The sequence below is a fragment of the Mustela nivalis genome (genome assembly GCF_964662115.1).
Source record: "Mustela nivalis genome assembly, chromosome: 1".
In the NCBI taxonomy this organism is placed as follows: Eukaryota; Metazoa; Chordata; class Mammalia; order Carnivora; family Mustelidae; genus Mustela; species Mustela nivalis.
This window is the reverse complement of record NC_139020.1, coordinates 154,895,426-155,003,828: the sequence shown is the minus strand read 5'-3', so window position 1 is coordinate 155,003,828 and position 108,403 is coordinate 154,895,426. Positions and strand designations below refer to the sequence as shown.

Here is a 108,403-nt window from a genome sequence, read left to right as displayed (position 1 = left end):
CTACCCTGGACTGGCTGTCCTGAAAGCACGGGTAGCTCCTCAGTGTATGTGTAAGGCCCCCAGTGACACCTGGAACCCCACACCCAGATCCCAAAGGGACAATGGACTCATCGTTACCTCTCCAGAGTCCCAGTGGAGGGGCAGGTCATAGTCTCTGAGATCTCAAATCCAGTACCTTGGAGCTTTCTGAGATACCAGCCCCCATTTTGCCCTCCAAGAGCAATTCTTGTATCTTGGGGCTTTGAAAGTGTCAGAAAAGTAAAGATGGCTGTGGGCAGTGGCCACTGTGCAGGGCAAAGCATACCGTCCCTTCCAACTATGTTACTGGCCTGTGGGGAAAATCTGGTAGCCCATTTTGTTTTAAAAACTTGTGTTCCTGGACATGTTTCCCTATGGGTCAGCCTGGGTATGAGCGATAATTTGCCACTGGTCTATGTGTCCCTATGTGAGAGGCAGTGTCTGTCTCAGTATCCACATGTTTGAGCGTCTCTCTGTGTGTAAAGGTGTTGGTTGTATGTGTCCCAACAAGGTGTATGTATGTGAGCATGTGTGTGAGTCCATTTCAGGGTGGGTGTCTCTGTGTTTGTTGGTTGTGCCCTTATTTCTGGTCTGTGTGAGTGCGAGTGTCTACTATTGTGCAGAATTGTGTACTGTCCGTGTTTCTCCAGCAGAATGTGGTCCCATGTAACTGTGTGCCTCTGTGTCAGGGGATACGAGTCTCTGAGTCATGTATCACTGAGTTTGTCAGAGTGTGTCTGCCTCAGTGTGTGTGTCAATGATGTGTCTGCCTATGTCCGTGTGGGTGTCTGTGTGTCAGCGCAGATGTGCGTGTGTCGAGTGTGTCTGTCAGCCTCAGGGAATGTCAGCATAGGTGTCTGTGTGAGCCCGCATCAGGGTCTGTCCGTGTCCAGGGGGCTGGTTCCCCAATGTAGGGTCCCCAGGTCAGGGAGGATGCCTGCGTGTATTCTCCCGTGTGTGCCGGGATGCGTGCCTGTCCGTGTCCGCGTGGGTGGCTATCTGTGGCGAAGCGTCTCTGGGTCGGTGAGTGTGTACCCCAGCGTGTGCCCGCGTCTGCGTGTGTCTGTCTGTGCCCGCGTGGGCTGCTGTCTTTGGCGGGGCGCCCCCGGGTCAGCGTGGGGGTGTGCGCCCCGGCGGGTGCCCAGGGCTTCACCCTCTGAGCGGGCGGAGCGCCACGTGCGGAGTCCGGGGCGCGTCGCTCTGGGGCGGAGCCAGCCGGGGGCCCCAAGCCCCAGGCCGAGCCCAGGCGGGGCCCGCCCCCGACCCCGCCCCCAGCCCGAGCCCGCGCCGCCCGCCGAGCCCCGGAGCCCGAGCCGAGCGGCGGAGCCGAGACGGCGGCGGCGCCCGTAGGATGCGCGGATCGCGCCCCCGGGGCCGCTGAGCCTGCGCCCAGTGCCCCGAGCCCCGCTCCGAGCCGAGTCCGCGCGGAACCTCAGCCGCCCATCCCGGGGCCAGGGCCGGGGGACCAGCAGGTGAGCGAGCGCCCCTGCGCCTGGGAGCACCGGCCGGGCCGGAGCCCCCTCCGCCTGCCGCCGCCCAACTTTACTCCCCGAGGGTAGGAGCCTCCGGCCCCTATCCACCCCCTCCCCTGCCCCGGGTGCGCCCGGCAGTTCCCTCCCCCATCGCTGCCCCCGAGGCGGGAGGGAGAGAAGAAAGGGTGCAGATCCTTCGGGCTGGAAGGGATTCCCTCGGGGGTGTGGGGGGGCGTCTGTAATCGCCGTGCGCCCCCTCCCCATTCCTTTCCTTCCGGGTTTCCCCGTGCGCTGTCGAGGGCCCGGGGAGGAGGAGCTGCGGCCCCGGCTTCCCGGCCGACCCTGGCGCAGGCTCGGGGAGGGTCTGGGATTGGGACCCGGATTCCCGAGGCCGGAGACCCCAAGGTCAGAGCGGCGACTAGGCGCGCAGTGAGTGTGGTTCCAGAAAGCCGGGGAGCCGACCGAGCAGGGCTGGGAATGGGGGAGGGAGCCAATCACCCCCTTTCTCTGGGCCCCACTGAGCGGTCCTCTAGGGGTGTCTTCTTTGGGACCGGATCGCTGCCTGTCCTGACCTGGGAAAGATCTCTGCGCCCTGAGGGAGCAGAGATCTAAATACGTGTCCTATCTCTGCGAGCTTCGAGCCCGAAGAGATCTCTGTGCCCTTTGACGCCCTAACGGGGCCGCATCTGGTCTCTAAGCGCCTTGAAGGAGGAGAGACCTCCTTGTGCTCTCAGCAAGGGAGATCTCTGTGCGCTGGGATTGGAGAGAGTTCTCTGCCCTGCTTGCTCTCGCTCTTACCCGGGCAGATCCACTCGCCTTGACGGGAGGGAGGTGGCTTTCATCCTCTGTGTTATTTGATCGTCTTTGGTGGCATGGGAAGGAACGGGAGGAACGGTTGTACCTAGCCTTGTGGAGGCTGGAGGTGCAGAGAGCCGTAATGGGGGAAATGCTGGGGACGAGGCCTTGGCCATAGGCCTTCCTTGCAAACACCTGTTGGAGGCCAGGGCACAGATGAATCAGCCAGGAAGCCATGGCTGACGTTGGGGCAGGAGTCAATCTTCTCTCCTTAGAGCATTGAGACCAGTCCTAGGAGGGCAGGGTGAGCCGCCTCTTAGGCTTTTGGGCTGGCATTTCGTCCCCCCTCCTACTGAGACCCTAGTCACCTTCCTCAGTGAGCCTGAATAGCAGGGTGGAGACAGACACACCACATGACCCCCACCATGCGGCAGCACCTCAGCCTTCTCGCAGATTCCCACCAAGCCCCTCATGATCTAGAGGGACTCAGAGTAGCAGAGGCCCAGGCCACTGGGAGCCCAAGACCTTGTGGCTGTCCTCAACTCCATCTCCTCACCCTCAACTCCTCCCAGCTGGAATCGGGCAGGTGCACGTGAGTGGGTGGTAATGGAGCTGGAAGGCGGAAGGAGGGTGGCACAGGATGATAGCTCATACCATGCTGCTGTCACAGGAGTATCAGGAGGGGAGAGTCAGGGGACAGCCAGACCGTGGAACACAGATTTGATGCTAGAATGTCCCACCCTGTGCTGAAATGAGACCCACTGAACTTTTAATCGAATTCTGTCATTAGTGCCACATTGGACAGGAGAAAACCGAGGCCGGGAGTGGGTCAAGGACTTATCCAAGGTCATCTAGAGAGAGTCAGTAGATTTGGTGCACCACTCAGGATGAAGATTCCTTGAGAACTACTTCCTGAGGACCAAAATGAGCTAGGACTGACCAAAGAGGATCTGGGCAGAAAGGAAACAGGCTTTGGGGTGCCGGCAAAAAGCCTTCAGCCCTGTGTGGCCTGGGCAGCTGCTGCGCCTCTGCGGTGCTTGGCCCATCCCTGGTTGGTGATCAAAGCTCTTCTGGAAAAGTTCCAGGATTGACTCACTCAGCATGAAGACCAAGCTCACAGGAGTGGTGGGAAGCACCAGAGACAGCTGGGAGTTGTGGAGAAGAAGAGGCTAGTGCCCAAGCCATTCCAGAGGGGAGTTGTGCAAACATCCTGGAGCAGTGGTCAATGGCAGTCTCTGTTCTGTTCACAGGAGGCTAGTTCCCACTGACTTTTGGGAAAGTTATTGGAAGGGTATCACTATCAGAAGTGTGACCCCATTGCCCCCCTGAAAGAGGAATGATTACTTTTGGCCAGAGGAGTCAAGAGTATCTCTCTAACAAAAATAACCTTCCTCATGGGTTTTGAAGGATGAATAGGAGTTTTCGAGATGGAGAAGTTGCAGTCTAGCCATCAGGACCGGCATGAGCCATGCAGATTTGTGAAAAACACCCTTGTTAGTTCAGCGACCCGTTGGGTCTCATGGTGCGAGGGAGGGAAGAGCAGAAGCTAAAGCCAAGGTCACAGTCACGGGGGCCCTTGTGAGCTCTATACTCAGGAATTGGGAATTTATCCTCAGTAATGGTACTAAAAATAGCTAACATTCACTGAGTGCTTTCTGTCAGCCAGGCATGGCACTAATCACTTTATAAGGCTCATCTCAGGAATCCTTACATCAGCCCAGGGGGTGGGACCTTACTGATGACAATACTGCAGGTGTCGAAACTGAAGGCCCAACAAGGTGAACTAACTCACTCACTGTCACACATCTACTAAGTAGCAGGCCTTGGGTTTTAGCCGATGTGTCAGGTCTGCCCATACAGACCACGAGTGCCATCAGAAGTCCTTCGGTTGAAGGAAAGGAAGAGTCAGGTCACCACAGGTGGTGGAACCTGTGGCATCCCAGCTTTCTTCTCTGTTCAGAGACATGCCACTTCTTCCCTCCCTGACTTTGATTTCTCATTAAATGAGATTCCCCACCACCACCCCACCACACTGCAAGAGTGAAGTTTAGGTTGGTAAGTTTGATAAAGAACAAAGGAGAAGTGACAGATATTTCGGGGTACTGAGTAGAACCGTTACTACTTCCAGAGACAGATCCAAACATGCAGTGGTCAGTTGGAGGGGAGGGTCCAGTGTTTGGCACGAGACCGGGGCTGGAGGTGGAAACTAGGAATCATCTGCAGATGTTGGCCACGGGAGTCATGGCAGTAAACTAGATTGTCCAGCAAGATTGCAGACCAGTGGTCCTCAAGCCTGGCCACATTAGCATCACTTGGACAGCTTTTAAAAATTGAAAAACATGGGGCGCCTAGGTGGCTCAGTGGAATAAAGCCTCTGCCTTCAGCTCAGGCCATGATCTCAGGGTCCTGGGATCGAGCCTCGCATCGGGCTCTCTGCTCAGTGGGGAGCCTGCTTCCCCCTCTCTCTCTGCCTGCCTTTCTGCCTACTTGTGATCTGTCTCTCTGTCAAATAAATAAATAAAATCTTTAAAAAATAAAATAAAATAAAAATTGAAAAACAAAACAAAACAAAAAAACCTATGCCCAGGCTCCACTCCCTCCCCTCAAGGTTCTAATTCATTTGACTCCAGGGTGAGGCCTGGGCATCAGAAATTTTCAAAGCACCCAGGTGAGCCTGATGTGGAGGAGAGAGTGCAAGAGAACAGCTTTGGTCCAGATCCCTGAGACACTCCAACAATTGAGGCCGGAGAAGTCTGCAAAGGAGGCTGAGAAGGAGCAGTCGGAGAGGTGGGAGGCAAGCCAGGAGTGGGAGGTGTCACAGAAAGCAAGGAGAGAGCATGTCCCAGAGGAAGGGGAGTCTTCTTTTTCTTTTCTTTCTGCTGAGCGTAAAGAAGATGGTTCTGAGAAGTTCAGGCATAGTTCAAGAAGAATGCCTACTTTTAAAAGGAGTGTCCATTAGATTGAGGAACAGTGTGGATGCTGGTGACAGTGAACACCAGAAACTCCTTAACACCTACAGAATGTGGTGCCCAACACAGATGGTTAGTTGTTGAATGAATGAATGAATGAGTGAGTGAGTGAATGAATTGGTGAGAATAGGAGCCAGTTTGGAGTGGGTTCAGAAGTGAGCAGGAGGTGAGGACGTGGAGACAGCACGTGTAGACAGCTCTTTGCAAGAGTTTGATGGTTTAAGAGGGAGAAAAGAGATAGACGGGAGCTGGCCAGGGGTGGAGTCAAGGGGGTATGTAGGGAGAGCCCAGAGTGGACTCTAGGCATGTGTGTCCATGCAGTGCACCCACGGGTGGTACTTATAGGGCAAATACTTTTCCTGACAGTGAGGGGCCAGAGGTCTGAGTTGAAGTTGTGCCTCAGAGGGGAATTTTGATGGCAGGAACTGTGATTCCTCCTGGGGGTGGGGGACAGGAAGGGGAGGGAGATCTTGCTCTGAGATGAGAAGTGTTCCAGAAAGCAGTGTTTGGAGACACATTGAGGTCCTCAAGAGCAGATAACCAGGAGTAGAGGGATAGGGTGGAAATCTTGTGGCAAACTCTATGAAGGAGGCAGAGAGCGAAGGGATGAAGCCAGGGGGCAGGCTGTGGACAGAGACTGGATGCTGCAGAGAGTAGACCAGGCATGGGAGGGCTACAGAGTAAGCCAGGACTGGATTCCCACTGCCTTCTGCCTCCCCAGGCTGACCTGAAGTGTTGGTCTGAGGCAGAGTTCAGCTTGGGGTGGTGGGAGAGGGCCCAGATAAGACATTCAGCGTCTACTCGGTGCCACAGAAGATTCTAGAAGGTGTACAACTCAGATTCAGTAACTGCTCTCATGAAGTTCACATACTATCGGGGAAAGACAGACCAGATACCACTAAGCAAATAGATACTGAAGGTAATTTTAGATCATGACCAGGGCTATGAAGGAAGTAAAACAGGAAGATGTGGTGGACAGACAGGAGTGATCCTAGACTGGCTGGTCAGGAAAGACCTCTTGAAGGAAGAGATTGAATTGAGACCTAAATAACAAGAAAGAAGCAGGGATGCTGGGTGGCTAAGTTGGTTAAGTGGGTGACTCATGATTTCCCATCATAATCTCATGGGTCATGAGATCAAGCCTGGCTCTACACTAGGTGGTGAATCTGCTTGAGATTCTCTCCTTCTGTGCTGCTGCCCATTCGTGGGGTCTCTCTCTCTCTCAGATAAATCTAAAACAAACAAACAACAACAAAACAAACAAACAAACAAAAAGGGAAAACCTATCCAGAGGAAATCTGGAGAAAGAATGTCTTAGAAAGAGGGAACTGCAGGTGCAAAGGCCCTAAGGCAGAGAAAAGCTCCTGAGGCATGGTTGGCTTCTGTGACCAGAGCAGAGAAAATGAGGTGGAGATGGAGAGGTTTCATGCCTCAGTTTCCAACTGCCACCCTTTCTGTCATCTGCCTCCTTCAGACTGCCCCTTTGTTATGCACAGCTTATATGACAGCCTGGGGCTGGCAGTGGTTCCTGGGGATGAAACTATTTTTAGACATAACTCTTCTCTCCGTGGGCCTAGAACATTCCGTGTCTTTTTAAGATGATCAATATGGAATGGGTGCTATTTATAGAGACCCCACATCAATTATTGGGGCCAGGGACCCTCAAATGGGAGAGGGAGTCCAGGAGTAGACTTTTCCGGGGCAAGTGCCATAGATGGCACAGCTTTGGCACCATGTGTCTCGTGGGCTCTTTGAAACCTGTGTCACCTCCCCTGCCAGATCACCCTCATCCCGTTCCCAAAGAGTCACAGCCATGGGCTGGGGAGCCGGGTACCCACAGCTTTCCTACCTCCAACTTCATTTCCTAGACAAGGTTCTGGCGTGCCCCAAGCCCCGCAGAAACTTTAGTGGTTATTGAAACCGGGGTCCAGTGGGACAGTTCTGTGACTCTCTTTGTCTATTCTTCACTCTGTTTACTACTCTGGTTAGGCAGAAAAGGAACCAAAGACCCTTGGGGCCTAGTAGGTTTACCCCTGGGGCCAGAGCAAAGGCTGCTCAGGACAGAGGAGATGGATGGCAGGAGTTGGGAGCTCAGCATGCTTGCATGCATGCACTCACACACACACACACACACCAGGGGAGGTCCCTGTAGCCCAGAGATGCCAGGGGAGGGTACCTGGAGGAGGTGGGATTAGAGCCCAGCCGTGGCAGATGCCCAGAATTGGGAGAGGGGAAAGAGATCAGACTGTGTGCACGGGCCTGTTGTGGGAAGAGAGCATTTATGCTCAGCGGCTGGAGTTCAGTTCTTTCTTTCTCTTCTTCAGTTTCTTCTTCTGACTGAATCTCCAGGGAGGCAGTGGGAAGTCGTGCCCCCACAAGTGTGTTAAGCAAGCGAAAGGACGGAGCCACTCTCGTGGCAGCTGTGTGGGTGCGGGAAGGTCCCTCACCCCCTTGGAGATCCCTCCGTTGTCATCCCCAGGGTGTGTGCTCCCCTCCTTACAGCCCTGGAGGCCGGGGACCAGTGCTGGTCAGCCTCTAGGCTCAAGGTCACTCGGGCACGCAGGTGGTGCGAAGCCCGGGACCCGCGGTGCCCAGGCCCCCACCTCCTGACCACTGTGCCCAGGCAGTCCCCGTGCTTTCTGGGAATGGATTTTGAGCAGTAGAAAGGCTCTTCCTGGCATCAAGAGGGTGGTAAATGCCTTTCTGGCGGGTATTGATTCCTCGAAGTCCTGGGCAAAGGAAGGGCCTGGCTCCAGAGGCAGTGTTCAAAGGCATGGAGGGCAGGGAAAGGTTTGCCTGGAGCTGCTGATTTCAGTCCTCAGGTTTCATTAGCCGTCCCTCCAGCTGGCCTGGCTGGGTCATCTAAGATGCGGGGGAACATCAGACCATGGGAGGGATCAGCCCAGCCCCATCAATACTTCCTGTGTGGCCATCAAAGCCCCAGCCTCATCGATCTGGGCCAGTAGCAGGGAAGGGGTACAAAGGTCCCCTCTGAGCCAAAGTGCCTGTTCCTGCTGCCCAGCACGGCTGCCTGCCTTGGGGCCCACCCCTGGGAAGAATCCCAGCCCCTGAGTCTGTTCCCCCTGCCCCAGCCAGAGGACACCCAGCTGCACGTGCGGGTGCAGGCAGGCAGAGGGGGCCCGCCACAGCCGGACTTGAGGGAAAAGAAGGCGCAGGGCAGGGGCCAGCCATTTGCAGCGCCAACCCCGCCGCCGCCACCTCCACCCCCGTGGTGGTTGGATGCGGCACAGACTGCCAGTTAAATAAAGCGACAGCTAGTTGCTAACAAAAGTGGAAACCCAGGGAAAGCCCCCACTCACTTGCTGAGCTGGGTGCCGGTTAGATGTATAATTGCTGAGTTTCTGTTTCAGGAAATGTCTGAGGGAAGGAGAGAAAAATATTCCCTAAGGATCCCCCGGGGGCGGCTGTCCCCAGAGATAGCTGGACTTCGAGTCCCTCCCAGTCCTCGCCTTTTATGATCGGGCCAAGGACTTGTCCCCAGCTGGGTCCTGCGTGGTCACAGTGCATTGCAAAGGGAAGTCAGATGGCTGTCCCCGGCAAATGCAGTGTAAAAGCCTCAGAAGCACTATGTCAAGCAGGAACATTTGATGCAAACAGCCCATACAGTGTGCTTCTATATATGCGAAGTTCTAGAACAGGTCAGACTCATCTATGATGATGGAAATCAGAAAAGCTGACCAGAAGGGGACACTAGGGAACTTTCTGGGGCGGTGGGAATGTTCACTAGCTTAACTGAGGTGGTAGTTACACGAATGTATGTATACATTTGTTAAAACTCATTCAACTATACACTGAAAATCAGTGCATTTTCATATAGATAGATGTGCCCATTCTGTCTCATAAACAATTTTGTGGCATAGATCTTGTGTGTGGATGGATTGGCTTATCTTTATCTGGGGGTTAAGGGACCCTAAGCGCCCCCAGGCTTCCCTAGGGCACTCCTGTCTCCCTAATGCACACAGTAGGTACTCCATAAATGCTTTGGTTGCCATGACCTCAGTGTACAGTTCCCCTGTGAAACCATTTTTTTTTAGCCCAGGTGTTGAGAAAAATGAGTTGGAAGAAACGGGGCTAGAGACTTAGGATGCTGATTTCCAGCCATCTCGCAGGCACCTGTGTGCTGGTCGGGTGCTTCCTGGGCCACCTTTCTGGCCCAGTTGTGTGTGGTGTGTGGCTATAGACGGTACACAGTTTGGGCCAGCAGTGCCCTGGTTGACCGAGCCAGCTGTCTGACTTCTGAGTTCTTTTGGTCACATAGTGGATCCTCCAAGCCCCTACCCTGGAGCCCCTGGACCCCTAGGCAGCTCTGGGCTGTGAGTAACATCTCAGTGCCTGACATAACATTCCAGACCCCTGTGCATGGAGAAATAATTGGGCTTACAAGACAGACTCAGGCCTGGAAGGAAGCGGATGCCAGGCGCCCTGTGCAGGGGGCCCTGAATGACCTGGGCTGTGTGTGTGGTTCCCCTGACCTGGCACCAGCAATACCAGGGAACTTGAGACGAGCAAGCCCTTTCCAGGCTCCCAAAGGGCCCTATCCTTACTGTGGGGAAGGTGGAGTTTGAAAAAACAGGAACTCTGGCTGAATCCAGGGCTCAAGCCAAAGGTGCCCCCACCCCATTCCAGCTCTCCCCTCAGCTCCCACTCCAGAGGGAGGGGTCTGGTCCCAGGGACCCCTTTTTATTCCGCCTGGGGAATCACTTAAGCAGAGCAAACGGGTGGGGTTTTCTTGTCAGCTGAATTAGCCTCGGCTTCAGCCAGAGTGTTGGAATAAATGAGATGCAAATGTATGTAAATGAGGGCATCCCCGGCTTCTGGGGTGGGCGTGTTCGCCTCCAGAAGGGATGGGGGTGGGGATTCTGCAGGACTTCCCCAGATTGCTGGGGGCTGGGATCGAGACTGGAGAAGGAAAGCCCCCTGGGGATCATCCTCCCCCAAAGCTCGGGCTCTGGGCTAGACAGAGTTAATGTCTATGCAGCCTCAGAGGAGCGGAGCCTGCAGGGAGCCGGTTCGCTGAGGCCCTGCACAAGGACGTGCCATTGTGCCTTTGATCTGGGAGCAAGGACCTGAATGCACAGGCCACGAGAACCAGCTGGCACCCCCACTGAGCCTTTGTCCAAGCCGTTACCCTGGGAGAGCCAGGACTGTGCAGATAATTGCCTGGGCTGGAGGGATGCCGTTGACCCCTTCCACTTCCCCCTCTCCCCCACCCCCATCCCCACCTGTGGCTCCAGTCAGTACAACCACCCACAAGCCACTGCCCCAAACCGGGTGGCCACTTTCTGGGCTGCTGAAGACAACTCTCCTTCAACCCATCCCCGACCTGTCCTCCCCCTCTGCTTCTCTCCCCTCCCCCACCCCCAGGGCTAGCCTGAGGCCCAGCCCAAAGGCAGTGGAACTCTAAGTGTTTAGGGCCCAACAGCAGGGAGGGAATGCCATCTGGTAGAGAGGAACATGAACTACCCATGAGAGTCACATATGCAACTTAAAATTTTCTAGTAGCCACATTTTAAAAAGTCAAAAAAAAAAAAAAAAGTGAGATTAATTGTATCATTTCATTTAACCTCATACATCCAAAATGTTAACCAGCATAAATTGTAATCAGTGTTTAAAAGTTAATAATGAAATTTGTGGGGACTGTACCACTCTGGATGGCCACTGGGATAGCCACATTCCAAGTGGTCAGTAGCCATGTGGGCTGGGTGGCTACCCTTTTGGACAGGGCCGTTCAACAGGGCCAGAGCTGGAGATAAAAACTGCTGGGGAATCATTTCCAGCGGGGAAACTGCTGAGTCCCTGGCCATTGGCAGAAATCGGCCAGGTCTCCCTGGGAGCAGCCGCCCACGCGTGGGCATAGGCAGGTCGGCCAGCCAGGCTGCTGAGAGGGAGGAAGGACCAGCCTTGGCTGGACTCCTCATTTTGTAGGTGGGGGGGGCAGTTCACAGACATGCCCCGCCCCTGTCGCAGATTGACTTTACCCCTTCCTCCCAGCCCTCTGTGCCAGCAGAAGTAGGAGGGAATGTAAGTGCCTTGGTGAGACCTGGCTTTCACCAGACAGACTGGGGCCTGCTTACTTAACCTCGAAGCATCAGATTTCCCTTTGTGTAAAACAGATACTAACCTACCCTCTCCCTAGAATTGTTGCAAGAATGAAATAAGGTGATCACAGCAGCACTTCCGGCAGTCCCAGACACATCATGAGCCTACAACCTTGCTGGATTGGCCCACCCAGTTTGTGGCTGAGAAAAACAAGGCCCAGAAAAAGGGGGCTTTGTGTTGTTCATCTCCAAGCTCACAGGCTGGGCAATAGGAAGGTTAATCTGGCATTCATTCATTCATTCATTCATTCACTCATTCATTCACCAGGCCTTTAGAGGCACCTCTACTGGGCCAGACTGTGGTTCGAAAATTCAGGACACAGCCGAAGGGAGAGGGAGATGTGAAAGGAAGTCAGTTAACTGCATCCTGTGGTGAAGTGGGTATGGGGATGCAAGTGTGCTGAGAACACAGAAGGGAAGGCCAGCCAGGCAGGGAGGACTGGGAGTGGGAGGCAGAGGAGGCAGCAAGACAGGTCTTTCAAAGAGGGATCCTCTGAGTTGGATCTAGTAGGAAAAAAGTAGTGACCGCAGCAACCACAATAAGAGCAACTGGCATTCTTAAGATACTTCCTGTGTGCCGAGCCTGTACAAGTATTAATAATCTAAGCCTCAGAACAGCCCTGTGCAGCAGGTACGATTATGACCCCCCATTTTACAGATGGGAAAACTGAGGCAGAAACACATCAGTAAACTTGCCCAAGGACACGTGGAAATAAGTGGACAGGACCAGATCCCACAGGCACTTGAATCGTGTCCCTATCCCATTTAGAAACAATATCCTGCAGAGAAGGTGTGGGAAGGCCAAAGGCAGAAGCAGAACCGGGCACAGGTCTGGGTTCTCTGGCCCAGGGCGTTTCCTCATGGCCCATCTTGGCAAGGCTGAATGGAAATGTCCTCACAAGCCACCACAGAGTCTCTTTGCTGATGGCTCATCTTCATCTCCTCATCATCACCTGTTGATTTAGGATCCATTACCTTGGGAAGAAAAGTGTTCTATGAAGTCATTTGTAAGACCGTACACAGCGGGTGCTGATTACTGAATCATTCGATTAATAAAATGAGTCTATGAGTTGAGGTGTTAATTAGTTTTAACTCATTCTCCTCAAGGAAGAAATGAATTCACTCCTCCTGCCCTCACTGACACCTGTGGGGAGTGAGCCCTGGCCTCATGGGCACCCACATGCTCTCCCTGAACCTCTTGCTGAAGGACTGAGGAGCCGTGGAAGGCAGGGCCATGGGGCAAGGGCACAGGTGAGCTGAGTCTCCAGAGCGGGAGGGAGGAGGGAGGAGCCAAGGAAGCCAGCAGAGATTTTCTAGGAAGCCTGGGAACCACTTCCACAGAGTGCCTTGCATAAATTTACATAGCAAAGAATATTCTTTGCATGCTGTGTTCCAGAGGCTGTGATTCCAAGGCGACCAAAATGCTAGAGGTGACTCAGGATGCCAGAGCGTGCCTGCCTTGGGATATGGGAGGGGAATGGGAAGGAAGGCTCCACAAGAAGGGACTAGGCTGGAGTCAGGCCCCTCTTCACCCCTCAGGTGACCAACCTTTCTGGTTTGTTCCCGACCAAAGGGTATCGCCTCTCAGGATGCAGGAATCTTAGTGCTGAAGCCAGAGAAGTCCGGAGCGTCACTCCCTGGCCCTGGACCATACCCACAGCTACACTCTTTTCGTGCTCCACAACCTGGCAAGGTGACCACCACAGATTGAGCCCCAGCTATGTGCCCCGTATATTCAGGAAAGTCTTCCTTCAGGAAGGCCAGCTGAAGAGACAACACGGAGACAGGTCCAGAGGGCTCCGGTGTCTGGTGCGGACAGTCACTGCTCTCCCTCATGGCATCTCCACCTTGTTGTAATACCCATGTGTACAGCCAGCGACTCAGAGGTTTTTGGGCTATTTGGTGAAATCAGACTGCCTGAGAGGCGATACCCTTTGGTCCCAAACAAACCCAGGGACTGACTATCAGGGAACCTTTGTGGCCAGGAAGCAGGCAAGGGCTGGATGCCCAGAGGAGGGAGATCAGCGTGGGTGGGCAAACATAGAAGGTGTCCTAGAGAAGGGGGTCGTGAGGAGAGCCTGAGGTGGCCCTGCCATCGCACAGGGCAGGGGCTGTGTTTGGGAAGGGCTGGGTCAGGGAGTGGTGGAACTGCAGAGTGGAGGGAAAGAGAGAGGGGGCCAGTGGCCATGAGGTCAGCATTGTCCCAGCTGGGGGGACAAGGTCTGCCCCTGGGCAGTAGCATCCGGATTGGAGGGTGTAATGTTTGGGGGGTGGGGGGCTTGTAGCCAGTGTCGCAGGAAAGGATCAGATTGAAAAGGAAGCTTCACAGATTGCTTCCCTGGGCTCAGGAGCCAGCAGAACTTTGACAGAGAAGCCCCCGGTAACCAGAAACTGATAAACTTGGGACAGGATTGGGTTGAGGTCCCCTGGAGCTTGAGTCAGGCCGACAGAACAGGAGCAACCAGGTTGGGCAGGGTGGTCAGCTGGAAGAAGACGTTCCAGCCCAGGGAGCATCTACAGGACTGATGGGGACAAAGAAACTAGCCTGGACGAGGGAAGGGAGCCATGGGGTGCTGCTTCTAGAGGAACAGTCTCAGAATCAAATCAGGCCAGGCCTCTCCACACATTGGATCTGTGTAAGACTGAGACGTGTTCTTTCCCCAGATTGCTGGGGGCCTGACCTCCTAGGCCTGCAGGAGATGGCTGGGTCTGAGCCTGGAGTGTCCTCGGGCCCTCGAACCCCAGCCCCCCAACTCGGGCATCACTAGAAACCTTGCAGCCAGGGCTCAGCCAGTCTCGGCCTCAGGCAGGGCGTGGGCCCTGAGCTGCTAAAGGAAGAGCAAGGCCAAAACCAGGTGCAGGCAGGGGGAGAACAGGAAGAAAAAGGATCCGTCCTGCCTGCAGGCCCAGAGACAAAGGACACGCTTGACTGGTTTACTTTGGAACCTGAGGCTGCCTGGCTGCTGGGAACCTCACCTGGTTTCAGGAACCACAGAGTCCCAAGGATTCAGGTGCTCTACTGGAGGCCACGGGGAACAAGACGTTCCTCAGATCTAGGCCCCATTGTCAGTGCTTCTTTTTTTTTTTTTTTTTCAGAAAGTGCTTCTTTATTAACATGTGAAATAATAAGATTTGGCAGCAGGTCTGATAAGCCTTTTAATTGTGGAGTATCAATGAGTGTTCATGATATCTGAGATCCTGGGGGCACTGGTCACAGAACAAGAGAATGTCAGCAGGTTCTGTGGGTCCCAGCACCGTTAACACGATCACTTTGCTGCCTGTATTCGTGATTGAGGGAAGTGCTCAGTTGCATTTAAAAGTTAGTAAGAACAAGGAACATTTCCTCCTACGCTGAAATCTTTCCCACCCGTCCAAGAGGCTTTTAGGAACCCCTAAACTCCACAGACAAGGAAAGCTGTCCCTGCCATTAGCAGTCGGGAGAGTGGTCTCCCTTGGCCAGGGAGGTAGCTGGTGACTGGAGGGGAATCCAAGTGTGAGGGACAGGGGACAATTTTTTCCTTGACCTGGGTGCTCTTTCCAGCTGTGTTTAGTTTGAGAAAATTCATCCACCTGCACACTTAGAATATGTGCGCCAATCTACGTGAATCAATTGATTTCAATACACATTTTTTAACACCTTTACTGGAACAGACGGCTACGTAGGTGTGAGCTTGTATGTGCACGCACATTCTCTGTCTCTGTCTCTCTCTCCCTTACACACACACACACACACACACACACACACTCCCCAGTATATACCGGTGAACCTCTGCAAGTCCATGGGCATACACGTGTCCCCAGAACCCTTGCAGGCATGGGACACAGATGGATACAATGAGACAGAGAACACTATTTTTAGGAAAAAATTCCAAGCCAAAGAGGAGGCTTCCTGATTTACTTAAATAGTGATTGCTGATGGTGGAGAGGATTGTCCTGGAAAGGGCCATTGTCATCCTGGCTGGCTTTTTTTCTTTTTTTCTTTTCTCAGTAAGGACTAAGGCCCTTGTTTTTGTAAAAATAATACAAGATCATCCTAAGTAATTCAAGCACTAAAGAAAAGTACAAAAAGGAAAGTGTACCATGACCCACATTTTTACCAGCAAAGGAAAAAAATCACCATTCATGGGGCGCTTGGGTGGCTCTGTGGGTCAGGCATCTGCCTTCGGCTCAGGTCATGATCTCAGGGTCCTGGGATGGAGCCCCATATCGCCTAGGGCTTCCTGCTTGGTGGGGAGTCTTCTTCTCCCTCTGCCACTCCCCTTGCTTGTGCTCTCTCTGTCTCTCTCTCTCTCTCTCAAATGAATAAATAAAAATCTTTAGGGAAAAAAAATCGCCATTCACTTTCGGCAATGAGTGTCACAGACACCTTTCTTGTTCACTCAAAGATGGAAGCTGAACAGGGACACGCTTTTATAACAGGGGAACCTACTCCCTCACCTGCTGTTATTATCAAAGGTGTTCCTTTAACTTGTCTTGAATGAAACAGAGGAACAAGACCCTGAAGGATGGAGTGGTTTTTAGAGTGCAAGGTCCTAGGACCTCTCCTCTGACCTCCCTTCACACCGGCCTCATTGCCCTTCCCTGGGGACCAGAGGTGCCCTTTGGAGGCCTGGCTGTGTTATGCTTGCTCACCGTTTACCTGTCAGCTGACCAGGTGCCTGCCTCCCAGCCATCCTGGGCCCGGAGCCTGGGACCTTTGCTGGCTATGTGCAAGGATTGGTGCAGCGGATCGCCGGGGTCATTGGTGACGTATTTCATGGGAGTGAGATCAAGGCAAAGCCTGCCTTTGGTTGACGGAAAGGGATTCTGTCCTGGCAGAGATCTCCAACAGGTGTCCGCCCTGCCCCCTTGAGCTGGTGCCCGGCCATTCCTGGGTTTGATGTGGTAATTAGCGACACTGCCTCCCCCTTCCCGGTGGCATCCCTGTCGGAGCTTCTGTGCCTACCACATCCTGTTTTGCTGGGACAGTCAGGAGTACATTCTTTGGTCTCCATGTCATAGGCAGAGCATGTTCGCACCAGGTCCCAGATCGGTTGAGGCCACGGGGGCCCACATTCTCGCAGTCTGGCATGAGTCCCGTGCGTGTGCTTCTCGGACACCCCTGTGGAGAGTGGTCCCTGTTTTCTAGTTCGGCCAGCACCAGGGGCAGCCCTCATTTGTTCGGATTTGGGAGGAAGGGAGCACATGGAGAGGTGTGAAGAGCCCAAGATGCTCCATTGGAGCTTCCTATCTTGGGAAGAATGCTCGCCCTGGGCATTTGGGCAGGGGGCCCTCCAGCAGGACATTGCTGCAGTTGTGTACACGGGGTGCTGACATCTGGATGACAGCTCTGAAGCTGTGCCCCTGCTGTTTCAAACCCCCTGGCATTTGCCTGGGTCTGATTCGGCAGACACAGGTGGTCCTTCAGGTGCCAGATGTTGGCACCTCCATGCCCCAGGGAAAGTCTGGGCATCCTTTGCCTCCAGGCACATGGTGCTGTGGGGAGATAGACAGAGTACCCCCCTCCCACCCTTTGGCCCCACTGCCTGGGCTGCCTCTGCCCAGAAAAGAAGCCTGGGCATTGGCCCAGGACGCCTCTGATCACCTTCCACAGGGCTCCAGGGTTTCCTATAGAAGGGACAAGCTTGAGAGGAGGGACGGCACTGGGTACCTTTCCACACCCTTCCCTCACCTGCACATTCTTCATCATTCCCTCCATCATTCATTTGTTCAGGACCAGCCTCGCCAAGGCCCTGGGACAAAAAGATGACAGGTCCCAGCCCTGCCCCAGCAAGTGTCCCTTCTTGTCCAGAGAGAGTCATCACCTTTGTAGGAAGTGTTTCATTCGGCTCGGTTCAGGAACCCACAAGGGCAAGTGTTCCCTTTTGTGTTGAGTGGGGCAGAACAAAGGACTTCAGTGACACAGCCACTCTTGCCTAATTGCCATCAAATGTGCTCGCTAGGACGGGAAAGGGACCCTCCTGTGCATCCCCACACAGAGCCCGCAGCCTTGAGGACACTGGGTTTGCCCAGGCCAGCACCAGCAAGGTGTGCCTCTGGAGATGTTGGGGACTGTGGCCAGGACCCTCTCTGCAAACTTTGCGTCCTTCCCTCCACCTGCACAGCCCGTGTTCTCTGGCTTCCCCACAGGCCACGCGAGGACTGCCTGGGCCCCAGAAGCAGGATGAGAAGATGGCAGACTTCCTGTTACCTCGGGGCACCAGCAGCTTCCGCAGGTTTACCCGGGAGTCCCTGGCGGCCATCGAGAAACGCATGGCGGAGAAGCAAGCCCGAGGCTCGGCCGCCTCACAGGAGAGCCGAGAAGCGCTGCCCGAGGAGGAGCCTCCCCGGCCCCAGCTGGACCTGCAGGCCTCCAAAAAGCTGCCAGATCTCTATGGCAACCCGCCCCGAGAGCTCATCGGGGAGCCCCTGGAGGACCTGGACCCCTTCTATAGCACCCAAAAGGTGACTGCCGCCCACCTCCCTGCCCACGCCTTCCTGCAGCTCCCCTCTCAGTGCAGTAGACAGGGAGAGGGCCTCGCCTCCATATGGGGCTGCGTTTGGGGCGGGCTCCCTGGGTTTGGGGGAGTGAGTCACTGGGGATCTATATTCTAATCATTTTCATTTTATTCCCGAATAAAAGCCAGAATCACGCAGCCTGATAATGTTTGGTGTTAGAAGAGAAGGAGCAGGCAGCCACAGTTGAAATCTTGCCTCCTTGGGGAGTGCCAGCTATGGGGGTCATCTGTAGTTAGACTTTCCCCTTGGGCAGACTCCAGCCATCCTGCAGGGTGTATGATTTGGAGCTGGACCCCAGAGCACAGCATGTGGTCCCAGGTGTAGCCCAGGGGGTTCACTGGGCCTGGCTGTGCCTAGGTAGCTCAGGCCGGCGGCCGCAGCAGCAGCTCCTGGGCCTTGCAGGCTGGCAATGGGGCAGTGAAGGCGAAAGGGAAATCTCAGAAGGGTGGGAAGAGAGCTTGTTCTACTGTTGTCCTTCTGAGTGTAGGGAGACCAAGTTGCTTTTGTCCACGAGGCAGGGTGACTCGGGCTCCCTCCCAGCAGGGATTTCCACCCAGGAGTTGGATTCCCCCATCTGGGTGCCCTGCCCCGGCCTCACCGCTCAAACCACAGGCACACGAAGCTCCCACAGAGGCCTGGTCCCTAGCTGGTTGCCCACTCTTCCAGGCCTCGCTGCTGGAGGAAGGCGGGTTTGCATTTGAGGATGGAGTCAAGGGTGGGCTGGGTCAGGGACACTGTTTTCTATCCCTGTGATCAAGAATACTTAAACCATGGCCCAGGGCAGGTACAGAGGAAGAAGGTGGTTGCTCTCATTATTGGGAAAAAGCCAGAGGGCAGACAGGGTCAGTGCTCCCAGGGCAAGTGTGAGTCCTGTGGGTCTGTATCACTAGGTGCCCGAGTGTGTGTGTGACCGTGCATTTCAGAGACCAAGAGCCTGGGGACAGGTGTGGTTGTCTCCTGTGTGATGGGAGTGGATGTGAGTGTGTGGGTAAAGGGAAAGCCCACCCAGTCTATATGCAGAGGTGGGAGAAGAGACCTTGAACCTGGTTCAAGTGATGCAAGTCGGGGTGGGGTCAGAGTTAGTCTGGAAGCTGGGATCCGTCAGGGTAGGTGGGTCTAGGTCATGGTTGGTCACAGCTGGAAGTAACAATTAGGATCGAGGTGAAGGCCAAAGCCAGTGGCCGGTCCTGCTTTCAGTGGCAAATCCAAGTGGCAGCCTCGTTTGAGTTGGCTAGGACAGGCAGAAGGCATGGCAGGAGGACCCAGTTGAGGATGGAGTCAAGGGTGGGCTGGGTCAGGGACACTGTTTTCTATCCCTGTGATCAAGAATACTTGAACCATGGCCCAGGTATGACTTTGGCCTCTAACCTTCTGTCTCCCTGCTCACCCCTGGTGCACTGCCCCAAGTCCCAAGGGGTGGCACAGGCAGCACAGCAGAACTTTTGGTCCTGATATGCCTAGTCAGCTTATCTCCCTAGCTCAGATTAAATAGAACTTTGTCTCACCAGCTCAACCTTTGGAGAAGCCCAACCCCAGAGCTGTGTTCCCTACACTGTTCCAGCCTTAGCCTGGGAAGCTGGAGTTGTCCGTGGCTCAGCCTCCCGCACATACCGTCCACCCCCATGCCCTGCTATACTGTGTGGACAGCATCTTCTGGAAGCTTGGGGAGAGGGTCCAGTTTGGGCTGCTCAAGATCCTCCTGGGGGAGATACTCGGTCATCTCCTCTGGGGTGAGGTAGGGCTAACACTTGTCCTGGACCCCGAGACAGGGCCTCAGGGAAAGCTTCTCTCTTCTGGGCTGAGGTCTCTGTTTTCCCATCCCTACTTCTCACCCGTTAGTCTTCTCCACTGACCCAGCTCCCTCATTAGTGCATCACCACTAGTGAGCAGGGGGAGGGGTCAGAAGGGAGCAGGGGAAGGAGCAAGCATCGGCCAGGTCCTGGCCTCTGCTGTGGAAACAGCTCAGCTAGAATCACGAGAGGCCCCTTTTTAGGACTGTCATTTTGAAACTGAACTAAGTCCCACCCAACCTGACATTCCCCTAAACTTGACCTTATCCCACTACAGTCACAGGCACTACAGCCACAGGCAACACCGTAAGGGGCCACTGACCTGCCCTCTCCATGCCCTCTGCCTTTCTCTGTCCCTCTCTTCCTCCCACTCCACCCTTAGGCAGGGTTCTAGGGTTCTGAGTCAACCACTGCCCCCCAGAATCCTCCTTGCACAGGGGCCTAGGGGCCACCACCCCAACTTAAAGCCGCTCTCTGTCCACAGACCTTCATCGTGCTGAATAAAGGCAAGACCATCTTCCGGTTCAGTGCCACCAATGCCTTGTATGTCCTCAGCCCCTTCCACCCTGTCCGGAGAGCTGCCGTGAAGATTCTGGTTCATTCATATCCTTTGCAGTGAGTCCCTGCTGGGTGTCTCCTCCGGGCCCTACACAGAGTGGGCAGGGTGTTTGGGGCTAAGAATGGTGCAGGTCTCTGAAGACCCAAGCATCACGGTCATAGCCTAGTGGCGGGTCGGAAATGTAGAGCCCTTGGACCCCACACCGGACCTGCCAAATAAGCGTCTGCATTTCAGCAACATCCCAGGGGATTCTTGGGCACGTGAAAGTTTGGGAAACCCAGCTTCAGTAGAGAAGCACCCTGGCAGCCAGGTTATTGAGGATCCCAGAAGACAAGAGTTCTGCCAATGTCCCCTGGCTCTGCTTTGGCTCCCAAGTCCCCTGCCACTGCCTCCCCATCCCCGCCCAGGGACCTCAAACAGGGCATCAGGGCTGGGCTGAGGAGAAACCACTTTCCAGTAAAGAGACCTCTGTTTTTTTCACACGTGGGCACCCTTCTAGGGAGGCAACACTTGCTTTTTGATTAAGTGTTGACGAAATGTTTGCAGTTTCAGAGTTCTCTCAAAGAACTCTGGTTAGCATTAAATTATATAAACCACAGCCTAAAAAAGCTGCCGGCTGCGGAGGAATGCTCTGGGAGTGCTGCAGTGTGACAAGGGACAGACTGGCCTTTGGGCCTGAAGGGAGTGTGACAAGGGACAGACTGGCCTTTGGGCCCAAAGGGGGCCTCATTCAGGCCGTGTGGGATGTGGGACAGGACGCCAGCACCCAATCACTGCTGTTCCGTGGACTTCAGAAAGGGGGCCCCACAGATGGGGAGGCAGCGGTGGGGAGGGTGGGGAGGCCGGTGTCTGGATGCAGTCAGAGGCATCTGTGTCTCGTGGTGCCGGCCTGGGCAGCCTTCCTTTGGCTGGCAGCTGGCTGGGCCATTAATCGAATGAGTGCTGCTGGGCTCTGCAGAGTGATTAGCCGTGGGCGCAGCAGGCTGGCCTGATAGAGCTCCCCAAGGCCCTCCCCTCCATCCCCTCTCTGGATGGACGTTTTCCGAGGCTGAGTCAAAGACCCATTAACCTCTGAGCAGGGCTGGAGGCTTCAGGAAAACAGCTGCCTCATGAGGAGCTAAGTCACCGAGACAGATGCTGACAGCTCAGGGGCTTTTCCTGGCCAGGCGGGGGTGAGGGATGCCCGTTCCAGGCTCCACTCACCTGTGCCCCAGTGCCCAATCCTCACCCCAGGGGTTAATTGGAAGAGCTCAGTGCCAAATCTGTTCTCTGCATGCAGACCCTCTCTCCCCGCCTCCGGCTCACTCCTGCCTTTCCCCCAGGGCTCGCTAGATGTGTGTGTCCAGGCAAAGTCCCATGTACAGCCACAGCCGTGGCAGCCTCGGAGAGGTCTCTAGAGTGGACAGACACTGAGGGGCGCGGTTCCGTTCAGGGAGCAGCCTGCCCTTCCTAGCTGTGTCTTCCTTTGTGAGGCAAGGGTAGTTCTGGATTTAATTTTGGGCCATTCTGCAACTGTTTCTAAACTCCTTGGAGACACCCAGCACTTTGCAGGGCACCCTGGGTGCATGGAGCTGAACAAGACCCTGTCTTTGCCCTCTTGGGAATTGTACCATCCCCTCAGACTGATAAGACAGCTACGGGAATAGTTGTCATTTCTGCCAGCGGGTAGGCGCCGGCTGGTGAGGACAGCGCAGAGGGAGGAGGCAAGGCTGGCCTCCGTTCCAGCTCAGAGCTGGTCTCCCCCTCACTCCAAGGGCGTGGCCTCCCTGAAAGCATGCTCCGGTTCCCACCTGGGGCTTCTCCTCCAGGTATCTAACCAACCCAACACTGTTTGGCAGCTGGGGCCCCTCCAGGGATACAGCGGCAGCCCCAGGATTCCTGCAGGGCCCTGGGCTAGGCCCTGGGTGGGGGTGGCCAGATGAGGCCAGGGAGGTGGTTGGGAAGCACTGGCGCCCACAGCCTGGCCAGAGGGTCCGTTGAGCAGTGACTGAGGCTGTGCGATGCTGCTGGTGTCCCCCCTGCTTCCCCATCCCCGCCACCACCCCCACCCCCACTCAGGGCACGACCGACCCTGAGGCCTCAGAGCTGGCCTGGGTCCCCCAGGGCAGCTGCCCCAGGGAGGTGGCTTGCCATGGTTGAGGCCCTGAAGTAGGCTCCCAGGGGCTGCCTGGATCCTCCAGCTGCCAGGGATTGGAAGCACTCTGATGGCCCTCAGTAGCGCCCCTTAGTGGGCTCAGGGGCAGTGGGGAGAGGAAGGGTCTAGATATATGAGGTTTGAGAGCTGCCCCTCTGTGCCCTTGAGCCTTGCCATTCAGAGTGTGGCACACAGACAAGTAGCAACAGCAGCCTGAGGATCTCGTAAGAATTGCCGAGTCTCAGGCCCCACCCCAGGACCTGCATTTTCTCGAGGGCCCGGCGATCCTCGCTCACAGCTCCCTGGACAGGTGTTTCCAGGTGTGGGTCTCTGAGGGTCATCTCCGGCTCACCTGGTAGTTTTTCAAAATGCGGATTCCTGGCCCTTTCCAGACCAGAAGCTCCAGTGTGAAGCCTAGGAATCCACAAACTCTTCGTGTATTTCTTTTTTTCTTAGTTGAAATGTAATCCACATACCATACAACGTATTGTTTTGAAACGTCCAGCTGAGTGGATTTTAGTATATTCCTACGGTGGTACAACCATCCCCACTATCCAATTCCAGAGCATGTCATCACCTCAAAAAGGAGCCTCGTGCCCATCAGCAGTCACTGTGAATCTGCATACAGATTTCGTGTTCTGAGTAGTGAACTTTCACTCTGCTTACATTCTTTTCTGTTGTAGTGAGAAAAAAAAAAAAAAACACAGAACATAAAATTCACTGTTGTGACCACGTTTAAGTGTAGGGTGCAGTGGTGTTTATGTGGAGTAGGTTTGTGTGCATATTGCCCTGCAGCAGAGATCTAGCATTTCTGCCAAACTGAAACTCTGTTCCATGCTTGGCTTATGTTTTCATATCCACCCAAATACCTCTGAGCCACCCATGGGTGCCCTTTGGGGCTCGGCCCTTTGGAAAGGGTCAGGGGGAAGAGATGAACAAAGCAAGGGGCAGGAGGGTGGCCCCTGCTCTCAAGGAAGAAAACCCACTCACTAGGAATGAGGCAGGCATTCCCAGCAATCTGCTAGCAAGTGCCCCGTAATTCCGCTCAGCTTTGCTCTGAGTGCCACGCTTGTTCAGCATCCCTGGGAAGTGGCCTAAAAAGTAAATATGGGTATGTAGAATTATTTTTTTTCCAATGTATTTTTGTTATAATCCTGCAGAATGTGTTCCTGCCAGGATTAAATAAAAGAAACCAACTGAATTCCCAGTTCTGCTGCAGTCACATTCAGAGAGGCATCACGTTCACGCCGAGAAGCTTTCTGCCTTCCTGGGTGCACAGGGTCTGTTCACAAAATCCTCCCACGTTTCTCTAGCAGATTCAAATGGGCAATCAAACCACATGTTTGTGTGTGTTTGTGTGTGTGTGTGTGCATGTTCACTGCATGACACACATAGATGAAAATGCCCCCCACAGCATCCCTTCTTTTCTCGAGGTTTTGTTGTTGTTGTTGTTGACTTCTCGGGATCCAAAGACAGGCAGTCTAGGCAGGCCAAGTTTAAGGCATTCCCCACCACCCATGCAGGCAGTCCTTGCTGGCATTTTAATCATGAGGCTGGGAGTGGGTGTTTGGGGACAATGACATGACAGGATTGAAGATGTTCAGCAGAGCTCAGACCTAGAGAGCTGGCCTTTGCCTCTGCCCACACATGGGGCCAGCTCAGTCATTGGCCTGAAACTTCCAGGCAGTGCAAACAGGTGTGCCCGGGGCTGGAGTGCACTTGACTCATCTCTCCGGTATTGGCTGCCTGCCGGGCTCCATAGGGGACCCAGGGATGCTCTGAGCAGAGTCACGTGGACTGGAGGCACCTGTAGGCAGGAAGAGAACACACACACATCGTGATGGAGAATAATGGAAAGGTGGTCCTCAGGTTCGGGAGAGCCAGGCAGGGTTTCCAGTGGTCAAGCAGCTCCCAGTCTAGGGTTTGCTGCACCTCCCCCTAAGCCGTTGCCTTTGGTCAAACAGCCAGAACCCAGGCAGGCAGCTCCTGTCATTCCCCACCATGGGACGCAGACCGTGGCTGGCAGCATTCCAAAGAGCGAGCCGTCTTCTCTGGCTCTTCCCTAAGTCTTGATGCCAGAGATCAACTCACCTGAGCTCCAGCCGAGTCTGTTGGTCCAAGGCAGCCTGTCTACTGCTGCCAGGGGCCTTTTCTTCGCTCTAGTGAGAGCTGTTAAGAGGGGTCTCCCCAGGCAGCCCAGCTTGCTTCACCGTGACCAGCAGGCTGATGGATTGCTAAAAGAACCCTGTCCAGCCTTCGGTGCCTGTCTAAACACCTCCTCCAGGAAGCCTCCTGCCCAGCCCTAGGCAGGCCCGTTTTCTCATAATGTCCCATCTTGGAACTGTTTCCTCCCTCCCTGTCTCCCACCCAGGGCCGAGCACACATGCGCTTTAGGTCTGTTCTTAAAAATGACAGTTTCAGGGGCGCCTGGGTGGCTCAGTGGGTTAAAGCCTCTGCCTTCGGCTCAGGTCATGATCCCAGGGTCCTGGGATCGAGCCCCGCATCGGGCTCTCTGCTCAGTGGGGAATCTGCTTCCTCCTCTCTCTCTCTCTGCCTGCCTCTCTGCCTACTTGTAATCTCTGCCTGTCAAATAAATAAATAAAATCTTTAAAAAAAAAAAAATGACAGTTTCATCCCCTAACCCCCACCCCGGCAGGGTGGCAGTGTGCACACACTTTACAAAGCCTTTCACTCATTGGTTTTACTGCCCTGTGGGTAACAGAGACCAAGTATGAGGCAGCAATATCCATGAGGCAGTGTGACTTGCCCCAGACCTTCTGTCTGGAGGCAGGAGGATGACCCCTTGGTGTTCTCATGCAGAGACAGGGCTCAGAGTAGGAGGGCCTGCGCTGGGAGGCAGGGGCTCGGAGCAGGGCCAGGCCATTGACCGGCTTTGTACTGACAGTCTGTGGCCCCTTCAACAAATCACCACAAATATAGTGGTTTAAAACCACAAAATGTAGCATCATACACTTGTGGAGGTCAAGAGTCCAGGAGGGTCTCACTTGAGGGCGTTTAGGCGGGGCTGCGTTCCTCCCTAGAGGCACCAGGGGAGACTCTGGGCCTAGTCTTTTCCAGTTTCTAGAGGCTGTGTGGACTCCTTGGCTTAGGATAGCCCCGTGTGTGAAGTCAGCAACCGCTGGTGGGATTCTTCCCACAGACAAGGCTCCACTGCCAACCGTCCTGCCTACCTCCTTTGCTTAGAAGGAGCCTGTGCTGACACGGGGCCTGCCCGGACAATTCAAGGTAATATCCTATCTCAAGACCCCTCATTTAATCACATCCACAAATCCCTTTTGTCATATAAATTAACACTTGTGCTTGTCCAGGATTCGAATGCGGTTGTCTGCGGGGTGAGGAGAGAGGGCTCTTATTCTACCGGCTGTAGGAATCTCCGGCCTGACCTTGTGCCTCAGTCTCCTCAGGTCCAAAATGGAGACAAAGTCCCTCCCCTCCACTGACCCCACATAGGGTTGTTGGGAGAATTGAATTAGTTAATGGTTACAGAGAGCAGAGCCTGGCACCTAGGAAGGGCTCAATAAATATTTACTCTTAGGGTCATTACTTTCATATTTCAGGAATCACCTGGGATCCCCAGTAGTGGATCAGGTGGGAGATTAGTGAATAAAGCTGGTTGAGGGGCAAATTAACTGTCTGCCCAATAAGGACAGCCTTGGCACAGAGTCTGGGTGTGGGAAACATGGGCCATGTGTGAGGGAGAAGGGAGTAGGGTTAGCCAGGGAGACCTGCCCACAGGCAGAGGGATGGGCAGCTCTCCAGCGGAGGGACACCCCGCCCCCCGCCCCCAGCCACACCCCATGCCTGGAGAGGTGTCCTCCCACCAGGAATCAGGGCTTCCTGGAGCCATCTGCTTTAACTGAGGGAGGTTCCCAAAGCCTGATCCTCTTTCATCTCAGGTGAGAAATTGGAGAATTCATTATAAACTGGGGGTGGGGCTTGGCAGGCTATTTCTTAATTCCCTCAGTTCCCTAGAAGGGGGACTAGAAGTGTGGAGGTCTCACGCCTGCATTCTTTGAGAGGCCTCACTCACCTCTCCTCCCTCCCCAGCCGGGGCAGCCCCACACTCTCCCAGAAGTCTGCACCCCAGCTTGGCTGACTGCACTCAGACCTGAGGCGGGGCCAGGCCTTAGAAATAGGAGGAGCTCTGCTAGGGAGGAAAGAGGCAGGCCCCTAGGGCTCAATTACTTCAGCTCCCTGGCAGCCAGAGGGAATCTCAGGTGGGCAGCCGCTTTGCACAGGTCTGGGGCCGGGGACCACGTCGCCATGAGCCTGGGGGCAGCCGCAAGGGGCAGGAAGCCCAGCTTCTCTTCTTGGGCTGGGGAGGGAATTTGAGAGAGCAGCCGAGTGTTTCCCGTTCTGACTCAGGCCCCTTGGGGGTCCCCTGCCCTAGTCCCTCCATGGCTCCAGGGTCTGCCCCCTTGCTCCCTGTAGGTCTTGTGGTGGTGAGAGAGGCCAGGAGGTCAGTCAGGGCTTCATTTGCAGCAGAGAAGGTAGCCAGAACGTTAGGGATGAACCAAGGCCTGGGGCAGTTCAGTTCAAGGTCAGGGGCCCAGAAGGATGCCCAAGACCCAACATCTGAAGAGCTCCCCTTCTGATGGGGAACAGATGGGCATTACCGCTTAGGGGGCAAGGGCAGGTACCCCTGCTCAGAGGCGGTGCACCTGCTAAGGAGTTTCTTGAAGGATGGGGAGGAGAGCACTAGGTGGGGCATGTGCAAAGGGCAGGTAGCAGTATGAGGAGCCGTCGCCTGCATCCTCAGGGTTGTTGGGACAGCAGAACCCTTCAGAGAGGTCCTAGATCAAAGGTAAGGAGCCTTCCGGGGGAAGTAGGGGAAAGAACTGGGAGCCCCACTGCCAGGGCTTTCCTCTCCCTGCAAGCAAGTGGCCCCTGAGGAGCAGTTTCCAAATCCCATCTCCCTCCCACGAGGTTGTGGGTCAAAACTGCTCTACTCTGGGGGTCTTCCTCCCTGCCCTCCAGGACAAACCCTACGTGGAACTCTGCAAATGGTGCCATGTCAGCTCTCTGGTCCCTGAAGGGACTTCAGAGCAGGGCAGGGCTCCTGCTGCAAGTGCCGAGGAGGGGAGAGGTGGGCAGGGCCTGGGCCCTGGAGCCCCCACCTCGTGGGGGGGGGGGTCACCCAGTGACCACCATATGCCCATGTACATGGAGGCGGTGGCATGGCAGTGACAATCGCAAGGGCAGGACCCTCAGGCGCCAGTGGCCCGCCGGCCCACTGCACACAGCTTTCCTTGACCTCTGCGCCACGTTGTTCAGTATGCTTATCATGTGTACCATCCTGACCAACTGCGTGTTCATGGCCCAGCACGACCCTCCACCCTGGACCAAGTACGTCGAGTGAGTACCTTCAGGGCCTCTGTGGCTGGCCTCTCCCTCCCTCCCTTTCCGTCCCATACCGTGGCCCCGAAAGTCACCCCAGAAGTCACCGGCAGGACTCACCCACCTGGAGGGTCCTTGGCTTGGCCCCTTCCCTCTCTGGCCACTCTTGGCCCCACCGGCTCCTTACCTTGAGCGATGTCCTCAAGGGAGGAAGCTCTCCAGGTTGGCCAAGTGGGAGATTCCTTCCTGACCCACCCTAAAGAGCACTGAGCTGGCTGAGGAAGGCTCTGAAATAAAATCCTGACTTACCGAGCACTTAGTGTCTGCCGGGCGCTGCCGTGGAATAGTAAACCACATCTCCTCTGACCCTCCGGGCGGCACCATAGGATGGGGACAACCACTGTCCCCCTTTGAGGGACAGGAAGCTGGAAATTGGAGGCATATCTTGTCCAGTAGGGCATGGTCCAGGGGTGTCCCCACTTCACTACTACCTCTGCTGCCTCCTGGGACCATTTGCTCAATTTCAGAAAACAGCTTCCAGTCCATCCTTCTCAAATGAGAGTACGGTACCCTTAAGTTTCAAACAGACCCGATAGCCCCTTGGGGCGCTTGGTGCCTGTTTTCAGGGAACTGACGGAATGGCAGGGACAGCCTCTCTTACCAAAGTGGCTTGCCTTGTGGCTCTCTGCGTTCGCCCAGGACTGTGGGGATGAAGGAAGCAGCTCAGGGTCCCGGCATCTAGGCATCACGATTCTTCACCCCACCTAGCCTCAGGCATTAGAACCTCAGCCCCCTTCCCCAGTGCACTGGAGACAGCTGTACCCACCCACCTGTAAGTAGTTGAGAATACACTATGCTCTTGTCACTAGTTGCTGAGGATCCACCAGCAAGGATGAGGGAGTGACATGATCTGAGCATCCTTACAGGGTAGACCCAGTGACCACCATATGCCCATGTACATGGCCCCCAGGGCTGGAGTGAGGAGAGAAGTCGAGGGTCTTCTTACACCAAGACAAGAGGGAACATGGAAAGGTCAGAGGGGCACATGGTGGGCGCTCAGCAATGCTGAGTCATCATGTTATGGCATCATCTTACAGCAAAGATGCTGTAATTAGTCCCACATTTGGACCAAGCCTCCAGCTAGGCCAGGGGGGATGGCCAAGGGTCTGGCCTGAGGGCTACTATCTAGGGCTCAGGCACGCACATGAGGAACCTGGCCAACCTGGCCTGCGGGCTGCAGCCTCCCTGAAAAGCCCTGCGGGTCTCTCTTCCCAGGTACACCTTCACTGCCATTTACACCTTTGAGTCTCTTGTCAAGATTCTGGCCCGGGGCTTCTGCCTGCATGCTTTCACCTTCCTCCGGGACCCGTGGAACTGGCTAGACTTCAGTGTGATCGTCATGGCGTGAGTACCTTGCTCTCTGCGCCGTACTGTGTCTCGCCAGGCCGCAGTCAGGGACGTGGGCGTCCTCCCTGGCCCTGCGCCACCAGGCCTTCTCACCCCCTCACTGCGGGCTGCATATGGCTGGGGAGCAGCCGCCTCACTGCTATGGCAAGAGGAAGACAGGATGGAGGCCCCCAGCCCCTCCTGGTGGGCCATGGCAGTCAAGCCCGCTCGCTCAGCGGTGGCCCAGTGCAGCCCTGGGCTCAGAATCCATTAAGATTCTTGCGTAGCGTCCTCTGCCCCTTCCACGGTGGGAAACCAGTGTTACAGCCCCAGATCTCTGGAGCACTGTGATCAATGACCTAGATTCTAAGGTGATGAAGAATGAGTCAGCAGGAAAGACAAGGAGCCTGGAGAAGTGACTGGGCATCCCCAGGAGCCCACGCCGGGCACACCAGCACCTCTGCTCTCTCCACTCACGCACTCCATATTTTGGCACATTCTAAGGCACCTGGTCACTGGCATGATCCAGTGAGGTATCCTGGATGGAGAGCCCTTGTCCCCATTTTACAGATGACAAACAGATGCCAAAGACCCACAAGGAGCCTGCCAGAGAGTGAATGGGAATATCCCCGGCCTGCTGCCATGCAGTGTCCTTGTCTGGAAAGAGATCCTCGCTGAGACTGGGTTGAGGCATTCCCCTCGGGATGTGTCCACAACAGAAGCTGCGTTCTGGAGGCAACGACTGGTCAGGGTGGGCCTCCCGAGTGGGAGCTGTGTCCTGGGCTCAGCCATCAAACCCTTTCTGGAAGCCTGATGTGTGTGCGGGCCTGGGCACCACACCCTGGCAGGGAGCGGAGCTGGTGGGCCCAGTACTTTGCCCTTGCAGGGCCCCTGTTCCCTGACTCATGGAAGGATAGTGCTGGCCTCGGTGGTGTTGGAGGTTCAGTTCAGCGCCTGCTTTGTAGGATTCTCGGATTCACTGAATGTACCTATTCATGCCGGACAAGGTCTGCCTCACCCAGGACATGAGCAGCCCTGGCTATGAGCTCAGCCATGCTGTGGGGAAGAGAGGGGAGAGCGGGCAGCCAGACCCTGCTGATGGGGTGCTTTCCGGTGAGAGGGAGAGTCCACTGGTTAGAAAATGCATCAGGACATCTGCTTCTCGGTACTCTGCTTGTGAGCTGACACCAACCCACCGCCTTACAGGCGGGAAAACTGAGGCTCCGAGAGACACTGCCACTTGCCCAAAGCCGTTGTAGACTTAGGCCTGGTGGGCAGAGCCGAGTGAGCAAGGGAGAGTGTAGCCAGAGAGAAGGCAGGGTGGTGGGGGACAGCCCTATGGCCTTGAGGGCCATGAAGAGAGCCATCAGGGGTTGAAAGGCAGGGAGTGATGAGACCTGAGCTATGTATCATAAGTTTGCCCAGCAGCTGAGGGGCTATTTTCCTAGCCAGGAGAGAGATGGTGGTAGGGACTGGGGGTTAAGTAGAGAAGCTGAGGGACATGGTCAGATTCTGAATGTACTTTAAGGGTAGGGCTGACGGGAGACCCCAAGGTGGGTTTGGCTTGAGCAGTTGCGTGAACAGAGTTCCCGTTTGTTAACATGGAGGCTGACGGGAGGAGCTGGCCGAGGGAGGAAGGGACTCGAGCAACTAGATTGGAATGCATTAAGTCTGAAAGCAACCAGGGTGAGATGTGGAATAGGCAACTGGATATTCCAATCTGGAATTCAGGAAAGAGGTCCGAGGTAGGGATATATATTTAGAAACCATCAGGGTGCAGATGAGACTGGCAGCCAGGAGACCAGATGAATGAATCATCTAGAGTGAGCGTGGCCAGAGAAGGGACGGCGCCTGGGGACTGTACCTCGGATGCTCCAACATCTCGAGGTCGGAGAAGAAGGGGTGAGCCGAGGAGTCCGGAGGGCACCGCTATGGAAGGTGGAGAAAAACCTGGACTGGGGACTGGTTGAGTGTGGCTACCCTTGAAAGATGCCCTGAAAAGGCTGAAGAAATCCAAGGCATAGACCATGGCAGTCCGAGACGTGACACCGCCTATGACCTTGATGCCACTGAGATGACCGTGACCCCGCTGATTGCCTTGACCCGACATGGGGGTACAGACACCTAATTAGACAGGGCTCAAGAGACTGGGGCAAGTATAGACATGCACTTTGTGGGGTTAGCTGTAAACAGGACTGAAACAAGGATGCCGGGGGTGGGGAAGACGGCAGAGCACCACTAGAGGGGTCTTTGTAAAGGAGATGCGGTGCAGGGGAGAGGAAGGCCTGATGGTGGAGGAGGGTGAGTTGCAGGAGCAAAGCCCTTGAGCTGGCCTGAGGGCCAGGAATCTAGGGCCCACGTGGAACTCTGGCCGTCAGAGCAGGGAAGGCAGAATTTCAGGTGGGTTGGGAGAGTCGGTGATGAAAGAAGAGAATTTCTGTTCTGATCACTCGTATTTTCTTCATGGTAAGAAGTGGGATCATCAGCTGAGAACACGGAGTAGGGAAGTTCCTGCTCTTGAGGAGAGAAGGAAACCTCTCCACACAGAGGAAGGACATTGCACTGACTTTGGAAGGGGGCAAGAGTGTTACGTCAGGCCCAGGCTCTGGAGTGCCTACAGGAGGGGAGAAGTGCTCTTTGAGCACTGGGGGCCTGGTGTCACAGGAAGGGGGCTGTGGCAGAACAGGACACAGCATCTGCCTGTGTCTTTCCTACTTCCCATCCTGGAGCCCGAGCAGGACTGTGTCCACCGCAGGGATGCTCCCAGACCCTGGGTCCCTTACCTAACTGTAGGTCTTTGGAAGATGATCTGAATGACCTCAGGCCCTTAGTGAGTCCTGCTGTCTTATCCCATGAGAGAGTCTCTGTCTCAGTCCCCATGGGAATCCACAGGGAACTGCTTCTTCCGCTTGGAATCACAGAGCAGGTGTGCTTTCCTCACCAAGGCCTGCCTGCCTGCCTTTGCTCTGGACCAGAACCAGGTGTGACAAAGCAGAACAGAGCCTTAGAGGCCAGCAGACCATTTCCAAGTTCCTGAGCATCTCCGGGAAACGGCACTTGCTTCCCCTGGGGCGCAGGGACCCACTGGAATGTCAGGGATCTGCTGTGTGCTGGACTGGCCTGGCAGCTCTGATTTGTGGTGGCCCTGCCTTCGGAGAACAGTGGTGCCCTCGTAGTGCAGTGAAATGCATCCTCCTATGGTCAAATGACTCCTTAAGGTGTTGGGGCAGGGGCTTCTAAAATAATTGAGGGAGCCTTGGGTGGCAGAAGTGGTTGATTCAATGAAACTCCCCCTCCCCCATTTTACAGATGGGGAACTGAGGCTCCGAGAGAGCCTGCCTCTTGCCCAAATTTGTGCAATGAATCAGCAGCCCTGCTGAAACTAAAACAGGTCCCCTTGCTCAAGAGGCACGCCAGGTCTAAGGTTCCCACCTGATCCCCCCTCCCACTCAACATAGAGACTGTAGGAGGGTCTGGGTTGCCAGGAGGCCTGCCAGGCAACCCTCCAGCCAGAGTTCTTCCCAGGGCCCCTCCCTGGCTGGGCATTACCTGCCCATTAGCACAGCCTCCCACCTCTCGGGGTTGTTATGGAAACTGAACCTGGAGGGGAAAGGAGGGAGGGCAGAGAGGAGAGGGTGGGCTGTACCTCTATGCCCAGCAGCCTGGGAGGCTCCGGCTACATTGAATAGGAGGGCTGCACAGGAAGATGGGGGTGGAGGAGGAGGGGGTCTGCCCTTCCTCCAGATTCCTCTGGCTTCCAGAAGGGCTTCCCCTGCCCTGGGGCTGGTGTGCAGAAGTACAATGGCCTGGAGGAACGTTTTGCCAGCCTCACAGGGGCAGAGCTCTCTCTACCCCCAACCCAGCCAGTCCCAAACCTGGCCCTTTGCCAAATACAGGGTCTCTCCGGCCACACATCCTGGAGCCCCAGGAGAGGCCTCACTGGGATGTCTAGGGCCCCCATGTGGAAAGCAGCCAGGCCAAAGACTCCGAATCAGCTAAAAGGGCAGGAGCCTCCATGTCACAGACACGCCATGGTCACGGACACGCCAACCCTTCACCCAGCCCTGTATCTTACCTTTGAGACTTCCTTCTCCTCAACATTGCTCTCCCACATGTGTCCTGACTTCATGGGTGACCACCAGCCCTGCTCCTGTTCTCAGCCACTCAGCTGGCCTTGCAAGCCTGCTAGGAGCACACACCCTGGGATCTTGGCTCCTCTGTGCTCAGTACCAGCTGCTGAGGAGGCGGACCATGAATGGAGGGCAAGCCTGAGGGTGTAGGAAGGCGAGTTCTGCCCTGGGACAGGCAGAGACAGGCAGAGTCCAAGCTTCAGACAGGCAGGGCTTCCCTGGAGATGTGAGGGGACAGACAGGGTCTGCAAGGGACAAGAAGGGAAAAGCAAGGACCGCTGGTTCCCTCTGATGTGCACAGTGCTCTACTCACTCCCTGGGACCAGAAGAGACACTCTTGGAACCAGTGTCCTGAGTAGAAAGACTGCTGTCCCAGGCCACACTTACTGGTCCATCAGCAGGAAATGGGGCCCAGGGATACTGCAGGCTGGACCCATGGCTTTGTGTCTCATGGCAACATGAGCAACGTTCGGAGATAAACCTGAAAGTCTTGTGGCAACCCCATATCCAGATGGAAAGTAAAGCCTGAAAGAAGAATGTGGGACAGAGGTTTGAGAATCTGAGTCATCACAGAGGATGGAATAACCAACAAAAGCAGAGAGGGAGCTTGAACCAAATTAATAGTTGTATATGGGCCAGAATAAGGGAGGTGACATCTACTCCCCATCGGAAGTTTACAAGCTGAAGTGAGTCCAGGGGAAGGAACGGAAGCCACACCACAAAAAGGATCTGGTGTAGCCAGAAGAAAAGCTCTGAGAATGTGTCTGCTGACTTCTCATCTCTGCAGGTGTGTGGTGAGTAAGGAGGGAGCAGGCATGGTCCACAGGGCCCCATGAGGAGACACAGAGGAATCTGGTGTCAACCCAGTCAGAGAGCTGGACAAGGTAGGACCCGGCTGACTCCAGGATACTGAGTCCCTTGACATAGCCTACCAAGTCCTTCCCTGCAAATACCCACAGCTTGAAAGCAGATTCAGAAACTCTACGCGGAATGGAAGGTCCTGGAGGTCCAGACTGACTAGCAGTGAGTGCAGCTGCACGATCAGCCTACCCTTGGCACTTGTCCAGCTTCATCGGTCTGCAATCCTGGGTCTGATGTCACTCAGACACCAGGTCCGACACACTTGGTTAAAAACCAGACATCCTGAGTCCACTGTCCTTTATTAAACATCAGACGCCTTCGCTTAAATGTCATGTACCCTGGATGTGAAATCTTTGGTTAAATATCACCAGTCACTTGCCACTGTCCCGATGGTCCTGGTCACACACTGTCCACCCAGCTCTTAGACATCCTGGTCATGTGGCCCATCCACACACACCCTCACACTTGCTTGGGCAGCTCCCTTCTCCCCAGGGACCAACTCCTTCCTCCCGTGCCTGTGAAGACTACAGATGGGTGACTGTCCCAGTTGTAGGTTGGAACGTCTCGACCACTTACTCTGCCAAGGGTCGCTTGAACCCAAGCAGACCTAGAGGGCTGCTCACTCTTGAGGTCCCTCCTCCTGTGAAGAACTAGGACCATCCTTGGAGGTCTTCGGAGGTCTTAGAATGAGACTGAGTTGGGGGACTCAGCCTTCAGAGACCTTACTACACCTGTGTGAGGCTCTCAACCAGATACTGGGGCAACCAGGCACAAGTTGATCACAGATGACAGAAGATGCAGAGCAAAGCTGGGACCAGAATGCCCCTTGGCTCCTCTGCCACCCGGCCATCAGGAGCACCTCGCTGAGAGAGCCGCCTCCCGTGTGGGGGCTTCCTGTGTGGACATCCTTAGGTCATCTCACCGAGGGCCCAATGTCAGGAAGGTAGAGAGGAGGAAGAGAGCCGGAGGGAGCCCTGGGCTGTCGGCAGCCCTCCCTGTGGGAGGGGGAGAGGGACTGGGCGGGTCGGGGAGGGCAGGCTGAGGTGCTGCCTTGTAATTCCCAATAACTGTGGTTTAATTCTGCAGGTATGTATCAGAAAATATAAAACTAGGCAATTTGTCGGCTCTTCGAACTTTCAGAGTCCTGAGAGCTCTAAAAACTATTTCAGTTATCCCAGGTAAGATGCCCAGATTTGCCTCTCAGATCTCAGCTACAAGTGACTCTCTCTCTGTCTCCCCTCCCCCCTTCCCCCATCGTGTGTCTTCTACTGGCGTGTTGTCACTGTCTCGTGTGTGACTTTCCCTTGTTACAGATACACAACTGAATTTGTGGACCTGGGCAATGTCTCAGCTTTACGTACCTTCCGAGTCCTCCGGGCCCTGAAAACTATATCAGTCATTTCAGGTGAAAAATCAGGTTAAACGCCAAGGCCGGAGGGACACGCTCAGGCCTTCCCAGCCAGCTGGGCCCAAGGCTGCCCTTGGGAAGGCACCTCCAAAGGTGCCTGTCACCAGAATACGTTTCCCAGAGCTCAGCTGTGGGTGCTGTTGGCGGCGGACATGGCTATCCCCTCAAAGCCTCACGAGGGGCTTCGGGCTGTCCTCCCCATCAAAGCCCACCCTCACAGATGCTGGGGGGCACACAGCTCCCACGGCATGTCCTGGATTGAACCCCAATTCTTCCCAAGATGGTGAAGTCCTTCCCAAACTGAACTCAGGGCTTTGAAGAGCTGAAAGCTTATATGTGAATTGCTTTGGCCAGAAGCATCATGCTCTGATAAGGAAACCAAAGAACTGAGTTTGAGGGAAACCACAGGCCCACGGGGCTGAGGGCCCAGTCCCTGCATTGGGGCCCCTGTGGTGACAAGGGCACAGCTGCCGCCACAGCCCCATTTTGTAAAACAGTGTACTCTGCGGACAGGCGTCATCGGGCCTTGGCGTCTACCAGCCCTCGCTGCATGGCGCGGTAGAGGCGTAGTGGACCGTGCATGGTAGCCTCGGGAAGCAATTCTCCTTGACAGATGTTGGCAATTGCACCCGGGAAATCCAAGCTCGGGCGGCCTCTCTAGAAAACCGGCCTACCCCAGCCATCCAGGAACGCTCTCAAAAGGCTTATGATTTCACAGCCCACAGAGCAGTGCCCCGAGGTTCCTTCCAGAGCCTTTTCTGAATGTAGCCACACTCAGAACCGGAAAAGGCCCTTCTTTGAAGAAGGCAGCTGGAGACAGGTTGTATATACCACCGATCTGGGGAGGTGTCAGAGCCGAGGGAAGATTTAAATGAAGCTGATGGCTACATCCACTCCTGATGTGGAAAGCCATGGGTCCTGGGCCCTTCATCTCCGTGTAGCTGTTGCTGCCCTCAGAAAGGCAGGGGCCCTGCTCTGGAGGAGTTCAGTCTCTCCCCTGATGGGGTTATTATCTTAGAAGAGGACCCCCATCCACTTATGCTGTGTTCAAACCGAGCCTCAGAATGTTCCTCCTAACCTCTGAACCCCGTAGGATGTGCTCCCTGCCAGTGCCCCAGACCCCTCCTAAGAGTGAGTAGCAAGTGGGACAGTCTGCCCCCAGTACACACAGTCACCTCCTTTGAGACAGGTTTTGTCATTGGCCTGGATGCACACAGACATGCTTAGAAGCCTCAAGGTCTATCCTCTAAGGTCCCAGGGACAACCTCACATCATCTGCTCACAAGATTAGAGAAGCACACTGACCACAGCAGTTGAGAAAAGGCAAGTTTCAGTCTGTTTTATAAGAAAGGCTAGCAAAGGAAAATATTTCTCGGAGTGAAGGAGGAAGCCTGCCAGCCTCAACCCAGGCCTTCTTCAAAGCTGCCAGCAACCCAGTGAGGAAGCAGACAGCAGACCCTGAAAGTGGTCGTTAGAAAAATGTTGTGGTCAGCATTATGGAAGTCTCCCCAGAGGAAGTGTCCCTTGACCTGGGGCTTAAAGAGTCTTGGCCTTCTCTAGACCTCGGTCTTCTCTCCCACAAAATGGGAAGGAAATCAGAATGGTTGCTTCCCAAGGGCTCTTCACCCAGCCTGTTAGAATTTCAGTGGCTGCAGTGTTTCCCAGTTGATGCCCAGGAGCCTTCCCTTCTTGGGTCTTTCCTGAAAAAATCCTGTTACTTCATTGGACTCGTTCTTGCCAGAAGTGAGCTCTTTCATCAGTATGAGAAATGTTTAAAGAACTGGATCTGTGCTCACCAACTGATTGTCCCTGTGGACATGATGTCCACAGGCCAGGAAGGGCTTCACAGGGGCCTAGAACTGGATGCTAGTTGAGGCAGAGCTGGCCGCCCACCACTTCTTGCCCTGTGCTCCCTGCCGCATACAGTACGGGCCAGGTCTCCAGGCCCGGTGAGCAGAACCAGAGTGTGCTCACTGATGGGGTCCTCGAACCTCTGCTAGAGATGGGGTATGCCGAGCTACAGAATAAGGATCCTACCGCCACCACCTCTCCAGGCCCAGACCCCTGCAGGGTTCACACCTGCCCAGGGCAGTTACCAACATCTGCCAGGACAATTTCTACCGAGTACACTGAGTGCCTCTGAGCTGTGGGCAGGCAGCAGTGCTGGGGCACTGACTTCCTCCCCAAGCCCGTGGTTGCCCATTGCTGCCTCCCTGTCTCGAGGTCATGGGCACAGCAGCTGTGGGCACGGCCACCACAGGTGCTCCTAACACATTAACCAGCTGAATGATGGATGGATGGATGGAGCTTAATCTGAGATCTGGCCGCTTGGTTGGGGGGTGGGGCGTGGGGGCAGGAGGCAGGCCTCTGCTGCTGGCAGAGAAGCCCTCTTCCTCCCAATGCTCTGCTCAGACTTGTCATAGGACAATAGCTCAGTGTCAGACCAAAGGCGTCTACACGTGCTTTTCTATCACTTCGCTGTGTGGTGCTGGCTTCTGCAGGGAGCTGGGCCGTGCAACTAACACATCCTGGCCTTGGCTTTTGGGAATGGATTGGAAGGGGATGGGTCCCGGACAGACAGGGCAGGGGAGGAAAATGCAAAACAGGTCAACCCCTTCCCTGCCTTTGAAGCTTTTCCAAAAGGAGGCCCCTAGCCAGAGCAGACGCTTTAGAACATTACCCACCATACCCTTGCCAGACCTCCTGATTTCCACCCCCACTGTCCTCCAAGAACACACCACATTCCTCTACCAGGAATGGCTTGTCTCTCCCTGTTTCAAGGATCAAGGGAGATTCCATTGCCTGAGAATGGGCCTGGAACTCAGTGTCCTTCCCACAGATTACATTTAAAGGTCTACCTTGGGACCAGCCAGACGGGGACAGGCTTTGAGCATTTTCTTCCTCAGGAAAGCAGTATTTCCCATTTCCTATGTGATTAGTGGAGAGCAAAGAGGCCTGGGCCCTTCTGACTGCCCCTGGGAGAATCAGGACGCAATCTCAGTGATAGAGGAAATGGGGGCATTGGTCTGGAAAACCTGAGAGAGGCCTCCTTCACCTGCCCCCACCTCACGATTGCCCACCTCTCCCAGCACCCCCTCAGGCCCGGCCCCCACCCAGTGGAGCAGGGAGCACGGGGCCTGTGGTTACCCCCCTGCTCATTCTTGCCTTCCGCAGGTCTGAAGACCATCGTGGGGGCCCTGATCCAGTCTGTGAAGAAGCTGGCCGATGTGATGGTCCTCACGGTCTTCTGCCTCAGTGTCTTCGCTCTCATCGGCCTGCAGCTCTTCATGGGCAACCTGAGGCACAAGTGTGTCCGCAACTTCACGACGCTCAACGACACCAATGGCTCTGTGGAGGCTGATGGCCTAGTCTGGGAGTCACTGGACCTCTACCTCAACAACCCAGGTGCAGGCTCACTCTGTGGCCTGGGCAGGGCTTTATAAGGCCACACGGGCCTCACTAGAGGTCAGACCTCCTCCCAGTGGCCATTCAAGCCCTATCTGAGCCCCTGGAGACCCAAAGGTTTGCTCAGGGATTCCAGCCCCTACCCTTTGGAGCTCTAAGAGAGGACAGAAGGGGAGCAGACTTTGGGCCTGCCCTCAAGAGTTCTGAGGCTAGATGGCTGGACACTTGAGGAGAAGGAAGGATGGAGTTAGCTGGAGAGGCAGACGAGGGATGGCAGCTGCCGTGGCTAGAGGCGGGGATGGACGCTAGAGAATCAGGCATGGGGAGAAGACCAGCTTACCTGCCTGGGAAGGAGTGCTGGCGGGCCTGGGACATGGCACTGGGGTAATCTGTGAGGCTGCAGAGAGCAGGTCCCACCTGTGGGGCACGGGATGGTGCATTCAGCTTCTGTGTTCCCTGCCAGAATGTTAATCCCATGCACATGCCCCCCAGAACCCCAAGAGAGAGTCAGAGCAAGCTCAGTGATTGTACAAAATCACATGAGCTGCTCCTGTCATTTCACTGATATGTGGTTTTCTGCTTTCCAGGCTGATGGCCAGCACCTCTCTTAAGTAATGCCATCAGTCTGATTCAAAGGTAGATAGTGGTGTAAGGCCAGATTCCAGGCCAGGGACATTCTGAAGTTAGGGCTTCTTCCCTACAATAGTAGTCCACGCTGGAAAAAGAAACAGACCACAACTCATGGATTCCATTTGCTTATGGTTCAACTGTGGCCAAAGAGCAGTGGTTCCAGAACTTCCGCATGTACCTGGAATGTACCACATGTCACCTGGAGGGCTCCAGAAAGCACTGCTGGGCTGCATCACCCGGGTTCCTGAGTCAGTAGCTCTGGGGCAGCATTCGGGAAGTTACTTTTCTCAGCAGGTCCCCATTGATTTCCTGCTGCCGCTGGGCTAGGGACCACAGTTTGAGAATTGTTGCCTTAAACTAAGGCCAGTAGTGGTGGGTGATGACCAGAGGGTAAGGGACAGGACTGGGTGCTCCATCTGTCACTGAGTCCAGCCCCAGCCCTGTCTGAGCAGGCCACAGTATCACCACGGTGACCATAGTTTGTACCTCTTGCAAGAAGAAGTGGACCCTGACAGAGCTGGGCAGTAGCCTGCCAAGACCATGCTAGGACTCAGTAGCCAAGATGCCTAGACCCTTGCCTCCCGGTTCAGAGCCTCTCTTGGCCCTGGGTGTCCTCCTGAGTGGCTCAGGGCAGGGTACAGAAGCTCCCTGTGGGGACTTCCTGAGTCTTGTGGGAGCTGGGGGGATGCTGGCAGCTGAATGTCTGAGGGGGAGCAGAAGGCAGGCCGGGGAAGCAGCTGGATTTGCATCAGGCCTGGCCAGGCAGTGGGTAGGGGTCAGGACAGGGGCAGAGAAGAGACCACCAGTGGCATCTCTGCCTCCCCAGAGGCCTGGGCACAGCGCGGGAACCCCGGGAGTCTGGGCCACACATGTCCTTCACCATCGGTTGTTCCTCTTTCAGGAAATTACTTGCTGAAGAATGGCACCTCTGACGTGTTACTGTGTGGGAACAGCTCTGATGCCGGGTATGTGGCACCCGCCCCCCAGGGCCACCTCACCCAGCAAGGGTGAGGTGAGGTGAGGGCAGCAGGCGAGGGCCCCCACTCCTCGGTGCTTTCTCAGCTGACTGTGCTTTCGGTTTATGCCCTTGACCCCAGGCCTTCCCCTGCCTCTGTTCCCTGCTGGGGCCTGGCATCTTGTCACCCCACCCCCACCACAGGGGAGGCAGCTCTGAGGCAGTAACAGATGAGGGCTCAGATCTGCAGGGAGGGGGACAGAGCCCAGGGCCTCCTGCCAGCCCAATCCTGGCTTTTTTCCCTCATGGAAGCCCCCCAGGGCTGCCCCCTTCCACTCCAGTCTTCTCTCCTTCCCTATGCATCTGTCCTCTGGGTCAGGAGTAAGTGTGGCTTTCCCCAGCAGCCTAAATTCTCCTCAGGGCCAGCAGAGCTCACACCTGCAGCCTTAGTGGGGTGCCCAGAGATGCCCCGTAATCACGGGGCTGCCCCAGCTCTGTACAGATGGGGTCTGGATCAGTGTGACCGTGACACTGTTTGGGGAAGGGCGGGACCCTCCCTCCCCAGACCCCAGGTGAGTCTGGGGAGGGAGGGGCTCTGTGGGGCTGCAGTCCCACATATCTCGGTAGGAAGTTTCAGCCCTTCTTGTAGCTGAAGAGATTGTCTGGAGGGTCTTAGGACATGAGCAAGGCACAGAGGCTGTTTCCTCCCGCTTGCCAAGTCCCCTTCCCCAAACCTTCTGTCTCTCACACTCGTGAATCCAGCCCAGTGGTCCATCTTTGGGAGAGAGGCTGTCCCATCTGGCTCTGTGAAACATCAGTCCGCCTCACTCCGCCTGTGTGCACCGTCGTGCAAATGGGCACATTCTCCAGACATGGCCAGGCCCTGGCCCATCCACCCCCGCATCATCCTTCAAGCCCATGGCCTGGCATTTGCCCTGGTTTCCATGCTCTTCAGCTCTGTACTGTTCCCCCAAGCCTCACCGTCCTTTCTGCACCACATACCAGCTCTGTGTTCATCTCCCCGTGGGGTAAACAGCCAGAGGAAAAGACCGTGAGCCAGGCCCTTGGCACTTCCTCCGTGAGGGAAGAGGTCATTCACATAAGCAGCAGGGATGGGTATCGTATGGGCAGAAGGGAGATGGATTAAGGCCAAGATGAATACAGATGGGTAGAGAAAAGACGGAAATGGTGTCCCAAGGGGGAGGCACGGCAGGAAAAGTCATGGCAGCAGGACAAGCAGTGTGGGACTAATTTCGTGGAACTCAGCCTCACGAAGCCTTGGGGCATGTGCTGGGCTGCCCAGGGATAAGAGTCAGGCCCGGGGGCATCTTGGTGGGGGGTGGGGCTCTCACAGCATGGAACAGAGTCTGTGTGTCTGACTGCAGGACATGTCCTGAGGGTTACCGGTGCCTAAAGGCAGGGGACAACCCTGACCATGGTTACACCAGCTTTGACTCCTTCGCCTGGGCGTTTCTTGCACTCTTCCGCCTAATGACTCAGGACTGCTGGGAGCGCCTCTACCAACAGGTACATGGGTGCCCGGGCAGCAGAAACACCAGGAACAGGCTGGGGACCCACATCAGGGACCAGGATGCACAGGTGATTAGCCAGAAGTGGCCCCAGCAGCTTCTCCACTGGCAAGAGCTGGGGGAGACTCAAGGAGAAAGAGACAGGGACCTTGTGTCTAAGGGATGGGACACAGCAAAGAAACTTTGCTGGTAAACAAGTATTCATCCCTCTTTGTGGGACACTGTGCTCTGGGAGTGCAACATTTCACCCTATGTGATGGCATAGTCCCCTCTATGCATGCAACATTTCCTCTATTGATTGGAACACTCTGCCTCCCTCTGTGGGTGTGACACTATCCCCTGTGTGTAGGTCGTTCTGCTCTATAGGTTAGGACACTTACCTCTAGAGATAGGATATGCTCTACTCCCTCCCCAGGCTGTGGCCATTTGAACCCTTGGCACAGGCAGACTGAACAACGTGAAATTCCATGACCATGACCTAGAAGGGGTCCCAGTGAAAATAACCTTTATCGCCTTACTCCCCCAGACCCTGAGGTCTGCAGGGAAGATCTACATGATCTTCTTCATGCTTGTCATCTTCCTGGGCTCCTTCTACCTGGTGAACCTGATCCTGGCTGTGGTTGCCATGGCCTACGAGGAGCAAAACCAAGCCACCATCGCTGAGACCGAGGAGAAAGAAAAGCGCTTCCAGGAGGCCATGGAGATGCTCAAGAAAGAGCATGAGGTGGGTGAGCACCAGCCAAGGAGCCTCTAAGCCAAGCCCTTTCCTAACTGTGGGTGCCTATAAACCTGCTGGGCAAAACTGGTGCTTATAAACCTGGTGCATGCTGGGTAAAGCTGGTGCCTGCTGGGTAAAGCTGATACCTGTAAACGTGGCATCTGCTAGATAAAAGGCAGGTCCTGCTGGATAAAGCCAGTGCTTATAACCCTGCTGCCTACAGGGCAGAGCTGGTACCTGTAAGCATAGTGTGTGCTGGGTAAAGTTGGTGTCTGCGAGTGTGATGCATGCTGGGTAAAGCTAGTGTCTGTGGATGTGAGGCATGCTGGGTAAAGCTGGTACCTTTAAGTATGGCATCTGCTAGATGAAAGGCAGTTCCTGCTGGAAGCTGGCATCTGCTGGGTGAAGATATTTCATGTGACGATGGTGTCTTCCAGGTAAAAATTTGGTACCTGGGTAAAGACAGTGCCTGTTCATGAGGTGCCTGATAGGTGAAAATGGTCCACACTGGGTACAGGTGGGCACTGTGAGTGTGGGGCCTGCTGAGGGAAGTGTTCCCTCTGACCATGGTGTCTTCTAAGAGAAAACGGTGCCCTCTGGGTAGAGGTGGTAGCTCCTGCTAAAGGAGCCTAGTGCATGCTGAATAAAAGAGAACCACCTGTCCATGCACTGAGTTTATCCTAGTCAAGGGATGCCTTCTGGTAGCTTGATGAGGAAGGTCAAGTTTGGAGGCCTGAGCCAGCTCAGAAAGTAAGCATGGCAGCACTGGTTTCCCATAGCCCCACACACAGGTGCTGCAGGCTAACTACTGAGCCAGCTGTTAGACATCCACTTTCTTCTCACTGCCCCAGGCCACCACCCTCAGCACCAGTCTGGGCCAGCGGAAGCTTCTAGAAGATCTCCTGACCTCCAGTTTTATCACTTCCTCTGCTTATCAACTCTCCCCCTTCAACTGTCCTTCACACTTCCCTCTTCCAAGAGCTACCCACCTCAGCCACTTATTTCCTGTTCCCTGGACTTTGATTTTTGTCAGAATATCCTGGGTCTGTTTGAGCTCATGTCTCCATGATACCGGCAGTTAAGTGTGCAAGTCTACTTCCTGATGGGGAAAGTGAGATACTGAGAGATGTCTGGCCTGCCGTAGCCTGAGGCTGCACAGAGTCTCAATGACCAAAGTCATCCCTCTTCCACCTTTTCCAGGCCCTCACCATCAGGGGTGTGGACACCGTGTCCCGCAGCTCCTTGGAGATGTCCCCTTTAGCCCCAGTAAGCACCCATGAGAGAAGAAGCAAGAGGAGAAAAAGACTGTCTTCAGGGACAGAGGAGTGTGGGGATGACAGGTTCCCCAAGTCTGACTCAGAAGATGGTCCCAAAGCAATGGTAATCCCCAGCGGTGGCTCTGGCCCTTTCGGGGGGGTGGGGGTTGGCATCAAAAGCCCATTATGTTGGACCCCTGGTGCCATCAGCGGCCCCCATGGTTGCTCCTCAGGGAAAGTCTCCTTAAACCCACTCCAGACCATTCCTGTTTTCCATGACCGTTCTTGGAGTGGAGGAGGTCTAGGCAGAGAGACGAGCTAGGTTTGGGTGTTGTAAAGTCCCCAGCACTGGGACTGGGGTTGGGACTGGGGGACACCTTGTGGTGTGGATTGGGTGCCCAAGGACATGGCCATATGAGTCAGGTGCATGGCTGATGGCCCCCAGTCCTGCTCAGGCCAGACCTGTTTGTACCACCAAGAGCTTTCCTGCCTCCTTCTCCCCCTGCCCAGCCATAGGCACATCTTCAGGCACAGGCAAGCTTGAGTCTCAAAGCCCAAGAGGCACAAGCTTTAAGGGAGCAGAAGTCCTAGATGAGGCAGGATTGTCTCTACCCCCTCCTCTGAACACAGCTTAACTCAGCAATTCCCCCCCCCCCCACACCCCGCCACCAACCCCAGTTCCTGAGTGGCCAACAAAAGCCCTCAATGCTTGGGGCACCTAGGTGGCTCAGTCAGTTAAGCATCTGACTCTTGATCACAGCTCAGGTCTAGATCTCAGACTCATGAGTTCAAACCCTACTGGGCATGGAGCCTACTTCAAAAAAACAAAAAACCCAACTCTCATTGCTGTGAGAGAACTTCTCAGTCTCGGTCTCAAAGAACATCACAGGGGACAGGCTGCGAGCACGTGAAGAGCTGGCTTGGTCATGTGCCTTCTCCCTGTGCCCCCAGAATCGTCTGAGCAGCGCACATGGCCTCAGCAGGACATCCATGAAGCCGCGCTCCAGCCGCGGGAGTATTTTCACCTTTCGCAGGCGAGACCTGGGCTCAGAGACAGATTTTGCAGATGATGAAAACAGTACAGCGGGGGACAGCGAGAGCCACCGCACGTCACTGCTGGTGCCCTGGCCTCTGCGCCGGCCTAGTGCCCAGGGACAGCTCAGTCCGGGGACTTCGGCTCTCAGTCACGCCCTCAATGGTAAAAGGAACAGCACGGTGGACTGCAACGGGGTGGTCTCCTTGCTGGGGGCAGGTGACCCTGAGGCTACCTCCCCAGGGAGCCACCTCCTCCGCCCTGTGATCCTGGATCCCCCCCCAGACACGGTGAGCCAGCCCCACAATGCAGCCCCAGGCCAGATCTGGTCTCCGAAACTGGTCACCAGTGACAGGTCCAAAATTCTCACCTAATATTTACTGAGCACCTATTGTATGCCGGGCTCTGGGGGTGAAGAGCGGAAAAAAAAAAAAAAAAGGCCAAAAAATTCTCTGCCCTCATAGAACTTTCTTGATAATGGAGGCAGATGGGCAAACATCAAAGAAGAAAAATAGGTATATATATCTATACAGTGTATAATGTTGATAAACAGGGAAGAGAGTTAAATATTTAGCAACTGGTAAGGCCCAGGCACTGAGATGCCACCGTGGCACAGGACTGGTATCCTGAAGGCTCTGTGTGTGCCAGGGGTTAGCCCGTGGAGTTACTGGATCTTGAACAATGCGGGGGCTTCTAGGAAAGAGGCCAGAATGGCCAGGGGATACTTACGGCATTCTGGACAACAGTTATTTATCAAGCCTAAATATTTCAGTACTTTGCAAAATGGTAAACATTAGCACAAGTAATGAGTGCTGTGGGAGGGCACGAGTAAGGGTGGGGGAGCAGGAACCCTTACCCATTAGTAAGCATTTAAACAAAGACCTAAAGGAGGCAAGGGTGGGAGCCCAGGCTGCTTTCTGAAACTGGGCGTAGGGGGTGATACAGCACCCAGATTCTAGACACAAGCTGGGTTTGAATTCCAGCTCATAGTTTACCAGCTGGATGGCCGTAGGCAAGTTGCTTTCTTTCTCTGTGTGTCTGTCATCTGTAAAATGAATTAAAAACACCCATCTCAGATTGCTATCTCCTATGGGTACAGCAATCAGGACATCATGAGTATGTTGATGCTGTGATAATGTTATAATTATACACCATCATTGTATCATCTGAGGGAAGCATGTTCCAGGCCTCAAGAGCACCCAGTGCAAAGGCACTGAGGCCGTGAGAGTGCCCAGCCTATTGAAGGAAATTCCATGAGGTCAGAATGGCTGGAACCCACGGAACAAAGGCGAAAGCTGTTGGAGTTATCATCAAAAAGGCAGCAGAACGACAGGGCAGAGCATGAAAGGCCAGCCAGAGCTCTCAGATCAGTCAGTCAGCCCTGGAGTGTCCTTGCTGACCCCTGCCCCCAACACAGTGCCCAGAGCAGCCCACCCAGGGAAAGGGCACATGTGTGGTTTATACCCAAGGCCTGCAGGAGACAGAGGAGAAGAGACTTCCTGAGGAAGCTAGAATAAGACAGGGAGCCTTGGTTGGGAAGGTGGGGCTGAAGAGAGAGGGCTCACAGCCAAATGGGCTGTTTTGCTCCAGCTCAGATGGACTCTGGCTGCGGGACTTGGCACAGGTTAATGAATCGCTCTGTGCCTCAATTTCTTCATTGGTTAAGTGGAAATGAAATTAATATCCACGTCAACAGTTTGTGGTGAGGACTAAAAGGGTTAAGAGCTGTCTGGTGATTAGACTGGTACTTGCCTCATGTTCGAGTCATTGCTGTTATTATCTGTTACCCTTTATTACTGAGGAGGAAGGAGTAAAGACTCCTGGGCAGTCACAGTCCTCTAGAGCATGGAGTCAGAGAGAGGGTCCTGAGAGAGCACTGGAGGCAGACCACCCCTTCCAGGTGCGCCTGGAGGGCCCTGGCAGTCACCTGGAGGGTGGGACTTCTGGCCTGGCCTTTCAGGAACACTGAATCCCAGTGGCCTAGGCCCTCCTGCAGGTCTCAGCCCATGTGTGGAATCAGGTCAGCAGCCCAGAACACTAATAGAATTTCCTAATCTCATTAGGGAGAAAATCATCTCATTGTGCTGCACATGTCAGAAGGAATCCAAGTTCAAACACTTCATTACCGGACACTCTGACTTCACCCTTTCTCACTTCTGCGGGGCGCATTTGTAACCTCAAAGGGATTAGCTGACGAAGGGGCTTATTTGCAAAGTTAAAGGAATTATCAGACCAAGATGGAAACATTGTAAAGTTAAAGAGATTAGGGGGTTGTAGGCCAGGGGGAATGCCTTCTCTGCCTCCACCGGGTCCCCAGTGAGGCCTGTCTGCCCAGTTCTAAAACTGAAGACAGAGCATTGTGTGGGACACATAGTGGGCACTCAACCAAGATAAGAGGGGGGAAGAAGGGCCAGCCCACCAGACAGCTCATGTTTAATTTATCCCAGTCAAGGGGGTAGAGGGTGAAACTTTCCTTTGTCTACAGGAGAGCATGTGGCCCAGAAGGCCAGATAGGGGTGGGGAGCAACAGTCTTCTCCCTCCCCCCCACCCCATACCCTCATCTAGCTAGTTAGAGGCAGGGCTAGAGCTTAATCTAAGCCTTCTGATTCTCAAGTAATTATCCATGCAGCCAACATTTGTCCAATGCCAGCCTGCCACATTGAATTGGAGGCTGCAGGGATATTGTGAACAGAACAGATGAGCGCCAACATCGTGGAGTTTACTTTGTAGTCAGGAAGACAGATGGCAAACCGGTTAGCGTTTCCAGGTTAGCAGTAAGGGTCATGGGACAGACAGTTGCTGGGGGTGGGGGGTTGGGGATGGCTCTTAGAATCCTCGGGAAGTCCTTCCTGAGGAGGTGACATTAAAATTGGCAGGCAAATGATTTGAGAGAGCCAGCTACAAAGATGTGGAAGAACCATGTTGCAGGCAGAGGGAACAGCAAGTACGAAAGCCCTGAAGGAGAGGAGGCTTGGCGTGTTGGAGGCATGAGAGAGCCAGGCAGAGTCAGGTGTGATGGAAGCAGCTAGGAGGGATACAGAAACACTTTAGGTGAGTTAGGATTTGGACTATGCAGTGCCTCGTAGGTAATAAAAGGTTTGAATTTACTCTGAGTTAGATGGAAAGCATGGGGAGAGGGGAGGCACGGATTATAGTGGCCTGATTTCCTTTTTAAGGGAGTCCCTTTCTGCTGTGTCGGGAAAATAGAAGAGATGATAGCATGCACTAGTGCAGTGTAACAGCTAGCTCCTGCTCCATAATGCTGTGTAACGAACCACGCCCAAAGTCAGTGGCTAAAAATAAGCCTTTATTCTCACACTGACTTACCTGCCCGATGCCTGTGTTTTGGCTGGTCTAGGTCGGGCTTGGCTGGGCAGCTCTGCTTCTGGCTGCACATTGGCTTGGCTCCTCACCATGGGTCAGGCTGAGGGCTGCTCTGAATGCCTCAGTGCTGAGGTTCAGGTCGAACGTGTGGCAGCTACCTGGGGAAACTGTTTTCATAAATGATTACTGGAGCCAAAGCCAGTGTGTCATTAGTGAGACAGGGAAGGGTGCTTCCCCACAGTGGGAGAGCAATGAGGAAATATTTACTAAATAATAACTCAGACTATCACCGTCGAGGAGGAGGTAGAATGCTTGAATACTTCCATGACCAGAAGCTCACTCCCTCACTAGGCACATTTCAGGGCAGTCCCACCAATGGCAAAAATTGACTTTAACTGGAGTGCAGATCAATTTGGTGACCACCCCAAGTCCTGACTCTGCCTCCCTGGGTAACCTAGGCCCCTCTTCCTTCTGACCTACAGAGATCATAGGGCCTCACACTTGCACACTGAACAGCCCCATGCCTTCCGCAGCCCCAGCTCAGGCTCTTGCACTGTGGTCATAGAGGGCCACGCTGATGGGAAGGCTTCATGCCCCGCCCTTCCCCCTGTACTGGGAGGCAGGGCTCTGAGTAAGCCTAGAGAGTTCCTGCCACCACCTCCTTCTATCAGACACACCACATCTGTCCGCAGATCTGGCTCTTTTGCTTACAAAAATGATGCCAGCACAATGACAACGAATCCCTCAGTGCAGAAGCGTATGAGCACAGGAAGACTTCTCCCTCTCCTTTGCTCCCCCACCCCGCCACAATCCCATTACCCAGATATCCTCACCTTGACAGTTCCGTGTGTATCTTTCAGGGCTTCTGCTTGTTTTTTCATCAAACTGTTTGTCTCAGAGGTGCTCCCATGGGAACACACATGGGACTGCCTCCTCTCTTTGTGTCTGTATCAGGGTCCAGAGTCAGACTGTATCCATAATTGATTTTAATATTCTTTCTATTGATTGGTTTTGTTTTTACGGGAGGAAGAACAATGCTGCAATGAACATCATTCATTGCATATATATTTTGGGTGCACGTGTATAATTATTTATGAAGTTAGATGGCTAGATGAGAAATTGCCGAGCCAATTTAAAATTTTCTTGGTAGGTAGAGCCAAACTGCCTCCACAACTGCTCCCACCAGCTATGTCTAAGCATTGTGCTTTATGCTTCTATTAATGTCACCTCAGAGCAGGGTTTTGTTTTTTTTTTCTCCCTTTACGTTTCTTTATGCTCTTGACTCCAGAGAGCTTGTGGTCAATTAAGACTCCCAGACTGTTTTTGCATGTACTAATGTACAATGACAGCATCTGGTTAATAGAACTTGGTACATGTAGTTTCCTGTCCACACTCAAGAATTACCACTGATGAGAGACAGTGAAGAAAGGAGGGTGGAGATGATGATTGTCAAGAGAGATGGGGGAAGTTATGAACAGGGAAGGAGTTGGGAGCAGAGAAACCCAGCATCCGTGTCCCATTAAGACCCCCATCCTGTCTCCCCATGACCCCCCCACCCCAATCCTGAGTCTGGGACCACTGTTCCAGGCCCAGCAGCTGCCCCAGGTTCAGGAGGACCCCCCATTCCCGGGCTGATGCATATCTCCTGGTTGCTCCCAGACCACCCCGTCGGAGGAGCCCGGCCGGCCCCAGATGCTGAACCGCCAGGCTCCGTGCATGGATGGCTTCGAGGAGCCGGGAGAGCGGCAGCGGGCCCTCAGCGCAGTCAGTGTCCTCACCAGCGCCCTGGAAGGTCAGCTTCCCCTGATGTCATCCAAATGCTCCCACTCCTGCCCCCTCCCACTTAACCTGACCTGAGCCAAGCATCCCCCAGCTTCTAGGCTTGCCTCAGACATACCCACAGTGGGCCCAGACTTTCCAGTCTCTGTTGCCTGTTCATCCTCCTGAGCCATGTCTGTGTTTCTTCCAAACATTCCCACAGCTGTCCTGGACTGTCCTGGGTGCTTCCCAGACTCACCCTGTCCTTTCCCAAGCATCCTCATGCCTTCCCGAAACAATCCTGGCCCAGGCATGCCAGCCCTAGCCTATTCCCACCCATTCCATGCCCACCCCAGGCTATTCCAGCTGGGATAGGAAGCTATTCCAGCTGGAATAGGAAGCTATCCCAGCTGGAATAGCCTATGCCCTATTGTAGCAGGCACCCCACATCTGTCCCAGCCAGTACCCCCCAGGAAGCCCCCAGGAATTCCAGTCTGAACTTGGCACCACCACCCCCATCTTGTTTCCTCTTGTCCCATATGTGTTCACATCTTCTCTGGCTTGTTCCAGGCACCTGCCATCTGTCCTAACATGTCCTAGATGCCAACGTCTGTTCTTCTTGTTTTGAGTGTCCTTAGATCCAAACTTGCCTGTCTCAGATGTTGTCTTATCCTTTTCAGCTTGTCCTCTCCAGGTGTCCCCATGTCTGTGTGAGACTGTTGTCTCAAGAGAGCCCCTATCTGTCATAATCTGTCTTGCCCGAGTTGTCCCCACATCCATCCTGACCTCCTGCCCCTGTGGCCCTCCCCTATCCTATTTCCAGAGTAAGGGGCCAGGTCATAAGCCACATTTTCCCTTAGCCTTCCCTGTCCCTTTCACGGTCCCCCTGTCACGAAAGAGCCCTGCCATCTCCCCAGCTAAGTCATACATCTTTTCTGGGATACCAAATTATCTGTGAGTCAATCCACAAAAATCAAACCAGCTCATTGGCTGCCCCTGCCCCTAGAGCTGGAAGAGTCTCACCGCAAGTGTCCACCATGCTGGCATCGCTTTGCCCAGCGCTACCTGATCTGGGAGTGCTGCCCACTGTGGCTGTCCATCAAGCAGAAAGTGAAGTTCATGGTCATGGACCCATTCGCTGACCTCACCATCACCATGTGCATCGTGCTTAACACACTCTTCATGGCTCTGGAGCACTACAACATGACAACCGAATTCGAGGAGATGCTGCAGGTTGGAAACCTGGTAAGGGCTGCCAGCAGTTCACTCTCAGATGGGCATCCTGGTGTGAGGAACTCTCGGCTAGCTGGCACAGCCTTCATGGGTAGTGATGGGGGGTGACGCAGAGCACGAAAGGATCTTCTGAAGGTGGGAGTCATCGTGGAAGAATCTTGGAACAGGAAGGGTCAGGATCAGGTTTTAAGGAGATGAGAGCTATAGCTGGGAGTGAGTTGGGGATAAAGATGCCCCAGGGCTGGAAAACAAAAGTGAGTTGAGGGTAAACTTGAAATGTGCAGGGATGTGAGATATGGCAATTAGTACTGGGAGAGGAGAGTGTATGCAATAAGAGGCAGTTCTCTCAGGGGAAGGATGGATGGACAAGAGAGGATGGATGGATGGACGGATAGTTGGGTGTAGTTGAGCCAATCAGGCAAAGCCAGATTTGAATTCTGAGTCAGCTCTTACTAACTATGTAACCTCAAGCAAATTAGTTACTCTCAGTCATTGGCACAATAAGTATTTGTTTAATTTAATAAATGTAAAATTAGTATGACAATTGCAAACTCATAGGAAGCTAATGAGAATTGAATAAGATAATGTGTATAATGGGCTTGGCTCAGAGTTTGATAAACAGTAAGCACTCAAGATAAATGATAGCTGTGGTCTGTGGCTATCATCACTGTTGCTGTTATTAAAGAGGCTGCCCCTGGAAGTCAGAACGTCTGGGTTCTGATTGTGATTTTTTTTCCTTGAGATCAAATCAGGTCCTACCTCTTTATTCTAAAGATGGGAAACTGAGGCTCAAGAAGTGACATAGTGGTGACAGAGCTGGGCATGTGACTACTGTCTCCTGAGTTTAAGAGACAGGGCCCCACTGGCTCTGCCCAGTTAAACACAGACAGCCATTCTCTAGGGGATCCCGGGTCCAGCCTGGCAGAGAGCCTGGTGGCTTCTGAAAGGAGCTTCCGGCACCATCACTGAGGTTGGGTGGAAGAGAAGTCTATTGCTAAGAGAAGCAGAAGTCCAAGCTTCCTCTTACTGCAGAGCCAGCCCTATCTTGGTCCCTATGGCGCAGGTGACCCCCCCAGGCAGGCAGGTCTCCTATGCTGCAGAGTGTGAGGATTTTTTTCCTTTATTACTTTCCATATCTAGACCTCTAGATCATTTTCTTGGGGTCTTCAATTCTTCAATTCTTTTTCACAAACCAGAGTCCATTTTACTATAAATCTACTTTCTTTCCTTCTATATGCAAGCAGAATGGAAAGCTCTATTACAGTCTACAGGTGTCTCATGGCGCAATTGTGCCAGCCTTGTGTGGGCTGGTCCTCAGGTGGCGGCTATGTAGGTTTGCAGTTAAATGTGGTTTTATAGGAATGTGACCATTGGGTGGCATTGAGCGCAAGTCAAGGTGATAAAGATCTCTGGTGGCTTCCCTGGATCACTGAGCTGTGACTGAATTGAAGTTGTATTAAACTTGGGGTTCTATTGTTAGAGGTCATGTCCTTGGAATATAGCTTTGTTTTATTTCATCTGGATAGCTTTATTGCTACTGTGTAAGGTTTTTATTGTCTTGAAGTTAATATATTCTCCATGGTTTAAATGTTACATGTAAAGAAACAAAACCACAACAATAAGCATGGGAAAATAATCTTGGTAGGGGAAAAAAACCTTTCTAAGCATGTCATTAAAGACCACTTCCATAAAAGAGAAGATCAGTAAATTTGAACTTTAGCCCATCATCTGAAGAACAAATGCAACTTCTATTCCTAACATTGTGGGCCAAAAAACCTGAAAAGTCCCCTACTAGGAAGCAACTAAAAATACAGCAAATGTTCTTTGAAATGCATATCAAAGCTCATGAGAAAGTAACAAAAATCCCGTAGTGCCAGAAACAAAGAGGAACTTAAAAACCATAGCAGTAATCATGTGAAACGGTTCTGTAGTTGCCCTGGTGGGAGCCAAGAGCAGGTACTATTGCTGATTTGGGTAATCTGGGGACTTGGATTTTAGTGTAACCACAGAGACAAGGCAGGTCTTTAGACAATGTGAGTAAGGGTTGGAACTGAGTAGCCCCATAAGAATATAACCCTATTTTCAGTAGAATGGTTAACCAGAAAAAAACTCCTGACACTGAAATTGGGAAATGATAAAGGAAGCTTGTCATTCTCAGCCAGGGATGAAGAAGAGGGGAAAAGTAACCTCTGGAAGCTTGTGACTGTGAATTTGGCCTTATATAGATTTGGAGTTCAAATTTATAGCTCAGTGTTTCTGGGACCAGTGCCTAAAAATTTAACAGATAAAATGGATCCTATGATATCTTGGGGTCCCTGCAAGAAGTAATCACAAAACTTCTCTGGAAAGACATACTTTTAACCCAGGTCAAGCATATTCTCCAAATTACAAAACACACAAGGAAATAAACCACTATGAGGAAGAGTCAGCAGACAGATGGACATAGACACACACACACACACACACACACACACACACACACACACAGGCTTATCTTCTTAAGAACGTCACATAATATAACTGTCTAATACAGATTATAAAATAAGAATGTTCATAATAACTAAAGACATAGAAGAAGGAATTAAACATTAAAGAATAATATAGCTTTGGAAAAGAACCAAATCAAATTTCTAGAAATGGAAAATATAGCCACTGAGATTAAAATCTCAATGTATAAATCAAATAGCACATTCATATAGCTAGGGAGAGAATCAAATTAATATAATTTTAGATCTAAGGACATTTCCCAGAATGTAGAGAGATGAAGAGAGAGAAAATATGAAATCAAGGTTCAGAGACATGGAGTCAGAATGAGGTCAAGCACACAGCTGATTGGGGTTCCAAAGGAAAAGGTAGGACAATGAGGGCAAAAGAGTGTTCAAGAAAAGAATAGGTGAGAACTGATCAAAGAAATGAACCCTTAGATTCAGGAATTACATCACATCCTCACAGGATAAATAAAATATCTAGACACCATGAATGTAAAAAACAAAGACATCATACAGCAACCAAAACAAGAAAGATAACTTACTAAGGAACAACAGTTAGATAGATGGCAAACTCTACAGTAGCTTCAACAAAATTCAGAAGACAGTGGAATAATCATTCCGAAGTTCTGGGAGAAAACAGTGGACACCCTAGAATTCTGTATCCATTGTCCTGCCATTTCGAAAGACACTGATTACTGAGAGTCTACACACACACAAAGTACACAAAAATCTGTATGTCAGAAAGAAGTAAAATGACTGCAGAAACAGGATTTGAGAAGAACCTGAAAGGATTAGTAAGAATGTGGGTAAAGCTAAGCAAGCATTGACTGTAAACACAAGAATAAGAAGAGTGCTGATTGCAGGGTATAAAAAGTAGGAACTAAAACATTGGAACTAAAATGTCCCCCACTTCCTGGGAAGCCACCATCAGCACTGCTCAGTGGCCCTCCCTCCAGGAGTAGCATATAAAATAGGCATGGAGCAGGGATTGGAGGTAAGAGGGGCTGAAGTTCATGTACACTCTGAAATAGTACCTTAGACACTCTTAACTCAAGCCTGATTGTTAAAACTTTTAGGGTATTCTAAGAGGATAGGGATGGGAAGTCTTAATTGCCAAGCCAGAAGAAAGGAAAATGGAGAAATTTTACAACTCAATCTAATAGAAGAAAACAAAGAGGAAAAAAATACAAGATACAATAAAATAAAAACAGAAGTCCAAATATACCAGGAATCATAATAAATAAAGGTAGGGACCACAGACACCAGTTAAATGACAGATTGTTGGTTTGGTAAAGAAATCAAATGAAGTTATATGTTTTTTACAGAAGGTACCTGAGTAAATTTCGCATCCAGAGTCCTAAAAGGGATTGAATAAAAAGAGATGGGAAAAAAATAGAACAGACAAATACTTTAAAGAAAATTGATGGAGTTATATTAATATAAAACAAAATAAACTTTAAAGAAAAAGTATTATTAAAGGATAAAGAGATATACAACATAAAGATGAAAGGAACAACTCACCAGGAACATATCATTCTACCTGAATGCGCTAAATTACATAGCTTCCAAATATATAAAGCAGACAGAAAGACCTATTTAACAAGACCACAATCTTAGTGGGAGACTACCCTTCATAACTCACGGGTCAAGCTTACAAAAGATCACCAAGGATCTAGAGGACTTAGATAACAGAAATGAAAAGCTTGACTTAATGAATGTACAGAGCACAACACCCAGTAGTTAAAGAAATCATACATGGAACGTTTACAAAATGACCACATTTTATGCCTCAAAGCAAGTCGCAGCAAAGATAGGCTATTGTGCAACCTTCAATCTCCAGGCATTGCCCAATTAAAATGTATGTGTCAGAATCTCTAAAAATGCTCATTGACTATGCAATTCCATTTCCAGAAATTTATCCTAAGAAAAGAATTGGGCAAGATGTTTTAAAACAAGTATGTGGAAGGATATTTATTATGGTAATGTTTCTAATAGAGACAAAAGAAGGCCCATCACAGGGAAATACTATGACACATCTGTGCAGTGGAATATTCCACAACTATTCAGGAGGGAAGGAAGGAAGGAAGGGGAGGGAGGGACGGAGGGAGGAAGGGCAGAAGGAAGAAAGGAAGGAATGATGGATGGAAGGGAGGAAGGAAGGGAGGGTAGAAGGAAGGAGGGGAAGGAAGGAGAAAAGAGATGCTGTTGATCATTTTTAATTGACATTGAAGGATGTTCCCAGGAATTAAGTTGCGAAAGCAAGTTTACATAAAAGATATTAAAGAAATATGGTCAAGGAGAATTCAAAGTTTCCCAAAAGTACCCCCACTTCCTGGGAAGCTACCATCAGCGCTGCTCAGTGGCCCTCTTGCCCAGAGTCAGGGGAAGTGGGTCCCCACCCTCCAGTCTCTGACTGCCAGATCCCAGTGAGCCTATAAAACATGCAGAGTTGTTTGAAAGCAGCCCCTGCCTGGGCCTGGCACTCTTGGCTTCTCACCTCAGTTATAATAAATACTGCCATGGTAACAATAATGGGCCTGTGGTGGGGAGCATCTGCTCTGCATCCATTAGCTCTAACTCTTAGTAACTTCCTATGGAGCTGTCCTTATCCCCATTTTACATATGAGGACACTCAAGGCTCTGGGAGATGAGGAAACTGGCCTGAGATCACACAGCAGCAGACCCAGCTTTGGAAACTGAGTCTGGCCACCATTCTCTACATGTCTTTAAACCAACAGGCTTTGATCACATGGCCTTAGAAAGCCTGGGCTGGTCCTTTGGAAGGAGGAGTCTGGCACCAAAATTTATGCCCTTATAAATCAGTGGTTCTCAAGCTTAGCTGCATACTAGCATCACCTAGGAAATTAAGAACAAAAAACACTTAACTCCTGGGCTGTCCTCCAGTCCAATTTAACTAGAATTTCTGGGAGTGGGACCCAAGCATCTGTATTTTTAAAGCTCCCTAGGTGATTCCAAAGTGCCCCACATTTGAGAACCAGTGGCCTTTCTCAAACTTCGAATCTGGGTATCTAGTCAGAATACAGGTTCTGCTCGAGCAGGGTCAGGGGTCTTCAAGATTCAAGCATCCAGGTGATGTTGTTGGTTCCTTATCACTTCCCCCAAGAGGCATTCCCCAAGAGCTTCTGCTATCTTGCTCTTCTGACTTCCAATGCCAACTAATATGTGCTCTCTTACTGCCAAGACAGATTTGCACTTGGGCAAAGGGAGGCGCGATCTCTCCTGAGTACTCACACTCATTCCTGTCCCTGAAATGAATGTGAGCACTCTTGAGTCTGGTGAACTGGCCTTAAGAACACACCCACCCTGGGGTCCTCAGACAGGTGATGAGGGAGACCAGAGGGCCGGCAGGGGTGAGGGGAAGGGGCTTCGCAGGCCCCACCCTTAGGGATTCTCAGGGAGACCCAGGGCAGGGAGTGTGGCTGACAGGACACAGGGCATGCAGGAGCTGAAGGTCGGAGGCCCAGCTATTTGTATGTTTATATTCAACAAATATTGGGTGGTTGCCTACTGGCTGGGCACCATTCTTGTAACGTAAGACAGAAAAGGTCCCTCCTGTGGAGCTTACAGTCTAGCCAAATCTGTAGCTACATATACAGTTTGTTACATGGTGGAAAGTGAGGGAAAGAAAAATAAAGCAGAGAAGAGGGAGGAGGAGTTTGGTGATTTTAAGCATCAGGAAGCCTCATCCATTAGGTGGCTTTTAAGCCCAAACCTGAAGGGAGTGAGCCCTGTGAATGGGGAGAGCGGAGGTGGTGCAAGGGAAAGGGAGCAGCAGGTACAAAGGCCCTGCGGAAGGAACAGTGAGGAGACAGGCTGGAAGAGCAGTAGGGGATGGAGTCAGAGGGATGGAAAAATTATGGGTATAGAACCCCGAGACAGGCTGGGGTGCTGAGGAAATGGGAGAAGAACCCCAGCCTCCCCACACAGGAGGGAGCCCAGGCATTGAAGCTGAGGCCGAGAGATGTCACAGGCCCTCCTTTCCGTAAGACCCCAGCTGGTGAGAGAACAGTTCTCTCTGGGTACAAGCCCTGAGCGGATCCCTGAATTCACGAGGGCTGGCTGACCGGTGATGCCCAGTGTGGCAGTGCCATGGTAGCCCCCCGCCAGCCGTCCTGGTGCCCTGCCCCAAGGCCCATAGCAATCCCTGCCCCCTAGCCCACCGCCACAGGGCCTTATATGAGCAGAGGAGGAAAGGGCTAATGCAGGCATCCCTGCATTGCCTAGGAATTACCTTTGCCTCCCTTCAGCACAGAGCCCGGGACAGGGGTTGCCGAGGCCTGGATGATCACCCCTATTTGCCGACCCCAACAAGCTACTCAGTCTCGCTGTCTCTGACCTCTCCTCCCTCACAGGCCTGGTGCTATCTCTAGGGATGGTCTGGTCCTCCGACCTCAGCCCTCACCCACAGAAGACCTCAATGACTCCTCCCCACCCTCACAACAACACCCTGAGATCCAAGAAGGCCTCGGAAGCAGGTCCAACTTCCTGCCAGCCACACCCTCCTAGGGCGTCCCCTCCTCCAGAAACCGTGGGCCCCTCCAGGCTATTGGCCCACTGAGGAGCGGTTGGAAATGGTCACAGCTGCATGACCCACCACATGATGGGCTTCTTGACCACAGGACTCTGCTGGCCCAGGCTGGGGAGCTCCAAACTGTGTCTAACAAATGGAGGGAAACCCAGCCTTTGTCTACCTTAGGAATGTTTCCAGAAGGAAAGAGGGGGTTGCTCTAAATCTTGAAGGACAACCCTAAGTTCATTTCCTGGTTCTCAGATGTACCGGCTACGTGACTTCAGGGAAATTATTAACCTCTCAGTGTCTCAGTTTCCTTCCCTGTAGAATGGGGATGATGATACTTTCTTCATGGGTTGTTGGGCATATGCACTGCATTCTAGCCCAGGACTGGCATGTGGTCATGCCCTCAAGAAGAGTTGGGTGATTGTTATTACAGAGATAATAAAGCAGATAATAAACCACCCCAGTGTGTGGACAAGATGGAGCAGGAAGAGCATGGGCAGAGGCCCTGAGACACGGAAGCCGTGAGTGTTCGTGGGAATGCGTGTATTTGGCACATGAGGAGTAAGAGTGCTTCCTGTGGAGACAGGGACTGGAGGGTGTCAGGCTGGGTTGTGATAGCCCCCACCTCAGCCTCCCCTGCCTGCAGGTGCTTCCTAGAGCTATCATTCTCTGCAGGGCCTGAGATGGGCCTGGCTGTTTCTGAGGACCATGCTGGCAGATCATGGGTGGCGAGCCGAAGAGGGAGTGGGGACATCAGGCTGCATATGTCCCCGGGGGCCTGGTCCATGGCTGAGCAAGCACCCACTGGGAGCCAGGTGCAGTCAGAGCTGGCAGCCCAGGAGGGGGTTCCTGCAGGAGCAAGAGTCAAAAAGCGGGGCACCCCTCCTGGCCCGATGGTCTTTCCAGCCCAAACACTGGGAACTCCGGTCTCTCTGTTCCACCCCAGGTCTTCACGGGGATCTTCACTGCAGAGATGACCTTCAAGATCATCGCTCTGGACCCCTACTACTACTTCCAGCAGGGCTGGAACATCTTTGACAGCATCATTGTCATCCTGAGCCTCATGGAGCTGGGCCTGTCCCGCATGGGCAACCTGTCAGTGCTGCGTTCCTTCCGCCTGGTACCTAGCTGGGCCCTCTGCAGGAGGGAGGGGAGGGGGCTTAGGGCACTGAGGCAACGCCCTCTGAGGTCACCACTCAGTCACCCCTACTGTGATCCATCATGCCTTCTCCCAACAGCTATTTGCTGGGTACCCCAATGCTGGTGATGCGGGTGGTTGGGGGAGGGCAAGAAAGGAGATATCCTTCTGGGAAGCTATGGGGATGGCCATCCTGATGACTTGCAAAGCCCTTTATGGCTCACCATGCCCCCTTTAGCCCTCGTAGTATCCCAGGAGAAGAACTAGTATTACTACATACCCATTCCACAGATGAGGAGACTAAACGCCAGGTGAAATGAATTTCCCAAAAGCCACATGGCAAATAACAGGTGGAGCCAGGCCTGCCAACAGCTCTCCTGGGGTTCTGCCTGCTGGTTTCAGAGTCAGCACTTTGGAAACTCTAATGTGCCCGCAAATCATCTGGTGATCTTGTTAAACTGCAGTGCCTAATTTAGTAGGTCTCGAGTGAGGCCAAAGCTGCTGGTCTTTGGACCACTCTTGGAGTGCAGAATGCCTGAGAGGTCCACACATGGGGCTGGAGGTAGGTCAGGGAAGGATTCCTGGAGGAAGTCTGGGCAGTGTTGTTAGGTTCACTGGAGGCTTGGAAGGCAGGATGGTAGAGGCAGTAGAGAAAGCCCAAGCTATAGGTTCTAACCCTGACTCCACTGCCATGAACTAATGGACTCAGATAAGTTACTCCACCAGAAGGGCTGGCTTCTTCAACCTGCCAAAGGAGGCAATAACAGTGCCTACCCCATGTGGTTGTCGGAAGCTCTGAATGACGTGAGTATCCTAAGCACAGGCCTGGCACAGCAGGTATTCAATAAATGCTAAGCATCTGGCCCCCTTTTCTGTGATAACTGAGCAGAGAGAAGGTTGGAGGGAATGGGGCAAGTCAGAGATGGATTGACCTGATGAAGATGAGTCTGGAAGAAGAAGAACACTCCATGCTGGAGAAGTCTATGGGAAGTTCCTGGCAGTGAGCCTGGGGTGGGTAGGAAGCTGGTATGGGGATGAAGAGCAAGGCTGAGTTGGGGAGATGAAGCTGGAGATGTTGACCTGACTCAGAGCTGAGCCCAGCGGAGCTGCCCTCAGGCTGTAGAGAGAAAGAGCAGTGTGTGCTTCTGGAGAAACACGTGTCCAAGGGCCCCCTGGGGTTTCAGGTAGGAGCTAGCAGGGGGTGAGGGTATCCATGGGCGGCGGGAACTAGAGCCCCTCACAAGGACACCTCCCTCCCCAGCTACGGGTCTTCAAGCTGGCCAAATCATGGCCCACCCTGAACACCCTCATCAAGATCATCGGAAACTCGGTGGGGGCACTGGGGAACCTGACGCTGGTGCTGGCCATCATCGTGTTCATCTTCGCTGTGGTGGGCATGCAGCTCTTTGGCAAAAACTACTCTGAGAAGAGGTACCGCATCAGTGACTCAGGCCTGCTGCCCCGCTGGCACATGATGGACTTCTTCCACGCCTTTCTCATCATCTTCCGCATCCTCTGTGGGGAGTGGATCGAGACCATGTGGGACTGCATGGAGGTGTCTGGGCAGTCACTGTGCCTGCTCGTCTTCTTGCTTGTTATGGTCATTGGCAACCTCGTGGTAAGTTGGCCAGTGGCCCCATATACACCAGCCCACCGGTCATCCCTCTGCCCATTCCCTTAACTTCCTTCCATCCACCCACTCATTCACTCAGTGAGCTATCGAACTGTCCATTTATCCATCAATCTCATCATCCATCCATTTACCCATCTGTCCACCTATTCATCATCGATCCTTCCGTCTATCTACTCATCCATTCATTCGTCCACCCACTTATGCACCCATTTACTCATCCATCTGTGCACTTATCAACATTCCATCATCCACTGATTCTTCCATCTCTCTACTCATCCATGCATCTTCCTATCCAGCCATCGATCTACTCATCAGTCACCCACCCACCAATTCACCCATCCTTCTGTCCACCTCTCCATCAGTCTGTCTACTCAGTTACCAGTCCTCCTCTTTATTCACTCACTCACTCACCCAGCCATCCAATCATTAACTCCCCACTTACTCATTCTCATATCCATCCACCCATTCATTCACCCATCATCTATCTGCCCATCAACCACCCATCCGTCAACCCCTCTTCATTCATAAACACACACACACACATACACCGTACCTATTCATCCACCCATTCACTCATCCACCCAACCATCTATCCATTCATTCATCACCCATATTTTTATTCTCTTATCTTTCCCTCCACTCACTAATCCAGCCCCACATCCATCCGTCAACCCACAGTCCATTCACTCATTCACCAGTCTTCTTCATCTACCCATTCATCCATCCAGCTCTCTACTCACTCACTCATTGACCCATCCATCCATTTCCATCACTCCTCATTTACTCCTTCATTCATTCACCCACCTAGGTACCTGTTTTTTCATTATATACTCATTTAATATCCATTAACTTACTTATTTACTCATCTGCCAACTACTTCATTAGTCACTTGCTGTTCAATGATTTATCACACAGGTTTTCAGTTCAGCTTAACAAACACTTCCTGTGCCCCTGTTGCATGCAAAATAGTATGGCAGGAACTGCTGGGAATACAGAGTTGAATGTGGCCCTGCCGTGGCTTACCAACTGGAGAGTGGGGAGATGGAGAGCTCAAACAGGCCTGAAATAACTCTTAAGCTGGTCAGAATGATCAGAAGCATTAAGGAGTATCCCTTGGGTGCTGATCCCCACCATCGGGGAAATCAAGGAAGGCTTCCTACACGAAGGTTTGGGGTAGACTTGATTGGTGATACTAGAGTGGGAAGGAACAAAGGGAGCAAAGCACAGGTGCAGTAGATGTTGGTCCAGATAAGGCAGGATCCATGGGAACTTGTATGTCACCCTGGGTAGTCGTGGGGGAGTCCGAGCTACCCTGTCACAAGGGACCCAGCCTTGCTTCCCTGGCCATCTGTGCATCCTAGGACAGGTGCCTCTTGCCTTGTACCTTACAATGTGGGGAATTCTGCAGTTGAAAGAGATCAAAAACCCCAATGTCAGAGAAGGAGCTTTGGAAAGCTCCTTCTTTGGAAAGCTTCAGGGGGAGGCAAGTGAGTGATTCAGGAAGAAGTCAGTGTCCACTGTGGATGTGGAGCTACTTGTCTGGGTACACAGGTGGTCCACACATGCTCAGACCTCACATCTGCTTGATTTTACTCTTGCCAGTGTGGACAGCATAGACTTCCATCACCTCATAGAGGCCTCAAGTACCAGGGGCTGCAGTTTCCAGACAGATCCCTTCCCCAAACCTCCCTGGTTCTCCTCCAGATGTGCCCTAACCATGCAAGGGCGGGCCCAGGCCAAGTTGGTGGTCAGGCTGTCTCTAGCCCCACTTGTGGGGCCCAGAGAGGTGGCAGGGCATCTGTGCACACTGCCAACAGAATCCAGCTCTTGGGCTGCACCCTCTTCCACATCTTCAACTGGCTGCCCCTTGGGCTGGAGCCTCATTCAGCCCTGGCCCTGCTCCAGGGGCCAAGACTATGTATTCTAAGGAAGCTTATGAGTACGCCAGGCTCTCAGACCACGGCCAGGCCCACTGCCCTCATGCACACAGCCCTGCCATTTCCTAGCGGATCTGCCTGGGGATGAGAAGATTAGAGGCTGCTGGAGGAGGGAAGCTAACACAGCCCATGCTGCCCCCTCCCTGGTCGCCTCAGGAATTGGGCTGCTGTTGGGCGTGGGTGGAAGCAAGATTGCCATTGAAATGGGAAGTCATGATCAGGCAGAGGCTGGAGAGCAGCAGCCTGATTGAAAGGGAAAGCACTGGAAGAAGCCAAACCTGGGCACCAGGCCACAAGGGAGGAGCTGGTGTTCTTGTGGGGGCAGACAGGGCTGCCCCCGCACCACTCTCCTCCACCTTATCCCCTAGCCTGGGCCCCAGATACCTGGACGTGAGGCATAGGTGAGGGCAGAGGAAGCAAGGTGGGCAACTGGGAGCCGAAGCAGGCCAGGCCCAGGCCAGCGTGGCCGAGGCTGGGGACTCAGCCAGAGGTCAGTGTAGACAGCAACCCTGAATCATGTCACGTGCCCTGCCAACCAAAGATGACATTTTGACTTTTGACAGGTGTCAAAAGTGATCCTCTCCCCATACAGAATGCCAGATCCTGCCTCTTCCCCTTGCCATTCTGTCCTCCTGAATGTATATTGCTTCTTAAACCAAAGGCATGTTTCTGACTTTTGGAGCTTCAACCTTACCACTGCTTTCCTCAGAATTCTCATCCCTAGCTCTTTGAGAGGCAGGAGGTGTGTCTTCAGGGCTCGTGAGGAGCCAGAGAGGGGCCCATAGTAGGTTTCCAGTGAGAACCGCACACCTACTCTCACATACCTCCCTGCCATAGGGGTCCCCCTTCAAGGGAACTCTCTGCGGGGGCTGGCTGGGTGAAGGAGGCGCCAAGCCCAAGGTGGGGAGGGAGTGTCTCTGGCCTGTCAGCTCCAGAGCCCGTCTGACCCATGTGAAGGAACAAGCCTACTGTCATTTTCATTTATCCTCCACGAGGCTGGGAAGTGGACCACGGCCACCCTCTTGTCACTCCATGAAAGTGCTCTTTCTTTTTTTTTTTTATTTTTTTAAAAGATTTTATTTATTTATTTGACAGACAGAGATCACAAGTAGGCAGAGAGGCAGGCAGAGAGAGAGGAGGAGGCAGGCTCCCTGCTGAGCAGAGAGCCTGATGCAGGGCTAGATCCCAGGACCCTGGGATCATGACCTGAGCCGAAGGCATAGGCTTTAACCCACTGACCCACCCAGGCACCCGAAAGTGCTCTTTCTTAACAAAAGCTAAAGCTTTGCCCTTCCAGGATGGTTTAACAATAGCAGTAGTCCAGAATTCTGCAGAGAGAGATGAATTTTGCACACCTCGCTTAAAGAGTCTCAGATCCCTAGCTCCTGATAAATAGCTTAAGTACTGCCCTTCTGGCACTTGGCAACCCCAGCCCCTCCCCTGACTCCTGGCAGCTCCGACACAGGTCCCTGCACCTCCTCCCCAGTTGTCTGGTCCTGTACCCAGCGCCCATCCCAGCATCCCTCACTGCCTAGACAGCCACCTCTCCATGTTCTGACCCCGCAATTAGTCCCAGAGGCCCGAGGATTGCCCTTGCCCCTTCTCTGCTCCATCCCTCACGTCCCTCACCTGGAAAGCAGAGTCAGACCTGGGGACACATGTAGAAGGTGCTAGATTTTCAAATGTTGAGACAGCTCAGAGGCCCATCACAATCCCTTCTTTCACCAATAGACATAGAGGCACCTTCCAGGAAAGTCCTCAAGAGCTCTGCATTGCTTCTGGGTGGGATTCTGCCTTGTCCCTGGTGATCTCAGTTTGGAGCCCACTTCCCAGGGAGCAACTCCATGCTCATTCTAACCCCGCTGTCTGCCATTACTCCCAGGCAGCAAGACCCCATCTGCAGGCTTCATCCCTGGATGAACCCATGCTTCTCCCTTAGACCCCGGGCCAAGACCCGAGATCTGGGGCCGAATGCCCTCAACCCAGACTGCATTTGAGCAATTGGGAAAAGGGATGAGAATTGGTCTTTCATTTTATAGCCAAATTCACTATATTCAAGAGAACTGTGGGGTTAGGATGAGGGCCCAGAGCTGCTGGCCATCAGCAATCCTTAAGGTCCCTGGGCCTCAATTTCCCCATAATGGCCCCTATGGTGCCTGCCTTGAAGAGCCTGATCCCTGGCCTCCACAGGTCCTGAACCTCTTCCTGGCTCTGCTGCTCAGCTCCTTCAGTGCAGACAACCTCACAGCCCCTGACGATGACGGGGAAATGAACAACCTCCAGTTAGCCCTGGCACGTATCCAGCGAGGCCTGCGCTTCCTCAAGCGGACCACCTGGGACTTCTGCTGCGGGATCCTCCAGCGGCGTCCCCAGAAACCTGCAGCCCTCTCCAGCCACGGCCAGCTGCCCAGCTGCATGGCCACCTCCAGCACCCCACCACCCCCAGAGTCAGAGAAGGCGCCTCCGGCCCGCAAGGAGACGCGGTTTGAGGAAGACGAGCGGCCGAGCCAGGGACCCCCCGGGGATGCAGAACCTGTGTGTGTGCCCATTGCTGTGGCTGAGTCAGACACGGATGACCAAGAAGACGATGAGGAGAACAGCCTGGGCACGGAGGAGGAGTCCACTAAGCAGGTGACTGCCCCACCCCCCGCATATATGCAGCACCTACCTGTACAGGGCCCGGGTCTGTGCTTGCCAGGGCTCCCAGCCTTGCTTCACGCAGCTGACCCTGCCACCCTCAAGAGGCAGCGTCACAGTGGGGTGCTGAGGCCAGCTGTCAGCCCTCTCTTCCCAACCCAGCCCTGAGGGGACCTTGGAAGGGGCTATTGTCCATTGTTTGCCTGATACTAGCCAGGAGCAGCGAACTGTACAGAAAGGGGAACTGAGGCATGGCAAGAGAGAGACTTGCTAGGAGTGCCTCGCACACCTACGACAGAGTCAGCACTACTGCCCACCCCCTTCCCCCAACCATCGTCCCCCTCCAGTACTAATATGGCGGAATGTCTTAGGGAGGGAGGAGTGCAGTCTCCTGACCTCCCAACTGCCCTCTCCCCTCCTCCCAGGCCCAGGACTAACTTGGAGATTTAAAAATAAGCATCCCTAAGATGGCAGGTGTCAGAGACAGCACTATCTTATCTCCCAACCTGTTATTTTTAACACTTAGGACCAGAGTCTGGACAAAAGAGACAGTGCCCCCAATCCCCTCAGTTCTCCCGTGGCCTGAGCCAAGCACAGATGGCTTCTTCTTAGGTCTTTAGGTCAAGCAGTGAGTGGTTCTCTGTCTGACTGGGCCCGTCCTCACTGCTTGCTGTGGGCCTGCGCCGGTTGGGTCTGCTGTGAAGGGACACTGCTCCCCACGTGGGGAGTTGCTTCCACATCGTTCTGCCTCCCAGTGGTCCCAGAGGCCAGCTTCTACCCCTTCGGTCAGGCTGTCGGACAGGGACAGTGTAAGCTGGGGAAGGGCAGTGCTAGCAGTTGCCAGACCACGGCTACCAGTTATCTCCAGGATGCTCCCTTTCCTGCTCCTCTCCTTCTCTTGAGGCTGTTGGCTCTGGCTCCCCGGGGCCAGTGTGCGTGCATGTGTGTGTGTGCGTGCACACGTGTGTGGAAGGTGCCATGCAGAGTGCCGTGGGAACTCATGGGGGAGGTCTGTATGTCCCTCCTAAGTGGAGTTGCCAGCATTTGGGAACTGGGCAGTGCACCCCAGCCACACCCTTCCGGGGAGTGGGAGGAGGGGAGACTTAGGCCAGATTGACCAGGATCCTCCCAGAGGGAGAGACCTTCGGTGACCTGAGGCCCCATGAAGAGGGCAGGAAGCAGTGCTCCAGTTGCTTATGCGGGGCCCTGGGACACTCGGCCAGGGAGCTCATGGGCTGGGGGTCTCTTCGGCAGGAATCCCAGCCTGTTTCCGGCAGCCCAGAGGCCCTCCCAGAGCCCAGGGCCTGGAGCCAGGTGTCAGAGACCCCCTCCTCCGAGGCCAGTGTGGCTCAGGCAGACTGGCAGCAGCGGCGGAAAGTGGAGTCCCCGGCCCCAGGGTGCAGTGAGGTAACACACACCTTTGTCCCTGAAGCCAGCGGGGTGCCGCACTAGGATCGGAGCCAGTCTGAGGGTTCCTCGCACACACCTGCATTTCCTGGTGGGAGCCATAGCCACCGTCACAGGCAGTGTGGGAGACCTGTCCGCACAGGGGGGCACGGGCAGCCCTGCCCTGACAGGGGAGGGGTGGCATGGGGCCCAGAGCTTCTGGAAGGTTCTGGAAGCTGCCAGCCTCCGTGTGCTCCGTGTGCTAACCCTACCCCTCCATGTGCTCATCCCTCCTCACTCAGTTCCCGTGCTTTGGTCCTCTTTGGCAAATGTTTGTCCTGTGAATTACCCCATTCCAGGGGACTTTGGGGGCCCCTGAGAACAAGTTCTTGAAGCATTGGCCACCAGCAGCTTCTCTCCTGGACTAAGGCCGAGGCCGCAAACCGGAGGCCTAATCTAGGGTTTTGTTCTGGCTACAGAAGGATTTTTAATTTGAATATGCTACGAACATTTAAAACTTGGTAGCTTTTATGTAAAAAAGCATAAAACAAGAAAACAAACAAAAATTCTGCATTGAAATGCAGAAAAAAAGTAGGAAAAATGAAAAAAAAAATTGGAAGAAGAACCACCCCGCCGGAGACAAGTGATGACCACCTCCATGACACTGACTAGAACTCCCTGGTTTGCCACATACCCACATGCTTAACTTCATTCCACAACTTGCAAGCATTCCACGCCTGTAAGCATTTGAGTCTGCAGCCCCTGAGCTAAAGGACTGCGGCGTTGGTCATGCTCCCTGACCCCACACAGCCACCCCCCGTGCATGCCAAGCATGGTGGAAGGTAGAGGGCAGGTGTTCAGAGGCAGAGCAGCCTGACCCTAACCCTTGGTCCAGCAACTGTGACTTGCTTCAACGGAATGTTGTACCTTTTGTGCAATGGGTTTATAGGAGACTTTGTGATCATGATCAGCTCTGGAGCACGAGCACCTGCTGGAATCTTCATCCTGACAATACAGGTCATTCTTCTCCCCTGGAGATTCTGACACAGAGGCATGTGGGAGCAGGAAGATGCAGGAGGGGTCCAAAGTCACGGAGAGGGAGGGTTTTCATACTGGAATGATGACACTTCTTCGTCTCCTCAAATCAGTTCATGGTAGGACCCATCAAAGGAAGAGAGAGGTGGGCTGGGTGTTCCTGGACAAGGACCCCTCATCCCACCTGCAGCGGGTTCCTGAGAACCTATCTCCCAGCCAATGCCCCCTGGTACTTTGTGCAGCTCCAGCGTCTGAAAAACAAAGTAGTGCGGAGATCTCCTCTGGCTTGTGCCTTTCCCAGTTCAGCTGCCCAACGAAGTGGGGGGCAGAAGGATGAGCCCTCAAAGCCACGGGGACCCTAGAAGGGCCAAGGCTCCACCCTGCACCCAGCAACCCTCTTGACTTTCCCATCAGCATCCAACCCTTCCCCATCACAAACGCCAAAACTGAAGAGGACTTTGAGAAAGCAGCAGAGGGAGTCACGGAAAGAAGGGAAAAGAAGTCCTCTTCAGTTTTGGCTGGCACCATAGACAGGATCCAAGGCCACCAAAGGCTTCCCTTCCCTCTCAGAAGCCTCTTGCCCCTGCCATGCCTTCTGTAGGGTAGGCTCCTAGGAGCAGAGCCTGAGACGGGCGTCCTGTGCCCCCAGAGGGAGTGCCCCCAGATAAGCTGATAGGGAAGAGCGAGAAGAAGGATGAAACCAATGAAAAAGCTCCGAAAGGCTCGGTCCTGGATTCAGGCCTCAGCCTGGTCCAGTGGGGAGCTCTGGGGCACACACTGCACATGGCATTGTCCCACTACCCCCTCCCCAGGCAAGGGGCTGGCCTCATGTCTTCCCACATCTGTGCAACAGTGGGTGTCAGCCACCTGTAGCTTGGGTTGAAACCCACAAGCTATTACGGGGCATGGCCACTCCCTGGCTATAGACCGTGTTCGGAAGAAGGGGCCAGCTCCATATCAGTGTTCATGGTGCGGTGGACCTACCAGAGGGAACTGGGCCGAGCACTGGCAGTGACCACTACTGCTCCCCCCAGTGACCGCATCCACATGGGACCGACGGACACTCGCAACGCCGCGTGCCCACGGTTCTCTGTAATCAGATTATTCAAGGGCTGGCTGGCAGAGCCCTGTGTGGCCAGGCAGGGCAGCCTCCAGGCCCTTCTTGCTTTGACTCCGGGCTCTGCTCATCACCCCAGCACTCATGAACTGGGCAAGAAGCGTCGGTTGGGTGGCTGGCCCGTGCTCTCTGTGTCTGACCCCGTACCGGTGTGTGCCTTTGGCCTGGTTCGGACTCTGTTCTGGGTGTGGGGGGCATGCCTGTTTGCACTGCGTGTGCCAAGCTGCCACTGTGTGTCCTTGTCCGAGTGTGTGCCCGTGTTGCCACCCATGTCTGTCTCTTCCCAGCTGGACACATTCCCCAACCCCAGTGCTTTCCAGTACCCCCTGCACCTGACCCTAGACCCCAGCAGACCAGAGCCACAGACTCAGGAGCCTCTGAAGTCCAACCTCAGTTCAACCTGGGGCAGGTTACCACCCACCCACCCTGGGCTCAGATTTCCAGGTTATGCAGTGGGAAGAAGTCTGGGCACCTCCCCTCAGGGAGCCCCTGGCTGCCCCAGACTCGGGGCTCAAGGCTGGAGCTTCTATATGACCCTCATCCACCCCATCCCACACCCCTGCCCACAGACTCACGAGGACAGCTACTCAGAGGGAAGCACAGCAGACATGACCAACACTGCTGACCTCCTGGAGCAGATCCCTGACCTGGGTGAGGATGTCAAGGATCCGGAAGACTGTTTCACTGAAGGTACTGCCCTGAGTGGCCCTTTGCCAGAGCCTCAGCCCCACCGGGGCGGGGGGCGGGGGCGGTGTGTGGGCAGAACAGCCAGCAGCTCCTTGGGGCCCAGGGCCATGTTGCACCTCACCCTGACCCCAATGCTTGCTCTCCCTCCACATTCCTCATGACCTGGGGGGCCCCCTCCTTCTACCCAGGACCTGATGACACCCTTGCCCGTGGACTGCTGGGCTGGGCAGCTGTGGGTCAGCCGCACGGAAGACCCATGACTGCATTGGTAGAATGACAACACGAGTGTGTGACCCCCAGCAGCAAGGGCTCCATCCTCTTCCCCGTGCCTCTAGCACACGGTGCCTGGCCCATTGCAGGCCTTCTGTAAATACTCACCGGTGGTGACATGTGCCCGTCATCAGCATCTGTGGCTTTTATGAATTGGTGGTGAATATTCAGAAGGCAACTGGGGATAAAATGAGAGTTCCCCTCCACATGGCATGTCCTTTGGGGCTATCAATGAGGGCTTTGCCCTTGCCATGGCTCAAAAACTGCAAACGTGGAAAAGACCCAGGGACCGAGTACTCCAGGAGTTCTGGAATATCCCCCCAGGGGGAGAATTTCCCAGGTGAGCAGAGGAGAAACTGGTGCCCAGCCCAGCCCAGCCTTCCCTCTGCTCAGATCTGCCAGGCCCTTTACCCACTCACTGGATGCCTAGTCCATCCGGCCTTTCCACAGAGCTCTTGCTGAGCGTGGGCCCCTGAGGACAGCACTGCAGTGCTCCCTGCTGTCCCATCACACCTGCCTACCACGTCACCCTGTTCACTACTCCACGTGATAACCTCGTTCTCTCAGTCACCCCTTCCGAGGGGTGGGCATCTGCAGGCCCCGGATTGGGCCTGACCCTTCCTTCCCTCCCCTCCACAGGCTGCATCCGGCGCTGTCCTTGCTGCACCGTGGACACCACGCAGGGCCCCGGGAAGGTCTGGTGGCGACTGCGCAAGACCTGCTACCGCATCGTGGAGCACAGCTGGTTTGAGACGTTCATCATCTTCATGATCCTGCTCAGCAGCGGAGCCCTGGTACCCTCCTGGGGCTGTAGGGTTGTGCAGAGAGGGATGGTGGAGCGGGGAGGGCAGGAAGGGTAGTCTGCCACTGGGAGCTAGGCCAGAAACTGGGGCAGAGCCTCTGCTGTAGATGGGCTTCCCCTGGCCCCTGGCACGGGAGTCAGCTCACAAATTCCCATCACCACAGCAGGAACGGAAGTCAGAGCCAGAAGGGCTCACGGAGGTCATCTGGCCAGAACCCTGGGTCCCGCCAGAGGGGAATAATTGGCCCCATTTCACAGCTGGCATAGGTCATAGGTCACAGGTCACCAGCCTCCCTCCGCCAAGTGCTGGGGACACACCCACCTGCACCTTGCACCATTAGGCCATTTCAGTGCAGTTAACGATGCTGCCTGAGATTCCACTGGTAGCTCCCTTCATTCCAGCTGTTCCAGGGTTAGAGACAGGGCTGTGTAGTTCACACATTGTCACATTTGATCCCAACAACAACCCTTTGCAGAAACATTACATAACCTGCCTAAGGTCCCACCACTTGCAAGCAGCGGATGTGGCAGTCAGATTCAGGAGTCCTTTGTCTTGACCTTCCACTTGTTCAATAGGTCTCTTCTAAGTTTTCCTTCTATCTAGTCCTTTGAGCCGTGGGGAGCAACAACAGGAGGAAGAGACACCAGCCCCGGCCTCACTGGCTGAGAGTCTAGCTGGGGAAACCAGATTCAGTAGGTTTGAGGTAGTCAGAGATCAGCTCGTGAGAAAACATTGAAAAAGAATAAATGACTGGGAGGTCAGGGGAACTGGAGCAATCAGGAAGACTTTCTGGAGATAGCAGGTGAAGCTGGGCTATGCAGGACAAGGAGGTTTGCTGAGACCAAGAGTAGCAGGGAGGCCCTCCTGGAATGCCCTATGTGGTTCCCAAGCACCCTATTCTGATCTCTCAGAGTCCATTTAGGAGTAGATGGGATGGCACTGGAGAGGGTTCTAGAAGATGCTGGTGAACGGGGAGATGGGTAGTCAAGAAGACAGAGGAGATAATCACTTTCCTGACCCAGGGGAGCAAGCACTTGATATCGTTGGGGAGGTGAGAACCCCATGTTTGAGCAATTGACAGGAAATGCTTTGAACCCCAGAGCAAAAGCGAAGGGCACTTTGACCCAAGGCTATGTGCCTCCACTCTGTGGCACCTCCTGAGCTTAGGTCATGTGGAAGTGCCATGGCAGCCACCCCTGTATCTCTGGGCCTCTTGTCCCATCCTGTACTCCCCTCCCCTGTTCCAGAGTGGGCCTAGAGACCTGACTTACAGGCCGCATGTTTTACCATTGGCAGCTAGAGCCAAATCTCTGTAGGCTTCAGAGAAGGATGATTTGACAATATGTTAACGAGTTTTGTTTTTAAACAGCCACAAACAAGGGCAGCCAGAGCCATGTAGTCTGGGCTGTGGAGGAAAAACTCAGCCTGGCATAAGTGAGGAGGAGTTTTGGCAAGCAAATGGTGAATCTAATCAGGGTAGACAGCCAAGCACGGCTTTAAAAAAAAACACGTCGATGATATATTGAGAAAAAGAAGTCTGAGTGTGTTATTTAAAGTTATAAACTCGGTTAACAGAAAGCAAACTATATATCCCTTCCAAATTGTTGAAGGGAATTTTCTTTTAAAGAAAACAGAGCTCTTACAGCAGAAGATAGGAGAAAAAAGAAGGAACAAGGCGACATTAAACCAGGAAACAAAAAATAAGGTGGCAGAGGGAAAAGCAAATACGTTTTAATAATAATGATAACTGGATAAAATTCATCTTTGAAAAAAGGAAAGGAATCTGAATGGATTTAAAAAACAAAAACAAAGACTTCACCTATGTACTCTTAAATGACAAACCAAAACACTGTCACTCAGAAATAGTAAAAGTAAAATAATAAGATTTATCAGGCAAATGCAATCATGACAAAAATCAGAGTGTTTGTGTCTGTTAATACTAAGCAAGGTTGAATTCAATGTAAAAAATGTGAGATAAAACAAAGCAGGTCACAGCTATAACAAAAATAAAACTATTGGGGCACCTAGGTCGCTCAGCAGAGGAGTCTGCTTCTCCCTCTCCCTCTCCCTCTGTGCTCTTGCTCACTCTCTCAAATGAATAAATTTTTAAAAGTAAATAAACTATTATGAATATATTTTTGCTTGGGATTGCATAACACTTATATCAAACAAGAACTATTAGAAAAAAAAAGAAAAAGAAAAAAGTGACAGTGATGCAATAATACAGGGAGATTTAACCACACTTTTACTATTTCCTGACAAATCACATAAAAAGAACAAGACTATGAGAGAACTAAATTATGTATATATATGTAGTTAACAAGTTTGAACTAGCCTAATAATAAAAACAATAACATTTAAATAGCACCCACTATGTGCCAGACCCTGTCATAAGCATTTTACAAAGATTAATCCATTTGATTCTCATAATAACTCTAAGAAATGAGTCTGTTATTAAGTCTGTCTTACAGATAAGGAAACTGCTAGATGTAGCAAAAATAGAAAGACTAAAAAACAACAACAAAAACAATTCTTAGAATTGTAAAAGTCATTCTTAAACTGTGGATCAAACAGAAAATAGTTGGATGGTACATTCATGGGTGCTCGTTATATTAAAAAGTAAGCAAATAAATAAAATACAAAGGCTACTCATGGGCCAAAGATGACAGTGTTTGTAAGTCAAAGATTATGATTCAACCAATTCTGTCCACTTAAGATCTAGAAAAATAAGAAAGGAAAATTAGAGGTAGAGAAAAAAAAACTGGCTGGGGAATAAAAAACTAGAAAATAATAATATTGAAAGCACCGCTTGTAGAATGCAGCCAAAGCTATAATAAGGGGAAAATACATAGGGGCGCCTGGGTGGCTCAGTCAGTTAAACATCCCATTCTTGATCTCAACTCAAGTCTTGATCTCAGGGTCATGAGTTCAGGTGCCATGTTGGGTTCCACACTGGATATGGAGCCTACCTAGGGGGGACAGGGGGAAGGAGGAGAATTCATAGACTTAAACACTTTTATTAATAAATAGAAAGAATGCAAATTAATTATTTAACTCAAGAAATTACAGATGTAGCAGCAAAATATTCTTAAGGACAATAAGAAAATAATAAAATTTAAAAAACAAGTTAACCAATTAAAAATAAATAATAAAACTGATATGAAATTCCAAAGCTGATGCCTTAAAAAGTTAATAAAATAGATAAACCAGTAGCTAATTCTGATCTCTCACATCTCCAAGGATGGGTTCTTTTGCATTCCCAAGGAAGAAAATAATTCCAGTCCTGTTTAAAATGTTGTAGTGTATGAGGAAAGATGGAAAGTCTGCACATCCTTTTTATACAAGCTAAATAATGCTGATTTTTAAAACCTCAGGTATAACAACGGGAAAACCATGGATTAGTTTTCATACACCATACTTATGAATAGTGTTGCAAATATCTGAAATACATGCAGATAAGAACCAGCAATATACTTTAAAAATTAAATAAGTCATACCAGGTATATTCTAAAATGGGAGAATAGTGCCATACTAGGATATCTATGTATATGAATAGGACAGAGATTTAAAAATATAATTATCTCAATGCATATCTGATTTTTAAAACTCCAGTAAGAGTAGAAATTAAATATATTTCCTTAGTGAAAAATTTGTTCAAATTAACTTCTATTATATCATTAGTAGTAAAGTACTTGAAACATTTTTATGAAAGTCATGAGTAAGAAAAGGTTGCTTTAACTACATTTTAGCTGTAGTTCCATTATTGAATAATAATCTTGAAGTACTAGCCAGTGCAATTGTAAGCACAAAATAACAGGGAATAAATATGACATGAGATGTTGTAAGAGGTACATGCAGAAAACTCTAAAACTTTGCTAAGCACTGTAAAAGAAGACAGACCAATAAGTATACTATAAATACACTCTGGTCTTGGGTATGGGAACTCCATATTAGGTCCTAATGCAGTTAATAATTTCAGTGCAATAACAATAAAATTGCAACATTTTTAAAGGGAATTTGACAAAACATTGCTAATTTTATCTTGAAAATTACTAAAAACGGCCAGGAGAATTCATACTAATTCAGGAACAGACAGAGAGCAATAAAAGCACACAGAGAGGTCCAGTGGGCTTAAGTAAGTATAAAAATGTATTTTATATGGTAAAGTTGACTTCTAATCCATTAATAAAGTGTTGTAATGGTGAAAGCTACTCTGAAAAAAAAAATAAAATGGATATTTGCTATTCACCAAAATATATCGGATTTTTAAAACTGTGATATAAAATAATGAAAGTTCAAAAGGCTAAAAAGAAGAAAAGAAGAGTCATTTTTTCCCTCTAGCCTTAGACTAGGTAAGGGCTTTCTTAACATGACACTGAAAGTTTTACTAGGTGAAAATGATAATAAATGATGTAATTCTATTAAATGATATAATAACAAATGAAAATAAAGTGTGAACATCCAGTATGGTAAACAAAAGTAAACAAGATTTTTTTTAGTAGGTTGAATTTATTTAATTTGTTTTCTTTTCCAATTTTTTATTTTATTTTAAGATTTTATTTATTTATTTGACAGAGAGAGATCACAAGTAGGCAGAGAGGCAGGCAGAGAGAGGGGGGAAGCAGGCTCCCCACTGAGCAGAGAGCCTGATGTGGGGCTTTATTCCAGGACCCTGAGATCATGATCTGAGCTGAAGGCAGAGCTTAACCCACTGAGCCACCCAGGTGCCCCTCAAGTTTTTGTTTAAATTCCAGTTAGTTAATACACACTGTAATATTAGTTTCCAGAGTAGACGTTAGTGATTCATCGCTTACATACAACACCCATTGCTTGACACACCCCCACCTTCATACCCATCTACCTATTAAGCCCATACCCTGCCCACCTCCCTCCATCAACCCTCAGTTAGTTCTCTATCATAAAGAGCCCATTTCCTGGTTTACCTCTCCCCCCCCCATGTTTATCTGTTTTGTTTCTTAAATTCCACAAATGAGTGAAATTTTATGGTATTTATCTTTCTCTGACTGACATTTCACTTAGCATAATACTCTCTAGCTCTGTCCACATCGTGGCAAATGGCAAGATTTTGTTCTTTTTGATGACTGAGTAATACTCCATTGCACATACATCCCACATCTTCTTTGTCCATTCATCAATCGGTGGGAAAAGTAAACTAGATTTAAAGGCACACAACTGGGATGGAGTGTATAAAACTGTTAACATTTCTGATTAAACCAGATACTCATGTAAAAAAAAAAAATTAGATGAAGAGACACAGGCAGTTTGCAAAAGGGATACTGCAGATATCCAAAGCAATGATGTCAGCATTACTAGCAATAAAATAATTAAAATGTAAGAAAATACAACTTTCATTCTTTAGCCTGAGAAGAGTGACAAAGGAGAAACCCCACCACAGTCAGGGGAGTGGTGAGGAAAGAGCCAACTTGGTGCACTCTGGAGGGAGTGTCTGTCGGTGTCCCCAGCCGGAAATCCTATTCCCAATCTGTACCCAAACTACACCCTTGACCCGGCATCACAGTTCTAGAAATTTATCCCGAACAGATAATCAGACACACTGCTCACTGCAGTGTTGTTTCTACTAGTGAGAAATCGGAAACAAATGAAATGTTCGTTAATAGGAGTTTGGGCTAAAACCCCAAGGGTATATGCAAATAAAACATTAGGCAGCCTTTTAAAAGAATACTACATATCACATGTGTTCACATTAGAGAGTAAATAAACACTCAAAAGATTGTTTAGTGGAAAAAAAAACTTTAAAGCAAAATAGTTTATCTTAGGAAACTGTGTCCTTGTATACACACATAGTGTCAGAAAGAGTTTTGCCCTAACTATTAGCAGTGGTTACTATAATGTCATGAAATCAGAGCTGCACTCTGTTCTTTTTTATAATGTCTATATTTAATTTTTTGTGCACTCATTTTTATAAGGAGAAAAAAAAACCCCACCTACTTTTTGTCTTGAACAACTCCCAGAGTCCATTTTAGGAATCTGAATTATCCTGCCATGCTGTCTACACTGACTGATTAGCCACACATATCCCTGGGTAGTGCACGTCAGGGCTGACGGCATGGACCACCTGGGCCACTGGCTCATGCGGGCCCTGCAGGCTGGCAGGGAGGCCCATAGTGACAAGCAGAGGTGACTCCCCTGGGCCCCTGGTGACGTGTTCAGTTACCTAGCCAGGGAGTCTCCAAGCACACTGTGCGGGGGGAGAGGTGGCTTGAGAGGCCCAGGTACAGATCAGGATAGGAGGTACCAGAGGGCACTTGGGAACCGGCAAAGTTCCTCCGTTGGCTCAGGAATTCAGGTTGAGGCAGAAACGAGGTGGAGAAAGACATCTGCCAGCATCTTAGAAACTCTTGACTCCTGGATTCTGAGGGTTGCAGGAGCTTTGGGCTCCCCAGGATACCTGGTCTTGTTCTTAGTAATGCTAGTAAGACAAACTGTCTTTGCTAGCATTTACTGGAGATTTTGCTTTCGATTAGCTCTCCCTGGTTTTTGTGTTTCCATAAACACATTGTAAAGGGGACTTTTAATGATTGTTATCACTGGACACCAATTTTGTGTCCTATGAAAAGTAGGTAGCTGCATCAAGCACATAGCAAAATGGCAACAAAAGGAGGGTTGGTGGGGTTTGCAGCAGGAAGCCCTGAGCTGCTCCTACACACAGCCTCTGTGTTAACCCAGGAGATCAGCACGTTTTCGAGAGATGCACTAGCTCAGAACTGAGCCTCACTCTCCAGCATGAAGCGTTCTCACCATACACTGTGCTTTGTTGTCCTCATACCGTGTGAGATCATTTCATGAGCCAGGAGAGCAATGCTGTTCTAGTCCAGTGTGACCTCTAAGGGGCCCCTCCACAAGGGGGTCTGCTCCTGCCCTCCTGGGCAGCACCTCCTGTTAGAGATAAAGTCTCTGAAGGGTGGGATGGGTGGTGGTTGGAACGTCATGTCCCCCTTGTCTGGCCTGATCTGTAGGCCTTTGAGGACATCTACCTGGAGGAGCGGAAGACCATCAAGGTTCTGCTCGAGTATGCCGACAAGATGTTCACCTACGTCTTTGTGCTGGAGATGCTGCTCAAGTGGGTGGCCTATGGCTTTAAGAAGTACTTCACCAACGCCTGGTGCTGGCTGGACTTCCTCATTGTGGATGTGAGTGCGGCCCAGAAACGGGGAGGGGTGGGAAGACCGGCTGCCAGGGCAGGAAGGAGCTGAAGCAGAGGGACGGGAGGATGGGAGGACGGAGGGACAGGGCGGGTGGGAGTCAGCAGGCTGACGTGAGGCACTCAGCTGGGCCACAGAGCATGCAGAGGGGAGGGAGGCTGCCATCTGAGGTCACAGGAGAGCCCCAGGACCTGCCCATAAGGTTCCCCGGCTGGGAGGGATAGGAACCTGGGTATGGCCATCAGAACCCCAAATTGGAGAGACAGAGGAGCAGGGGGAGACCTAGGCTTCTGGGGAGACGTGACTCACTAGGGGAAAGTGAGGAGCAGTCCAAGCAGGAGTGCTCCCCTCCCCCGCCACACACACCGCCCCCTCAGGATGGCCAGAAGTCAGGGAGCAGACTAGCCTGTATCCCAGCTCTGCCCATGTGTGTCATGAAGTGTCTGTCAGGCCCCCTAGACAGGTGGCCAGTTAAGAACCTCTGTGTCCCCACATGGTAGGAGACTGTCTGTGCAGAGGAGAGAGGGAGCCAAAGGCCAGAGGGGACAAGGCTGGTGAAGGGATTCTGGGCAGGGAGGGGCAGAATCTTCTGGGCTCAGGGAGAAGGTACCACTGGGGGAAGGTGAGAGAGGGGTGTAGTCACCTGTGACTAAGGGGCTCTGGATTGCTCCCCTGGACAACTGGGTAGCTGGCACAGCTTTTCTGCCTGTCCAGGGAGGGTCTAGGACAGGAGGTGGCATTTCCTCTGAGCACCCAGTTGGCAGATAGAATGGGAGGCCTCTGCCCCACAGCCACCCAGGCCCCAGGACACTGCTGGGTACCAAGCAGGGTGAGCGCAGGGCCCCACGGGGCTCCTGAGCACAGGTGAGTGGGAGAATAACCGGAGGGGAAAATGAGAACCGAGTGTGGAGTGGCCTGAGGGCAGAGGGAACAGGCAGAGATGGAGGGCTCCGGTGAGGCTCACCGTCTGGTGGTGGAGGGTCCTGTGGAATGGAACGTGGGTCAGCATCTGCAGACCCAGAAGGCTTTCCAGAGGGCACACGGGCTTGGCCTCAGGCTCTGCCCACCAGCAGGGGCTGTCCTTCCCATGGTTGCACACGAGGCCCAAGCATCTGTTCAGCCCCCACCTCCCACTCAGAGGCTAAAGGGAGGAGGGGTTCAGCCCAGGTGGAAGGTCAGCCCATGGGTGGCCATAGCAGGAGAGGCTCCTTGGGCTAGAGTGTGTGTAGAGACACAGATCCAGATCCTTGGGCTTCTGGTTCAAGCCTCTTTCTATCACCCCAGTGACTGAGAGGATGCTAATGTTGGGGGGAGGGGTGCTAGGAGGACAGAGAGAGCAGGAGGGAAGTCTAGCTGCCCTTCTAGCCTGGGGTCCTCAGAGCCTCCCTGAGAGGAAGGAGAGGACCCAGAAGCCTCCTGCCCTGGGGCTGTAAGAGGGCCCGGGATCCTGGCAGCTCTGCCCTGAGGCTCCTCACCCAGCAGCTTCTTGGGAAGTGGGGCCTGCTGAACGACTCTCCTCAGGGAAGGCAGGTGACGGTTTGCAAGGACTCTGGGAAAGCCCCCCAAGACACCCCCCTGAGGAACTCAGGACTGAGGCTGGGCAAAAGGGATTGTCCAGTGCTTCCCGTCCAGTCCCAGAACTGGAGAGTGAACCTGTGGACAAGGAAACTGAAGCTCTCAGCAGAGAGGGGCCTTGCCCAAGGTCGAGGAGAAGGAAGTGGAGGCTGGAATCCAGCTTTCCTGATGAGGGCCTTGCTGCCCCCTCACTTCACGGGAAATGCCATCTTCAGGCTCCAGGGTCTGGAAAAGGCTATTTCCAGAATCAATCCCTGCTTTTTTTTTTTTTTTTCAATAAATACTATTGGGTATCTACTATCGTAAGTGCTGGGGATCTCGGGGACCAAAATAGACTAAAACCTCTGCTTACATAGAGGAAGGCAACCACAAACAATAAACGTACCCAGTAAGCCAGCTTTACACTCAGAAGCTGACGTGTACCAGGGAGAAATAAGATGCGGAGAACGAAAGGGGATTAAGAGAGCCAGGACGCCAGCAAGGGGAGGGTATAGATGACAACTTTAAATAGGCTGACCAGGTTGGGTTCACTGAGATGACACTGGAGCAAATGTGAAGGAAGCTGGGGTTAGCCAGGCAGAACCTTCCACACAGAGATTGGAACAGCAGTGCAAAGGTCCTGTGGTGGGGCATGCCTGGCATACTTGAGGAACTGCAAGGAGGCCAAGTGGCTGGAGCAGAGTCAGTGGGGAAAGGAAAAGCAGCAGATGAGGCGGAATGGCAAGGGGCAGAGCAGGGCGCCACCATAGAAAACCATGGGCTTTTATTTAGAATGAAGTGGGAAGGCACTGCGACACTCCAAGCATGAGAGTGGCATGAAGTGACTCCTCTTACTGGAGGAGTCCAGGGGGTGGGGGTGGGGCACCCACAGTGGCAGGCATAAGAGTCAGGAGGCCGTGGCGGCTGTCCAGGGGAGAGAGGACAGTGGCCTGGCCAGGATGGTGGCAGTGGCAGTGGTGAGAAGTATTTGGACTTCTGATGTATTTTGAAGGCAGAGCCAACAGGAAATCCTGCCGGGGTGGACGGAGGGTGTGAGAGACAGAGAGGAGGCAGGGATAACGCCAAGGCTTGTGGCCGGAGCAGCTGGAAGGATGGAGTGGCCCTCAGCTGAGATGGAAGGGCTCTGTGTGGGGCAGGTGCACAAGCTTCGGTGGCACAGACAATGGGGGCAAACTGCTGGGAACGAGGGGACAGACTGGCCAGAGCTGGTCGCTGGGCTGCAGAGTCCCTGCTCACGTGTCCCACCTTCCAAGATGTCTGATGTTGCAAAGTCCGGCTTTGGGGGAGAGCCCCAGGATTGTCTGTCCACTCACAGTCAGCCGAGGCCCATCCTTCCTTACCAAGAAGAGACTTCTTTGGGGGAAGGCTGGGGAGGCCCAAGAATCTGACTCGAAGGAGGGTCGGTGGGGACCAAAAGCCCAGGCTTTGTGTGCCAGCTCCTCCGTGCAGTGGCTGGCTTGGGAATTCAGGTTTCTATCCATAGAACAGGAAGAATGCATCCCAAGTCCACGGGTTAGTGAGTGCACAGAGCAAGCTCGCTCTCAGCAAAGATCTGAAAGCTGGGACACACTAGTCTCACCCCCAGGCTCCTTGGCCCAGGAAGGCCAGCCCAGTGCGTGGCGGCCACAAAGATGATGCCACTGGAAATAGCACAGACTAGAGATGGGGAAAGCCTGCTGGCTCTTCACACTGGCCTTGCTTTAGGTGGGCTGGGAGACCCACCACCCGTCTCTAGAGCTGTCCCCACGGCATTCATGCCCACCTTACCTCCCACAGGTCTCCCTGATCAGCCTGGTAGCCAACACCCTGGGCTTTGCCGAGATGGGCCCCATCAAATCGCTGCGGACCTTGCGTGCGCTCCGACCCCTGCGAGCCCTGTCACGGTTTGAGGGCATGAGGGTAAGGGAGGGTGACTGCCTTCCTGCCAGGGCAGTGGGAGGCGACTCCACTGAGACAACCCAGGTCCACTGGCTGACTGAGAAGCCCAGCCCAAAGCTGGGACTGTGGCCCCCCAGCCTGTAGGGGCAGGGTGCCAAATCTCTAGGAGGAGTGCTGCTGGGCTCACAGGCACCCAAAGGGTAGAGAGCGGTGAGACCCCTCCCCCTAGGCCTGCCACCTCCTGCTTCCGCTCTGGGGCGGGGGGCCATCTGTGTGTGTGCTCTGCCTCCACGGGCCCGCCTGTGTGCCCTCCTCCTGGCAGACACAGGCTGTCTTCTTGGTCTGCCATGGGCAGCACGGCTGTGCCAGTCAAGGTGAAGGAAACAAGGAGGGAGCAGCTCTACCCTCACCATCACACAGCGGTTGGCATTTACTTAGCAAACTCTTTCACACTGATCTCTAAGTGCAGAGCCCTATGCATTTTTTAAGTCATCAAATTTCACCAAAGAATATGTGCATATAAGACAACTTTAAAAGCCCCACCAAGGCGCCTGGGTGGCTCAGTTGGTTAAACCTCTGCCTTCAGCTCAGGTCATGATCCCAGGGTCCTGGGATCAAGCCCCACATAGGCACCCTGCTCAGCAGAGAGCCTGCCTCTGCCCTCTCCCACTCCCCCTTGCTGTGCTCTCTCTCTCTCTCTGTGTCAAGTAAATAAATAAAATCTTTTAAAAATAAAATTAAATAAAAACCTCACCAAGAAAAAACATTACCCCATAATACATAGCAAGAAAACAAACATGTGTGTGCATTTGTGTGCACATGTGTTTTTTGTTTTTTTACAAAACCTGCGCAGTTCTGCTGCGGCTTCATCAGCCACACCTCTGTGTCTCTTGCTGACCCAGCAGGCTCCATCCCACAGCCCCCATTTTGTTGATGGTTTCAAACTTTGCCCACACCCCTATGAGGGAAACAGGTCACTTATTCCTGGTGCGAAAGCATTCACAAGTGAATCATCCCACCCCAAGTTCAATGTCTCTTGGGATTAAGGGCATTTGATTCCCAAGGGCTATGGAGGAGATGCAAGTAGCCATGAGTGCCTCTGCTGGGGCTGTCCGCCATGAGCCACCTCCATGGTTTCCACCCTGTTCATCATGCCTGCTGGGGACAAGGGAACCCTCCTCACCTGCACGTGTCCACATCACCCGTCCCAGCCCCATGCTCACCATATGGCCCCACACCAGCGTCACTTCCAGTCAAACACCTTCCTGGCTCCAGGATGGTTGGACACTCAGCCCTCAGGGGAGCAGAGCCCACTGTATGCCTTTGCCAAGGAAGCCTCCCTGGGTTGCTCTGAATTTCGATGACAAGACCAACACCAGGGCTCCACGGGGTCAGAGAGCTGCTCGCGGGAAGGCAGAGGCCCAGGGAGGGCCCACACCAGACCACCACCACCCCCGCCCTCTCAGCTGGGCTCTCACCACAGTGTTGGAGAACTGCCAATGCCCCCACCAGACATGCCTCACAGAGGTCCCCGGGGCATCCTTTAGGGAGAACACCCATCCTTCCTAGTAACAGCAACCTTAAAATAAACCAGAAACTTAGCTCAAAGTTGTGTCTCTGGAGGCCCTTTCCCATCAGACTGCTGGCATACTTAACTAGAGAGACCCTGTTGAAAATTCAGTGTGGAGGTCATGAATTCAGGGCAGGACCAGAAGGGAAAGGCAGAGTTTCCGGAGTTGCAGCAGACATTAGTGTGCAAAAACAACAAAAAGTGTGTGTGTTCTCTACCCCCCCCCACCAACCCCCGATCATCTCTCCTTTTATTCCCCATCAGGGCTTCCACGTAGGGTGGAGTTAAGTGGGGGAAGTAGGGGCATGGGTAGGCGCATCTTGAAAAGGGCATATGCTCTGGGCACTCCCAGGAACAGAGCCTCTTCTCTGTCCACTTGAGGTCGTGGTCAATGCCCTGGTGGGCGCCATCCCATCCATCATGAATGTCCTCCTCGTCTGCCTCATCTTCTGGCTCATCTTCAGCATCATGGGCGTGAACCTCTTCGCGGGGAAGTTTGGGAGATGCATCAACCAGACTGAGGGAGACCTACCTTTGAACTACACCATTGTGAACAACAAGAGCGACTGTGAGTCTTTCAACGTGACTGGTGAACTGTACTGGACCAAGGTGAAAGTCAACTTTGACAACGTGGGGGCCGGGTACCTGGCCCTTCTGCAGGTGGTAAGTCCTGGAGGGGAGAGACTTCCTTCCTCCTACTGGCTGTCCAGCAACAGGCTCCTTCACCCACAGTGTGGGCAGGAGGGGGACAGTGGGTCCCCTCTGGGTCCTCACAATAGGGTCACTCTGCCCAAAGGAAGCTAAGGATACTCTAGGACTTTTTGGCTCCTTGGCAAGTCCCTGGATTTTCCATTCTAGAACAGGTGCCACATTCTCTAAGAAGCATGGCATGGGGGTTCAGCACTGAGGCAGACCCAGCTCCCCAGCCAGTGGCCAAGTTGACAGCCTCACGCTACCAATTTGGCAGTGTGATGACACAGGTTAAAAATCAAAGACCAGAGACACACAGAGACTGAACTATTAGCCACACAGTGACTCCAGCCTTCTGTTACGAGATGACAAGCATCTCGTCACCTTGGGTGCTCTCCAGCAGCTGGTTTCCAGAGCATACCCAGCCCTCTCTGCACCAGACAGGGCTTCCTGGCACGGGGAGCTGAAGTATCTTGCCTGCTCTGGGGCAGCCTCAGTTTCCCCATCTGCCCTGCCTGTGTCCGAAGAACTCTCAGACATGAAAGTTTGTATGGGCAGTTGTACCCTGAAAGGAGGCTTGGGGCAGGATTGGCTTTTGCCGAGGACAAACGTGAGACCCCCTGGATAGTCAGCCTCACCACCAAGCATGTCTCTCAAGTTCTTCCAGAATCTTCATAGCAGCCCAGGCTGGGGCGGATGGCGCAGCCAACAGCAGAACCCTGTGGCATCTGGCCACCTCCTCTGCTGCCTTGGGGCAGCAGTCTTGTGTGGGCTCATGGGAGCTGATTGTTGCATTTTCAGATATTTTGCAAGCCATGGTTAAAAATCAGATGTTATAAACTTATAATTCATTAAGTGATATTAAAACAAAATCACAGGGTGGCTGGCCAGCTCAGTCAGAGGAGCATGCCACTATTGACCTCAGGATGGTAGGTTCAAGCCCCATGTTGGGTGTAGAGATTACTTTAAAAAATAAAATTTAAAACAAAATTCACTATTACCACCTATTATCATGTATGCCCCTGAGGTTGATCATATGTGCTGTAACCATACAGTGGAGACTACAAAGCCCCACTCCTATGTGTCTCTTCCCACATCTGTGTTCAGTAACAGCCTGTTGGTAACTTGAAACTGACCGTGGCGGGAGTGTTTACCCAGAGAAACTGGCAAACACAACAATCAGGGCTTTGTTTTCTTCTGGAAAACCATTTGTTAGCCACTTACCAACACATCACTGGCAAAAGGACTCCCCTTAAGTATGAGGGGAGGTGGGCATGCTTCAGGGCCATCCTGAGAGGCCACAGAGCAGAAGCCATAGGCTGCTCTGAGGTGCACGACAGAGGGGACCAGGTCAGGACGGGGATCTACCGCTCTGTCGCTGACATCTGCTGTAGGACTGCATCGTTTTAGAATCTGGAATGAAGGTAGATCTGATAGGCAGACCTCCTTCAGGCCTCCTCAATCTCCTAGCCAACTTCAAGAAACTTCTTAACCCACTCCACGGCCTCTTTAGGGTATGAGCTCAGCCAGCCTCCCCTCCTCCTCCAGCCCTGAACAAGGCCTTTTCCTGACCACATAGCCATGTGTGGACCCGGCCAAAGGGCCAGGGCACAATGCTTGCTTCTCGTAGGAAGCTGTTGCCTGACCTCATCTGTCCGGACAAGAGCCCCTCATAGCTCAATAGATGCAAGTTCACTGATTCTTACTCTTGTCTTTTCCTTCCAGGCAACATTTAAAGGCTGGATGGACATTATGTATGCAGCTGTGGACTCCAGAGGGGTAGGTAACCATGCTGGCCTCTCCCACCAAGTCAGGCAACTGAGGCTCCAGAACGCTTGGCCTCTAGCGCCTCAGTGCCCACACCCAACAGCCCACCCCATAAGGGCCAGTGTCCTGTGTCAGCCTGCAGTTGAGAAGGCCCTGGAAGGCCCAGGCCAGGCCCTGGGGCAAAGTTGCATGATCTCCCAAGGAACCCCAAATCCTCAAATATCTTTCCAATTAACTTCACTGTAATTTACGTGAATCTTGGTCTTACCCAAGAAGAGACCGGGTGGAAGGAATAAAGACGCAGATCAAGTTTCTTCTGTGTCCTTATACCCTAGCCCATCACAGTGTCAGCCCCCAGCCATCACTCTTCTGAACTCCGGCCCTGCCCGCCCTGGCCCGCTCTGCATACACAGACACAGACACGCAGCCCTGGGCTGGTGCCCTCGCTCCAGACACACCCTCTCTCCCAGGCAGCCCTGCCCCATTCCTGCCAGCCTGACTCCTGTGTCTGGCTTCTCCCCCTCAGTATGAAGAGCAGCCCCAGTGGGAATACAACCTCTACATGTACATCTACTTCGTCATCTTCATTATCTTCGGGTCTTTCTTCACCCTGAACCTTTTCATCGGTGTCATCATCGACAACTTCAACCAACAGAAGAAAAAGATGCGTAGAGCACCTGCTCCCCGTGGGCCAGCAGGGGAGGGCTGGGTACCAGGGGACTGAGGAGCCATTCTGGCCCTGGCCCCATTCTGCCTTCCTGCTGGAGACAACCGGTCTTCCTCCTATGCTGCTGGAGTGGGTGGGAGAGGGATGTGTCCTTGACATAACAGCCCCCCAACCCGTAAGAGTGAAAGGAGGGATGCCATGCCTGCCCTAGCCTACCTGACCCGGGAGGCTCCTGAGAGGAGCTGGGCTGAGGGATGGGACTACTCACCCAGTCCAAAATTGAAACAGTGGCCTGGGGTCTCTTCAGCGCTACCAGCTAGGCAGAGAGAACGTCCAGGGTGGCTGAGCTGAACAGAGGAGAGGGTGGGGGATGGGGACTGGATTTGCACCTCCCAAAGCCAGAGAGGCCTCAGAGTAAAGGGAGACAGGGACCCTGCAAAAGCAGATTTGGGGAGGACTCTCTGGTGCAGGATAGGGACATACTCCTTTCCACCAGGAGAAGAAGTGAGGAGGAGGCTGGCCAAGGCACCCAAATCAAGGAGGCAAGATTCCTATATGCCCCATGCCAGAGCCCCTCAGAACCGCAAAATGAGTCTGGTGCTGTCTCTCTGCACTTAGGGGGCCAGGACATCTTCATGACCGAGGAGCAGAAGAAGTACTACAACGCCATGAAGAAGCTGGGCTCCAAGAAACCCCAGAAGCCCATTCCGAGGCCCCTGGTGAGCCAGCTTCTGATTCAGCAAGAGTGGAGAGTTGGGCTGGGGGGGCCTGGGAAACCCCAAACCCCAGGACTACTGAATTTTCCAATGAAAGCCTAAGTGAGCTTGCCCAAACTGTCCACTCAGATTTGTCTATTTCCTTAATAGTAAAAATTCTTAAATATGTACTTTTCAAATTCATTAATCAATAGAGTTTTTATAGGATGATATCACTGGAAGCAGTTTTACACTACAGAAAATGGAAATCTGAAAAGTTTGGGAAAGTTGCTCCAAGAATGTATTAAGGAAAATAACACAGGATTTGACATCTTGTTTAATCCTTTCTCTATAGTACCACAAACAGTTTGCCGATGTCAGGAGTGGGGTTTGGACCCAAAAGGCTAGAAAAAGTGCCAGGAAGACCACAAAGAAGACTTATCATGTATTTGATCTATTCAGAGACTGAGGAAGTGTTGAAAACTGGGCTGTGAAAAATCAATACTCTTTAAAATATGATATATGATATTTTAATATGAACATTTTTATTTGGGCATTTTTAATCTGATGGTATTTAATGTAAAAGAATGAAAGAACATGAAACTGCTTCAAAATTTAATCCCCCCCCCCCAAAAAAAATCAACCAGGGCCATCGGTCAGTGGGTCAGTGCAGGGACGGAGGGGCTCTGTCAGGCATCTCAGACTCCTGAAGGAAGTGAGGAAGGCATGGGCAGCTGTTCCAACCAGGAGGGCCCCCTCCCATGGGAGTCCTTCTCCTCTGAGTGCGCCCTCTTCCCCTGCCAGAGTGTGAGAGCAAGGCAGCCTCTGTCTACCCACCCCCATTCACAGCCTCTTCCTTCAGGGGACGGACTCAGCCTGAGTCCCCTGGCAGGTGGTGCCAGGAGGGACACTCAGTCCCCTGTGAGACTGACTCCCTTGCCTGACCAAGCCATTCTTCAAAAAATGGGGGGGAGGGGATCAGTACTCAAAGTAATTAGGTGACATAACCCAAATCACTAGCTAGGAAGTGACTGTACCAGGTTTTTAATCCAGTTCATCAATTTTATCTAATTCCTAGCTTTTCACCATGCTTTGGTTTATGTTAGTTGTGTGTGTGTGTGTGTGTGTGTGTGTGTGTGTGTGTTATAGTTTTCTCTCTTTCCCCAGATAATCTGAGGTGGCTAACGATTAAAGACACTTAAATATAGTTAATTGAATAAACAATCAATTTCATAAAGGATGGAGAGAATTTGTTAACCTGAGGACCAATTACTAGGATTGAACTTTAAATTTGACCTTGAGCCATCAGACAGTGGGTGCAAAAAAGAGAAGCACAGCGAACGATGATGTGTTAGGGAAGGTCCCGATAGGAGAAATCTTTCCTGAAGGTTCAGAAAAGACTTCAGGGAAGAGAGAGCCCGAGGGCTGGGCCTAGAAGCAGGAGAGCCAGGCTGTTTCAGCCTCGTGACCTCCTCTCACCCTAACGGTCTCACCAGAGGGTGGAGAGGCAGAGTGGATGGTCTGGGCTGAGGGGCATCAATAGGCCTATCTGAGGTCCCAGCTGAACCCATCCTTTGCCCCTCCTTCCAGAACAAGTACCAGGGCTTCCTGTTCGACATTGTGACTAAGCAGGCCTTCGATGTCACCATCATGTTTCTCATCTGCTTGAACATGGTGACCATGATGGTGGAGACAGATGACCAGAGCCCAGAGAAAGTCAACATCTTAGCCAAGATCAACCTGCTCTTTGTAGCCATCTTCACAGGCGAGTGTATCATCAAGATGGCTGCCCTCCGTCACTATTACTTCACCAACAGCTGGAACATCTTTGACTTCGTGGTTGTCATCCTCTCCATAGTGGGTGGGTATGCAGGCCTTTCCTCCTGTGCTGTGTCTGTACTTAATGCCAATGTACTAGACTCCTTTGTTGTTTCCGCTGCATTCCACACCTCTCCCTGTCACACATACACACACACACACGCACACTCACCTCCACAGAGAACTTGTCTGGGAAGGCCCACTCAGGCCAGGGGGGCCATCCTGACAGAGCAGCCAGCACACCCTCCATGGGATGCTCTGTGAGAGCTTCAAGGATGAATCTGGGAAAGGTAGTTGGAGCTGGACAGGCTTCCCGGCCCTCCCAAGGGAAAGGTGAAAGGAAGAAGAGACTTTCCTAGGGTGAGATGAGTCTCCAGGGATGGGAACAGGTAGCACTCTAGGGTAGAACTGATGCCTGGAAATGGAAAATTCTAGGGTTTAGCCACGAAGATGTGTGCCAGACTCTTTCAGACATCACCCGCCTTGTGCAATTGAACTTACAAAGTCTACCTTGAGGCAAGGAGATCATCCAACTAGGAACAGAAGAGATAGGATTCACATTCCATCTGTTCGGGCTGCTATAACCAAACACCAGACTGGGTAACTCATAAACACCAGAAATTCCTTTCTCACAGTTCTGGGTGCTGAAGGTCCAAGATTAAGGCACCAGCGTGGTCATGTCTCCTTGTGAGTGTCCTTCCCCTGGTTCATAACCAGCACCCTCTTGACTATGTCCTCACAAAGTAGAAGGGGCAAGGGAGCTCTCTGGGGTCTCTTTTATAAGGCACTGATCCCACTCATGAGGGCCCCACCCTCATTACCACAGCACCTCCCAAAGGTCTCACCTCCTAATACCATCATCTTTGGGAGTTGGAATTTCAACATACAAATTTGGTGAGAGTCAACCATTCAAGCCATAAAACACGTCCATGTCTGTTTGACCTCAGGGTTCAAATCCTCTTTTATTTTTGTTATTTATGTATTTATTTATTGAGTGAATGAGAGAGCAGGGAGGTGGGAGGGGCAGAGAGAGGGGAGAGAGAATCTGAAGCAGACTCACCACTCAGCGCAGAGCCCAACACGAGGTTCCATCTCACCACTCTGAGACCGTGACCTGAGCCAAAATCAAGAGTCGGACGCTCAGCCAACTGAGCCATTCAAGTGCCCCCCCTTTTTAAATAGTAACTTTATTGAGATACAGTTCACATACCTTAAGATTTACCCTTTTAAGTTTATGATTTAGTAGTTGTTAGTATACTCACAGAGTTGTGTGACCATCACCGCTACATCTCATCTTAGAATATTTCCCTTGCCTCCAACAGAGACTCTGCACCCTTTTAGCAGTCATTTCCCATTTTCCCTCTCCCCAGCCCCTGAAACCACTCATCTAAGATTTTGAAGGACTGCCAAACTGTTTTCAAAAGCAGGTGCCCCGCTCTACATTCCCACCCTCAATGTAGAAGGGTTCCAGTGACTCCACATCCCCACCAACACTTGTTACTGTCTATAATTTCTTACCACAGCCACGCTGGCAGATATGACATGATCATCTCATTGAGGTTTTGGTGTGCATTTCCTTAATGACTAACGATACTGAGCATCTTTTCATGTGCTGATTGATGACTTCCTGTGGTGTGTCTTGGTCTATAACAGAAGAAATGTTTTAGAGACAGGTCTATTCAAATCCTTTGCTTATTTTTTTAATCAGCTTACTTGCATTTTTATTGTTGAATTGTAAGAGTTCTTTATATATTCTGGACACCAGTCCCTTATCTAATACACAATTTGCAAATATTCTTTCCCATTCTGTGGGTTGTCATGTCACTTTCTTGGTGGTGGTTTCTTGAAGCACAGAATTTTTGTTTTGATTAAGTCCCAGTTCATCAAGGTTATTTTTCCTTTTTGTTGCCTGTGCTCAGAGCCCAAACTCTTGACCCCTCCGCCATGAAACTCTGCCATGGAGTGGCTGACTTTTCCTCTTTCTGCTGCCCATGTACATACAGCCCATGCCTTTGGTGACCTCAGAGGAAAACGCAGGGGCTGAGGCAGGGGCTAGCTGTGGTGACAGAGAGATGGTTAGAAGCTGGATGCAGGGTCAGGAAATGCTCTGGGAGGTCCCAGACAGGGGTGAGGGTGAGCATGCCGGGTGGGACTGGAGAGAAGCTTTAGAGAATGCAGGATGTCAGCAGCTGCAAGGGCCAATGAGGGGTGGTTGTGGGGAGCTTTGGGAGAAAGTGCGTCATGTACCTCAGAAGCACCTACGGGTCCTGGTGCCTGGCTGTACTGGAAGGACTTGGCTAACAGCTCCACTTGGAGCCACAGGGTCTGAGTCGAATCCCAGCATCTCACTGACAAGGTGACAGCTTAGGTCAGTTACTTCACTTCTCAGTTCCCACTTCTGGAAAATGAGGACGATGGTATCCTCTTACCTCCTCGGGTGACCGGAAGGGCTAAATGGATGGATCTAAAATGCTCAGGCCAGTGGCTTATTGACAGTAAACATGACACATGACAGCTGGTGACATGCTTACATGAGGAATCTAGAATGGTCACTTGGGCCAATACAAAGAGTTTTTTTCACTCTTTCTCCTATAACTTATATGCCTGCTTCTTGAAACTCCAAACCCAGAGTTGTCAAAAGAGACCAAGAGGAAGCCCCGGAAGCTAGCAGGGCTGGGAGGATGACAGTAACGATGGCAGAAATGCTGAGTTGTGACAGGCACGGTGTAGTGGAGAACACAGACTTGTAGGCCGGTGCTTTTTGCCCTTCCATGAGCACATGAATCATCTGGGCTTATTAAAATGCAGTGGGACTACGGGTGAAACTGAGAATCCACAGTTCTGATAATCAGCCCAGGAGATCCCAGGGCTACTGGTCCTCGGACCACACTTTGAGTAATGAAGAGCTGAAAAGCCCGAGTTCTGATCCAAGCTAGGCCACCTTGAGGCCTCAGAACCCAGGATCTAGAAGATGGGCCCAGTATGTCTTTACTGTGCAGGTGTTCTCAGAAGGCTAAGGGACAAGAGATCTGGGAAGGCACTTTGGAAAATGTGTGGGTACTGTGCATCTCATTTTCTGGATCATAAATGAGAAATGGAGCCCCAGAGAGATGGGAGGATGCTGGGTCCTTGCACGCCCCCATTAACTTGGTCCTCCTGAAGGGGCCTCCTCCCCTTAGCTCCGTGCCATACTGAGACCCATCCAGTGACACAGGGCGAGAGGGAGGACAGAGGTGCACAGGTGGCCATGGTCTCTGTTGTTTCCCACAGGTACTGTGCTCTCAGACATCATCCAGAAGTACTTCTTTTCCCCAACACTCTTCCGAGTCATCCGCCTGGCCCGAATCGGTCGCATCCTCAGGCTGATCCGAGGGGCCAAGGGGATCCGCACACTGCTCTTTGCCCTCATGATGTCCCTGCCTGCCCTCTTCAACATAGGGCTGCTGCTCTTCCTCGTCATGTTCATCTACTCCATCTTCGGCATGGCCAACTTTGCTTATGTCAAATGGGAGGCTGGCATTGACGACATGTTCAACTTCCAGACCTTTGCCAACAGCATGCTGTGCCTCTTCCAGATCACCACGTCAGCCGGCTGGGATGGCCTCCTCAGTCCTATCCTCAACACAGGACCCCCTTACTGTGACCCCAATCTGCCCAACAGCAATGGCTCCCGGGGCAACTGTGGGAGTCCGGCCGTAGGCATCCTCTTCTTTACCACATACATCATCATCTCCTTCCTCATTGTGGTCAACATGTACATCGCTATCATCCTGGAGAACTTCAGCGTGGCCACGGAGGAGAGCACCGAGCCTCTGAGTGAGGATGACTTTGACATGTTCTATGAGATCTGGGAGAAGTTCGACCCAGAGGCCACCCAGTTCATCGAGTATTCGGCCCTGTCTGACTTTGCCGATGCCCTGTCTGAGCCGCTGCGCATCGCCAAGCCCAACCAGATAAACCTCATCAATATGGATCTGCCCATGGTGAGCGGGGACCGGATCCACTGCATGGACATCCTCTTTGCCTTCACCAAGAGGGTCCTGGGTGAGTCTGGGGAGATGGATGCCCTGAAGATCCAGATGGAGGAGAAGTTCATGGCGGCTAACCCGTCCAAGATCTCCTACGAGCCTATCACCACCACACTCCGGCGCAAGCACGAAGAGGTGTCAGCCACAATCATCCAGCGGGCCTTCCGGAGGCATCTGCTGCAGCGCTCCATGAAGCACGCCTCCTTCCTCTTCCGCCAGCAGGCGGGCAGCAGCGGCCTCTCTGATGAGGATGCCCCTGAGCAAGAGGGCCTCATTGCCTACATGATGAACGAGAACTTCTCCCAGCGCTTCGGCCCACCCTCCAGCTCCTCCATCTCCTCCACATCCTTCCCGCCCTCCTATGACAGCGTCACCAGGGCCACCAGTGATAACCCCCAGGTGCGGGTGTCCGACTACAGCCGCAGCGAGGATCTCGCGGACTTCCCCCCGTCCCCAGACAGGGACCGCGAGTCCATCGTGTGAGTGGCAACCCGGCGGTCCAGGATGCACCGGGGGCGCAGCCTGTTGCTTCGCAGCTCACGTGACTGTGGCCACAAGCCAGCATCTGCTGGGCCTTCCTTGCTTCGGGCTCGGGGTGTGAGCGATGAGCCTCGGCCCCACGGCTCGACAAGGCAGAGTTTGGTGGCACCCACGCTGACAGCCAGAAGCAAGTGGCCAAGCTGACCATTCAGGGTGGCCTGACACTGGAGGCCCTGCCCACGCCGGTGGCCGGGGCCAGTCAGGCCACATCCTGGGGCTCTGAAAAGCTCTACCATCTCAACTGCTGAGAAGAAACACAAAACTGAGACTGTAGATGTTGTGAATGGGCTTTCATAAATTTATTATATTTGATATTTTTTTACTTGAGCGAAGAACTAATGTTTTTTCCATGGACATCGGCAGCAGTTCACACTGCCTTTTCTTAACTCCCAACGAGAGTGTCTGTGAAGCTGCCGGAACTTTCTTCTCAATGCAAAAGTACAACCCAGTGTGGCTCCCACAGGCCCTCACAGCCCCGGGGCCGGAAGGGGTTCCCCTGCTGCGTGGGCTGTGGCACCGGAGGCGCTGAACCCCACTCCTCCCCCAGTGTCTGCACAGAGTCCACACACAGAGGCCAGACACCGGCCACACGCAGCCCAAGCTCCCCTCACCCGAGCCTCAGGCAGAAGGGTTCTTGTCAGTGGGGGCTCACTCTGGCCTTCCCTTGTCCCCAGGGTCCTGTTTGCCCCCTGTGTTTTTATGCAGGCCATACTGGGGTCATTTCTACGAAAATACAAAGCTTCCAGAAGAGAGTAACCGGGGTCCCAGGGCTGGTCCTAGGCGCTGACATTGCCTTTTCTTCCCAGGAGAACCTGGCCTTCTGTGTGAGTATTAACATTAAAGGGAAGGGCATGAGGAAACCAGCCCCAAGCTTGGCCTGGCCCCCAGCTTGTCCTTGCTCCTGAACCCGGCAGACCCCGCCGCACAGGCCAGGGAGAGAAGTCTGAGCCCCGTGCCACGAGGGCTAAGAAGCTGAACAGCCCTCCACCGTGGGACCCCAGCGCATCTGAAGAATGGAATCTGTTGTCATGACCTGAGCTTTCTTTCCAGACCTTTCTGCCTCTCACCATGTGTGGGGGGGGTGAGGGGGAGTGGGGGGGAGGACTCCTGTGTGGTGCCCAGCAACTCTCCAGACAGAGTGGGGAGGGCAGCGTGGGCCCTGTACCGGGAAGGAGCCTTGGGAGGGTCAGACACTTCCCTGCCCTGGGAGGGGAATGGACTGTGGGCAACCTTGGGAAAGGGAGCCATGTGGCCCCGGAGCAGCCCCTCTGGGCTCAGCCTGGGGTCCCGGAGGCACCAGCCACAGGCAACCTGGGGCAGGGTCCAGGCCCTCCACAGGTCTCGTGAGAAGGCCTTTTCAGGGAAAAATACTTTTTCTAGTCCAGTTACCCCCAGGGCTTCTTGAGCTGCTGACAATCCTATTTAGCATATGCAAATCTTTAAATGAAGAGACCTGTCTCCCTGAGAGTGACAGTGTTGGCTGGTGGAGACTGAGCAGGCAGGGGCTCAGCTGCCCGCCCATCCCAGCTCTCCAGCAGAGCCGCCACCCGCCTCTGGGCAGCCCCGGAAGCTGGAAACGCTGCTCCTCACCTACCTCGCCGAGCTGTCAGAGGGCTGGACGTTCATGAGCTCGTGGCAGTGCCGAGGGGGCATTGCTGGCGAGTCAAGTATTACGTTTCTTTCTGTTGCCCCGAGTTCCCTTGGTGGCTACCCTAGCCCCCGTCCCCCCACCCACCCCAGTGATCTCTCTTCTCCCGTGTTTCCCCTGAGTCCAGTGCGGGATGTGGTTTTGACCATACCAGACACACTTCTCCGAGTGGAAATCTTATTTTTGTAGCTCTTTGTGCTTTGCTCTCAAGGCTCGGAGCGGTGTGTGCCCCTCCCTGGCACTCGGCGCCCACTGCAGGGGCGGGAACGCGGTTTGGGAGTGCAGGCCTGCTGGCTGCCCAGGTGGCCGGAAGGGGGCTGTGGTTTCAAGTGTGTGTGTGTGTGTGTGTGTGTGTAAGGCCTGGGAGCCCTGACACAGGTGCCCAGGGCTGTGGCTGAGGCTGGATAAGCTAGGCCTGACTCCTTAGCTTTTAGCGTGGCTCTCATTTTCTTTTTCCCAGAATGGCACGATGACCAGTAAGAGGGAAGAGGGTAGAAAAAGGAGGGAGCATCAAGTGCCAGCTGTTGTCTGAGCTAACTGAGCACTTCTCACCAAACTCTGTGTATAAATAAGATACATATTTTTAAAACAAACCAATAAATGGCTTACATGACCTGGCCTGGGCTCTGTTCTTGTGATTTGACAAGGGCGGCGGCAGAGGCCCACTGAGCCTAAGAGGAGATCTCCCCCTGAAACCAGCCAGGGAGACGGTGGTGGTGCGGGGACAGGGGCAGGATAAGACCCCGAGAACCACGTGGGACTTCCCCTCATTTTCCAAGGAGAACAGATGGGAGCGTGGCTGGTCTAGGAAAAGTGGGGATACCTGAGGCCTGCCTTCCAGGAACCCTCATCTGGAGCACTGTGGAGGGCGAGGGCTGCCATTTGAGGCTTCCATAATGGAGAAGGTTGGGAAGAGTGAGGCCACAGAGAACAGCCAGATGGTCTGTGAGTTAACACAGGTGGACCTGTGGCACCTTCCTCTGGCTCCTCACTGCTGCCCCAGTGCCCCAGCGCCCCACCAAAAGTGCTCCACAGCCAGCAGAGGCCGCCTTCTGGCTGGCTCTCTGTCCTATCTCATGGGTCCACTCCATGGCCTCTGACTCAGCAGACATCTGCCCCCTCTGGGGGTGTTGTCCAGGCTTTCTTCCAGGCTCTGGCATTGCCTCCTTCAGGGGACACATCCTCTGGGATCTGACTGATCTTGGGCCCTGCTTCCAGGAAGAGAGAGCAGGAAACACCCTCTGCCCCTCCCCACTACACCCCCCTCCTGCAGCCACGCTTAGAGTGGAGCCTTGATATGGAGCCCAGTTGCTACCACTGCACCCCAGCCTGGCACGTCCAGCTGCTTCCTGGGACACCAGCATGGCTTTCAAGCCCAGCCACCCAACACTGGGCTGGTCTGTCTCAGCCTGAGTCCCACAGTGGCCATCTTCAACTGCAGAATCCTCCTCACCGCCTGGCCAGCCCAGGCCCTACTGGCCTGCCTTGTCTGCATCTTTCACTCCTGCTGTAAGGGACTCCTTCCTTCCTTTCCTTTCCCCTCAGCTACCAGAGTGATTTCATCCAAGATGGCTGCCTCCTGGATGAAACCCTTTGCTGGCTTCCTGTTGCCTTGGGATCCAGGCAAGCGGTACCTGGGCCTCCAGCCCCACCAGCCTCCGTGACCACCTCTTTCTCCAACCCTCAGGGACCCAGGCTCTTCTTCCTCAAGACCCTACCAACGGCTGTTCCTTGCACTAGGAACACACTGGCCTCCTCTCCACTCAACCCAGGGGCCTCATCTTAACGTCACCTCCTCTGGGAGCCTTCCCTGACCACCCAGCTCCCTTCCCCATCACCTGCCCCCACTCTAGGTACTGCCCTTGTCACAGCACTGAATACCACTATTGCAAACACCTGCAAAGCCCATTTTATTCCATTTTATTCAGCAGACACAATCTTGCCCTGACCCTGGATGAAAACAGGGCTGACCCTGAGGCCAATTCCACGGCCATTCAGTTCCGTCTTGGACAAAAGAGCAGCCTGCAGCCACGCTGTAAATATGATCTTAGCCAGGGCCCAAAACTGCCCATCCCATGGACAGAGACAGGGTGGCTGTGCTGCTCCTCCTCCCCACACCAGGCAGGCAGGTCAAGGAGACCCTCCAGCAAGGGTACTCCTTGCTGAGCCTTCTCCCTGTGGTTTTCTCAGCCCAGGTGTGCTCTCTTCCAGGGACCCCTGAGACCCCTTCCTTTGCCCATCATGGGCACCCTTGAGTCCAGCCACAGCCTCTTCCTCCATGCCCTGTGACAGCCCCCCCACCCCAGGCGGCTCTCCTGTGGTGGCACACAACGGTCCCTCTCGGCCACCTGCCACCTCTGGTCCAGGAGAAGCACTCAGAGTATCTGCCCCCAGACACACATACACACACATGCTGGGGTGCGGCCATGCCCAACCATAGCCTGTTTCACAGCCACCACCAGAGCAGGGGGCCCACAGCTCCCCTCTACGTCCCATGCAGTCAGGTCTCGTCACCTGTCCACCTGAGCTTCCCGAGACCCAGTGAGGCCCCATCCTCCTTGTCTCCAACATGTCAAAGCTCTCCAAGAAGGACCCCGTGGACCTGGGGAAGAGCTTCGCATACCCGACATGGGCCCACACCAATGGAAAGCTACACGGGGTCCTGGAAAAAACAAGTGATAGTTCTTCCCAAAGAAACCCTCCCACAGCTCCACTCAGCCCTCCACTTTCTTGGGCCCCTTTTTATATTCTTGATGTGACTGTGAGGTCCCAACATGCAGCACCACTTCCCTTGAAAACCATCTGCATATGAGAGACATGGGGTTTGGGACCCTGAAAGCCTTGGTGTTGGTCCCTTGGTCAAAAGTGGGGCAGAAGCAGGCCACCCTCACATCTGTTTAAACATCTTTCCCCAACCAGACAGAGCTTTTTCAGAGGGCAGGCCATACCCCAGTGTTGTGGGCTATCAGCAACTGTTGTAAAAAATGTCAGAATTTGAAACAGCAGCATATCCTATGCAGTAAGGGTGAATGTTGTCATGTGAAACCACTGTTTCAGAGAGATATATATTTTGGGTGGGCACCCACATGAACAGAGGGAGTGATGGAAATGTGCTTCCCATCACAAGAAAGCAGCCTGAAGACTGGGTTCATGGCTGGTCTTGTCACCCTGCATGCGGGACCTAGCTCGGGAGCAGGCATGGCAGAAGCCCCGCACATGTTGATGGAGGGAGAAAGGTCGGACCCCCCACCCTAACCTGGGAAGGGTCAGCCTCCTCTCTGGCAAGCTCTAGGACACGATGGCTCGGTCTGGGCCCAGGCTGCGGCTTCCCCATCATTCTCGAAGCCCAGGCTTGGCATCTGGGGTTCCTGATCTCCTTGTGCAGGGTCTGCCCCAGATCTCCTTGTGCAGGGTCTGCCCCAGCTGCCTGAAGTGGACCTTCGCTTGGCATTGCACAGGGCAGGCTCCTCTGGAGGGAGGCCCGAGTGGGGCCACAGCTGTCATCAGGCCACCGTAGGGTAAGGCTGGGGTCCAGGCAACGAGTGGCTCTGAGGGACGGATGCCGGCTCCTGTGTCAGAGGGAAGGCATGTGGCCCAGAGAGCTCAACCCTTGGCAGGGAGAGAAATGCTCCTGGATGGACGTCAGCTCTCACCCTGGGGCCATGGCTTTGGCAGCCACCCTGCCCCGTGCCAATGGCTCCCCCGCCCTTGGCCCCAGCAGCCACGAGACTCGAGCCCTGGTGTCCGGAGGCTGGGAGGGCGGGAGGCATGGAGACGGAACTGGGACAGAGCCAGCACAGCAGCCGCTGGCTCAGGGAGGCCGCAGCATCGTGTCCCTGGGCAAGCACGTGTCCCTGCAGCGGGGGCTGCTGGCACCTGGCCCTGAGTGCCCCTGGAGCAGGTTAGTGGGACCCTTTGCTGAATTCACCTGTTCCTCTCCTGTGCTCGATTCCTTCATGGCCTCTGCATTCCCTGCCCCTTTCTCATAGGCAGTCCCACCTGCCGCTCTGGGTTCCCCTGGCAGGTCAGGCATGGGGCTGTCTGACATCCTCACCTACATGGAGACACGGGCGGATTCACACACACACGTGCATACTTGCGGTGCTGTAAGCTGGGTCTCCACTCTGGGGCCAGCGGTGTGACATCAGGAAGATGCCTAAAGTGCCAGGGATGAACCTTAGGCTTCCTGTCCCAACATCCCCTGGACCAGGGACCTCAGGACATTCCCAGGACAGAGATAGGCAGACAGGCCAGAGAGGGTGGCCAAGGGACTTTGTTTCAAAACTATGCTCAAAGGTGGCTGACACGGCCAAGTTCTGTCTGGGGACCCCAGGAGGACCACAGTGGCCCTGCCAGAAGCACCACTCTCTTGCAGGTGTCCCAAGTCAGCCTGAACATCAGGGGTGGGGGTTGGGCCAGTTGGAGCCCAGCACGTATAATGACCACCCTGACAAGCACTTCCTCCTATGCCAGCTCACGGGGCTGGCATCCCCGGGCAGCTGCCAGGCACCTGCTACCGGAGAGAAAATCCCCATCATCCCAGCCCTTGTGGAGAGACGAACTGGCTCAGATTCCAGAAAGACATGCAAGTGAAACAGAGCCCCCCTCCCCGGATGTGGGCTGGCCGCAGGCGGTATGTCCTGTCCTCCATCCCTGCTCCGTGCCCAGCCTCTGTGGGCAGAGCCTCGGGGAGCAGGATTTTAGGTGCAACCAGCCAGGGCTCTGAGCTTGCCTCCAGCATTTGTTCTTGGAGGAGCCGTATCTCCTGGGAGACCATATGTCTGCCACTCACCCTCTCAGCTGTACCCCCTCTTCCCAGAAAGCCAGGCATGGGGCTGAATCTGCGTGCAAGGCTGTGGGAAGGGCTGCGGGCCAGCTGAGGGCTGGGAGGGTTGACCAATATATGAGGCTGGCTTCACCGAGATAATTGGGCCTCCTGTATCCTGTATCAATCCATCACATTTATAGTCTTCTCTCCAGACAGGAGGCAATGAGGAAATGACAGAAGCCAATAAGGCTAATAAATAGAGAGTAATAGAATAACCAGTATGTACAGCCCATCCCCTGAACCCCAGAGCCAGGAGCAGGGCTAAGCCCCTCCCCTCCCTCTCTGTCTTGACTTTAGCCACAGGACAAGTCCACAGTTGAAACCACTCCCTAGGGGGTGGGGGAGGAGGCAGGGGAACAGCTGGATTTCCTGCTGCTCAGGCCAAAATCTTGGTATCATCCCTGCCTCTTCTCTCAGTCTCTCTCTCTCTCTCTCTCTCTCTCTCTCACACACACACACACACACACACACACACATCCAACTTCCAATCCAGTAGGAAATCCTGTTGGCTCTACCTGTAAAATATATCCCAATCCAACCACTTCTCAGCTTCCACGGCCACCCCTGGGCTGAACACTGTCCCCTCTTGCCTGGATTCTCACAAGTGCCTCCCAGCTGGTCCCCGCTGCAGACCATCACGGCAGCCGGTCGGACCCCATGAATGCTCAGCACAGAGGCCCCCAGGGCCCCCTTGCACTCAGACAACAGCCTGAGCCCCCCACAGCCCTGTTTTAGCCATCCCCGCTCCCTGCTGCTTCGTCTCGGGCTGAGCACTCTTCACCGTGGGACCTCAGCACTGGCTGTCCTCTGCTAGTCACCCTTTTCCCCTAGAGACTAGCGCAGCTCCCCCTTTCTTCAGATTTCTTCTGTCACTTTTACATCGAAGCTGCCAAGATCATCCTATTGTCTACCCTCTGCAGCCCACTGCTTCTACACTTGAATCAGGGTTCAGCAAGGTATCATTTCCATACCACGAAATTCATTCACCTCTTTACAAACGTGGCTTGATGTGTTTGACAAATGCACAAGCAGTAGAGCCACCACCAACATCAATATATTAGACATTCCCATCACACCAGGGAGGTCCCCCACCCTCGCGTCTGGCAACGGCTGAGCCTTTTCCTGTGCCTGTGGATCCGCTTTTTCCAGCAAGGTCATATTAAAGGAGTAATACTGCACGTATCCTGTCCCGTCTGGCCGTCGCTCAGCATAATACATTTGAGCCTCAGCTGTGCCTTAGTTGGAGTGTTAGTTTCTTGCCGCTGAATATATTGCATTACAGTTCGTTGTGCGTGCAGTGGCTGATGGACATTTGGGATGCTCACAGCGTCTTGTTATCATGAATGAGGTTGCTAAGAATGTCTGTATACAGGTGTTCGTGTGGACCCATTTTTTTTAAATCTCTTGGGTAAATACCTAGAAATTGAATGTCAGGGTCCTACGATTAGCGCACATTTAACTCTACAAGTTAGCAAATGTTTCCCAACGTGTCTGCTCGGTGCTCATCCCCACCAGCAAGGAGAGCTCTGGTACCTCTATCTCCATGCCAGCATTTGGAACTCTCACTTTTTATTTTTTTCTTCAACTGTGGCCAGTGGAGTGGGTGTACCCATAATTTTAATTTGCATGTCCCTGTTGACTGATGATGTCAAGCCTCTTTTCATGTGCTTATTGGCCCCTGTTCTCTTCTTTGGTGGAATGTCTGCCATTGTGGGGAAGGAGCTCTCAACCACTGCTTTATATGCTGACGTCGCCATCTGAAGGAGCAAAGAGCCCGCACAGGGTGATCACATCTCCGTGCTCTGCGTGGGCCTGCTGTGTGGTCTGGAGTCTGGTCTCCCTTTCTCCATCGGTGAGACAGGTGTAACAGGAACGTGAAGGATGGGGTAAATTAAGACACGGGAAGAGTTTACAGCAATCCCCAGTACACAGTAAGCACTTCGTAAATGTCCAGTGTGGCGAAGACGAGTGTTGTCACTAACCCCTGGGTGACTTGCTCCTGTCGATCCCATTCCCCTCCTCACAGCCCTGCGTTTTCTAAGTGGTTGGCCCCACCTTCTGCCGTAACGTCCTCTGGTTTCGTGAGTTGTTCCATTTATTGACCCACCTCTCTCAGGTCCCTTCCTCCACCCAGGGGTACCCCTGACAGCCACGCAGCCCTGGGACCCTCATCGCACACACAACACTGCACCATGCCCTAGGGCCAGCTCCTCGGCCACACAGTGAGAGGGACCATGAGAAACAGGAAGGAGTCTGAAGAGTAGTTGGAAAGCAGATGACACCAGACAGGACCAAGAGAACCTGAGAGTCCGGAGAAAGTGGTGTGGCCTTGCCGGGACACCACCCGTACCCCACAGTGGCTCACATGCTCCCCCTGCACCCCCGCTTCCCGCCCCTGCCCTCTCCCGAGCTCAGTACCATAGGTGGGCTGCCAGGCCTTTCTGAGCCCCACTCTGGCCCCAAGAGACCTCTGGAGGAGAACTGGGCCCCCTCCTGAGGGAGGGAGTGGGGAAGGGGAGGGAGTAGGGGGAAGACAGCCTGCACAGGTCTGGGGCCGGAGCCAGGGTGCCATGGGGAGTGAGGAGGAGGTGGTGAGAGGACAGCCCAGCAGGCCCAGGGACTGCCTGCCAGGGTGGTGACTGGGGAAGCTGCGAGGGCTTAGGGGCTGCAAGCTGGGGGTTCTGGAGGCCAGAGCGGGGGAGGACAGGAAGCTCTACCCCCCACACACACACCCACTCCCACACCACCCCAGTCCTTCACTTCCACTAGGCAAGCTCTTCACGCTCATTGTCGCCTCAGTCATAGGCAGTCCCACCCAGCCTCCCCAGCCACCGGCCACCGCCAAGACTGCTCTGGCCCGCCCGTGCCCTCCTCTCCCCGGGGTGAGTCACCACCTCAGAGTCTCCCTCATGACATGCCTGCTGTCAGGCCCCAGCACATGTCCCCATTCCCACCCCCCATCTCATTTCTCTGCTCCCAGGTAGCAGCCGAAAATCACTCAGCCCAAGGACAGCCTCGCCAGGAAGCCCCATGCCAGCTTCACCTGGGACATGGCCAAGCCGCCCCCACTTTCTCCTGTGGAGACCACCGTGTTTGTAGGATAAACAAAAACTGAGCAGCGGCCAAGGCCCTGCCAGCAAGGCCGATGCCAGTGATTCACACCAGGAGAAAGTGGCAGGAGGCCTCCGAGCCAAGGGGGTCCCCTTCCTCACTCACTCCCACTGAATGATGTCAGCCCACACAGAGGACCAGCTGGGGAAATGGTGGCATCTGTCCATCCTTCCTTCAGCAAACACGTACCACACATCTTCCAGCTTCTGGAGTTCTAATAATGGGCAAAAGCAGACAAGGCCCCTGCCCGTGTGCAACTCACAGTCATGCTGGCAAGGCAGATGTTTACCTTAAGATCTACAAACAAGGGCTGCTTCTAGCCCCCCCAAACGGGACAGGGGATTGGGGGCAGCAGTGGGGAGCACCAAGGGTCATGAGCAAGAATGTCCAGGTGGTGGAGTCCAGGGGAATAAGGATCTCCTGAAGACACGGCATTTTTGTTTTCCTGAGACGGATGCTTCCAAGCAGAGAGAAGAGCAAAGGTGAAGGTCTTGATGTAGAAGGAAGGGGCCCATTGCAGAAGGAAAGTTGGCGCCTGGGGTTGGATCCAGGGAGCCCTTCCTGGGGAAGGATCCGACATGAGCCTGGGGCCCTGCAGGACTGTAGACTGGGTTTACTATCTGTCCTTTGTGCTGTTTGGGCAAGGACAGGGTTGCTGAATGGGTTGGATGTTGGTAAGACTCTGCCTCCTGCTCTGAGGACAAGATTTGTGGGAGACAAGAATGAACAGGGAAAATAGGTCAGGGGGCCTCTGTCAGGAGAGGTGATAGTGACTTGAACCAGAATGGGGACTGTGGAGAGTGAGAAACGTGGGAGCTATTTCGGATGCAAAATTGGAAGACTGAGCACCCAAGAGTAGGTGAGGAGGCTCCTCTGGGCTCTGGCTAGGACAGTGGGGAAGGAGCCACAAGGGGTCTCCTTGGGTCCCCTCCTAGGCTGCCACTCAGTCCTCTTCCTTCTGCCCCATTGATGGGTGATTTGTTGGGGGCTTATTGTATTTAGGAAATAATTCTAGGCCTTATCCTTCCTAATCCTGTCCTGTGTCTACCATAAGCAGCATGAGCTCAAAAAGACCACAAGTTCCTGGTACCTGCTTGAGGCAATCATGCATTGCCGGTGACAGGACAATGCCTGCTTCTCTGGTCACTGTGAACGCACCTGTATGAACAGCCCCCTGTGCGTGAACTGCCCCACAGCACAGAGCACAAAGGTGGCCTCGGGCTGCTTTGAATTTTTCCCATTAACCAATTAAGAATTTACATGACATACCCCCTCTTGAGGGGACTTTGCCTTCAGCTTGAATTTCTTAAAAACAAAACAGTATTTGGGGTCTACCACCACATCACTGTTGAGGACACCCAGACACCTCGCGGGGTCCAGCCCAGGCTACCAGAAGACAGTACCATTCTTCAAAGTCAAGGGCAGCCTGGTGGGAGCCCCTACTTTGACTCCTCTCTAGGTGATGGTCCTGCGGATAAAGAACTCCAGGCCCCAGCCAAGAGCACCAGCAAACTCTCAGCATGGTGAAGCCTTTAGAACTCCCCACAGCCACTTCCCTGCATGCTGAAGTCAGCCCTACCCCATGACACAGAGGCAGGCCCTTGCTGGAAACCTCAGCCACCACCCCACCACCCCGGACTTCTGTTTCTCTTGGGCTAATTTCACTGTAGAAGGCTGTGGCCCAAGGCCCTTATGGTGCGTCCCCCACTCTACCCCAACAGATCTCCTCCTTCCCTTGCCATCTCAAGAAGTAGCAGCTGTGTATTTTCTTCCCTTCCTGAAGCTTGGGCCCCTTCTGTAAATTGATGCACTTCCTCCAGGGACCAGCTTTGCATACCAGGGATCTCAGGGAGGAGAAGACTTGGATCTAGTTTCAAAATAGTTAACTAACTCTAAGTGGGGCACCAAGGCTACCTACTCACCCTACATTTGCATGACTGAGAAAGCCAATCAAGTGGACTCCAGGCATTTTCCTTTAAACTCTAACTGTACCTGCTACCTGCAGACATAGCAAGTAGGCTGTACTGGGCTGTTAATCTTCCCTGCAGGCCCCAGAACCTTGAGGAGGCTTATTTAAAGAGCAGATCTCCAACAGTGCTCCAACCCAACCTCAGCACAGGCTTGGGTCTAAGTGCTTTTCATGCAGGAAAAAGGAAAGTTTCCAGGTGGAAATCTTCCAAATGTGTCTTCCCCAATCACCTTGTCACCAGACTGTTCTAAGCAAAAACTTTCTCATAAATTATCTTTGCCTTAGGCTGTTCACACACAAAGGTCACATAGTTGTCTGCCTCTTATATCACACACGTAGCTGGGGAAACAGTTTCAGAGGTTCCCACAGCTGGAATCTCCAGAGGAATTCTGACCAGGAAAGGGCAGATGAGGTCATGATGAAGAGGGAAAGAAGGAAAGAGAAGGCGGACAAGACCCAGAGAGCTAGACAGGGAGAGAGGACTCTCTCCGGGTTATGTCGCCCCTTTCCCCCTTCCATCTCTAACCTGCAGCTTCCTCAGCACTCCCCCCACCATCCCATCCAATAATAATACACTGGGTCAATGAGCACACGCAGCACCCAAATCTTGGTTTATAAATACCATTCTCAATTAAAAGGAAACAGACTTCTTGGTGAGGTGGCTGATTCATTGCTAGAGGAGAGAAAATACGAGAAGAACACAGAGTATGTAGCGCCAGAAAGGAAGAGACTGCTCAAAGACTGGCAGGCACCAAGAGACATGGGAGCCAGTGTGACTGGGCCAATTGATGGAGCTTGAATGGAATGATGAAGTCAAAAACCCACCAATGGGTGAAGACCAGTGGGGAAAAGTGTCCCTCACAGTGGGAGACTGGATATTGGGAGCCTCCCCATGTGATACTCAGAGGAAGACACAGCGTCACTCTTCGTGTGATCTTGCCAAAAATGATCACCTGAAACTGGCAAGAAGGCAACAGCAGAACAGAATTTGAGCCACATCATTCCACAAAATAACTGGTCAAGACTTGTCAAAAATGCCAAGTTCAAGAAACACAAAGAGAGGATGAGGAATTTACCCCAATTAACATGACAGCTAAATGCAGTGGGTGACCCTGGAAGAGGAAAAAAAGAGACAAAAAGGAGATGTGATTGAGACAACTGATCCAATGTGTATATGGACTGTGAATTAGTAACAGTATTATATCAGTATTAAATTTTCTGCTTTCGATAACTGGGCTGTCGTTTTGTAAAATTCTTGTCCTTACCGATGCACACTGAACTATTTAGGGATAAAAAGGCATGGTGTCTTCAACTTACTCTCAAGTGATTCGGAAAAAAAAAAAGGTGCGTGTGTATGTGTATATGTGATATATAGTATATATACGATACTGAACATAGAATACATTATATATACACAATGCAGAAAAAGAATTATAAAATAAATGGGCCAAATATGAATAATTGGCGAATCTCCATAAAGGACATGGAGGCATTGCTTGCAATTTGAAATGCACTAAAATTTACATAATTCGTGACAGTGGCCAACAGTTACGTGCTACTTACCCTGTGCTGGGCACTGTTTAAACGCTTTACCTGTCTTTTTTTTTTTTTAATGATTTTATTTTTATTTATTTATTTGGCAGAGAAAGACACAGAGAGAGAGGGAACACAAGCAGGGGGAGTGAGAGAGGGAGAAGCAGGCTTCCCGCCAAGCAGGGAGCCCGATGCAGGGCTCGATGTAGGGCTCAATGCGGGGCTTGATCCCAAGACCCTGGGATCATGACCTGAGCAGAAGGCAGACGCTTAACTGGCTGAGCCACACAGGCACCCCATCTTCCCCATCCTAGAGCTCCAGGCCCTGCGTCTCCTCCCCCAGCCCCAATGCCCACAAATGCAAAAATTAGGGGTTTCTGGTCTCGGCCTTCTGGACCCTGGCTGGGGCCTTGGAGGAGAGAAGAAGGCGGGCCCAGCTGGAGCAGTAAACCCAAAGCCAAGGTTGAGGAAGCCAGCCGAAAGCTGATGGCCATGGGGACTGGAGGAGACGGGATGAGAAGACAGAGAAGGACCAGCCCTGAGGGGCAGTCTGCGAGAAGCAGGGGGTTACCAGACCCCAGCCCCACAGTCACTGCTGGGCCGGGATTGGCTGGGGGTGACCAGCCTTCTAGGCACTTCTCCAGAAAGGACTGAGGGTGGCCTGTCCCCTACCACCCGAGGAGGCTGAGGCCTCACAGGCAAGGGCAGAGCTCCAGAGCCTGAGTCGGGCTGAGGGTCAGGAGGATGGCAGTCTGGCAGGGAAATGGGGGTGGGGGAGGAAGACACTGACGTCTGAACTCAGAAGTGGAGTGGACCCCCGCCATCCCCTCCCTACTGAAGGGCCTGTCACAAGGCGGCCGTGGCTCACACCTGCTTATCAGGGCTGGGGTGTGGAGAGGGTGTCGGGGACGGGAGATAGGGCTGGGACAGGGCTGTCCACACCGGCCTGCTCTGCCTCCCTCATTCACACCTCCTCAGAGGCCCCTCACCCCACTTACCGGCTGTAGCCTCCAGACTCCCTCAGCTTGCCTCAGGCAGGCAGCCCCTGTAGGCGAGGACTCCACCCTGGACAGTGAAGAGACCCCAAACAGGGAGGGATCTGGCAGAGTCCCGCCCACCCCTCTCTTGGCCGATAGGGTAACCAGGACTAAGGAGATGCCACTCACCTAAAATCAGATCGCGAAGTACACGCAGGAGCCAGAAGTAGGCCCTAGACCGGAGCACAGACGGGCCTGAGCCTTACCCTGGGGACCCACGAGGCAGGGCCCAGGGCCATAGTGAAATGGGAGTGAGAGGGACATTCTTCCTGAGGAGCGCTGTGCTTCTCAAGCTTCAGCCTCATTTAGGGAGAGGGAGCGCACGTCATGCTGGCCATACTGGGCCTGGAAGCCCAGGCGCCAACACCTGTGCTGGACCGGCAGTGGATGGCAAGGGATTCAAGGCTCCCTCAGAGTTGGTGAGCAGACGGGGGTGGAGAGGAGAGGAGGGAGGACCCGGAGCGCAAAAAGCAAGAGGCCAGCTTGGGAGGTGGTAGGAAAGGAAAACCTCTGTTCCCCTAGGTGGCCTGGAGCCCCAGCTGTGCTGAGGCCTCAGACGAGCTGGGGAAGCTCAGGGAAGCCAAGCCACAGCCTGCCACTATCCCCTCACTCGTAGCCTTAGAGATCATTTGGGTGGAAAGGCCCCTGGCATAACCAGAGGTGGGACAGTTCGACTCCTGCCTCAGGAGGAGCCGGAGCTAAGAGGGGAGGGGAGGATGGGAGGTAATTCCAAGATCCTGGTTCAAGGGAGAGGAAAGTGTGGGATTCCCCGCAGCTAGAAGACCTAATTTTAGCTCTGCTTCCCCGGGACCCAGCACATGAAACCCCTTCTCCTATCTGACAGTCACCTCCTTGCT

General features: G+C 53.0%; 1 protein-coding gene across 3 annotated transcripts; it reads left to right on the top strand.

Annotated features, from left to right (window-relative positions):
* Positions 1–1,320: 1,320 nt before the first annotated feature.
* SCN5A (sodium voltage-gated channel alpha subunit 5) lies at positions 1,321–95,681 on the top strand. 3 transcript variants are annotated; one of them, XM_082745384.1, is made up of 28 exons: positions 1,321–1,490; positions 17,503–17,817; positions 20,146–20,264; positions 27,641–27,730; positions 28,988–29,116; positions 35,403–35,494; positions 38,672–38,902; positions 40,434–40,497; positions 41,873–42,014; positions 42,543–42,740; positions 43,935–44,114; positions 44,942–45,313; positions 50,008–50,140; positions 51,113–51,351; positions 59,312–59,485; positions 60,765–61,121; positions 65,264–65,704; positions 66,965–67,117; positions 69,818–69,938; positions 70,845–70,999; positions 78,007–78,180; positions 81,544–81,666; positions 83,597–83,878; positions 85,631–85,684; positions 86,199–86,336; positions 86,954–87,058; positions 88,625–88,895; positions 92,123–95,681. In XM_082745384.1, the coding sequence occupies exons 2-28, from the start codon at positions 17,545–17,547 to the stop codon at positions 93,361–93,363; spliced, it is 6,051 nt and encodes a 2,016-aa protein (XP_082601510.1). In that variant the 5' UTR covers positions 1,321–1,490; positions 17,503–17,544; the 3' UTR covers positions 93,364–95,681. The 3 variants fall into 3 exon arrangements, with proteins under 3 accessions (XP_082601510.1, XP_082601509.1, XP_082601511.1); XM_082745383.1 differs by having other exon boundaries at positions 86,199–86,340; positions 86,958–87,058; XM_082745385.1 differs by lacking the exons at positions 35,403–35,494; positions 66,965–67,117 and adding an exon at positions 35,176–35,267 and having other exon boundaries at positions 86,199–86,340; positions 86,958–87,058.
* Positions 95,682–108,403: the final 12,722 nt, after the last annotated feature.

Bases quoted from the DNA above. Each gene is read 5' to 3' on its own strand.
- SCN5A (XM_082745384.1), top strand. From the start codon at position 17,545: ATGGCAGACTTCCTGTTACCTCGGGGCACCAGCAGCTTCCGCAGGTTT. The intron at 17,818-20,145 runs GTGACTGCCGCC...CTCTGTCCACAG, and splicing joins CCTTCTATAGCACCCAAAAG to ACCTTCATCGTGCTGAATAA. The intron at 69,939-70,844 runs GTACTGCCCTGA...TCCCCTCCACAG, and splicing joins GGAAGACTGTTTCACTGAAG to GCTGCATCCGGCGCTGTCCT.